Source organism: Macrosteles quadrilineatus, unplaced genomic scaffold (genome assembly GCF_028750875.1).
Source record: "Macrosteles quadrilineatus isolate MER2022 unplaced genomic scaffold, UCM_ALF_1.0 Scaffold_5__1_contigs__length_97177068, whole genome shotgun sequence".
Classification (NCBI taxonomy): Eukaryota; Metazoa; Arthropoda; class Insecta; order Hemiptera; family Cicadellidae; genus Macrosteles; species Macrosteles quadrilineatus.
The window spans coordinates 47,349,070-47,470,965 of record NW_026542598.1 but is presented as its reverse complement, the minus strand read 5'-3'; the positions used below and the strand labels follow the sequence as shown (position 1 = coordinate 47,470,965).

The window sequence follows — 121,896 nt, the reverse complement described above, 5'->3', positions numbered from 1 at the left end:
TTCAAAGGTTTCAATCGAAAACACTGAGAAAAATTTTACAAGCACCTTAATTGGTTTGTCACAAATAAAGTAATTCATCAAGATACAAAATTACCCTATGTTAAAGAAGAAATAAAGAAACGAAGTGAAAAATACCAAAGAAAATTAGAAACCCATCCAAATTTCCTGGCAGTCAACCTCCTCGACAATAGTGAAGCTACATATAGGCTCAAAAGAGTTAATCCAATAGACCTTCCACATCGTTTTTAGTTAAACTTTTTAAAAGTTTTTGTATGTTAGTGCACTTGATGGAGTGTATCTAACCCATGTTAAAATGGTTATTAAATTTACTTATTATTCTAGTATAGAATAGATTGTAAATAAATAGGCCCTACTTGTTAAAAAAAAAAAAAAAAAATCGAAACAAATACATACTAATTTGACAGTTACAATCAGGTAATCTTTTGTTTGCAATCCGAGTGACGTCAGAATATCTGATTGCTGATGCAAATGTTATACAAAGGACACATATATGAACTTGAACGGATGGTGTTTTTGGACTTTGGGGAACTCCAAATGAAACAGTAAACCGGTCCCCGATCTAGGTTTTACCATGAGACCTTATATCATATTATTCCCTGGTTGGTAAATCGCTTAAAACACCTGTAGCGTTAATATGATTTCAGCCACTCCGTCTGACAATGAGGAAGGATTTACGGAACATCGAACGAACTCAATCGATCCAGTTTGTTTCACTCCACTACACCTGTGGAGTGAAACTGATAGCTTAAGCTTACTAAACTCAGCTGTTGGGTGAAGTCAATTAAATTTAGTTGGATTTGGATTTATTTACTTTGTTTCGTGTTGTGAAAATGTCTTCTAATGAGTTGACATTAGAAGCAGTTCGCGATTTTATGTTATTAAAAGGTGGAAAAGTGACCAATCATGACCTCGTCAAGCATTTCAAACCTATACTCACCAATCCAGACACAAGAGGTAATCTTTTGTAACATTTCTTTAAGAATTCATAGATGTAACCTCAAAACAGGCAATAGACCTAGTTCCCTTTTTATTTATCACCAAAGTTAGTTATAGTAAGGAGTTAGTTGTATTAATCTAGTCCCTTGAGTAACCAGTCAACTGAGTCAAAAATGTCCTTAATCTCTAAGTTATAGCCTATCCCAATAACACAATATTCCACCCAGCCTAAATAACCTAGTGTCCTTCACTAGCTTGTAGGGCCTATGTAAGACCTACATTTATTGTGCATAGTACTACATTTAAAGTAGGCTAAACATAAAATGTTTCCATTGATTTGGGTGATCAAGCAAAACAAACTTACTACGCCTAAGTAAAACCAAAGAAAATCTAGGCTAACATACTTCATTATATGACATAACCTTAACATAGATTTGCAAGAAATCAGTAAACAAAAAACGCTGGACAATCTTAACATGAACAGTCTGAAACATTGTAGGTTCTTTAACCCTCTTGATTAATTGCAGAGAGATGGGCCCATAATCAATCGTTCTTTTAGTCAAACCATTGGTCTAACTTGCAACCTTTAAAGATGTGTGCATGATCCACACTGTTAGGTACCCAAAAATTATCTTGGTGTAGTAGCCTATAACTTATAGCTTCTAATTTATAATGAAACTTTTTTCCTGTTGGTAACTTATCGCCTTTAAAGTTTCAATTTTCATTCCATTTCGTGTTTATGTGTTGTTCTGTTTCATTGTTAGTGTGTGTTCCACTAACTGCATTTTATTTTGCTAGTGTTACTGAGTTGTCAAAGGTTTAGTTTTAAGCACAACAACTTTTTACTCCGCAAGAAACTTTTGTAAGGAGGCGCAATAATCAATCGCTAGCCTAACTACACTGAGGCTCTTACTGACTGGACCTAGAAAAAAACTATCTAGGCGTGGTGGAAAAATTGATTAATTTTTACGCTACGGCCACACTTAGCGACTTTTTAAGTTATCTAGTGACCTGGTCGCTGTAGGTGACCAAAGAAGGTAATTTCAACATTTCAGTTTACTATTTTATCGTACCAGTAGGCCTAAATAGAGTTTTGGTATTTTACCTTGCAGCGTTATTATGTTATATTGTCGCCTATCGGTTATATTCACCATCGTCTCATTAGTGAAGGATTGCCAAAATTGAACTCTTTTCATAAGTATTCAACCAGAAAAAGAGGTAGTGATTTCACGTTCAACAAACACAATTTATCGGTTGGCGAATAAAATCCCATCATCACGATAGTAGGCTAGTGTTACAGTAGTTTAATCACAACGATTGCGTAGGGATAGCCTAGTGTTAACGACACTAGTAGAAAATTTAAGGTACGAGCCTTGGCGAGTGCCTTAAAAACTTCTACGAGTGTCTTTAACGCAACCCGCGTACACTACTTTACCTATGACAGTGTTTTAATTACTAAATATCACTACTCATAACTTCTAAGAAAGGTTAGCCTAACTTATATGTTTTTGTTTAGGCCCTAACCTCTCATTACCACCGACAGTGATGCAACAAACATTGTACCAAACACTAATTGCACCAATCAACAATTAAATTGGTCTGAACAGCTGATTAGTTGAAGTTTGAATCATTACAATTTTACTTCTTCTCCCTCAATCCTTAAACCTCATTGGTCCGTTACTCGTTTTGTTTTGAGTAAAACTATGTTGTTAAAGTTGTTATGGAAGTAAACAATGCTGTTATGTGAAACTTTTCAATTCTAAGAACTGAACTGAAACAGCTACTTTAAAGAGCTATTGTAGCTAAAATATTAAATATATTTAAGCCTATTGGATATCAAAAAGGAAGAGGAACCACATATGTATAGAGTGGAATTCCTTAAAACATGTTTTGCATTCCTATTCGGACAGAAGAGAAGATAAGCCAACTTAATCCTTAAAGGATACATCTCATTTCCGCATGCTTATTTCATCGATGAAAATGTTGGTAGGCTGTTTTTACTCTATATTTGCCATACCTTACCATTGCTAGACTAAAGCTGAAAACAGTGTAGGAATTGGGTGTGTGAGGGAGCGACTTGTCGCCTAGTGTGGCCAGTGCCGTAAGATACGTAACATGCTGAGCGTATTTGTCGCCACAAACAAAAAAACGCTCCCAGATGCATTTATTTTTCTGGTTAAAGGCTGCTTTATGTGGCCATCTCCATTTAATTTAATGTTGTGTAGCCTACTTTTATTCTTTGTTGCATCAACCAAGTCATGAGCCTTTTGGCCAACACCTTTTCTTTTACCTCTATAGCATTCCTGTTGCAGTGAATATTTTGTCTTGTTGATATTGATCCGTAAGCCAATACCTCTAAATTATTTCCGTTGTGAGAAAAAAATACTAATCTCATCTTGAAACAACGTCTTGCCTTTAACATTGGAGAAATGTAAAAATGTGATAAACCAGGAAGCTACAAAAATCCCAACTTGAGGAGGTTAGCGTCTTGGACTTGTGAGCGGAAAGGAAATCCACAAAATTCCCAAGAGGTTTGGACCATTTTTCTTTAAAAGCGTGTAAGATTCTTCAATAAAAATGCCAGTTGTACAAAATAAAAAGATGGTAAAATAAAGATGTATTTATAGAATAATAAGCGACCAGTTTGACGAAGCCTGCTTAGGGAAGGCCTTGCGCATCAGGGAATTGATCTGTAGATCCATGTAAAATAAAATACTCAAGTATTTTCCAATTTAAAGTTGGCCTACTATTAAAGGTGCAGTTTGAAACGTTTAAGAGTACTAGGGCCCTGAAAGTTCTTCAGAAACCACAAAATGTTAAATGTATTTAAACAGTTATTTGCTTGGCTACAAATTAAATCCAGTACACTCTTAGACTTCTTTTAAATTTTCCTTCACCCTTCATTCTTTAAGTATGTTACTCAGTGTTTCCATATGCAGAGTTTTTATCCCGAAAACTTACACTCATAGTATGTGTGGGAATAAAGGAATGCGGGATGAAACGGGACTTTACGCTTTGACGCCTGATTTATATTTTTACAGCTTTTCTGATAAGCGAACCCGAAACCTTAAATAATTAGGGTAGATATATTAGGGTTAAGAGCTATTGTATCATGAAATGTGAAGAAGATATATCAGGATGGAACAGGATTTTTTTTTAATTCATGGATAAAACACAAATTTTGTTGTGTTATAGCAAGATTTAATTGAATTTTTGTGTTGGTCGTGTAGATACACTGATATCACTTAGTTTTTCACTGTGCTATACATAGGGTAGATTTAACTAACCTAACCTGTAAGATTATTTTTTGGTCCCAGTATTAAACAAACAAATTTATTTAGATGCGTTAGATCTAAAGATAAATTACATTACCTTTCATGTGTATTAAATAACGTCATGTTGCTGATTGTGTTAGCTCTTGTCTGTTGTAGCTACTGTGTTTGTTTGCTACTTGCCAACTAAGTGGCTGTTTAACACCTGTATTTCTGTTTCAGTACAAGCTCGCAATGAGTTCAAGGAGATTGTCAACACAGTCGCAACCATTGTACGCAGTGATGAGGTAAGGGTTACCCTATGTACTTATCATGTATCATATAGCTTAAGTCAGTCAATGTATTATTCAGAACACTAATATTTAGGTTGGATTTATATGACACTCACAAACTTGGGTGCATATTTTATTTGAAGGCTGTTTGGTCGCAAGGGAACTCTGGCGATTAGCTCTGTTCTTCTCTAAGTTATTGTATAGGCCTACGCCGCCACTATCGCTTTAAGGATTGATTAGTGTGGGCCAGCCTATTCAGCCATAAAACGTACGATTTACAAAAATAAAGGTTTGCCTTCAAAGCTAAGTTACCGGATAAAGGAAACAACATTTTAACTTGGAACAATATTGCAACCATTAAATCGTTGGTTATTGTAAGAAAATTACATATTTTAAAATAAAATTGTGTCCCAACTAGGCCTGTTTTAAATTTTATTTCAAAACAACAAGTTTATTGCAATTTTTAAAATTCAGGTTGCAATTACAATAATCTTAAACAAAATCTATTAGGTATCTATATTTATAAAAGATAAAGTTTGTATATATATTTGAACGTTATGGACTCCGAAACCGCTTTGACAGATTGTAATGAAACTTTCTGGCATTATCAAGCATTATTCAAGGATGGTTTGTCTTAAGTTTGGTGCAGATCCGTCAAAGGGCTCCGCCCCAGTGGCTCTGGAGTTTCCCATAACCTTATGAGTACTCATATTTAAATGGAATTAAAGAATCTTAACAGCTGTTTCAACTAAACAATTTGATTCTGTGATGATCAATAGCATTGCAATAGCACGTTGCTCGAAATCGAGCAAGAAGTACTGTAAAGTAAGAAGTACCTACTAAACATTTCTCTTGTGACTCTCTCGTGAAATGCCACTGGCGTTGAAAAAAAGTGTAGTTATTTAAAAACAAATAAAAGTCATCATAATTTCCGATGAGTTTAAAAGACTTTGAATCGAAAAATAAATAACAGCAATTAAATTATACAGCTGATCAAAATGTAAACAATTATGTTCTTCATAAGGATAACATTGGTACTTTCAAAGCCACTGGAGCAGAGCCCAAGGGACTTTTTCAAAAATGTAAGGCCAGTTTGCAAATCTACGTGACACGCTCTTTCCAATGAGACGTCAATGGATAAAATCGGTTAAGAAATGGCGGAGGAGTTCAACCGACAAAGTTTCATGTAGCGTTTTAATTATATAGATTTTTGATAGTGTGTGAATAAGGAGGTTTTTTTTAAGTGTATAATTCATTAACTTATGGACTTTATAAAAATTGTTATAAACACCTATTGAATTTGTATGGTTTCTTTCCCAAAAAATTATGTCTGGGAAACAAAAGTAGCCAGTTAATATTTTAAGTTACCTAATAATTGTAGTGGATTAATTACTAAAAGTTTATCTACATACAGCAGATCTATGGAATAATAATTATTCTCTTAAGCGTTCTCTTCCCGTTACGAAGCACGGGTATGGTGGCTATAGTAACATACATTTTTTACATTTACATTTTTTTTATGTAGGTACATATATTTTTGAATATTCACTTTTGTCAGACCTGTGGTTCAGCCCCGACAATTTTATAACATTTGACTAAATTACCACTTTCAAGCAATGTAAGTGTCTCATTATTTTTCAGAATCATTTAACAATCTTATTAATTTTTAATTTAATCCTAATCACATAGGCTCTAAACAAATTTTGGAAGCAAATTTTTCACCAAACAACCATAAGGCAAGAATAGAAAGGCTCTAGTTTGTTTATACAGTCTATGGATATGGAACAAGATTTAAAAAGGTTTGGTACTTGTACTAGTATTGGTAGAAATGAAGAGGGAGGTGAGAATCAAAGGTTTATGCTTATCATATACAAAATTAATTTAGTCCACGTTATTTTAATTTATATACTACATCACCTAGAACACAAAGGCAAAAAAAATTTTACAGTAGAACCTTGATAGTTCGACACTCGCTAGTACAACTGTTAGGTAGTTCGGACCGTGAGGACGTGACATGTCGACGGCGGCTGATGACGGGCTTACCGAGATCAGTAGGATAACTAAAGCTTTCTTATTGTTTTCGTTACTAATAGTTAGTAAACTCAATAGGTTACTTATACTCAATTTTAACCACCCCATTAATTAAAAAAAAATTTAAACTTTCAAAGTGAAAAGCAGTTGATTTACAAAATATTTTATACATTAAAGAATGCACAGTAGAGATGTAAGTTGTAACACTCCCTCTGTTTAAATATCCAATATACTCCGTATAGTTCGACACCCCCTTAGTCCATTAAGTGTTGAACTATCAAGGCTCTACTGTAGTGAGAAGCAAATAAGTTCAGTGTTTGGACCCAAAAAGTAAATTGTGATGTCATTGTATTGATTAGACAAGAGTGGGTACAAGATAAGATTGAGTTATGTACTTGCAATGTACAGTGTATTGAGGTATTAGTGGTTGTTTTGTTCCCTACATAGCTAGTTTTTATCCATGTGATTCATTGAAGTTTTTTATAATCATTATAATGGGGGGTAGGAGCAGTTCAAATACTAATCCGACTATAGGGGAGAAGGTTGTTAAAGGAACAGAGGTAAGAAGTGTTGATAACGTATAGAATATTGCAATTAAGACAATTGGTTCCAAGTCTAGATTTTACCATGCCGACGACTATGGCAATCACTTTTTCTCTTAAGGAATTCCGCTAAATCTTTGAGTTAATTAGCTTTTCTACTATAAGATTAATCACTTCACATTTGGTTGAAACTACCATTAATTAATAATAAAATTATGTTTCTCTAACCTTGTTTGATATTTTTATTGCACTTAAATTTACGTAGAAAAAGCATGTTTCTTACACGTAGAATGAAAAACTGAATTTTATCCAAATATTTGTTTTGTTTATAAAAAACCACTAAGCACAGAGAAGTAATATAAATATATTACTTATATACTTATATATTATTTATATTACTTCTCTGTGCACTAAGTAAATAAAAATAAATATCCAATGTGATTTCATTACATACTACAGTACTGTAATGCATTTTTACAGGACACCAACTGATTAAAATTAAAATGACTGGCTGTAATAGTATATTACGTTACTAGTCCTGAAAATAAGTGTTTACCGGACGAGTGTGGTCGTTCCCGTGCGAGACGAAGTCGAGTACGGGATTACCATACGAGTCCGGTAAACACATTTTGGACGAGATACGTACGATAGTTTACGCCATACTACTTAATTCGTACAAATCCTTATATATTTCCACCAACTAAAGGACTAAACATCACCAGTCATAACCTCTAAGAGAGGTTATGTTTTTGTTTATAACCAATCATTGCCACACAAATACAGTATAATCAGCTGATTGGTGTCCGGTAAAATTCATTGCAGAACAGTATTACGAAATGAAACCCCATTTGAATAAGCTGGCGGCAAACAGCTGTTTTCTGGACTAAATCCTTGCTTGGGAAGTTCGTCAAAATAATGTAGTGTGGCGTAAAAAACATACCCTCTCTCAGAGGTTATGAATAGTGATTGTTAAGTCCTTTGGTCGTTGGGAATATATAATGGATTTGTACAGTTTTAGCGAATTTCGCTTAAAGGGATTAATCTATTACCGTAGGTCTCATTGTATGACTTGGACCCGGGTCCGATTTACTTTTTCGTTTTGATGACCCCAGAGGCCAAAAACACTATTTGTTCAAATTCATACGTCATTTAGCAGGATAAATTGAACAAAAATGATCTGATTTTGATAAAATTTGGTACAAACGTGTAAACCTACGTTTATTCAAACGAGGTTTTCGCATGATCGGACTCTGGGAACAGGGGTTTATGGGGTAAAAATTGGGTTTTCCCATTTTTGACACTAAAAACACAAAATTTCACAATTTCTTTCCAAAACATTTTGTAGAGCTTAAAAAGAAATAATTTTGTATATTGAAGCGTTGTTGTATGCCCAACGGTTACGGAGATAATTTAAAAAAATTGTAAATTTAAAATTCCCATGTTATTCTTATGGAGAATAAATAAACTGTTGTGGTTTGCTTGTTTATGGATATTTGGAAATTTTGTTTATTTAATACTAAGCTATCGACAATGCAATAAAAAACACATCTCAATATCTTCCCTGCAGCAGCAAACCTAGGTACTCACTAAAATTAATGTTAATGAAATAGGAAATAAATCTGACAATTTTTAGGGAACATTTTAGTAGAAATCCAGCCAGGTAAATGTCAATTCGCTTAGTCTGCAGGTTTGCTGCAGCGAGGGTATTTTAAATTGTTAGGTTAGTTTAGGGTAGTATGGAGAAAAATATTGTATGTTACTCGTCCAATATGTGTTTTCTCTACCCGTATTTTAATCCCGCTCTTGACTTTGTCTCGCACGGGAACAACTATATTTGTTGGGTAAACACTTATTTTACGGACTAGTAAAATGTAATATTATATTTGAAATATAATTGCCCTGTTTGAACACAATACATCCATAAACAAGCAAACCCAAATTGTTTACTAAATTCTTCATGAGAAAAACATAAGAATTTAAAATGTACATTTTCTTGGAATTTATTTCGTAACCAGTTTTGGTTACCTACAACATTGCTTTAATATATCAAATTGTTTGTTGTTTTAAAAGCTCTACAAAAAATTATTTTGAAAAGAAATTTTATGTATTGAGTATCAAATACGGAAAGAACCTATTTCATCCCGTATAACTCTGTTCCCATTGTCCAATCACCTTGGTTAGCGAACTTGTTTGAATAAACTTAGTTTTTTATACTTTTGTACCAAATTTCATTAAAATCGAAAGATGTTTCTTGGAATTATTGTGATTACGACAAAGAAACATTTTAAAATGAGGTTGAAGTATTTTTGTCAAAAATCAGTCTTGATCCACATCTTACCATAAAACCAACCACAAGCTTATACCCTATCAATTAATTCCCATTAAAATGAATCAAGTTATCAATACCAGTCTTTATTTTAAAAGAATTATTCTCTTTAAACTCATTCTTTTGTGTAGGCAACATTAGTAACACGTCTCTCCTACTCCTAGTACGACCACACCATCCCAGGAATTGATCACCATGTAGTGTGTAGCGGCCGGTAGCAAATCCTAGTTGAACAATGGTGTGTGGTCTGAAGTGGTGTAGGCAGTGGCAGTGAGGCTCTGGATTGATATATGTCACTTGATGATATCTATAGATACAAGATAGTCGAATCCATTCATACCGAGTCCATTCATACAATACAAATTGTTAGTGGTGTCCATTTGTTATACGTACTGCCTACGAGTCTACCTATGGGGGGCTAGGTCTCTATTACAGGGTTGAAAAACAAAGTGCATTTATGTTGTTTTCACAATCATTGAGATTTCACCTAATAATTCTCTCTGGTCAAAATATGGATTACTTTAAACATTTTTATGTTTTTACCTACGACCGTTTTTTAAAGTAGCCGTTTCAGTTCAGTTCTTAGTATTGAAGAGATTCACTTAACAGCATTGTTGTTTTACTTAACAACACAAATAACGGACCAATGAGGTTCAAGGATTGAGATAGAAGAAGTAAAATTGTAAAGCTTCAAACGTCAACTAATCAGCCGTTTGGCCAATTTAATTGTTATAGAGAGGTGCAGTTAGTGTTTAGTAAAATTTTTTATTACATCACTGTCCGTTGCAATGATTGGTTATAAACGAAGACCATAACCTCTCTTTTTTAGAAATTATGAGTAGTAATTGTTAGTAATTAAAAAGACTGTTGTAGATTAAGTAATGCAACTCCATAAATAGTCTTAACGCCACTCTTAGAGGTTTTTAATAACATTCGCCTTTTGGGTCTGATGATGACTGGAATGTCCAATCGAAATTGATCACCAATTACCATCATGTACATGTATTTACTGTCTTGTGAGTAAACAGTATAAGTGTAAATATATTATTATAATTGTTATTTGACATATCTTTTTTGCTTTAATGTTTTAAGGCACTCGCCAATTCTCGTACCTTAAATTTCTACTTGTGTCTTTAATGCTATCTTTACGCAATCATTGTGTAAACTACTATTTTTTTAAATTTTGACCAACTATTAATTCACACTAACATCAGTCATTATACTGAGTTGTAACCTCAGGTTGTTCTGCAAAGAGCGGTCTAATTGTCTTTCCATGTTTAGTACTGGACCTAGGTACTATTTGTCTCTAGGCTTTCAATTAATGATGCTCATTACATGGTAAATTAGTAGTACATCTGTGTTCACTCTATACTATACTCCCATGTAACCTTTAAGAATATAATAAAAGTGACAGATTACATTTTACATAATCTCAGGCCTTGCCCCACAGGCCATCAAAATCCCAACGTATTTCTTATAAAGAAAAGATTTTGTTTACTTAAACAGACAAATCATTTGTATTAATTGCATTCTAAAACAGCTGTTGATAGTAAACACATGATACACACAAGAGCCTTCGTTTTTAGTTTTAACAACTGGAGTGGAGTGATTGACTTTGAGTTAAAATTATTACTGTTATTGGTTTTGAAATAACGCCTGCAACACTTTGCAATTGCTCGAATTCGAGCAACAGGTGCACTAGTATCTATATATAAAGCTAGGATGAATTTGAACTTTTGAAAAAACCATAAGCCGCATACCAATCAGTTGCATACTTGAATGAAAGGTCTTGCTGTGAAACTTCCCCGAAAAAAGGCAGGGAAGAATCACTAAATCTTCTCTGCGCTCTCCCCCTGTGGCGAGGCACGGGGAGAACAACAATTTTTTATAAATTTATTATCTTTGAGTCAACTTGTCTTGAATCAACCAAAATAACACAGTTTTTACTTTATCGCACACCAGTATTACAACCAAACTACACAAAACAGGGTACTTTGATTATGCACGTAATCCGTTTACGCTTGGAAATAGGTTAGCAACACTTAAAGATATTACGACTACGATCAGCAGGTGCAGCGTTTCTCATTTCGTTCAATGTTTGGATTTAACCTAACTAAAAGTGTTGTACAGTGTTTGAAAGACTAATTATTTAATATTTATATGCTTTATAGTAACTGTAGGAAAAATATAATGTGTAATGCGAGTGCAAACTGCCTTTGCTGCACTAGAGAAACTTTCCACACTCGCCTATGGCTTGTGCGTAAACATTTCTCATGTGTGCAGCAAAGTGCCACTTCACAAGTGATGGGATAACCGATTGGTTTCCATGACCGAATAATAAATCAGTAATTTTTAGTGTCAATCGGTTATTTATAGTTGAATGAATCACCAAAGCAATTTTAGTCATTAGTCACTGTCCCAAACCACAACTAATTTTTATCTTATGAGAAACTGAATAGGATTTAGTCGTTTGGCGTCAATCGGTGATTTTTAGTCGAATGAATCGCAGAATCAATTTTAGTTCAAACATTTATTCCAAGCAACAACTAGTTTTACCTGATGGTAATAATTTATAGGTATTACATGAAAAAGGTAAAAATAAAATAATCGTAAAATAAATTTAACTGACAAACTTTTTGTTAAAATCACCGAAGTGCTCGGTTAGACTAATTTAACCGAATCAGGATAAAATAACCGAACTAGTCTGTTGACTCTCAATATCCGAATGATTCGGTTATTTTCATTCGGTGATTTCCACCACTACACTTCGCCCATTAGTTACACAAATAACTATTCTCCATTTGTTTTCTTCCTGCTAGTTGATTCAATTCATCCATATATAGTGTACAATAGTCTTTTTCCTACAGTCACCCGACAAAGTTGGCTTCCTTGTACTGTTTATAGTACAGAAAGCTGCTAATTGCTGCATAACTTTGTTGTACGGTTTATACTTTGGCGCACATCAGGATTCCAACGAAACAACACAAAACAGCGTGGTTCTATTATGCACGTAATCCGTGTACGCTTGGAAATAGGTTGGCAACACTTAAAGAAAAATAATACTATGAGTAGCTGATTGACTATTATAACTACAATTTAACCTGTCATTTCGTGTTTATAGTTTATGTTCTCTTTTCGGTATTTCTGAACTTTCTAGACTTTTCTTTTAAACGTTTTTAAAACATTCCTACGATCTTAATAAACAAGAAAATACCTTTAAAGCATATTTTTAGGCGCGGAAACCACTGCAAATTACAAAAACATACGGAACTATTTTCTCAAGTCGCGGAGCACATTGCTTGCCGAGGAAAAAAATAGCGGAGTGATACGGACTGGGGACGACTTTCTCTAGGGCACCTATTTGTGTTGCCAGCTGAACGTAAAAACGTGTTGTATAGTGTTTGAAAGACTAATGATTTATATGCTTTATAGTGACTGTAGGAAAAATATAATGTGTAACACGAGTGCAAAAGGCCTTTGCTGCACTCAAGATCATACCTCTCGTAAACATTGCTCTCGTGTGCAGCAACGTGCCACTTTGCTCATTAGTTACACAAATAACTATTTAGTTTGCTTGGTTAAACACTAAGTAATCTACATCAGCACAATGATGCAATGCATGATGTAATGTGTTGAGCTGTCGGTAGCACAATTCATCTACGATCATTTTTATTCTAAACCTGGCTAGAGCATATAGTAATGGAATGACCAGCGAGTTGGACAAGTGGTAGTCTACTACATCAAAGTCTTTTGGTGCATACATAGGCCTATAGGTTTTGCCTTCATAGAGGTTTTAAATTTGATACTTTCATATGTCCTCAAGTAGGCTGTTAAAGATTTGTATTGCTGCCACCAGGTCTTTAGGGACTTTGACTATCTATATTGAAGAATGTTGAGACTTGTAACGCTCCTTGTACTGGTCTTGTTGTCTTCAATTGGAAGAGATATGTCTAGCATAGGGTTAAACACGTATAATAATAAACAGTAGAATAATCAAGTCATTAAACAAGTGATAAAGCATTTCAAAAGTTTTTTCTTTTCCAGGGTGAAAAATACCTGGTGTTGAAGAAGAAGTATCGCACCCCGAGTATCCAGAGCCACGACCAGTTCAGTCCTGTTCCCACTCCTGACTTGAACCCATCGTCTTCCATGTCCTCCCTGTACTCCTTGGGAGATAAACGGTCCATGGCTCACTCTGTGTCTCAGGACTCCTTGGACAGTGCTACGTCAGCAACCTCCCCTACCCGGCAGCCTCCCCCGTACCGTCCTCCGCCTCCACCTACACCCGTCAGTGATGCCCCGCCTGTACCTCCGCGCAAGAAGAGCACTGGTAGTAACAAGGAGAATTCACCAGAGGTCCAGGGGCGACCCACCACCATTGGAGCGGAGGCGGAAGTTGATGTGAGTTGCTTATTTTTGTGTTTAATTGCATGTTTGGGTCTGTTCAAACTCTTCATATAACTAATGTTTTTTTTTACTAAGTCAACTACAAATTATTTATTTGTAAGATAAACCTATTCAATTTCTTCAAAGCACAAACAATTTTAGATAAAAAACCTTCAAATTTTTTTCTATGAAAAGTAATTTTTTTAAATAATGTTGCAATCAGGCGAAAATAATAGTTTATCACATGGGCAAAATAGTGTCTTTTCAACCCTCGCACATTTTGGGTTGTACTTTAGCTGGGTTGAAATGAGTAATTTTACAATCTAGTAAAATTACTATAAATATACCTACTATTTATGGCATTATTTTAAAATAAAGTTAAAAAAATAAAAATAAATAAAATCACTACCTGTAAAACTTACAAATAGTTTTTCTGCATAAAATAGAGATAAATCTAACTAATCAATAACATGCTATTGCAAATGGTCTAATAAATTATAATCTTTGATAAAAGTATTATTTTATAATCTCCGTGAGCGACTTCCTATCCAGATTCTACTTTATATTTATATTTTGTATATGTTTTGTGTCAGGGACATTTTTAAATATATTTTTTCCAGAATTTAACTTTGGGTTGTAGTAAATTATATTTAGAGTTAAGTTCAAGTTAACCTGCAAAAAAACAGTTTTTTAACAATCTACCCATAAGTAAAATTGATTCTTTAAATGCATTGGTATCATATTTCTTTCTATTTATTCAGTTTGTAATAAAGAAACAGCGTCCATCCACTGACTTATTTGTTGCTAAACTCTTTCTAGTCTGATAACTAGGTAGGTTGTATAAATAAATATTCTGATAAACTATAAGTCAGATAAATTACAATAGAATTGAATAATTGTTTACTTCCGCAAGCCCCTAGGAGTATATTCCAAACACGAGTCTTGCTCAGTAAAGAGTATAGAGTGTAGTGGATGGTTATTAATGCTCATCAGTTTGTGACCTAATTGTGTACACAAATTTAACATCTTGCAGCTGTGAGCCTAAACTGAGTCGCCATATGTGATGTGTGTTTTCGATAGAATATACACAGTGTACGTGTTCAGGGGTTGTGTTTGTGTTTGATTTAACCTTTGTGGTAAGCGTTATGTGTGGTTTATCAACCTGCTAATAAATTAATTATGTGCAATTTTACTATCACTTTAATTCAATTAATTTAAAACTCAATTAAACTGTGAGACTTGTAAATTGAAATGGGTTCAAACAAATGAAATGTTCTAATGTTATGCGTTTCAATTAACTATTGTTATAAATGCAAAAAGGTTTATCCTGTCCAAAAAATATCTAAAAAATATTATTTTCTTACTTAACTAAAACTTAAACACTATAATAGGATCGTAGATTATTGCTCTAATGTTCTGTGTTTGAATTTTTCTATTGTTAAAAACATAACACATTGCTTAAAGAAAAAATTTCTGCTATTATTATGCACATTGTGAAATAATTTTTAAAATCTATTTCTTACTTATAACTGTGAATATGAAAATGGAATCTTACAAATACATTTTTTTATTGTCGTGTGATTTAACAAATTAATTGAGAAGCATAAAATCGTTTCAAGCTATGTTTTCTGCCATAAATTTGATCTTTTGCTTAACAATCACATACAAATGTACTAGTTAGTTTCACTTAATTGAGATTTTGAAAATTTAAAAATTACCTTACAATCAAAATACTCTTATTTTTGTGTTTTTCAATGCTTACAAGTGGCACTGATTAGAAAAAGTTGCACTGGTCACTCGCACCAAGGTAGGAAACATGTCACCTTCATCTTTCAAATCCGATCCATAATGTATGCAACCTAAAAAACCTTAATTGCTTTTTCACACTTTGGAATCTTTGATCATTTTATTTTTATTGACAATGTGAGCATAAGAGTTTTTTTAAAATAAAAAACTTATATTTTATGCCCTTAATCTATGCATTAAGTAGCTTGTTTCTACTATAAAAGCATGACCTACTCTTTTCTTCATTGCCTTTGCATGTAAAATTCAATTAATTTTTTCCATTTTATTAACAATTTTGAAATAACCTTTTACTTCCTACTCGTTTTGCAAAATAAATGATTGAACTGATTTTACTTTATATTGAAGACTCTCAGATAGTGTGTCATTTCTACAGCCAATAATGAATAGTCTATTGACATTGAGGGACTATAGCTATGATTGTGGCATTGTTCTGAATGATTGTTCTTAGTATCCGTTGTGGAATGTAAATGCTTTTATCAAAATTGAATAACATATCTATCTGCTAATGTTCAATTTTTATTTCTAAATAACTTCTTGGTCAGCATCGTATGTGCTATTAAAATACCTGAAAGTACAAAAATACTTCAAATAACTCTTCTTATAACATATTTACACATACACTGTTTACTCACAAGAGGGTAAATACATATGAAAGATGGTAAGTGGTGATTGATTTCAATTGGAGTGTCCAAACACCACTTACCATCTCCCTTATGTATTTAACATTTTGTGAGTAAACAGTATAAGTGTAAAAACGGTTGAACATCTTTAGTACGAACCTCAGTAAAACAAATCCTTGATAAAACAAGTCCTTGATAAAACAAATTTTTAAAAATTCCCTTGGAACTTTCTTAAAGGTTAATGCTAAAAACAACTCTACACAACGTAGTTATTAGGTTAAAACCCTCCATAAGACGAATTTCTTTTTTAAATGGGCTAGGACTGCTTGACCTCTATACAACAAATATTATTAGCACAAAACCTATACAAGCCGAAAGCAAACATTATAACACAAATTTCTCATGATCTTAACATCCATAGTACGTAGTTTTCAAAACAAAACGAAGCTTGTCCCAACATGAAACACCCACTCATCCTTCATCCTTCCTCAGTCATTGTCTCAGAGCGAGGAGAAACCTCTATTAGACGAATAACAGCAGTATTAAACCCCGATAAAACTAACCTCTTCATTAAGAATACCTCGATAATAAGAATTTTTCGCCTACCCCTTGACGTTCGTCTTATAGAGGTTCGACTGTATATTATTACAAGTGTTATTTGACATATTTTTTTTTACTTTTTTTATTTCTCTACAAATAGGCTTTCCCAAATAGACTTTCTGACTTTACATTCATCATGTGAACTCTTAACATATGAAGTTTCTCAGTCCCCAACCAATGAACTGGTAATGTTTGAGTTAGTGTGTTGATGGTGACAGCTGTAGCCACGGCATTGACAATGGTCTTTATGATTGTTCTTAGTCTGTTGAACCTCTGCATTGTTTCTTGTTACCAAACTCCTGTCATCGTAGTCTTCATCAATCAACCTCCCTCCCAAGCCATGATGAACCCTCACCATCTATATGAAATTTGATATTTCCTTTGTGTTTCAATCGTCTTTGAGAGAACAGTGGGAATCTTAAAATAGTTTGTGATGTTGATAAAGAGTTTAAATAGTTGTGTGGTCCTTGTTTATGTAAGTCGTTGTGGTTGCTTGAAATTATATGCGTGTGAGTGGTAAAATTAGATGTCAAAATGTGTGTATATGTATTTTTAAAATGTAATTTTGATAAGTAACACTATACAATATTACACTATAGATAATATATTTGTAAGAGCTTGTTTCTTCTATAAATCCTCATTTGATCAGTATCTGTTATTTTGCTGGATTATTTTTTCAGTGCACATTCACTAACTTGATCACTTCACAGATTATATTTAGTGTAAAGATAATATTGGTTTGGACATTATTGATTTGTGTTTGTTTTATTTTAGGAAAGTGATCCAGAGAACAAAATTAGTGTTAAGGAATGCATGCAAAAATTCCAACGCATGGCTTCTGAAAGTGCATTACAGAAGGCTCATCTTCCTGCTTCAAAAAAGAGATTTGATAAGGTAAGTTCTGATGGTTTTATTTGGTTTGGTATTCTAAATTAAATATCTTTAAGGCAAGGGATTCTACAAAAAACTATTAAGAGGAAACTATGTGTTTTCAGGAAATCGTCTTTCTAATCCAACGATACTTCAACAGTAGAGATCGGTTGATACCGCAACCAAGATATATAACAATTAATGTGATACCATACTATACGAATGTTATGACAATTTTTCCCCATTGTTGTGCCAGAAGTTTGATACTTAGGACAAAGATTGGTCGTATCAGTCAGTACCAAATAGTAATATTTATGTACCGGTAAAGATCACTGATAGACAGAAAACCAGGCATGCTAGACCCATGTTTATATGCTGTTTTTTTTCACTGTTTCATCCTAAGGAATAAATATAGAAAGAGAGTTTGTATACACATTGTAGGACAGGGTGTCCAGCCTTAAGTATTCCAATAGCTAACTTTTTTATTTTATGTCTAGCAGTAAACTTCTTATGCCGGACAGGTGGACACCCTTTACTTTTTTTATGTTGCTTTTAGGTATTTTTTTCAAATTTCAAAAATTGTGGTTCTACTATAGTACAGTAGAACCTCAATAATAAGACTCAAATTCAAATTCAAATTCTTTATTAACTCATCACATCTTATAATGCACAAGGTACAAAAGATTGGAGTTTCGTCACAATATAAACTAAAACTAAACTAAAACTAATAAAGTTGACAGAAGTAAAATATCACATAAATACAGAAAATACCTTATCATTCAGCGTATCATTTTACAAAGAATCCTTAAAAACTCTTCTACAGTGTAGTATGTTTTTTGTAAGAGAAGTTTGTGTAAATATGTAAGGGCTAAGTTCTTGGAATTATTGTTTAGTAAAATGCTGTACAATTTATTATAAACGTTTACTGCCATGTATTTTGGAGAGTGAAAGCCATAGTCCTCTAAGTATTTTCTTAGAAAGAAAGCCTATGCCGAGGAAATTTCTATTTGTTCTGATGTCGTGTTGGATAGGTATGGTTGAATTTACAGTCATACAAAATTTTAATATCATTAAACATTAGTTTAACTATTTCAATTATGTAAAGATTTGTAAGTGTAAAGATACCAATATCTTTAAAGCCATAGTCCTCACTATTGATTTTTGAGCGTTAAAAAGAATTTTAGTTTGGGGCTGAAATCCCCAAAGTACTATTCCATACCTAATTATTGATTCATGTAGGCGTGGAATACCATTTTACATACATCCATTGATGTTGTATTACTAATTACACTTAGTGCAAATCTAAACATATTTAACTTCTTTGACAGATATTGAATATGATTTCCCATTTTAGTTTATAATCAAAGTGTATTCCTAGAACCTTGTGGGTCTGACTGATTTTAGCTCTCCACAGGATTAATTCTCCAACTTGTTTTTCTCACAATTTCTAATTTTAAAGTACAACAAGTGGGTTTTAGAATTATTCATTAAAAATCCATTTTTGTAAAACCAATTTTTTAGTTCATCCACAATTGTTTTTAATTGATTTTTCCAATTGCTGAAAATCATTTTTTTTTTTACCTCGACATTAGTATCATCAGCATACAAAAATAAACTGGTTATATTTGAATCAAGGTCATTAATGAAAATCAGAAATAGCAATGGTCCCAGAATAGAACCTTGAGGTATACCTTAATGGACACTATACCATCTAGACGGAAACCGTTTGTTCTGTTTGTAAACTACTGTGCGCTGTTTTCTATTTAGTAAGTAGTTTGATAGAAGACCTAAGACCTTTTCTCTTATACCAATGTTTTTTAGTTTGTAGATTAAAAGTTGATGGTTCACACAATCAAAAGCCCTGAACAGATCGCAGAAAACCCCCGCAACACTTTGCAATCCATCCAGAGCCTCCGAAACTGAGTTAACATATTTAGTGAGATCCAAGGTTATTGAATGATTTCTTCTAAAGCAGAATTGAGATGGTGACAGTAAATTATTATTTTCCAAAAAATCAGTTATGCGATGGTGAATCAATTTTTCAAATATTTTAGAAAGATTACCAAGTACAGAAATAGGTCTATAATTTTGTATATTTGTTTTTGATCCTTTATTGAAAATAGGTTTCACTTCTGAAAATTTGAGCTTATCAGGAAATTATTCATTAAAAAAACTTTGACTAACTATTTTGCTTAAAACTGGAGCTATGATATGTTCTGACAATTTAATGAGTTTGATCGGGATTTTATCCCATCCAACAGCATGGGTTGTTTAGTTTAATGATTTCTATTGTGTCTGTAGGTTTGAATTCAGTTAATGTTTTAAGAGATGTATTACAAGCTACATTAGTGTCTGTCACCGAAACTTTAGGAATTTTGAGATAATTAACCGTGTTGACATAATGATGATTAAAACTCTCATGAGGATTATTAAATAGGACTTGTTACCAAGGTTGACTTCTTGTCAAGGTTTTTAATTATATGTGGTTTGGGGGAAAAAATTATAGGGGATTTGAAAATGAACACTTGTTATCAAGGGTGACCTGTTATCGAGGGTCTTGTTATATCAAGGTTCCACTTACTTCTAAAAAACAATTTATTTTTGACATGCCGTAGTAAAATACAAAAAAAATGCACTAAAAAAATGTCAAGATTCGATTTATCGGAATTGAATCATATTCATTGGAATTAATACATCATATTTAACAATGTGTATAGTTTTAAGATTTGTCTAAGTACATATGCTTGAAAAAAAGTTAATAGCTTCAATGCTCTGTGTGTCTAATAAATTCCCTATTACCAGTAGAGAAAATATGATTTCAACAAATATTATTACAGAACATTAGATTTAAATATTTGTGCAGAGCATAATTTTATTCAAGAATTTCAACAATAGTAGGCAACTCACCTGAAAATGAATTTTGCAAACTATTTCGTTTGGTCATTTTGAACTGTAATGTTTGAATCCCTTTAAACCTGTCCAAAATGTTCAACCAATGTATTATTTAATTCTAAATAGCATTATATTTTTTGTTTTTTGGTCAATTTAAGTAAATTTAATTATCATGTCTCTTTTACTTTATCTTTTTTTTATTATAAGAATATTTTTTATCTTGCGTACTTTATGATTTACAATGGTACTCATATTTGACTTGTTCATACAAAGACATATAAGTTACTGATCCTTATTTTTCAATGTAGCTTCACTTGTTGGTAAAAATCTTACCCTTTAATAGGTTACGAGTGGCAGATTTAATTGTCAGTGCACTTAAATAATTTTTTGGATTTTGGGCCAGCTTGTTGTTTACGAAATTTTAAAGTGTTACTAGGCCAATTTTTTATGAGATTTTTGCGGTTAATCGTTGAAATTGTAAGATTAATTCTTATCAAACCCCATGTCTGTTTTTTATAATGACAAACAAGTGATATTTTGTCAGAGTCAGTATGTAAATATGCTGCACCCAAAGCAGATCTTGCTCCCTGCGTTCACTGCCAGAATTACACTCTTTTGCAACTGAATGACCATTTAAAGTTGTTTACAACAGTTCAGCCTTGTGTGGCTACTATGTAAAGTAATCTCAGTTTGTATGTAGATGCCCTTATCCTGTTCTTTATAGAAACAGGTTTAATTCTATGAGGACCCCAAGGAACTTTTATTTTTATGCATTTTACCATCTCAGATATTATTTTTGTTTTAGAATATCATTATTTTACTAGTGTCCCTGTTGCTCGAATTCGAGCAATTGTTAAGTATTACAGGCGTTATTTTAAAACGAACTTCAACCAAGTCAGCAAATATTTGTAGCAAACCGTTTTATTAGCAAACTTATTGACTGTTTACAATTAACCTATGCTCTTCTTCTCACTTTTGATTTCTGACAACAGCTGGAGTTTCATAACAATTTTTGTTTCCCATGTTAATCTTATGGAGAAATAAGAAACTTTAAAGGGCTCCAGGGCCTCACTCTCTCATTATTTCCCTAAAAAGAAAGTTTCCTGCACAACTTCACGCTACGCTCTTTCCAATGACACTAAAAACATGACAATCGGTTTAGTAGTTTCGGAGGAGTAATTGTCACAAAATATCTGCTTGCGTATTAAATAAGTATAGATTATCATCAACAAAAGCTTGTCGGGTGATTAATTAATATAACAGTGTCTTATGTGTTTAAGGACGTTGTGTTTATAAAACAACAAAATCTAAATTAATTTTTATTCCACATACACAGCATGTGTTAATATTTGCATATTATAACTTTTAAGCAGCATATTTAAGACTGTCCACAACCTTAACATGACAATGGAAAGCCTGCGTAATTAATTGACATGAATTTCTTTAATGTTCAAACAAACTAAGTCTCATAAAATAGTGTTTTATACAAATATGAATTCCCACGTGATATGGGTTGGTAATGTTTGGATACTATAATGTTTGCAACGCATTATTCAACTTATGGTTATTAAAATATACTTAAAGCTATGAAAAACAAAGTGAAATTCTTTTAAAATATATTATCTTTTTATTGTGTTTCAACCATGATTGCTTCATTGAAATTCACTATATTTTCTATACTAATTATTCGCATACTATCTGCGAAGCACTCTGCAGCGCAGTACAGTACAGTATGCAATGTTGAGTGTAGGGCTGGGATGTATAGAGGAGAGTGTGTCCATGTTCGGGCGCCACAATAGGATGCCGCGTATAATTAGGGGAGGCCAGCCTTTGATGGTGGCCAACAATGGCCTGCAAACAATACAAACACCGTCTCTTATCCCGACTTTTGTTACAACAGGGGCTCGTGGCCAATTAACCAGGTTATGGCTACTTTGGGTGAAAATTATGTTGACGAAAGTGGGATGTGAATGTATTATTTTTTTTGGTTTATTGTATGGACTGATTTTTTAATGAGTCGTATTTGATGTAAAAGATGTTTTGTTATTAGTTTGGTTTTTTAAATATATACAGATTTTTCAGCACAAAACGTACATATTTGAATACTAAAAGTACTGGCGATGGGCTTTTCGTTACGGTACTCCTTTAATACCAACTTAGCAAATTTTACTTTATTTTGTTTTTTCTTTATAGTTTTCTAAAATTTTAAAAGTGAATCGTTTATTGAGTTGAAATATTTACAATGACTAAATATATTTTTGTCATTAATGTTGACGATAACAATTATTATCAACAATAAATGTTAACACAAATTACAAAACAGTGAAGTAACAATTAAAAATCATAAATTAACGTTATGATTTTTAATTTTTATAAAAAAAAAAAAAACAGTTATTTATTGTTTAGATTAGATTGCTTGTAGTGCAACGAAAATAATATAGAAAATAATATATATGGGCTTACTTTGTTTACTGCAAGAATAAGTGTCCATTGATAGTAGTCTTGGAACGCAAACTTTTTAAATTACCATTTTTAATTTTCGTGTGGTCTCATCAATAACAAATAAATAAGAGGTTATCACCTTAATTTCGTCTTGCGATTCTATACCTAATCTAATGTTGGTAACGATCGTTTCTGCGACTATGTCGCCTTCTTTAGATGCTTGTTAAGAATGTCAATCTTAACTCATATTTCCATTTAGAAAAAAACATAAACAATAAATATTCGACTACTTCTGTGGCCACAAAGTAGTAGAATATTTATTATATAGGCCTACGTTTTGTCTATGTGTGCGTGTTTAATGTTTTGACGACCTCAATATGAGTGAAGGTTTATGTTCTTGACAAGGATCTGAAGAAGGCGACAAAGTCGCAGAAACGATCGTCATCAACCCTTAGATTAGGTATAAGAATTACAAGACGGAATCAATGAAAATTAACCTCTTATTTATATGCTGATTTACCTCAAAGTCACTACTGTGTACCTCACATTTTGACCAACTCAGGAATTTAAAATTGAAAGTAGCAAAGCTGAATTGCTAAATTCTCTCGAAGCATTGCTTATACACGAAGCATTAAAAATATCACAGAGTTTGGCCAAGCCAACAAACTTTAAACTGTAAGTGAAAGTGAAAAGCACATTGTTCCATAGCTATCACCTGATACGCTCTCCCAGCTGATAAGAGATAACAGATGAGGAATGACCGCGGGATCACGTGGTCAACTCAGGTGAGGTCCGAGACAATAGCCATCTCCTTTATCTGGCTGTATCAATATAGGCTCTGACAGAGTAAAACAAATCAATGAAAGACCTGCTGAGCCTAAAATTGCTTCGTAATCAGTCTTGATGGACCATTAATAATGCCTTGTAGTGGAGCAGCTCCGTCACTCGGTACTTGGTAATGCTGCGTCAAACTGAAATGGTCAGAGTGATATACATCAAGGGCTTCGTATTTCATATTCAAGGAATTGTTTGTTGTGACGGTATGTTTTGCTATACTCTTAGTTTCGTCCGTAAGCGACAAGGTGGTCATTGAAACGGTTGAGTTTTTTTCACCTCTTCAGAGCAGCAGAATAATTTTTTGTTCAGCAATGTTTTAACCTAAAGATGGACTACGCCATCGCTTCAATGGGCTTTCTCCAACCCACTGAACAGTTATAGTCACGTTATGTTTTGTCAACGTAAATTTCAACAACAACCACCAACAAACCACGTTCAGTTAATCCCAGGAAGCCAAGCATTTCCCTTCCTTAAGAATGTTATTTTGTTAAATTAACAATATTGAAAACTACTAACTGGCCAAATTTGAGCTGTAGAATCGTTTTTAAATGACTAGTGATACCTAAATTTATGTCATTATGTATTTGCAGACCTTTATCGAGCTTTATTACTTTTAAATTTGTGGATTGTTTAACCATCAGTATAGAATTAGCTATTTCCTTCAATAATTATACAAAGTTTTTTTATGTATATTCATGAAATATTTTACGAATATTAAAAGTCTTAAAGATTCAAAATTATACGTACATTTTACTATGTGTTAAGTAATTTTTTGCTGTAAAATTATATATTTTATAATTAATTAAGTTGGATAAATCAACCACTAATTAGTATTGCTTTGCGTTCTTTTGTCGCTAAACATGCACGCAGACTAAACCTATGAAAAAAACATTCCTATAATTACAATAATTGACCAGAAGTATAGTACCTGAAAATTGGAGTGTTATGTTAAATATCAAAAGCAATTGGAAAATTAATTGCGTTAATTTGTATTTTAATCAGCTCATCGAACTTAGCCCATCGAATATTCAATACACGTGGATAAGTGTAAAATACACCCAATTTAAAATTAATACTTCACTTATCATAATTTATTTAACTTTTATTTTGAATAATCTAATTTGTTTGTACACGATTTTCCGAAAAAAGGATAGGCCTTAAGTATTTATAACAATTTGTAACTTTTGTGTTTGGACTTTTATTTAGTATGACAGTTAGAATTACAAATTAAAACTTTACATCGTTAATTGAATCGTTTATCGTTTAACTGTCTTAAATGAGTGAAATAACAAGGACAGGAAGTTAATAGAAACTTGTTTATTAGTTTGCAAAATTATTTATAGAAATAACATACACTATCACTAATTACAATGTACAGTATACGTCATAGCCAAACCCATCGTATGCTTGCTACATGCATTTCCTTTCCAATCGCTGTACTCGAAAACTGAACGATCCAAATTTGCTTGATGTACAATTTAAAGTTACAGGATTAGAGTATTAATTTCAATGCAATAGGTAGCTTAAGTTTCACGAACATTTCAATGATGTGTGCAATATTAACTATCTAAAAGAAAGTTAAGAGCTGGTTCTATTATTTAATTTATTTCTAGAGCAAAACTAGTGTTTTGTTGTTCAACCGTTTTTACAACCACGTGATGCCATTCTTGCTTTTTTTTGCTATTTGTACTAGTTATTGAATACAGTAACTACTGAATTAACGTTTGCACATTTGTTAAATTATTATTTTGCCAAGATGATACAAAACACAGTTTAGGTATTGTTAAATTTTTCAAATATATATTCACCTTTTGGTAAATAGTTTTTCATATATTTAAAATATATTACTTTGCTTATACAGTACATAATAGCTTGCTTATATAAAGTTTTATACTGTATTCTTATGCTGATTCGGCCACAGTTACTATTCTGTTTCAATTTTACAAACTAGGTTTAGCAAAAGGTTTAACTTAGCAAATCACTTTGAGTTCAACTATTTCGTATTCGTGGCTTTATAATTGCACGATTTAAACATTTTTCAAATAAAAATTTAAAAATTTAAATAACTAAACAAAGAACATTAACATTAACATTAACAAAATGAAACAACTAATTGTGCGTTTGGATACTCTACACATGAACATTGATGGTTTATCGAATTCATACGTGTTCGAAATAAACCTATAAACGTGGTTGTTTGGTTTCGACTCCAATGTAAAACGCTATACATGATATGTGCGAGAACTTGCAACGGTCTGTAAGGATGTTTTGTAATTTGTCGTCAACTTAATAATTAATTATCAAGAGTATCGAGACCTCTGTGAGATATTTTAGTGTCATCTACTGTATCTGTGTATGCGCAAATAGATATTTTACATTTTATACAGTTTTTAAAACTAACAAGTACATAACTCATTCTTTCTCGCATTGCAATTTCTTTCTGAGCTTGTATTTTTGTTGTCAGTTTGATTTGTAGCTACCGTGCAATAGACGCAACTTACAATCGCTACATATTAAAATACCCCCGCCGCAGCATACCTGCCGACTAAGCGAATTTCCATTTGTCTGAACTGATTTTCAATTTAAATCTATTTAAATAACATTAGGTTTAACAAGTACCTAGGTTTGCTGCTACAAGAAAACTAATTAAGCGAGTTTTTTTAGTAAAATATTAATAACTTAGTATAAAAGAAATAAATTGGCCAAGTTTAATCCAAATTTATCAATAAACAAGCAAACTACATCATTTTACAATATTCTCCATAAGAATAACATGGGAATTTTAAATTTACAATTTTTGGAATTTTCTCCGTTACCAATAACCGTACAAAAACACTTTGATATACTAAATTATTTGCTTTTTTAAGCTCTTTAACAAGGTCTAGAGAGAAATTGAGAAATTTTGTGTTTTGAGGGTCAAAAATGAGAAAAACCATTTTTTACCCCATAAAAGTCCCCGTAAAACACTGTTCCCATGGTCCGATCATGCTGGTTCGCGAACTCATTCAAGTTTATACCGCCTTACACCTTCAAACCAAATTTCATCAAAATCGGACAAAAATTACTCAAGTTATCGCGTTCACGGACGTATATATATATATATATATATATAAATCTATATATATATATATATATATATATACCCCCGCCGCAGCAAACCTGCCGACTAAGCGAATTTCCATTTGCCTGAATTGATTTTCAATTGAATGTATTTAATTAACATTAGGTTTTATGAGTACCTAGTCAAGCGACTAGTCAAGCATACTTGGTGCTACAGGGAGGGTAAAAAAGTGTATTTTTGGTAAAATATGAATAACTTTGTATAAAATAAATAAATTTACCAAGTTTGATTAAAATATATCCATAAACAAGCAAACTACAACATTTTACAATATTCTCCATAAGAATAACATGGGAATTTTAAAATAACATTTTTTTGAATTTTCTCCGTAACCAATAATTGTACAAAAACACTTGGATATACTGAATTATTTCTTTTTTTAAGCTCTTTAAAAAGGTCTGGAGAGAAATTGGGAAATTTTGTGTTTAGAGGGTAAAAAATTAGAAAAACCAATTTTTACCCCATAAAACCCCCCGTAAAACCCTGTTCCCATGGTCCGATCATGCTGGTTCGCGAACTCATTCAAGTTTATCCCGCCTTACACCTTCAAACCAAATTTCATCAAAATCGGACAAAAATTACTCAAGTTATCGTGTTCACGGACACATATATATATAAATCTATATATATATATCTATATATATATATATATATACATATATAAAAATTTGAACGAATGGTGTTTTTGGCCTCTGGGGACATCAAAATGAAAAAGTAAATCGGTCCCGGGCCTAGGTCTTACCATGCCACCTACGGTAATAGCTACTTCCCTATAGGGAAATTCGCTAATAGCCACTCAATGTACTGTGTTGTATATCTTGCTTCTACAGATTTTTTTCAGTACTTAGGAGGAGCTTTTGAGCTCGAAATGTACACAAAATTTAGACGTAACATCGAGGTCAGAATTAAACACCTCAGTCTCGAATTTTCGGCATTTCACCTAGATAACTCTTAACCTCTCTTACTCGAAAAACTCGATAGCTCGAACTTAACACCCTTCAGCTTCGAGATATGGAAGTCGTACTGTATTGATTAGTTGTTATAACCAAGCAGGTGTTCTACATTTTCATTCTACAGTGTTAGACGTTGTCTTGGAGTTTTAACCCTTGATCGAAATTACATGCATTATTTTACATATTGTCTAGCCGTTTCAAATTTCATAGGCTAACGCGCCCTAGACCGGTTCTCCCGGTTTCTTCACACCTATTTCGTGCGGTTTCCCGGTTGTCCCTGTGGTTTTCCCGAATATCCCTGTGGTTTTCCCGAATGCCCCTGCGGTTTCCCGAATGTCCCTGCGGTTTCCCTAAGGGTTTCCCGGTTTTCCCGGTTTCGACCGGCTCTAGTCCTCGTAACCGGTCATTCTCGGTTGTCAACGAGGAATTATCGGCGAACTATCGGTTGCGTGCGGACAACGTAAGCCTAGAAATCATGCAAGGTAATATGATCGGTAATTTTTTGTAGGGTCATGATGTGCTCCGCCATTATTTTTAGTCGTCTACCGTAACCGGTGTTAAATAACGTACATATCCGTGGACTGTGGGGTTCAGTAGCGCGTCGACACCCGACCTCTCGCGTAGTGCTTCGTCATCTTCCGATTGTTCACCCTTCCTGCAATTGGAGACCGAATTTGCCCTCTGTCACGCAATGGAGTGCGATTTTACTCGAGGTATGAGTTAAATTTTATTCAATTCAATCAAGACCAATGAGAAATGTTGTGAAACTATCAAAAAGTTTAATTTGCAAAGTTTAACGTATTCAAAAACCGATTTTAAAGAGCGATTTTGCGCGATAAGCGATTTCCTTAGTGGGGGCCCCGCTATCACGAGACACAACGATCCCTCCTCAACCAACGGCGGCGATGAGGCTTCTGCAATATTGTTGCATTGGACGATTTGACCCCTTCTGTGGATGAATTGGTGAAATAAATAAGCATTTATGTATGTAAAAAATTACGGAGATCCTGATTTTTTTATTAGTGCAACGTTTTGTTTGCTGTTCGTTTCAACAAAGCATTATGGAACCAGTTATTTAAATTTCTTCTATTAAATACCTGCAATCGTATTCTTGGTAACTTGGGTTAAACTACACCTTACTTGCAGTGCTTTATTATAACTATTCTGTATATATTTTTAACCAACCGTATCCCCTTTTGTAATATTAATTAGAAATATATTTTTTTACTAAACCGTTTCTTTTTCAGACGAAACTATACACAATTGAGAGATTACACTTTTAATTAAATAACGTTAGAATATATCCTTTCTTCCTGGAAATATTCTAAGCTCTTGAAAATATCAGCATAAACATATTTATAGTAAATTTTCTTAAACAGTATTCAAATAAGAAAATATTTGTTCATAAAAATATATTGTGTTGGATAGACTGTTGCTGATTGGTGTCGAATAAGTGACTCGAACTGTAAATTACATTTATGCCTCGTATAAAAAGTTTTAGTTAAAAATTATCTATGATTTTCAGATTTAAGCTATAGGTTAGGGTTTTAATTTAAGTTAAATTATTTCTTTTAGTAAACCAATTTAAAATCCAAAACATGCTAATGAAAGTAGACATACTGTAGTTAGTTTGTTCGTACATTGAAAAAATACAAACAATTCCAACATTAACTACACATTTTTGTTGGGACAGTATTGTGAATCTTAAACTTTTAACGGTAATAGCTGTCATTATTTCAAAGGTCATTTTCATATTTAGTGCCTCATCTCATGGAATTATGGCAAACAAGTAGGCATTATTTTGAAATCGAAAAACACAGACGTTTTCAACACCTACTGTAGTTTGTAAACAGCTTTACACAACATTACTCTATTAGCTTTGAATTAAATATCACAAATATGATTTTCACAACCCTATTTAATTATGAATTTGTTATAGAGTATAACATATCTTACAGCTTACGACCCAAAAATGTGGCTAAATATTTATTATCTCTAAAGGGAAGCACTCTGTAATAACAACTTATAGAATGAATTAATTTTCCACCCTCATTAGCGTCATGCTTTTTTATATTTCTGTCGCAATTCTTTCAACGTATATAAGCTTTTCATGTTTTCCGAGGTAAAATGTAGTTTTTGTTTTAATTTGGTAAACTACTTGAAGTGATAAACCCCTAATTTTAATAGATGAGTGGCGATTTCTGACGACCGGCAAAGAGGAAGAATATTCCGCGCACAATTTTCACCTAGACCGGGTTAGACAGCGATATAATCATTCATGAGCCAATATGGTTTTTTCCAAATTCAAATGATAATCATCAGCAACATAATCATTCCATTTAACCTTTTGCCAGTCATCTGTTTTTCTAAACAACATGGCATAGCTGACAAATAACAATGTATGTAAATTGTTGAAAGGAATGCAATCGTAACCTTAAATTATGTTGAACAACAAGATAGTTTCTTAGCTGGTTTCTCTTTGTCGCCGAACATTGAGTACCACAGCCCAAACTTGTCTCCTATGGACCTTCGAACCTGAAACTCTTGAGGACCGCTAAGCTATTCCGCCGAACCTGGAACTCTCGAGGATTGCCGAGCTGTTCCTCTGTGGACCACCAAGATAGAATCCATAAACACCCAGGTCAGCGTCATATAAATTTAAAACCTACTTCACTATTTGCGCTGAACCTCGCACAATGAAACAGTTACGCTACAAACAGATTGCAGCAAACAAACACCTCTGTATTGTCCACCGGACAAAGATGCGGGATGCGGCTTGTCGCGCGGTGGAAAGGCGAATCAAATAAAGGTTAAGGCGAAAACGGAAGTCCAAAGAACGACGTGTTTCCGGCGTGAAATAATGGATAAAAGATAGTGGACGGAAGTGAGGCAATGACCAGTGTACGGCATGGATCCGTGGATACTTGTAATGTGATGTTCATGTCTCAGGATAGCGCTATCCGGTGAGGCTGTCCGTGTAGTGTCAGGCGGAGAGTGATGGTCAAAGCAATGGTGGATGTGCTTATTAAGATGTTTTATCAAGTGACTTCCAACAGTGGTGGCAATCAGAAGGCTTTCTTACATTGTTATCTAATGAAGCGTATTTTTGTCTGAATCAAGAGGATTGCCAAACACGTTATGATTTTTCATAGCGTAAGTGATATACACCCACACACCAGGGTAGGTATTTTGTCGATGACGAGCATTGAATTAACTAGGTGGCGTTCGCAGAGGCATCCACAAAATTGAGCGGAGTCATCAAGGGTTCATATTATATTGTTTTTGTAATACTGCAGTAAAAACAATGGTATGTAGCAGTAAAAGTAGCATTTTTACTCTTTAGGGAGTAAAAATCAGCTGTTGTCAACTCATTTGTAAATTTCTATTGTAAACGATTGCATGTATTGAAATATGTATCGATTCGTGCTTCGTAATAATTTTAACCTACAGTCTACAGTCTCTTCCCATAGCACTTTAGAATTGCGGATAAATTAATCCATTCCCACACTCAACACTGCTCACCTTTACTACTTCCTTCACCACCCCCTACGTCGTGGACCTGTTTTCCCCTCTTCCCATAGACTTTAAGTATTGCAGATACATTAATGTAATTGTCAAAGACAGTTCCCACACTCTGCACTGCAAGCCTTACTACTTCATTCGCCATTTCCAACGTCATAGACCTGTTTACTTCCCTTCTCATAACATTAATTAACATTAATAACATTATTAGATACATTTATCTAACTGCCCAAACGGTTCCCCCACTCTGCACGGCCAGCCTTTACTACTTCCTTCACCACTTCCTACGTCGAGGGGCCTCTTTCCTTGCCTTCTCATAGCATTTTAGGATTGAAGATACATTAATCTAACTGCCAAAGACGGTTCCCACCATATGCTCATAATATACTATTTCCTAAGCCACTTCCCACATCGTGTACCTGTTTTCATCACTTTCCATAGCATTTTAGTATTTTAGATACGTGATTCTAATTGCCACAAACATTGACCACTATCAGCACTGCTAGCCTTTACTACTTCTTTCACCATTTTCTATGTCGTGGGCATGTTTCCATCCCATCTCATAGCATTTTAGCATTGCAGGTACATTAATCTAACTGCTACAAACGGTTTCCAGTTCCCACACTCCACACTGCTCACCTTACTACTTCCTTCACCTCTTCTTACGTCGCGGACCTGTTTCCCTCTCTTTCCATAGAATTTTAGGATTGTAGATACCTTAATCTAATCGTCATAAACAGTTCCCACACTCCGGACAGCTTGCCTTTACTATTTCCTTCACCACTTCATACGTCACGGACCTGTTTCCCTCCCTTTCCATAGCATTTTAGGATTGCAGATACCTTAATCTAATCGTCATAAACAGTTCCCACACTCCGGACAGCTTGCCTTTACTACTTCCTTCACCACTTCCTACGTCACGGACCTGTTTCCCTCCCTTCCCTTAGCATTATTGGATTGCAAATACCTTAATCTAATCGTCATAAACAGTTCCCACAACCCCGGACAGCTCGCCTTGACTACTTTCTTCACCACTTCTTACGTCACGGACCTGTTTCCCTCCCTTTCCGTAGCATTTTAGGATTGCAGATAACTTAATCTAATCGTCATAAACAGTTCCCACACTCCGGACAACTCGCCTCTACTACTTCCTTAACCACTTCCTACGTCACCGACCTGTTTCCATCCCTTTTCATAGCATTTTAGGATATCAAATACCTTAATCTAATCGTCATAAACAGATCCCACACTCCGGACAACTCGCCTCTACTACTTCCTTCACCACTTCCTACGTCACGGACCTGTTTTCCTCCCTTCCCTTAGCATAATTGGATTGCAAATACCTTAATCTAATGGTCATAAACAGATCCCGTACCCCGGACAACTCGCCTTTACTACTTCCTTCAACACTTCCTACGTCACGGACCAGTTTACCTCCCTTCCCTTAGCATTATTGGATTGAAAATACCTTAATCTATTGGTCATAAACAGTTCCCACACTCCGGACAGCTTGCCTTTACTATTTCCTTCACCACTTCCTACGTCACGGACCTGTTTCCCTCCCTTTCCATAGCATTTTAGGATTGCAGATACCTTAATCTAATCGTCATAAACAGTTCCCACACTCCGGACAGCTTGCCTTTACTACTTCCTTCACCACTTCCTACGTCACCGACCTGTTTCCCTCCCTTTTCAAAGCATTTTAGGATTGCAGATACCTTAATCTAATCGTCATAAACAGTTCCCACACTCCGGACAACTCGCCTCTACTACTTCCTTAACCACTTCCTACGTCACCGACCTGTTTCCATCCCTTTTCATAGCATTTTAGGATATCAAATACCTTAATCTAATCGTCATAAACAGATCCCACACTCCGGACAACTCGCCTCTACTACTTCCTTCACCACTTCCTACGTCACGGACCTGTTTCCCTCCCTTCCCTTAGCATAATTGGATTGCAAATACCTTAATCTAATGGTCATAAACAGATCCCGTACCCCGAACAACTCGCCTTTACTACTTCCTTCACCACTTCCTACGTCACGGACCAGTTTACCTCCCTTCCCTTAGCATTATTGGATTGAAAATACCTTAATCTATTGGTCATAAACAGATCCCACACTCCGGACAGCTCGCCTTTACTACTTCCTTCACCACTTCTCACGTCACGGTCCTGTTTCCCTCCCTTTCCGTAGCATTTTCGGATTGCAGATAACTTAATATAATCATCATAAACAGTTCACACACTCCGGACAGCTCGCCTTTAACTTTTTCCCTCCCTTTCCATAGCATGTTAAGATTGAAGATACCTTAATCTAATCGTCATAAACAGTTCCCACAGTCCGGAGTGCTTGCCTTTACTACTTCCTTCACCACTTCCTACGTCACGGACCTGTTTCCCTCCACTGCCATAGCATCATAGGATTGCAAATACCTTAATCTAATGGTCATAAACAGATCCCATACCCCGGACAACTCGCCTCTACTACTTCCTTCACCACTTCCTACGTCACGGACCAGTTTATCTCCCTTTCCTTAGCATTATTGGATTGAAAATACCTTAATCTAATGGTCATAAACAGATCCCACACTCCGGACGACTCGCCTTTACTACTTCCTTCACTACTTCCTACGTCACGGACCTGTTTTCCTCCCTTCCCATAGAATTTTAAATTGCAAATACCTTAATATAATGGTCAAAAACAGATCCCATACTCCGGACAGCTTGGCTTTACTACTTCCTTCACCACTTCCTACGTCACGGACCTGTTTTCCTCCCTTCCCATAGCATTTTAGATTTGTAGATACCTTATTCAATCGTCATAAACAGTCTCCACATTCCGGACAGCTCGCCTTGACTTCTTCCTTCACCACTTCCTACGTCGCGGACCTGTTTTCCTTCCTTCCCATAGCATTGCAAATACCTTAATCTAATGGTCATAAACAGATCCCATATACCGAACAGCTCAAATTTACTACTTCCTTCACCACTTCCTACGTCGCGGACCGGTTTCCTTCCCTTCCAATAGCATTTTAGGATTGCAGATACCTAAATCTAATCGTCATAAACAGTTTCCACACTCCAGACTGCTCACCTTTACTACTTCCTTCATTACTTCCTACGTCACGGACCTCAAGCTAGTGACGTCATTTGATTATATTTATGATCCATACCGTTTCTGTTCTAATATCTGTGGATTAATGCTATCAGCTATTACTTTATCTACTGCATTCAAAAGTCAACAGCTGATCATATGTTTTTGTTTATGTGTCAAATACTGCTTCCATAAGGATTACATTGAAACTTTAAGACCCAGTGGGGCGGATTCCTGAGAGATTTTTTTAACGCCATATAGATGTTGGCACTCACCGATATGGTCTTTATCACCATGCAAAATTTTAAAACGATTGAATAAGCCGTCTAGGAGGAGTTTGCGTATTACGAAATGCATAAGAGTCGACGTATAAGAGCTTCGCTCGCTACGCTCGCTCCGCTCAATGAGGTGACATCTTTGTTATTGACTAAGATAAGCTGGGTTCTTTAGCCAAGGTAATTGGCACAATTCAAAATTTCTTGAAGGACTTTTTAATCAATCAGCGTGCGATAACAGTGAGGCAGCGTATTTATGATGTGTACGAATAATGTAGAGTGGAACTTAATTACTGATTGAGACAAGTTGTTTCTTTCTAGGATAATGTAGCGAAAGCTCGGTAAAGGTGAAGTCATTTTTGAAACATCTAAAAGCTATTAACTTTTCCAAGGATCGAATCGTCAATCTTCTAATTATAAAAAAAATAAAAAAATTAAAAAAATTAAAAATACACTATTACTAGCTGAGTGGTAATAGTGATTTTTTTTATTTTTTTCATAAAATGTAAACTTATAATATCGTGTAGTATCAAGGAGTTTCTACTCCTTTAATCTATGGTATCACATGCAACAAGACTCAAACGGAATTCTCATAAAATAGTTATAATGAACTCATGATTTTTTTATAATTTTGGATAGAGTTGTGTACGTTTTAGTTTTCTATTCTATATTCTCTATAACTTCTTACAAAGTGATTGAACATAAAATTAGCTTATGGGCCAAATTTATCATTAGGCCTATGAACTATAACCAGCCATTGAGTCAAACATGACCTATAGATTAATTGGTAATTGAACCATGAATTATTTGACACATTGCATTTTTGTGATTCCTAATATTTCCTTAGACACTACAAATACAGAGTTTAATCCCTTGAACGAATAAAGTTGAACAGTACTGGTGTCTACCCCTGCTCACAATACAACTGTTATCACGATCTTAATTATTCAGAAAAACTGTGTCAACCGATGAATATATGAAATATAGCGATGAAATATAGCTAAACATTGGGAGTATAAGCAGGCAAATATGGAGGTTGAAATAAACATTTTGTCGCCGTGTAACGCGGTAAGCGCCACTCGGGTATTTTTACCAGATGCGCTGTCAAGTGCGCGGTTGACGCTTGACATCGCCGACAGCCCACTTGGGCCGTCAAACGTCGTGTTCCCGCCGCTGACTGTGACAGCAATAATTTTGGCGCGAAAAAATGTAAATGTCTCAGTGGTGGAAAAAACTGGATGAGCGATAATTCTGGTGTACAGCTAATTTATGTGTGTATTGTGGTGTATGATGGCTGAGCTTTGCTTGGAGAAGTGTTGGATTTCACGTTTGTTGGACTTTTCTGTTTAAAGGCTTGATAGAATTGGTATTTTCTTAGCATCATATTAGGTGTTGGCGCTTCTGGACAAAAATATAATAAAACGAGGAGACCCGTGTGAAAATTTTGAATATTACTCAGAGCTCGTTTCCGAGGCAAATTAAGTAGACAGTATTATTTGTCCATCAAAGTATTAATTTGTGGGTGAAAAAAAAAAAAAAAATACTCGTAAAATAATCAAAACTAAAGTAAAACAACTAAAATAACTAAAACAAACGGTATCAACATTCTGACACATACTTTCTCCCATAAGCTCGTCAACATCCTTTGTAAAGGGAAAGCGGTAAGAGTAAATATGATATTTTATAGTTAAGAATCACAAAAGTTGCAATAACTTTTGAATCGTAATTGTTAAAGCAATAAGGTGTTGTACTATTTTTTTAAAGAATGATAAGGACTGTAACATATTAATTTTGATCAAAACCAGCTTTTCTCCGAAAATCCGATTATTTGTTATTTTATGGGTTTTATGGGAAAATATCATAAGTTACAATAATTTTTGAACAGTAATTTTTATGGAAATAGGATTTGTACCATTTTGTTCAGAATTTAAAGGGCTACAACATACAACATTTTTTATAAAAATCGTTTAGGCAATTTTTTAGAAAATCTAATTTTTCCTTTATATAAATTTTTTTTATTCACGGTTTTTAATAAACACTATGCCTCACAGTGTGATATGACCATCGATATGACGGACAAAGTTTTGTTGTAATACGAAGGATAATGAGAAAAAGTCATGTTTAATAAACGCCACAAGGCTTATTAATGGTGCGGCTTATTAAACACAAGGCTTTAATCGGTGCGGATTAAAGCAGAGACCAACAAACCACTCCACCACCCTTACCACCGTCACACAACCTATCTGCTCCAGGCGTTCTCGTTTACATGAAATATTCATATAGCTTGTGTTGGTAATGTTATAATTAGCGCAGAAAGAAACTATTTTACCCAGTTCTTTAGTGACAGTTGTTTCCAGTAGGTTCATTTTTGTCGCCATGTATTGCACTGTGTCAAAGCTACGTTTGTCTAGAGCTTGTCTATAAATCACTTTTGCTCTATTTAATCCTAGTTTGATCGTTCTTTTGATGTAGCTAGTTGTTGGATTTGCAGTTTACGCCATGTTTGATTGTGCGTCAGGGGTTGTAGTTTTGATGTTGTACTTGCATTGTTTAACCCAGTCGCTAGTGTTGTTGTCTATTGTTATTTTCACCTTCCTGTTCAAAAGCAATGTGATTTGGACTATTGATTGCGGTAGCTCTCGAAGTATTCCTATGATCTATTTCAGGAGTGTAGGGGTTCCGGTCACCGGTCGTAAATTCTTGGACCATACTTATATAACCTAACCTAACCTAACAAAGGTACACAGACCATCTCACTCCACCTTTCCACCACACTCACCTTGCCTTCATATTCAGCATACACATTCAAGTTAGAGTCCCTGTCTCTAGGATTTAATACTGCATTAAAATATTTTTAATTAATTGATGTTGCGGTACTAAACTCCACTTAGTTTTGAACCCGGTATTTCTAGTTCTGCAAACGCACAGAAAAGATAGTACACTAGAGGGTGTCAAACCGGCAATACCTGACGTATAGTCAAAGACACTACTTTTAGCTACACGTGTTGATTGGAACTTGGTGGCATCAGCGAAATTGAGCATCCACATTTGCCTATATGTCCTTCTGTACCCTACGCCGTGTCCCCGCAACCGCGCAGCGGCGTCGGCGCCGTTCCCGGGGAAAGCAGTGCGCCTGCGCGCCAGAACGAAATCATTACGGCGCAGTCTCCGCCAATTACGAGATGCACGAGCAGATTGCCCTTTGCTTTAGGCCGCAGTCCCAATTAATTCAGCGGCCGCGGCCCAATGGCGACAGTGTTATCAGATCTGCGCATCCCCGGCTGTTGAGCCCATTGTTGTGCATCCAGTAACTTCCCGGGTTTAGTACACGTTGCTTAATATGCCATTGAATGTGGCCTGCCTTTAGTTTACTGGTTTTATCGTGAAACTAGGTAAATGGCAGATTCAAATGTCGATTACCTAGAATATCACTGTAAGAAACAGATATTAGATATTTTGTACATAAAAAATATAAAATAGCCGCATGCGAAACGTCTATGACATTATTTTTCATGGTGCTAATTATACGCAAATCCAAACCTCTGCTCTATGTGCTTATCTAATAAGAAAATAAGCATATGGTTTTTACACCATATTATACTCTTATGCCATTTTTCTTTTTTTTTCTAAAAAAATCCTCTATTGAGTGCCACTATGGACAAACCTCAGTGATAGTGGAGAGACAGCCAGTCTCTACCAACGCCTCATCAGCCTATGCACCCAGGCACCACTATTGAGATGCTGTCCTCCTTAATAATAATATAACAAGGTAACCACAACAGCGTGTTTTATTATCTACTATGCCATTGACTTTTTTGGATTTTGCGTTATGGGTTCTCCAAATCCTGATGATGTCGCCATCTAACATTGTGTCATATAGCACCACCGATTGTTATCTAATTGAAAAATGAGTAAAGAATCGACTCTACTGTGGATTGAATCTATATCCTTCACATCTGAATACACCCAGGTGATTACGTTGGTAAATAGGACCAAATGTTTACCTCTAACCTTTAGCTTAAAACTCAGCAACACCAAATTTGTGGAATCTCTTTTTTTAGTAAATCCGCGTAATGAATATTGGCTAAGTACAGTTTAACATAGTACCTAATGTCGTAGATTATTTTCTCAAGCTCACATTGAATTGTTGTAATCATCAAAGTGACATATTTTGAGACGTGTCAGAACCCACCGTGTTTCGCGGAAATGTGTGAGTCTGTTCACAAATGAAGTGGTAATATACGACCTGACTACAAGGGTATATTAGTGGGGTGTTCAAAAAGCAAGACCAGCCGTGAGCCGTGTACATTGTACAAGAGTACAAGTGTCGTACATGATACTGTGTGTACTCTAGGCAGCGGTGTGTACTTGTACATCTCACACTAGGCTACTTGGCCACGAACATGAATTACTCGGAGATTACAGTTAACTTTTACTTTTAACTGAACTATACTCCGTTCAGTGTTAAGTGGAAATTATTCGAATCTTGTGTCGTTTTCAAACTGCATTGATAAAATCTCCTATTAACGATATTCAACAGTTTAAGTGCACGATCTACGTTACCAACCATCATATGTGTCTTTTCTTCTGTGAATTGGTCTAAACAATTTATAAAATCATAAATACTAAATAAAAAAAAATATTGTTAGCTTGAAGTCATGCATGTCCCTTGAAATGGTGATCTAAATAACAGAATACAACATAATCGCGTTTCCTCTTGAATAAAACCCCAACTTTTCATCGTACAGTATTTGTAAGTTACACACGGGTTTTTATCAGTATAGAGGGGATCAAACCTACATCGAAATCCTAAGAACTAGCCGGCTAATATCTTAAAAAAATTTCAAACGTGTTGTTTATTTAAATTAACATAAAAATCATTCCAACAGGAAAAGGAACATACAAACAAAGTTTTTTTTTTATACAAAGTAGCAATTAGATAAAGCTCTCACCCCCCCAAAAAACAAACAAACAATATGTCTAACCTCATAAAGAACTTAAAAGCATACATTGTTCCCAACACTTTGCAGTATTCAAGCTTTGTCCAAATATGACGTCACAATTGTTGTAACTTCTCGAGACACGTTGGCAGTTAACCCTTTGTGTCAAAGGCGGCTCGCGAGCGACGCGTGGATGTGTGGCACAATGTGGATAATGAGGGGGTGAGAAGTCGCCGGGGGGTGAGTTCACAAAGGGCCACGCGACGAGGCGATGGAACCAAAACATTACCTCAGGAACTCAAGTGGCCGCGGCCGCCGCTGCTTGATGGATGGACCGCGGTGAATCGGCTGATTGGCAACACGTAATGTTAATGTTCACTTTGTATGGGAACGTGGGGAAACCATGGGAAAATGGGGTGCAATATATTGCCGGAGGTTTGGTGTTTTCATTTAGGGGATCAGATAGGTTTGCCACTGTGGTAAGTAACATGCTGATGTTGGACATCAATGAAAATCGTTCAGTATGCTTCGTAGCCATCATCTTCTATGTATGTGATTTATACCAAGATCTCGGAACAAAGTTCTTTGAATAACCATCTTATTCACATAAAATTACTACACACCTTAACCTAGTGGCTTCAAAGATCTTCAAATTACATAAAATACTTGTTGCCTCGTAAATTCAAGTTATTTCAAATCTCATACTAAGTTTTGTTCATTTCTTGACATGAGTTTGAATGGCACAGTGATTCTACAAAATTGCTCATTTTCCTCTGAGTTTCGCCATCTCCCGCGGAGTGTTTCATGCTTGGCTCGGAGAAAGTGAAGCCATCGCGGCTCACATTATTCACTGATAGCACTCTCGGCTCATACCCGTACCCCAGTGACGCATGGATCTGATATCCTGGTAATGTACACTAGGACTACCGTCCGTTCGTCACCCCCATTAAGCTGCCACTCGCCACTGCCACCGACCTATTTATTGTCTGCAGCTTTCTACACCGGCCTGGCAATAGCTCATGAATATTGTACAGTACTGTTGTACTCGATGGGTTTTCTCTGCCTTCGGTTGAGTACTAACTCGAAGCTACTGTAGGTTATGTACAATATTTTTTGTAATTACTACTGGATCAAGGTATAATTTCAGTAGGCAGAAAGTCTATTAAGTCAGCTTCTTCGGCTTTGGAATCACTGCCTTGTGTGACGTGATCGTATAGTTAATTGGACAGAAAGTCTATTAAGACAGTTCTAGGGTTTAAGTCCTCTTCTTTGGTCTTGGAATCACTTTCTTATCTGACGTGATCGTATAATTTCAGAAGGTGCTTATTCTATTGAGGCTGTTCCAGGGTCATTTTATTCCTTGGAACCAAGTGAGAAGCTTTTTGTATTTAACAACATTATAAATCACACCCCTAGGTATGAAATACAGAATTGCGCCCGCCAGTAGTAATAGTGGTTATGTTATTATGTTGACGATTGTTATGACTTACCCTTAGAAACCCTCCCAAAATGGGAAAAATAGTTTAGATGCTTTATTAGTTTGCATTTTAATACTAGGAGCGTGCAGTTGACCACTTCAAATGAGCTTACGATGTTACGTAAACTCTGGTCAAATATTTGTTAAACCTTAGATTATTTCGTACTAGAAATAGTTACTAAACATAATTACTATAATCCTATCAGCGTTTCGATGTTAAATAAGGCTCTGAAGTTTAAGTTGAGGGTTTGGAAGAAAATAAGTGCAGCCCATAGCGAAAAATCTTAAATCCCTCTGTGTTTAGACATTAAATTTACCACGTTCTTATCACGCTCTCACAAGTGATTGAAATTAGTCGTACAAAGAGTTGCACAAGCTTTTTCGCATACTCGTATTTCAACATATTCTCCACAATATTCCAAGATTCGTCTGTCGCTGCCACAATCGTAAGGAGTTTGGAGTAGCTGAGTGCCTGCGGCATAGCGCAGCGTCGGTCTAATATAATGTTATGTTTGTAAGTTTGTTGAAGCAACCTTGTTACGCGGTTTGCTCAACTTGTACATACTCCACTGCGAACTCCCAACTCGGGCGTTTCTTATTAAACACTTTGTTGTCTCGACATAGCCACGCGCCTTTTTGTGCGCTAAAGATGTAATTAAGACAAAATATTATTTCAAAAGAGGCTCGTAAAAGTAGGAAGGAGACTTTAATTTTGCCCATTTCTTGACACAGCTAAGCGTGCTAAACATGTAAAATTCTATTTATTGTGGAATGGGACCCTTAAAATTGTGATATAGCTCTTAAGAATTTTATGGAATTCCATGCAATTATTCTAGTGCTAAAGTATGTATAAAATTTACAAGTAAAAAAACATTTGTTCCACCTCTGGAAATTACGTAATCGGTATAATCAGAGGATTTCCAGAAAAAGTGAGACTTGAGGTAATACAGGCTTTGGTTTTCTCAATTTGTTTATTCATTTTCTATCTCAAATAATTTATCACTTCCCTCAGGAAGTGTTTACTTTGTCTACGTAATTTAAGCTGAATACGAATCCAGCCGAATGTGGAATGCAGTGATACTTGTATAATGTTACAAGATCAGCTTATCCACCGCCATTCGCTGTATCAAAAGTCCAATTATAGAGTAGACCTGGGGTTGGTTTCGAACAAACGATATTTTCATCATTCCGGATATTTTAGTACACGATGCATAGAACCAGGCCCAGAACATTGAACCGTCAAACAGACTCGAAGTTTGTGTCCTCCTAAATCGTTTTAACTGTGGTGGCATTATATTGGTTATGTTGACATAATATGCTTTATGACATAAGGATTTGCCCCCAGGTTAAATTCCTAGTAAAAAAAAACTCATCGCATCCTGGTCCACCGAAGCCGCTCTATAATGGTATTATTATTACCTTATACCAATTAATGATGCTACTTAAAGGAAGGTCGACGCTAGATGGAAATATTACCGAGGGTTTAGGAAGTTCCTTGCAAAACCGGTAAAAATCCTACAAATTATTAGTGAACATTTGTAGAAAACCTTAGTTATTAGACGATGTGTATAAAAGCAAATATACGACGAGAACCTAGATGTCAAAATACTCCTTAGTTCGAACAAGGAAACCGAATATAAAGACAACTTTTTATAACCACTAACAATTTCATAATTTTACACACATTTCATAGCATACACTATCGTTTTAATTCAGATTTAAAGTTAAAACCAAGCAAATTCTTTTGCAAATCAGAAGTGGAAATTGTACATGTATTCTTCTTGGTAACCACTAGTTCACTGTTCTATGAAACAAGGAAATATTGTAATGGATATTAATCAACAAAGAACTAACAACTTATTCAATTGTTTAAAATATATTTGTTTTAAATTAATCGTAGCTTGAACCTGTAACAAACAATTCCTTAGTAGAGTTTAATTTAAGACTTTTAGTACAACGTACAACGCAACAATTAATCTTTCAGAAAACACTTTTCCACGAGTTTCTCTTAACACTAAAAGCTCTCAAATGAGAGGATTTTCGCTAAAAAGACAAATGCACCAGACGTCAACGACGGGGGCTTTGAGGACTTATCAAATTAAGCAGGATCACTTGTTGCCCTCGGCGATGTTTTGTGTTTTCATTATCCCACACGTGTTCGACGTCCCGTGCCTCTTGTGCTTTTAACTTATTGTTCTCTTCAGCACTGGAGATATATTGTTATGTTCGTTCATCGGCCTCAAAGTAGGAAACGGGGTTGTTTGACAATATTTCACAATTATTCGGTCAGGGTCATTTCGCGAGGGTGGGAACGTTTTTTGAGGAGTGTTGGGTGTGTAGACTACTCAGTGACACACGTTCTTTCCCCTAGGTGGTGAAAAATGTAAAAACATTTTTGAATGTTAAGCTAGAAACTAAGTACTAAACAATTTAGAAAAAACTAACTTTTTACGGCAGGCTAACCTAAATTTGACTTTTTATGCAAAATTATGTTTGTTTAGTTGAGGTACTCGTATTTGGTAAGTTTCAGGAAAATTATGGAATGAATACTATAGGCCTATTATCATCTGCAGAGGTTACATTTTAAGCCCTATAAGTGTTTGGATCCGTGATTTTCTGTAAATCTGTTAAACAATATATTTTATCGAGAAAGAGTACAACGGTACATTTATTACTAGGAATGCACAAATAGTAGTTTTTCAAAATAATAATCACTTTAATATAAGTTCATGCACAACCCATCGAATGAGTTAGCGTTTGAGTATTACAAATTCCTACTAATAACTATGGTTGCATAAAAATTCACGAGACTATACGAATTCTGACTAAATTATTCTCTCCGCTAACAATGTTCAAAGTGAGAGAATCATACTTTCCCTAATTCTATTTTTTTTATAAGACCGACTCCTAGTAATTTTCAAGGTTGTTTGTCAACGGAGAAAGCTGAGTTGAGGAAAACACACTAATGAGTGTTAGTCGCGGCAATCAGCTGTTTTGTCTTGGTTCGGACTGTTATCACGTAGATGCATTGATAAGAGCGCTATCAACCGGCATCTCAGATATTACGGATGTAAACAAATGCACCGTGTTGACAGTGTAATTGTGATTGTGATAGTGCAATGTTTACAAAGTGCTTCCTAAAATCATTCAAGACGAGGGTGAATCGGATGAGTAAGGTATAACTGGTGCAGTTGATCGGGATTGAGAATAATTTGAGTTTTAGTAAAAGAAATGACAAGTCCTTCAAATAATTTTGTACTCGATTTATTTCAATATTTAGATATTTGTTTTGGTTTTTATGTTGGTTGAAAAGATATAATTTATATTATTTGTGGTTCTACTCCCTGTAACTTATAAAACTCATACAAGTCTTACTGATGTATAATGAAGGTACAAATACATTTCAACAATTTTAACCACCAGTTTACTGGAGTAAAGAACAATTAAAGATTCAAAACGAAATGTCAAAGCTACGTGTAACTAAGATTTATTCAAATTCTAGTATGTATTGAAAAAAATCATTAAACAAAATTCAACATAACCCTGAAAATATTCAAATAAAAAAATTTTCACATTATCTTCAGAATGACTCAACTTTTGCAATCCTAGCAAGTACGACTAAGTCACCTATTCATAATTTAATCTGTTATACCATAATGAAATACCTGATAAAACACAAATGAGTCGTGCTCTATCGCGGTGTTAACAGTTTACCAATTCATTCTACGACGAGGTTCAGTGTGGCAGTGGAAGCCAGAGCAGTGGCAGTGTGTCACGCCAAAAGTTGAGTTCAATTTTTAATATTTAATTCGAAGTTCATTTATCTGCAACAGAGAAAAAGTGTGAAATGGTTGAAATAGTGCGCAGGTAAAATTTTGCTTAGTAATTTGCCTTGAGATGTTTAAATTGCTGTACAATACTGAATACAATGTGTTATAATGTGTCAGTCGACATAAATCGGGAAAGTACGTAGTGGACAGTTTTTGGATTATTGGAAGTTGAATTTTTTACTCAGCGTGCGATCTGCGAGTGTGGTTACAATGCAAGTTCAGAGAAAGATTTCCTGTAGGATCCAAAGGAGTAAGAGCAACATTGTGAGTATTATGGAATAACTGTTCTCTTTTTTTAAAGTCTTAATATTATATTAGTATGATTAATTATTTAGATTCCTTTTTAGTATCAAAGAGAATATGAATAATTTGAAGGTTGTTGTAGAGTGACGTTTCTTAATAACGTTCAATTGTTTACCTAAACTTGTCATTTAATTGTAATCCCGACGAATTGTTTAATCTTGTTTACATTTTAGTCCAGTCAAGAAAAGGTTCAACCTCCGAAAACTTCCGAAAGTTTCGAAACTTTGCAAACTTAGGTACTCTAGGTACCTAGGGAAGATTATACCAAAACTCCCCATAAAATGAAGCGAGCTATAGCGGCAATTAGCGAAAACAGGGAACCTTTTTTAGTTTTTGGCTCAAAACTTGAGAACCGTCGGTCGGAGTGGAAAGTGACTATTTGCCAAATTAAAGATCATTAAATTTTCAACAAAAATTATATTTCAACTTTTATTTGTTTCCTAATGGTTACCAAATGGTGAGTCGGTGGCTCAGTCGGTAGCGTCGCGGACTTCGGGCCCAAGGCAGAAGTGTCGTGGGTTCGGATCCTGGTCACAGCCACAAACTTTTATCAGTACAGTTCACCTTTGTACTGTACCGGCTCACCCCTTGCTATGCTGCTATGCTGCGTTCCACGCACAGATCTGTAATCTATGTGGACGGGCAAATGCAAGGTTAAAAGAGGCCGCCAACCTCTTAAAAAAAATTACTTTAATCTATCTAAAGTAACCTATATAAACATGTTACATGTGCTACACAGGTTCGGTTTTATATTAGGTATGTAATTAGGTATAAAATCGCATTATAGCACTAAACTATAGAGAATGGTAGGAAGATAAGTATTACCACCCAAAGAATGTGTTGTTACTACGAGAATCGCCATGTGAAATCAAAGAAAATAGAACCTAAAGGTGAAAATAACCTTTAGGTTCTATATTCTGTGGTGAAATTCACTAGCTGTAAATTCCGCACAAGATGTCTTAGAAAATTTACTATTATAAAAATACCCCTGTTTAAAGGTGTTAAAGTTCTAAACGTACACCAGTGTACCCAATACAAATAGTTAATGTTTTCCGATCAAATGAGACTCGGCATGTAATAAAATACACAGTTTACCGTAAATTGCTTAAACGTTCTACAGGCTTTTTATTTTATTGCAAAGAACTTGACCTATATCTTATTGACTACTCGAGACTTCTCCGTGTTTGTAGTGTTAGGTAACAAGGCAAACAGAGGCCATAAAACTACTCCGGTCTGTGTATTGAAGAGAGCAGTGCTGTAGGTCAAAATTGTTGCATGTTGAGAATGAAAATTAACCCTTCTAATCTAATTTAAAAAATATACTTTATCACAAGTTATAGTTTGAATATTTATTGTAAAATTGTTTGAGAATACAAACAAGTATAAATATTTGACTTATTGTTATTATTTGTGAATGTACATAATGAAGAAGTAAATAATTTATCCTACTTCTCTATGAAATATATTTTTACAGGAGTCGGTTCTTACAAGTCACACAAAAGCCAGTCAATATCCATGTACAATAACAGCAGGTCATCTAATTAAATATACAGTAGCACGGTTAAATTAAGAGTAAAGGCCACTTTACCACCGAGATTTTGCTATTTATATAATCTATGAAATGAATTAGTAAAATGTCATTATTTTCTCATATTTTATTCGCACTCTAAACATTCGTATGATCTTTTACGACGATGTGCAAACAGTTATTTCATTCAGAGCGAGAAATATACACGACCACTTAACTGTAATCTGACTGTGAATGGGAGAATACATCAAGTTGTCGGAGCGCGGCTCATATCTGAGGTGAGTTACTCTCGTAGTTGTGAATGATGTGCGCAGGCGCGGTCCATTGAGCAGCAGACATGCGCGGTGGACTGGCGTAGTAGCCGGGGCACGAATCCGACAATTTTTGTCTACTCTCACTTAATCTTTGAACACGAAGTGGCCAACAATGTATAGCAAGTACAGGGCAACTCTTGAACTCACTTTAAACCTTTTTGCATTAGAGTTAAGATTAGGAGTCGAAGTTGCTTAGCTATCCAAATTATAGAATTGGTTTGAATGAATTTCAAACGAAATTTTATTGGCTTTCTCTGTCCGTCCGACTGTTGAAAGAAACACAAATTACTTTCTTAAACCAATGATGATCTTGTAGTATGTTGAACAAGTAGTATTCTTCAAGTGCGTTAGTATAAAAATTGGCTCGTCAGACTGCTTTATTTTTGTAGAACCTAACCAAGGATGACTCAGCAAACTGTAGACGATACAGAGTTATACGTGTGGTATACCATGTCAAAAGACTTATGAATAATGAAATTCCTAACAAATTTGATTGTTGTCGAATATTTATGACTCAACAAATAAAAATGACGAATGGCCCACAGTTTGAATTTGCAATCGATCGAACAAACCAATCCAGTTGAACACCGTGATGAATAACTTTTCAGAGAATTTGTTAACGAACCGTTCGAATTAACGAAAGTTATAAATGGCCGGAGTTGTGACAGAGGTGTATAGTGGAGTTAAACAATGGTAATTGATGAAGGGCAGCGTGAAGTGCAGTTCGCAATGAATCATACAACTCATTACTGATGCATGAGAAGATGTTATCAGCTGTCAGTCGACCCGGGTCAATCAGCTGTTGATTGATCAAGATGTAAACAAACGTTGGCGCCTCCCGCGGTGTCGGTTAGTGGTTAGGTCCGTGTGTGGTGTTGGAGTGTGTCAGGGTATAGTTGTACAAGCTTTGAGTGGTCAGGTCACATTTGTACATCATTTGAGTGTTAAGGTCACATTTGTACAATATATGAGTAATCAGGTCACATTTGGTCACATTTGTACAACATTTGAGTGTTAAGGTCACATTTGTACAATATATGAGTAATCAGGTCACATTTGGTCACATTCGTACAATAAACAGTATGAGTAATCAGGTCACATTTGAACAATATGTGAGCTGTCAGGTCACATTTGTACAATATGTGAGTAGTCAGATCACATTTGAAAATATTTGAGAGGCAGGTCACATTTGAACTATATTTAAAAGGCCAGGTCACATTTGAACTATATTTAAAAGACCAGGTCACATGTGAACTATATTTAAAAGGCCAGGTCGCATTTGAACAATATTTGAGAGGCCAGGTCACATTTGAACTGTATTTGAAAGGCCAGGTCACATTTGAACTATATTTAAAAGGCCAGGTCACATTTGAACTATATTTAAAAGGCCAGGTCGCATTTGAACAATATTTGAGAGGCCAGGTTACATTTGAACTATATTTAAAAGGCCAGGTCACATTTGAAATATATTTAAAGGCTAGGTCACATTTGAAAAATTTGTTAATGGCCAGGTCACATTTGAACTTCTTACAATCATTTCAAAGTACAGTTCACAAGGGTGGAGTTGTGGAGGTATTAATAAACCAAAAATTATGTATGAATATTTCATAATAATTTAAATATTTGACATTGCTTTCCAAGCTATTGAAATAAGATAAAACTATCTTTGTACAAGTATGCAGTGTAGGTCTAATATCCAACCATCAACATTTTTTAAATCTAGAGTCACAAAGTTTGTCAGGTGTTTCCAGATGTTAATCGTATATTGTAGGACCTGTAATTTCGCCATGTCAAGCGTGGGTTTTATGATTTTTCCATACGTTTTTACTACTACGTAATCACTTGGAAATTTCAATTTTATTATCGTATTCTCGAGATGCAAAGACCATAACCGCAATTCATTCCTTCATGATTGGCTTTCGACTGGTGCTATTTGTACTACAACATTGTTTGGTATACACAAGGCGTAATTTCTGTTCTTCGCTGAAACGTTGAGTCCACAGTACTTGTACGAATGTCGGCGAAGGGAAGCAGCCCACAGAAGGGTGATAAGTAGTGATAAGAGTCAGCAGCGGTTCTCGTCGCCCTGACCCTCTTATCATCAACAGAGTGTCACAAGTGTAGTAGCGTGATACGTTTGTCTCTCGTGTTCGGTGTTCTGTTCATGTGATGTGAGCGATGTCAGGCGGAGAGTCTAGAGCAACGTCTAGAGATGGCTATAAAAAGGTGAACCCATTCTTAGATTGTACATAAAAGTAAAACATTTCGAATAGTTTTTAGTTTTGGAAGTCATTTTGTTCGTTTTGTTTGTTGGTGCTGCAGTGTTGACAGTAAGCCATGTGGATTATTCTTTATTTTCGAAAATCATTTGCCGTGTAGTTTATTGTTTATTTTGTGCACTATGAATTTAGGAGTATATTTTAGGAAACTACGTACATCGTGTACCAGTTTTGGCTATAGAGTATTATTTCTTCATAAATGCATTTAATAGTAGATCCTTTTATATCCCGTTAGTATCACAGGTCTATTGATTATTATTTACTTGTATGAAGGACGTTAGGTTCACAAAATTGCTAGGTTTGGAAGTAAAGGGCTTTTAAAGATACTTAAGGATTTTATAAACGATTTTGTAACATTTTACAAAATACCCTAAGCATTTTTCATAATCTGCGACCTAAATCCAAATAAAACAGCTGGATGTGTACAACATAAGTCTTAAATGGGGTTTGAATCATCCATGTTCCATACCAAACAAAAGATGGTCACTACTCATTCAAAACTACTTTCTTAATACCTTTATTTATTTTTACTCAACGAACATTTTGCTTTATATCTACCAGTGAAAACTATTTATTTATTCACTCGGAAACGTGTTTTGGCACAGACCAGAATAGAATACTCTTGGTTTCGTCTCTACCCTCCTAGATTCATCCGCACCAACTCTACTTATTCCAAGGCAATGTTTAACAGATTTTAGTTTCGGACACAATGCAACAGTCCGGATATTTGACGATTTCATAGCTTGTTTGGCCGTGACATCAGAGTCATGTCGCCGCTGTCACCCGTGATGAGTTTGTTGTATTTTTCCGCTCTGTTTTGCTCTCGGAAACAGTTTATTACATTAAAAATACAAACAAGTCGCACCGCGTGTTTTGTGGTCACCGGAATAATTAATAATCGTGTTTTGTTTGTTTATTACGTTTGACCTTGGTTTTTGGAGTAAAATGTTGTAGTTAAGTAGTCCAGACTTAAAATTTCGGATAGCTGTAAAGAATTTTAAAATACTGATTGAACTTACTAATTTTATTGATGATTGTAATCTGTTTGAGGTAGTTAGATGACTTTTTTTAGTTCTGAAGAATAAATGTAAAAATGTATAGATGTTATTGTAAATTAGTAAATTTATTAACCCAACTGTCTTAATCAAACATAATCTTTGAAAATAAAATGTTATTGTTTATTTTGCCTCAGAAACAACATTTTTGAGTCCTATTAAAATGCACAGATTGTGCTCAGGTCCTCATATTTTGTTTAATTTTTTGGTTTCAAAGGCTTTATCAGAAATTTGACCAACCAATAAAGAGTGTTTCTTGTAAACATCGTAGGAACTGTTGATTCACTCTTGTTCTGACTCGGTCAACAGTTTTTCACCGGTTCGCGTCGAGTCTTGCATGACAAGCTGACTGATCAGGTATTGTTGAAAATGTTGACGTTACACTGTACAAGAGTTCCGGCGCAACTGCTGATCAACCTTGATTCAGCAGTGTTTTGTAGGTGTTGAGTGGTTAGAACGTATTTGTTGAACAGAGGCTACATTATTAGTGCGGAGTGGCCGGGATTTTAGTAACATAGTAAGAAAGTGCTATATTACTGTTAACATTGAGATATCACCGTTATGAATTACTGAACTGCTACGGCGACATGACTAAGGTAAAACTTGTATATGTTTTGCAGTTAGATTCCTATTTATTCAATGAGTGATTTTGTATTCCTTTACACTTTCAACTAGGGATTGAATAAAGAGGGACGTAGCTCAAACATACTCAAATACGACTACTTTTCGAGCAAGTAAAACTAAATAGACAAGTTGTTGACAACTATAGCATGTTATGTATTACATCAAGTAACACAGTTACATAAACATAAGATAAAATATAAATTTATATTGTACCATACTTAGGTGCTATTTTAGTTGTGTGCTACAATTGAAATTCAGCACCTTAGCGTTCACATTTACATTATCTATTCAAAGATGTAATAGTATTTATACCAAGTTACACTTGTCAAATATAATAATAGTTAGGTATACTAAAGCCTTATTATAACTACAGTACCATAAGCTACCATTGCTAATGTTATTTCAAGAGGTTAATTTTTATATAATATTGTCTTAAAGAAGATTGCTTGTAATACTAATGCATAAAATTGGAATTTTTTAGAAACTTTGTCACGGTATACACGAAGCTCAATATTTGAATTGATGTATGTTTTACTAATTTTTATACAATAATTATCTTTGTCTAAATTCCTACACAGTTTTCTTTTGTTCCAGGGAGGACCAGAAAAGGACGAGGACACACATTCCTTTGTTTCAGTAAGTATTTAAACATAATTTCTTTTACAATTCACAAATTTCAATTTAAATATACGAGAGGTCGTCCAGTGGTCGAAACTCGACCAAAAATATGTAATGTAAACTTACTCACTTCTCTATTTTCACCCCACACTGTAAATAAAACATGTGATTGGAGTTTCATCCATTTGTTTTGATTTTCTGTTTATATTTCGTTGTTATTTCGTCACCAGCATGGCAACGCATAAGATCCATGTTAATTTTTTCAAATTTTTAAACTCATTTTTTGTGCTTATCTTTGAGCCTATTTAAATTTATAAAGGGATTCTGCACACCTACAGGAAAATAGCTTTCTAACGGTATGCGTAGATTTACCCCACGATGCACACGAGCTGAGAAAAAAGGTTTTAAAGAAACATGCTTGCCTATTAATATATAGATAGATAGTTTTTATGGGAATGAAGTTACATTGCTATGTTTTGGTGAGATACTAGATGTTTCAATTGGTAGCTATGAATGATGGCTAAATTCAATGATATACTATACAAGAAAAGATAAGGTTTGGTTGTATACAACCCAAATTAACATTACTAAGAATACCATGCACAAAACCGCCCCGCTATGACACGACGGTATAGGGTAAGATACACACTTAACAGATCACTCATCCTTCACAACACATGTAGCTTGTCAGTCTTGTATAAATGGAGTGCGAGTCGTTTATTATACAGGTTATTTGGTGGTCAGTGTCAGAGATTAAATACAACATTTTGAAAAAAATCTATAAAAATTGCTGTTTCTAGAAGTAAGAGTGAGATATAGGGCCTAACCTTCCGAATTGCGTATTTTTATCGCAATGTGTTTGAGTAATAATTCCTTAAAATCGTTGACACCAACCGCCAAACACCTCTACATGTCTCGTTATCTAAGCATTTAAAACTATTTTGACAAGATGATAAAATATACTATTGTTCTCTGGTATTTACCAAAAAGTGACACACGTGTTGTATTATATAGACGCGAATAAAAGTGAACAATCGTCATTAACGTCACAAAATTGTTGGATTTAAACACACATTTAAATGTTAGTTTGGACAGTTTTACTTGAAACTTATTCGATACAAATGCCACTGACAGAGATTCCGCTGCCTGAATGTTCCGTACGAAAACAGTCCTCCAAGCCCCGTCGACACAGTGGTCCGCGATAGTTTTAGCCCGTGGCCGACGACCAACAATTTCCCATCCCTCATACACCCGAGCATTCCCAGCCGCGGTCGCGCATCAGTTCCCAGATCTCACTAATCCACGCGGGTGTAACAATTTGTATGATTTAGCGACGCGCAGGTACAAAACACGCGTAAATAACGAGATAAACACGTGTAGCCGATTTATGCGCTTATATATAGCGTGTGGCAGGTGGCGCGCCGTCATCCGTCTTGGCTTGTCCAAACACGCGCCACGTCCTATTAGAGACGTCGCCATCTCTCAAGCGCTAAACAGTTTTGATTCCGGCGCTTTATTTACCGCTAATGAGGTGCGTCGATTTATTTACCGCCGGCTTATGAGCGGATTTACACCGGCGATTGAGGTAACGGCGGGGGCGGTGGTTTTGGCGGGTCAAGTACTGCGTGAGTTGTGATAGAGGTTGAAATATGTGGAGAGGGTGTTGATATTTTTACAGGGGCTTAAGCTTATACTTGCTAAAATGTGGTATAGCACGTCTTTCCAAAGAGTTTTCTGAATTAAAAATTAATTATGTGTACTTAAATGTTTCTTTTGCCAACATTTCCCACTGCTTCTTCTCATCAGTCTTCAAGACCGGTGGAACGTACAATCCTAAATTCCATTGTAACAAAGTTTCAAAAGTCAAAAACGGTTTAAATACGTGCTTTTAGGCGTCCACTAAAATGCTCAATGCTCGTTGCTTTTGCAATTTAATGGATGCCTAATAAGAGGTATTTAAACCTTTATTAGTAGCATATAATTTGGCAATCATGATCTATAATCATGTCAGAAGTCAATCTTTAACCTATTTTAGGTTGTCTCTACAGTAGTAAGTAGCTACTGTATGACCCCTTTTAACATTAGTTTAAATCATTGTAAGGTCAGGCAGTTAAACTTTTAGCTGTTTGGTTACAATTTTACTATCAAAGATGTTTTGTTTTTTTAAATCGCCCCAAAAGCTAAATTTAATCTACTGCAAAAATGTTTTTTTCAATTTTATATAAAAGCTATTCAATAGATGTCGATTCTATTAGCTAATGCATTTAAAACGTTCAAAACGAAAATACCATAAATAAATATCAATTGTTCTTCAATCCAATTCTTAAATTGCATTTTTTAAGATAAACAAAACCCATTAAGCTGCTCTTTTGTGAAAAGCTACATTATAATTCAGACGTGAACTTGGATTCCAAGTTCAACCAATTCAGATAAATCCAGCACATGCAGTATTGAACTTCAATCCTCTGCAAGTATTCAGTGTGTTCCTTGTTTTAATTTTCAGCTGGACCCAAAAGCGCGGGAATGGATGGTCAAATCAGCGCAGTCGGATTACCAAGCTTTGCACAAACTTGCTGCTGAAAACTCCAAGCTGGCCAGGTTCAAGGTAAGAAACCCCCTAATCTCAGTAAATTTTGTATTTTTTTAAAGTTGTGGCTTGTGATTTTCTTATCCTTTGGTGGTTTCTTGGTGTTCTTTGATTTATCTACGTATATTCACTCTAATTATTATTATGTTTCCTTAATTTGTATTTGTTCTTTTTTTGTGTTTCACCTTAGCATGTCATTTAATAAACTTTAGAACGCCATCTGTTAATTAAACACCTTTTTCCAAGCGTAAAATCTTTAAATAATAATTGGCACTCGAGTTCTAAGTTCGACGTTACTTTACTTTTATGCTTGTGTAGCCTACTAACATCCTGGAAAATTGTTTAAGGCTGCATTTTCAGAGTTTTCAGTCTCTAGGGAAAGAAGTGGATGTGTATTAACTCTGCTCAGCTTGGTGATCATCTAAGTTCTTTTTCTATGTTTAAATAAACGCCTCTCCAATCTCCGCCTTAGAGAATACACTATTTTTGCTAAAAACAAAGGTAATTACAATTAAAAAAGGTTGAAATGTCTGGTTGTCACCTTAAGGTCCAAGGCTTGTCCTATTGGAATATGCTAATTTCAGCTCGAACGCCCATCGTCAGGTCCGTAGAACTAATACCTGAAATGAGCATAATCCAGTAGAATAAACCTTGGACTTGAAGGTGACAATCAGGTATTTTTACAGTTTTTATTTAAAATGTCAATCAATTAGTCCGGAAACACCCCAACAGAAAATGAAGGAAATGTATTCCAAATTGTGTCCATAATTTTATGAGTATCAATCGGACCTCGCCGACGAGTTTTATAATTTAGCGAAGCCATGCTGCTGTATTATTTTGAATAAATATATTTGAATTTCAAATCGTGGTGATAATTTTACACACATAACCAGTGTAATGCAACATTGTGTCTGTTCGAGTCCGCTCAGCAAGCGTTCCGCATTAATATCAAATCCAACAACTTCGAATCATCTCTCGGAAAACAATCGCGTTTTTTACCAAACATTTTTTTTTTTTAAACACACGCACATAATGGATTAGTCGTGTACGATGGCGGGGGTTGAGCCTGTGAGCCGTCGTCGGATTGTAGACGGTGTCGTGTCGTTTTTATCGGACGCGGGCCAAATCCGCTATTGTCGGTTCGACAAGTCCCTTGACAAAAACAACACTAGCAATAACCCTAAATCCGTCCCCGGGCGAGAGGTAATCCTTATTTGTATACACGGAGCGACCGAGGTAGGTCGGCTCGGGGTGTGGGTGGGGCGATCGGACAAATTGATGAATATGCAATCGCCAGTGCAAGGGAACAGCGGCCGATAATTAAATCAACACTCGGGCTAATCAGCCAGGGCTCTGGGGACAGCGTTTAATTAATATCGGCCATCGTCATCGCAGCGTCGGTGAAAAACGGCCAATAGTCATGGTCCCGAGTCAACAAAATATACTAAGGTATCGGTCTCGAAAGATTTTATGTTGTTGTTAATAATGTCGTAGTTCTCAATTCTTCTCGTTCATATAATAATTTTAATCCAAGGTAGGTTCCGGATTGTCGTAAAAAATTAACGGTGGTTTTGGAAAGACGTTAACGTGTTGGAGATTTCGATGACAACTATTTTCCCACTTATTTAATAGTTTTCAATTCCTTCTAGTCTTGGTTTCGAACTTCCCGGGGAACAACATCACAGTGTTCGTAACGTATAAAAGTAACGGCGGCTTCTCGATCATAGCTTTGATTGTTTTCAATCCACAAAGTTATAGATAAATACTTTGTAGCCAAATGAGGGGTTCGAAAAGCATCTTTACAAAATACCTAACCCTTCGTGACGTATGTACCTGATGTTTTGGGAAAGACTGGAACGATTCAGTTGGAAAATAACTTAAACCACCAACATTATGCACCTTACAAGAAAAGATATGTTTGCAGATCGCACATATTTGGAAAACATTGGATTCCGATGTTGATTTACGTTTACTGGTAGTTTCGTTTATTTATGGGTAGCTATGTACACTGGTTGGTTTAGTCACAAGTAACCAGTGAGTCAGTGTAACCACTTCTGTTGGTAGTGGGCCAGTCTGCCATTCATAAATCCCGCTGCAGCTCCTGGCTTTTAGCTGCTATCAGCTGGCCCTGACTGAACTGTCATTGTGAATACCACAGTCGATGTGTGGTTAGCCAAATTAATAAAAACTATGTTATAACCCACCTCGACGAGACGACGAATCTTGACCTTTGGCTATTGATGAAACTAGACTTTCAATGGTCATGTTAAAGTTGCAGCCAATTTTAGAAAGCAGTTCAGTTGAACAACAGGGTGCTGGTGTCACCATGTATTTCGTTAGAAATTATTTCATCGAACAGGCTCTGCGTTCTTTTGAATTTTTTTTGTAACCTTCGTATAGGCCTACTGATTATACAACTTATGTATTTTATTCACATCGCAGAGTCAAACCTTAAACAAACATCTAGAGTTCCCTCTGATCACAAACCTGAGTATTTGTAACCCTATATAAACTGTTACCAACCTTACTTTTTCAAATCAAATCTTATACTATTCAAATGAGGAAAATTGCAATATACCTAATCTGGAAAAGGACCAAATCAATTTAATATAAAATATAGAACAATTTACGAAAATCTTGAAAATATAGTACAGTAGTTTGTTCTGTGTACCACCTTGTGTCTATCATCTCCTTGATTTGGTTTATCCCGAGACTTATTGACTAGCTGGTCATCTATGGCAAGTAGGAGGGGGGGGGGCACAATTACACACCCATATCGCAGATCGACGCGAACCTACCTTTATGGAATTTTAATTAAAGGGACGAGCCTCCCAACTATTTAATACCAGCTGGGCTGCCGGCCCGTCCACTGACTGTGATATTGAGTAATCGGGATATTTGTTGGGATCAACTATTTGCTTTGGAGTTTTACAATCAAATATTCGTGATTCGTTTCGATTGTAAAAGTATCATCTTCAGTAGTCCAACTTTTGTAAGTTAGGCTCGATAGTCTAACTTGACAGTATAGGGTTAGTATTCGAAGATTAGGACGTGATTTTTTGTTGGAGATTGGTTTTAGGAGAAATTGCAATCATATGCAGATTTTATTTGGCGTATGATGTGAGTTTTGATGCTCCGGATAAAGATGGAACAACAAATTTTAGTAAACAGTACTCTGTTTACAAAACAAAAGATTATACGTAAAGAATGTTTAATAAATGCAGATAAAGTTTATTGTTGAAAACATTGACGCTTAACTTTAAAACTAAATTACGTGTGTGTTATTCTGATTTCTGTAGGCTTACTTCTGTTCTAGCTTTCAAACCGAGTTTAAAAAAGCAATATCGTTAAGTATGTTTTAAGGATGATTTCACATAGAGTGAAGCTCGCCAGGACAACGAAATAATACAAACAACTTTAGATGTGTTTTAATCAAAGACGGCATAACCTTTATTCGTCAATAATCATTTAGGAATAACCATTTACGCTTACTACGTATGGATTTTATCCTAATTGTATTATTTAAAACAATTTTTCGATGTAGATCTAGAGGTAAAGTGTCAATATAAAGTGTTGGATGTTACACCACTATCTAACCAACGTGAAATGCCGTTTGAGCCGTGTCGAACCACTTCGGTCCAGTAACATTTCGGTCCAGAATCCTAAGATGTCGCTTGCGGCCTAACCCTCTTCCTGCTCACTAGTAACACTTTGTCCCAAAAATATGCCTTGGATTTTAAATTGACTGTGGGATAGCCCAACTGCGCGTGGTGGTCAGATTTTGGACGAGTAATAGTTTTATGACCTACGAAGGGTCAGTCCAACTCCGCACGGTGGTCATTAGTGTTAGTCCAACTCCGCCCGGTGGTCACATCTAATCTCTACGCTACCCATCAATCTTTGGGTTGGGTTAGATTGGGCTAGGTTACATTCATAACAATTTCAAACTTCAAATACAAACGCTCAGACGTCAGACCTGAGTGCCAAAATTGACCACTGTGCGTGGACATTTTTCGCAACCTTATCAATCTCAATATCGCCTTGGTATGAATATGGCATGGCCCAGTGGATCGTAGCCCACCTACTCAGAAACAATATTTTACCCTTAAGCTAGGCAAATCTCTGTATCAAACTCTATCCCAAGAACTAAAATAATTACACAATAATCGCGGAGTTGCAAAAACCCATTGTGACCACGAACGTTTAAATCGCTGGCATAAATCATCGATACGAATATTCAGATCTAATATTACAAGCTTGTTCCTGCGTTAATCGATCCGGTAGAAATCCTACCTGGTAGAAGCGGAGTGATTAAAAACAGTCGAATCGAAATAACGAATGGCCACTGGGCGGTCAGATATACGGGAGTTCATTACGGAACCCGCCTGGCTAAGGCGAAAGCAAACAAACAGTCTAATAGTTGCGACCAATTAACAACCGGCCACTACTCATCGCCGCTTAATGAAAAAACATTTATTACAACCAGATACTGGATGATGAAAAAATTAATATATTAGTTTGGAGCGCGTGGAACGGTGGCTTGTTTTCAATCTGGGCCCCACGCAAGTCGTGATGAACGGGGTACGCCTACTATATTTTTTATAGCTACTTGGCTGACTGGCTGGGGTTGGCTATGTAGAGTGTGGAGTACCACAAGGACGTATCTTTGTTCCGTTGCTGTTTCTTGTCGCTCTAGATGTGTTGCGGTTCGAAGTTGACGACAGAACCAATTACATTTCACTTACTTACGGATTACAATAACGTAGGATTAATAATATGCCTTTTCTTTCCTTGTTACCGGCAAATATTAGTTTTTTATTTTATCACGGCCGTTTATTATAATGCCTAAAATCATCAAGGTTTTCTCAGAATCAAATATTTTGTTTGTTCTATAAAATATGATTAGTTTGTTTAAAAATCCACAATGATACCCGGGTTATTTTCGAGTAGCTGAACAACAAACTTACCTCGTCTTAGATATTATGCATAGAATTTGTGTTAAAATTTGTCAGAACTTGTTCAATTTATAAAATTCATCAAAATAATTGATAATTCTTAGTTAAACGTCTTTACCGACATGAAATGTTATGTTTGCATTCGGTAGAGAATAGTCTTTGAAGTTGTATACCGCTAACCGTTTGAACGGGCAAGTTATCGAATTTTATGTCACACTACGAATACTCCTGGGAAAAGCTTGCAAGCCTTTTGGAGGAAACATCTTCACATTAAAGACATATTGACATTGAAATGTGTTTAAAAATTATGAGTTTCCAAACATACAAATACCCCAGCGGTGATAAACTAGGAATGTGATTTCTAATGTTTTAAAATTGAATGATTATAATTACAGTATTTTCTTACTGTCCTTTTGGTCAGGAGATATCTACATTTGTCTAATCATGTTAAGATTTTTCATCAGTGGTAGCCATATTCATTGGATTTTAGTCCCATAAGAGCAATGTTAACTTTGTAACAGATTAAAAAAAAACCCCTGTTGTGATAAAAATAATGCTTGAGTTATTAAAATTAAGGTTTAGTGGTCCTCTAGGGAGTCAAGATGTTAGTTTTGCCGTTTCCCTCCACTTAATAAGTTGATGAGCATTAAGAATTGAGCATTTATTAAGAAAAGGCAAAAACGAATAATTGAAATATCATTACCTGATTCCTTAATACTCTTTGTTAGACCTAAACATAAATTTTCAAAACTATATATTTATCAATAACACTGGCATGCTGCTTAAAATTATGGTATGTTCTGTCAAATTTAACATTGATCTTATGGGACGAAAATTTGAATTACATGTTTTTTCCTAGTATTTCCATCACCTTAGGGGTTCAACCGTCCACATCTAGAGGTTTGTCCCAGCGTAAAAGTCCCACGATTATAATAGACCCGGTAATTTGGCTAAACGTTTGATCTGTTGAATATATTCACTGGGAACTGTCCCCTGGCCGACGTAATGGGGTGGTTATTGATATACAATTAGAACGGCATCCCAACACAGGACCGATCCCGCATTCCGGGGTCCCACAATTTGACTAATCTTGGGACGAGAGATTGGCTGGCGTTAGACCATCCCTTCCGACCTGGGGGATTGTGGATTGTAAATTAATTCACCAATGTTTAATTTGTCTGAGAACTTGGAATTTGATTGGCACACTTATAGTTATATTTAAGGCTGAAGGTTTTAATTTACAAATATACATTTCTTAGATTAGGAAGTTAGTTGTGTATGTTTGAACAATGCTACATGTGCGATTGTGATTGATAGTGATTATTTACGTTTAAATTTCAAAACGCTTGGTTCACAGAAATAAATCGGCTCTTTAACTGTCACTCGATGACCTAAAGCTGATATAAACTTATGGTAAAGAGTTGTTGCTTCTCAATAGTCCTCAATAGAGTTATTTTGGAAAAGCAGCGGAAACGGAGATTCATAATAATTAAGCAGTTATGTTTTAAAATATTGTTTCTAATTGAAAGAAAGTTTACAGTTTGGATTTACAAAAACAGTTTGAGAATTGCAGCAAATTGCGGCATGCACCCCTTAGCCACGCTTGAGGTGCTACATCTTACAGCAATAACTCCTATGTATTTTGATGGGACTGCGAAAACGGAGGATTGTAATAATAAGTAGTTTTGTCTCTAAATATTGTCTCTAACTGAAAGAATGATTTTAGTAAAAGGATTTTTTGGAAATATTGTTTAACATACAGCAAAATGTGGAATGCTAGCAGAGAACCTTAGCCATTGCTGCTAAGGCGTTAAAAATATCTTTTCATCGCATAATCAATTTGTTTCATATGTCCTCGGTAGTAGTGGGTATATTCCGACCGTAACCCAGAAGAATGTTTAGTAGCACCCAAGCACTGATTATACAATGATATGTGTTACTTGGTGCTCAGATGATATCAAGTGGTCCAGTCATGGGCGCCCAACGTCGGGCTCGGTTGTCCTCGCACTGACGAGGTTGTCATTAGCTTGATATCTTCATTCCTTCGCCTCTGATGACCGGCAACATTATCGCCCCATTTCATTACTTCACCACACTTTAAATCGGATTTGTACAGCGGCTTTTTTGGCGGGCCAGTTACGGCGCAAAAACGGCCAAACGGCCACGTACTCGGCGAGATGGAGGGTGATAAAATGTAACGAGGCTAATACGGCCGGGCTATGAGGTGAGGACAGGCTCGTTTGATTGCGAGATCGTTGGCAGTCGTTGCCGTGTTGGTAATGTGATGAGAGGAGTTGAATTGCTCAGTGTTGCTTGATATGATTTAAATTAATTTGCCATATTCGATAAGAGGAACTGTTATATTTCTAGATTTAGTCCGTCTGAATTGGATCTCAATCATTGTGCCACTGTTCCTAAATCAATACCAGTATTTAATGGTTTTTAAAGTAATTCCCTACCTGCAGGAAATTCGTAAGTATTTGAAAGATAACAAGATAGGTCAATGATTTTTTAAATTAAAAGAAAAACGTCCTTGGTCAACATGGTCTGTGTTTGTGCTCTTCGGAGATCTTCAGGAAAAGCTGCAACAGTGACAACTCCTGAATCCCATCCGAACGACGTGGTTATCTTCTGAAGTCTTAAGACATTCCCTGGGGGTTTAAGCTTAAATATAATTCTGCTCAGGAACATCTGTGATCCCATCTAAGCATACTAGTAGATATCTTACACGTGTGACAAACCCATACTCTGCATTCACCAGTTTGCTCTTTAGTCGCAGCTCCCCGCAGATCCGTGTACTCGTAACACCGGCAGCCATTTCTCCTGTATCCAACTTAGCATGCAGAAAGAGTCCGGATGTATTTAATCAGAAGTTAATTTGTTGGGGCCGAGGGTTAGGTTAGGTAGCCGACAAGTTGTTTACATAAGGCATGATAAACAGTCGATGGTCGCGCCGTAACTCATCTCGCCCGCTGGATAATTGGCTGACCGTCGCTAGATCTTAATTAATATTGGAATACGTCTTTTGTTTATAATTGACGTTGTTTATCGATATCACTCCTATCGCTACAAATTACTACACAGACAACTAGGCTAATTACAATTCGTCCGGCACAAATTGTTTCCACTCCGGCTTCTGGGCCAATTTGAAATAAACTGTGGACCTGGCATGGGAACTCGATACGGCATTACGGACTGATTGGCTGGCCAATCAGCTGTTGACGGATGGTGCTGGATGCTGCATGCAGAAGCTGGGTCTAGGTTGAGGAATATGTGGGGTTGAGGCGATATTCGGAAGGTTGTAGGAGGTTCGTGGACAAATTATAAAAAGAAAACTTCAGCATGTATTTGAGGAAATTGTTTGAAAACGTTTTTGCTAATGGAATTATGGTACTGTAAACGGAAGTAGTAAAATATTTGTGCTAGAAAGTTGTAGTGGTTTTAGTGACGGAAAAGAGGTGGTCAAAGTTGAAGCCAGCGCTCAGGAACATTGTAGAATAGTAAGTAACCTATGGGGATGAAACTAATCAAGGAAAAGGTTGAAAAATTAAGGGAATGTCAAAGATGTATTTTTGGATTTTTGTTAAGCTATCAAAAATATTACTGACGACTGAGGTTGTTACATTTAGAAGGGAAAGATTGTTGATATTTCCTCCTGTAGTGATATTGATCATATCTATCCTAAGTGGTCACAGACCGAAGCATGCGTTGAGAGTGAACTCATGCAAATGCACCACACGAGTATCGTCATGAGGCTATCGTTGCTATCTGGCCAGTGACAGTAGGCAGAGTTTTTGCCAGGTCTGTTGTCTGCGGCACTGGAGACATCAAGATGTCCACGTGAGGTTCCCACGGTGATTCATACGTCGTAAACGTCAGAGTACCCTGGTCCGAGGCGCCACCCCCCCGGGGTACAGACATTCCTGGCCAACCCTTGCTGCAACTAGCACGGGTAGTTGGTTTAGCATAACCATTAGCCACACTCTTCCAAGGCGATGATACGTTTATCATGTTATAGGAATCGTTACGGCGACAACGGACATTTTCAATCACAAGTATAAACTGTTTTGGTAATGTGACACATACTTTCTCCCCTTAACTTGTCAACAACCCTTATCTAGGGTAAGCGATGGGAGTAACTATAATATTTTATGCTGTGAAAAATTGCAATAACTTTACCGTAGTTTTCACAGTATTGGGGCTTTTAAGGTTTGTTTAGAGTCAAAAGGACCACGACCTACTACATTTCAATCTAAATTATTCGAGCCGTTTTAGTCACGTTTTGATCCGTCCGTTACGCTATTGTAAAAGCCCAGTTAAAATTATAAGATAAAGTATCCACACCATAATACGTGATTAGTACCAAAATTCAGGCAAAGTTTTTGTAAATTACAAAAAGAAAAATCACTCCGAGTAAGTAGTTACAAGAAACGATGAAAATCTAAAAAAAAACAGCCAAATTATAACAACGATTATGAAGGTAGGTACGTTCTCACCAGAGCACACGATCAGAATCCAGATACCTAAATGACGTGAATAGTTCAGTACTTTGTTTTTACTCATCGTGATTGGAATGTCCACAAAGGTGTCTCATGTATGCATAACAGTGCGTAAACGTATGTAGCTATGTAAAACTTGAACCGATTTATACTTATAATAGCCCAGATGGTCGATTCTTTTGCAATTTTTACAGATTAACCTTACCAGCCATACAATTTCGAAATAAAAAACGATTTCAAAATACCGCAAACATTACACACCAGTCAAGATGGTCCCATTTATTTGTGACTTCTCTAACGTGATTATTACAGGCCCGAGTATCCAGTAGCAGATTTCGACATGTGGAACGCCGGTATATTTATATGTCCCCTAATTGGCCGAGGCACATGAGCTATAACGTATACTCGCTGCTGCTTCGGTTTTGATTGCGGCCGCGGTGGTCCCGCTACTGTTCTCCATCTCTGTTTGTTGTTTTGACATTTATCACCCCCCGATATTTATTATTCGCTCGTTATTATCACCTTTATTTATGCCCCTCTGCCCTATCAATTAACTGGGACGAAGCTGGCAGGCGTGTTTTGGCTGCAGGCGGCGTGATTGATTTAGCTCGAAATCGAGCGTGCAAAGTGAGTCATTTCAACCATGGGTTTGGGAAGTTTATTGGTTTCAGAAAAATACACTTTTTGATGTATGATTTTGAAATACGGTATTTCTTTTGTGGTTCACAGTCAATCATACAAATGTTATCTTTTACATGTATACACATATTGTATTTTATTTACAGTATGTTTTGTTTCGAAGAGCCTGAGTTGTGCTTTGTTAACCAACGGGGCAATATGTAGGTCTTTAAAAGAGTAGTTGAGAATTAAAAGACATAATGTTTATTGCTTTCGCAGAAAAATGTTTTAGACACTTTAAAACGTTTACAACTTGTATGGTATATATTTTTTTAATTTTTGGCAAGAATTAAAGTGTTATAAGAGATTAATCTGGAAATAATGACAGTGGATTTAACGTTTTTGTAAGTGGCAATATACACTCAAACTCATTAACCTCATAGCCATGTTAATGCTCAACAAGTCTTATTTTTCTATGGATCACCAAGAAATGTTTCGTTATTCAAAACGGTACTTGTAGCAATGATTGTTTTTCAAGTAATCAAGGCTAACCCTATTCAGTCCATGGTATTCCTTTTCTAGTAGATTGACAGGGTTTTCAGGTTGCAATAACTCATCATCAGGTCTACAGAACAAAATCGTTTTTAACAGGTCAATATTATGTTATACTGATGTTAGCTCTATGTATTTGTTGGATCAGATATTGACGAATATAATTTAGCAATTCTGGTGGCTACAAAAATGACTAGTTTTTTTAAGCATTGATTCAAGCACACTACATTCTCGGATGTGTTGTGAATTTCTCGTATTATCTGTGACTCGTTGTCGTTGTATCCTATGACGCTGAGGTGCGACCTGTGACGATATGCAGACCCAGTATCAGGATATCCAGGACATTCTGTCTACATAATTGGTGCAGGCGCCTCGCCGCCCCTACATGTGTCGAGCTACTGGCTTGTTAGTTACTGCAGACTGCAGATATATGGCTGCTGGCTGCTGGGTGATGGGTGGGCTTCATCTGTCATGTCAAATATGTATTTACTTCATACTGCAGCGAAAATTGTAGCTTTTAGCCAAATCTCCTCATAGGGAATAAGGTATACCGTCTCACCTCATAGGTCAGGGTGTACGACTTGGAGCCGGAACTGATTTAGTTTTTGAGGTGATCCCAATGCCCAAAAAATATAAGTTCAATTTCATGTATAATAAATAAAAATAACCCATGTCTAAAAAATATATATGTATCTGTTAGAACGACCCGAATAAGATTATCCCATTTCGATCAAATTCTCTATAAACTTGTAAACCTACGTTTACACGTTTATCCGAACGAATTCACAAACCAGCATGATTTCTCAGTTTTCACCCACAAAACATAGAATTTCCCAATTTCTCTCTAATAAATTTTTCAGAGCTAAAGAAAAAAATAATTAAGTATTTTAGAGTATTTTTACAGTTACGGAAAAAGTATAGGAATTTGACCACTACTCTAGTGTTGATACTCTACACAACTTAAGTGCGAGTAACGAATTGAGATTGTTGCAACCAGACCGCAACACGAACACGACAACACGGTGTCTTCGCAGCCACCGTTGTGGCTAGCAGTAAATCATAGCCAAGAGTTGTGCTGCCTTGTTTACACGTGTTATGTATATACGGTCCGTGGACTCGACGTTTTTGTCTCATTTGCTAATGATGGATGCGGGGTCGGGTAATTTGTTTTTCGAGCCGATTAGGAGCGACGGGTCACACATGGCCGTCGTTAGCTCGCCACTTCCCAACGGCAATGGGATTAGACTTTATTGTGTTAGGCTTCTCACAGGTTCGATCGTAGGGGAGGACTTCGTAAAGTTGTATGGGAAATTACACTTAGGCCCTTCGCTTGGAACTTAATTAAAGTCTGTATGATGGAACCTGACTCCTGACCCCAAGGCAGGGTGCACACTGGAGAAATCCGTTTCATGAAACCGATTTCACGAAACGAGAAACTTTAGTTGCTTGCAACAGATAGATTAGTTTAACACACGACAGTGCACACTGTGTTGCATGAAATTGGAATTTCATTTGTTTCTTGCAACTGGTTTAAATGAAATCCAAAAAACAGATTTCGTATAGGCTTCAGTTTCACGTTTAAATTGGATTTATTCACTTACCTCAGTGTATTATTATTTTTCCTCAGCACTCAGAGCTATTTTATTTTAACCTCCGGTTGGTGTCCTTCTGTGTAATGTTGGATTTTGTATTAGTGGGCTAAGTAATTCTACTAAACATTCAAAAAGAGGCTTTGGCATAAAAAAATAAAAAAAATTGACAGGATCACTCCATAATTAACGAGCTACAGTGTACGTACTGTGTTGACCATCCCTAATCAACGGTTGAACCCAATCCTTCCTTCTTTTCGTTTTCTTTAGCCACCACCAATATAGTCACATCATCGTCCGAATTCATATCACGAAACTGGTGGAATCCCGTTTCTTCTGTGTGCATTTGTTACAGAAATGGTTTCCTTGAAACCAATTTGATGAAACCAGTTTCCTGAAAAGGGTTTCTCCAGTGTGCACCCTGCCTAGGCCCCCTCCAGTAAGGCGACAGGTCCTATCATACAGGCTATAAAACACAAACTGTAAGAATCCGCCTTCACTTCTATAGATCACACAAATTAGAAGAAGCCTCCTTCAAAAAGTCTCTTGACTAATAAACGCACCAACGTTCTCTTGAACTTACTAACTATACATACCCACTGTCCCGTAAACTCCTCTAACAAACCATTCGAACTCCGTCTTCTTCTTTATCACTTGTTTTAAACTAGAATGCTCTCCTTCAACAACATCTTAATCGCACAAAATATAACGAACTTTCCCTCGCATATGTTTGTCACTTGATCTCACAAATTATGCATATCCTCTTTTGCTTATTCTATTGATGAAACAAACCTTACAACCCCTCCCTCACAATATTTGATTACGTAAAAGGTGCGAAGCCTGAGCTCTGGATGCAATTCCCAAAAAAAAGTTTAATAACACAAGCCGTTACTTTTACTGTAAAGATCTCTAAATTTTATAAATTTTTGCTACCTCTTTCCGCTTTGAGTTACTCAGCAATTAATTTGGCAAGTTGATATAAATGCATTGGCTTCGTCAATTTATAATCCAATATTTTTACAATTAGATTTAAATAAATTTCAACGTAATCCGAATTCAGTTTTAAATAACAAATTAAATACAACTAAAGTACATTTAATTTGAAGACATTTCCTTTGAAAAATGCTGTTACCATTCCCCAATTATGGATTTAATATATTCAAACATTCGTTAAACACAACGTTTTCACAAAACCCCAGAAATCTTCTTAGCAAGACCCCAACTGTACAAATCATACGAATTTGGCCACGTTCTATCCCGTGGTATCCTTACCCGATCTTTACTGAAAACATCCATCGCTTCGATACCTTATTTAAAAGTCCTATGGAGATCAAATTAACTCTTTATAACCAACCTCAAAATGTATGTTTTAAGCGCAGTTTTGTACCTGGCTAATAAAGAGTAAGTGAAGGTATTCATAAACCCCTAAAACACATTCGCTCATACTAAAATACGTGGCAAATCGTTTAGTTTACCATTAAATAAAACAGGAGCTGTAAATTCATCGTATGAGCGAAGGAACGTAATAGTAAAATTTACAAGCGACTTGCCAGACACGTTATAAGTGTTCAGAGTCGGAATTAGTGTCGAGTCGAGATTATGCCGTGTTTACAGGCACAGCAGCCTGATATAACATAGGGACAAGATGGCCACTAATGCGGACTTGTAGGCAAGATAAATACAATACAAATAGTGTGAACACGGTCGCGCTGGCACGAAGGCTCTATCTAGCTGTGGCTAAATATACGGCGGCCCTGGCCACGCTGACGCGGCAGTCCTCGAATTCGAGCGTTTTTGTAAAATTCATGTATGGTTGCTCGCAAATTTTGTGAGTATTTTATATTCCAACGATATTGTACATGAAATCAGTTGGAACTATCGTAACTCTTCGGATCCAAGTTTAACGTGTAGGTGCTCGAAATCGACTTTCTTGTCAAATATGTCATCACACGGTAGATTACTTGAGATTATTTGGAGTTTGAAATTACTTTATTTATAATTTAATGGAACGTCATACCACTTAGACATACTGTGACTCTTTTGCCGTGGACCTCCAGTATGTAAGTTTAATGGATGAGTGAGATGCTAGAAATTGAGTCTTGGTGTGAACAGATACACCCCACTAGTGATTGTTTTGCCAACACTCTACTTTAGCAAATAAGTTTTTATAAATAGTTTTTGTGTAATAATATCTGCAGTTTGGCTGAATACAATGGGTAAAATATACATATACGTATTAGATATACGTAAATAGAATGTGACTAATAGGAGTATTATATTTTGGGTTTATTTTCGTTGCCGTGGAGATTTATCAATGTTTACTCCAACAATGACATCTCGAAATATAAAATGACTTCAGGGCTTAACCCGATAATATTTTAAGGACATAAATAGGCTTATTAGCTGGATTCATTATATAATTTTTTTATTTATTTTAGCAACCTTTATGCTAAGAAAAACTCCAATATCTCTCTCCATATAAATTAAACGATCTATCGGTCACAGCTTAGATATGTCTATCTAAATCAAACAAAATGTCATTTTTGTGGTGAAAAGAACACCAAGATAATTCAATCAGTAGGCTATATGAATTACCCAGATATCTTTATTGTGTAACATCATAGATACACATCGGACTCAAGATTTAAATCAATATCGAACAAATGTCTTGTAGTGAAAATAACACAAAGACATTTATCAAGAGAGTTTAATCAGTATATAAATTATCCTCTCCACTTTGACGTGTTACGGCTCCTCGCATAAATAAGCAGAACTGCGCCAAGAGTTGAATAGTCGGGACGGAGTTTATATAGCTAATTAGACAGAGGCTGCCTATCATTGTCTGTACACCGGTCATTATTCAAGCGCCATTAATATTCTAATAGAGCTGTTTTCACGCTTCTTATCAGATCCGGCCTTGGGATTCACAGCTCGTTTACTTATTTTCTTTCTTTGCGTTTATCTGCCATTGTGTGTTGACCTCAGGTCCGTGGGAGAAACGGTTTCTCCGGTAGCGGGCTTTGGGAATATTCAATTGGCGTTTGATTTGTGGGATACAAATATTAGGGGCTTAGCATTACGTTTGTTTAGGTATTTAGTAGGTTTCAAATGATGGTTTAAAGTTAGTGTAGATAATTTTCTTCATTTGTTGGTGGTGATAGATACTTTGTAGCTCTTTCAGTAAAATATTTGTGAAAGGTTTCAAAAAATGTTTTTCTATAGATTTTAATCAGGAAACATTTTTACTGTTGCGCTGTAGTTTTTTTGCTGGTAAAAATTTGGTATCTTATGTTAATCTGGGCTCTATTTTATTTTATCTTTAAGAGAGGTTGGACTCTTTTACCTCGCATTTGTGCGTCATGGACCTTGGGTCTGTGCGGTTGAACTTTCATCAGTACCGAGAAAAGTAAGGTAGCCGTCACAGTAACTGAACATTTTAAGTTTTGGCACCAGGACGTGCACAGACGAAATCGCTACTACACTCTGTAACAAAAAGGATGATGCTCTTAAATTATAATTTTACCAAAGAAAATATAGTTAAACAAGCTACTCACAGAGTTCCCTACAGTCTATCTATTTCCTCCCTTAGTTGTTGAAAGGTTGCTGTTACTGTGATACTTGATGCTATACGTAACAATATTTTTTTCCGTTTCAGTTTACTTAAAACGCTGGCGTAGTGGACATTTATTAGTCATTTTTTTATCAGCACACTCTTGTCGGGAGCTCAATTCAACTAGGATAACCTTTTATTTTAAAATTGGCTACAACCTCAAGGAAATGGAATGGCATTTTACTCTAGATAGTCATAATTATCACCCAAACTCTTTACCAAGTCGACCTCCTGTAAAGTAAATTGCCTGCTCCATCGAACTAAACGCTTCTGTTGCACTAAAACTTAATGTTTCCTGCAACGGAGAGCTGAAAGCGATAAAACCCCTGTGACTGACGACGTGGCCCAGGTCCTGGCAGTAAGGCTGCGGACAGATGCGACGAGGGTGGAGGGTGGAGGTACTGAGGGTTGTCGAGGAGGAAGTGATAGATAAATCACCACGGAGGTGTCCGAAGTGTCTAATTGGCCCTTGGCGCCAGCACCAACAAAAACAGAGCCGTGCGTCACCTTGGCGATCTGATAGAAACAGGACCCGGGTCGTCGCTTACCTCGCCCACGTGACGGTATCACGGATCTGCGGATCCCCGCTACGGCGATAAATCGAAACTGAACCGCACAAGAGCACGGCGTAGCGAATAGTGGGACAGATAGGTATACAACGTGCTGAGGACTTCCTACGGGTGGAGCAGAATGTGTAGTAGAGTTTGCTGACGCATTGTATACAACTTAAAAGAAGGCATCTACTGGAAAGTAGTTTCTTACAATGCAAAATGCTGAATATAGTGCAACGTTTAGACTTTAGAACAAAGGAGGTACTGAAGAGTTACGCCTGTTCTAGAAGATAGGACATTGTTTAGAATTTGGATCAAGGGATCTGCTCAAGAGTAGTTTCTTACAATGCATGAAGAAGATAGTGCATTGTTTAGAATTTAGAACAAAGGATGTCCTGAAGAGTTACACCTGATGTAGAAGATAGGTCATTGTCAACAATTTAGAACAAAGGAGGTGCTGAAGAGTTACGCCTGATGTAGAAGATAGGCCATTATTTAGAATTTAGAACAAGGGAGAGATTTAGATGAGTCGTGCCTTACAATGCATGATGCAGAAGATAGTGCGTTATTTAGAATTTAGAACAAGGGAGTGGTTGAAGAGTTGTTCTTTACGCCTGGTGCAGAAGATGGCGATACTATACACGTTTATTCCTGTTGAACAATGGAGTCAATGACAATGGTATAGCGTAGGTGCTGAAGAAGAGTGCTACACAAACAACCATACTTTACCCTTTGAACAACGTCTATCTATACGTTATTTACGTTGTATCTACAACGTGTAAAAAGTGTTTATGAAGAATAGAACAAGGAGGGTACTGGAGTGAGTTAAAACACCACTCTATTGAGGATTTTTATACAACGGTGACGGTAAGAAACGCTATGGAAAATTAGACTCAACAAAGCTGCGCGGTGGTCCACATCATTTGGAGAACAACGGTATACACACGGTATGCACATTGTGTCAATTATTGTTCATAGATGTGCAGCAATACCATGGATAAGTGACTTAAATGTTTACATTATAAGCTAATTGTTATGAAATCCCATTCAGTATTTCAATACGACCTCTCTCTCTTTTACTTCAACATCGAGATACAATTTACTGAGGTAAAAAATTTTAAAGTTCAATTTAAAATGAAAAATAGAAGATATATTTTAGGCGTATATACAAACCTGTAGCACTTAACCACTACTTAAGGTTTAAGGTAAATTATTGCAAATCCTAGAAGATGATTGCGCCAGTTTTTTCATTGTCCATTGGAGAAGGATAAACTCTTTTAGAAAAAAACTCCATAAAAAAGGTCAAGTGCCACATATCTGATTACTCGGTAGCGGAATACATGCAATACACTTATGTCTAACTATATTTCTGATTAAGAAACATTAAACCATATTGTTCGCCCTTAGACATTCGCAATTGGTTTTGCATCGATTGTTTCTAATTTAGTAACACAGCCAGGTTGCAGCATTGTTGCATTGTCATGCAATACAAATCGTATTAGACACAATCGACAGTGCGTGGCTGCAGAGGTATGCACCCGGGATGCATATGAATTATTAATATGCATAATGAGAACATATCGCATGTGATTATTTAATAAACCAACATGTTTCCATTTTACTTGCATTTCTTAGTTTTCTGTTGATTGTCCAATGGAGATTGTATTTTATGGAGATATTTAAAGTATATTTGTTTCTGTAAAATATTTTTTATTGATTTTTAATGCATGTTTTTATGTTTTGGATCGCCTTTTCGTCTTTTCCCTTTTGAATTTCCCAACCAATGTTTGTCATAGTAAAAATAATACAATTTATTATTTGATGACGTAGGTGGTAGGTTTAAAATTTGTGTTTCTGAAACTTTTTAATCGAAATAGCCTTAGCTCTATGATATGAATTAAATAACACAAAATACAAAAATGTGAATAGATAAATGGATGATTAACGATCAGTAAAAATTGTTTCTCGAAGATTTGGAATTTGGAATCTGACTCGTCCTCAGCTGAGAACGTAACTTAAGCAATAAAATAGGGGTCTCTTTGGAATTTTTGTTTCTTATTTTTGTACTACTACAACATTCTTTGAGTTTATCCCTATGGCGATTTTCGTGCGTCATATGGGCTTGTGTAGTAGTGTTTTAAGTTATTCCTTATCTGAATTCGGTACCAAATTCCAGATCCCTGCCGTAAATAATTATTTTTCACTTGTGAATATTAATGTCCGTAAAAATTGAAAAACAAGAATGTTTTGACAACTTTTCCCACCTTACCATAACCCTCCTCCCCACGACACTAGTTCTGCCAGATTCGACCCATCCCCTTACAGACACCCCTTACCCCTGTTACTTTAACATAACGAACTGAACTGACTAGATAAATACGATCCGCGCACACATGGGACGCGACCCAATTTATCACTTTTTGGGGCTGTTGAACGTGTCAGCGTATTTTGTACCCCGCCCCGCCCCCTTTACCCTTAAGTCGACAGTGTTCTAATTAAGGCTCACCTAACTTGCCTGCAGTTGGAAAATGTTCTGCAGGCTGGGATGGTAATTCACGTCTCAACTCCTCCGGAATTTATCCTCCTTTTGTATCCTGTTGTGTACGCCCATCCCCTGAACCCCATCCCCCATCCCCCGCCTTGATACTGTACCAAGGTTTCTGTTAACAGCGTTGTTTATAGTTTATTGTAATGGAGCTGTGTACTGTAGTTCTCCCTTCTACGAACGAAATATTTGTCTAGTTAAATGATGAATTGGTCGGTTTGGGTTGATTTTATTGGTATATTAAAACGAGGGGTTATGTATGAAAAGTTGTGGGATTTTGAACAATAATTTATATAGATTTAACGTTTGGGGTGTTTATTTATCTATGACCAAGTTAGGTTCTGTATACAAATTTATGCAACTTTTACACTTCAACTTCATATAAAATGTAGTGAATGCGTTATTATTTATTTATATAATAATAAATAAATAATATTATTTGCAATTCCATTAAAGTAAACATAGTTTACATGAATTCATGGTAGGATTTATTTAACAATTTGATGAAAAACTAATAGAAGAAGACTATGCAAAACTTTAAATTTTATGTATTCTTAGATAGTAGGAGTTTTGACACTTGTCTATATCCATTCCATTTATACCAAGTTGCCATTTTCACTGGGCTTGTGTGGAATTGTATGTAATTATATTTTTTTACCCCAGAGATTCTGTAACAATTTCAAGTTATGACAACAAACCAACTTTTACTTCTTGTATACTTTTTTTAGATGAAACTCCACTAGGGTTCACCCTAATATTACAGCAGAATGAGAGGAGAGACATGCCTTGTGTAGCTTTTTGACCGATTTTAACTAGATGTTTCTTTAGTTACTATTCAACTATTCATTAAAACCCCTTAATTGGTCAAGAACAGCTTGATTCAGCTTGACAACCAGAAAAGCTACTGACGCAGGATCGAACCGGTGACCATCTGAGTATGAGGCGATAGCTAACTACTCAACTGCACAAATAATACGACAGTTAGTCCATTATGTAAATGGTTATGGTTATATAAAAAGGAACATAAGTAATCTTTCTTGTGCGTCATATAAAGTAACCTTTGTTATGAGTGTAGCCGATTGTCGCGTGAACCACTGCAGCGAGAACGCGCAATCCCCGACTCGCTGTCAGCAACGTCCCGCGACAATTAGCCTACCACTCAATATTTCAACACGGGCGTTTATTGCGTTCTAAACTGCGTCTTGGTGCGAGGCGAATAACGAATTTAACGGATCGTTAACGTCCACCGCGATTAATTATCAGTTCAGAGGTTGGCAACAGTGAGACGTCGCTAAATATAACGTCCACGACGGCGCGGCGATAAATATGTGTAATTGGCCACAAACCCCGGTCGTTAGTTACCGGCCGTAATCGCCGGCGACGCAAATGTGACGTCCGATAAAGTGGCTCAGGAGGTGTCTCTATTGACGCTGACATGTCATTGCGGTCGATGTTTGCACGATTCAGCGTAGAGGTTTGTCGCTGAAGGTTGTCGTTGTTGTCGATGTCGGTCCGACAGCAAGTCAGTATATATATACATACGGCGACACAAATGTGACGTCCGATAAAGTGGCTCAGGAGGTGTCTCTATTGACGCTGATTGTCATTGCGGTCGATGGTTGCACGATTCGAAAGCGTAACGGTTCGTCGCTGAAGGTTGTCGTTGTTGTCGATGTCGGTCCGACAGCAAGTCAGTTCCGATACATGTCGTCACTGTTGTCAATGTGCTCCGGCAGCAAAAATACTACAGAGTGATTTCACGGTGCGGTGTGGCGCAACTCCTACAGCTAGAAATTTTCTGTAGTACATTAATTGCGCCAAGCCCAGTGTTCCATAGTTGCGCCAAGCTCAAGCCAGGGTAGGGGCGAGTTACCGACAGAAGGAATGACCTTGTTTACGCGTCATCCTAACCTAACCCACCCTAACCTATCATATCCTATCCTAACTTAACCTAACCTAACCTAACCTACTCAATTATATAGTCAAAGAGGGCCGCCAGTTTGTGCAGTTAATAAACGTATCGGGTGGTTCCCTGGAGTAGTTGGCGCAATTCAGGAATACCCGACTACCTGAGTCAGGTGAGATTTTCTGGGTACTCAAAAAAAATCCAAGAAACTTTGGGGGAGAATCTAAGATCTAGAGTCTTATCACAAAAAATCCAACATTTTACAAATTTTACGAACTAAACATGTTCTCCCTATTTAAACAAAGTTAATGTTTGTAAGCGTTTGGACCTATCTTTATAGTTTGTTTGTTATTACTGTATTGCCAATTAAAACGTGGACGCCACTTGGTACGTGTTATAACCCGAATATGGGTGAAGGATGGATGTAGAATGGAGTGAGATGATCTGTGTAGCTCGGTTTTACTCACTGAGTAATAAGATCAGGTGTTTCTTTAGCCAGTATCATTTATTTAAAGCCTAATGATCAGGGACAGCTGAGTCGAGTTTCCTAAGCGTCCGAGCTTATTAAAGTAAAAACTGAAACATAAACAGCGTCTAAGTACTCCAATATTAAAATATGCTAAAAACTGTGTTCCAACGAAGAAACGCTTCCTAGCGTGGTAAATTAATACATAGACTCGCACTAGAAATCTGATATACAAAAATGAACGCCTACGTAATTTAACATTCTGTTCCTCCATAACCCGAGTCTTGTGGGACCATCCGGTTAAACTATCGTTAATTAAAATCTCGCGAGTGCTCCGCGAAGCTGCACACAAATTAGCATGTAGCGTCCGTCTGCTTTTGTCACTGTAATTATTCAGCCCAATTTTCGTGTAGTACAAGAATGGCACGGTTTTAATTCGACTCTCGCAATTACGTGTTTTAACTACTCTTGTCCGGCGGGACTCGTTTGTAGTACGTTGCTGAAATTTTAATTTTGATAATGACCAAATAATGACCGCCGGGATGTTCACACCGCAAAGGAACACGAGTCGATATACACGTGTTGTAGGTGTAATGGCTGGAATTATATAGTTACAATACACGAGGTTGCGAATATAGATGTTACATGTGTAAAGATACGGGAAACATGCGGGATCTGGGAGCACGCGAGTTTTAATTGGCGTAGTCGTTGTGGTAACTTTGGAACAGTGTAGGGTTTCATGTAATTCTTCTCAAGGGCTAAATGTAATATTTTTAGTAGCAGTACCAGTATGTAAATGGTGAAATAGGGCTGATGTCGGCAAATGAACAAAGATTGAAAATGTTGGGTCTCTTGTAGGTTATTGTTTTTTTCGCACAACGAAATTGTCCATGTGTTTGCAGAATAGAAGTGTTTATAGTAATTTCAATTAATAGTTGGAAAATCAAATGAACATATTTACAGTTCGGACAATGAGTCTCGCAATTTTCTAGTATTTACTGTACGAAGCAGTTACTATTGGCGACCTCGAATTCCGTGTTCCATAGTGAAAAAAATCATTCTCAACCACCCTCAATTTGTAATCTACAGACTTAAGAAACTGTACTTATAAAATAGCCCCATGCATTTCGGGTGTGATTATGCGGTAGACCCTACGCTCAGTCACACCTCGGCTATTTCAGCCAGATTAAATTATTAGACAGCGGGCTTATTTTCGCACGCGTGGATGACATTCTTTACCATTAGGTTGAACGGACGGGCGCGGCCGGCCACTGGTGTGATAAACTGATGTAAACACGAGGGTGGCGAAGATGAGACTTAGCAGCCCGCGGTAGAGCGCAATTAATTGTCAGGGTTCAAGACAGGTGAAACTTTAGTGACATGATTAAGGTAAGGTTTGATGGCCAAAGTTACTCTGCTTGGTAGTAGTGTGGTAAAATAGTTTTTTTTAGGGTTTTTATGTTTTTTAGTTTCCATACAGAAAAAAATTATGTGGTGGTTTAATTTCTAAGTTTGTGATTAGGCAATGAATATGGTAAACAATATAACCTTGGTTTACAAGTTAGAGCCCTTTTATTTATCTTCAAGTGAGCATTACATTTGAGACACTATTGTTAACTGTTAATCATTTGTGTTTAGATTTACATATACAAATCTTGATTTGACGAGGTTTGCATTCGATTGTTTAACCTTACGATCGTATTTCAACCCTTATACTTTTGGTCACACCTCGTGTAAACATGAAACTGTTCAACGTGTTTATCAAACTGTATTTGAAAACTTGTTGAAATAATAATTATTCCTCCTGATAACGATCTCAATACAATCATCACATACTTCGGGAAGTAAACAAGTTTGTTAGATCCCCCCTGATATAATTTTATTTCCTGCTTATCTTTTAGCATAGCCGGGATATCGTATTCAGAAATCTGTAATTTAGTTGTATGTGACGTAAACAAAGTTATATTGTTTTTTAACCTTGATCTGAGAATAAAACTTATTGTTACTTCATTCACGGAATTGTTTTCTTTAAACATTACATGTCTAGCTTCAATGATGAACATTCTAGAATGGGGTCTCCAAGTATATACCGAAATAAACAAGAATGTGTGTGATAGACGGTGGCAGCGGCAACAGTCAGTGTCTCGGGTCTCGAGAAATGTTTTGACACTCAGCCCGGCTATGGATGAGCCGTCCCGCCCAGACATATGTTGCCGTCGATTATCACATGTCAACATGTGTATGCCATAACTCTGGGTCCCCACAGTATAGCTATATTGTTACCAGACTAAAGTATGTTCATTATGGTTCTCCGCTTGGGGTAGTGGGGAAACTGAGGTAGCGCGGGGAAAATTATTGGTCAGAAAGAGGAGTCGTCAACATGTATATGAAATAGTCTGTGATTTGGTTTTGGTTTCAAGAGTCATTAGTTGGGTTTCCGGTTTCCGCACGAGTCGTCTCTATGAGGTGGGTAGATAATTACGGTTGATTGAAATGTCACTGTTTAACCGATGGTAGTTTTTTGTTCTATGTCCTACCTCTACACTCAACAGTCTAGGGTGCTAGGTTCGAGCTTGGAAGAATATTGCACATTATGTCAGGCTAGACCTAGTCCAAAGGGCCATGGGATTATCACATACAGTAGTTAAAATCCACATTGGTGATTGGGCGGATTCTAACCCAACACGTCGAGGACCGAAGCCCCGCGTTCTACCACTAGACCAGATTTTAACGAAAAATGTATACATTGTATAATTAATTGTAATTGTATAATTAATATTAATGTAATGTAAAGTAATAATTATGTTTAATAAACATTAATATTACCTTCAGTAGTGTATTGCAAAAAATTATATTCACTATGTGTTTCGTACTTAAAAACTTTAACTCTACCTTCAAGGCGCAAAGTGAAGATTTTAAGGTGATCGTGAACTTTGAAAGATTCTAATATAAATATAATTTGGCACTCACATCGATGGCTGTGCAATATAAAACCCCAGTTTAACATACAGACCTGTGCTACAAACAGATGCCCCTTGTACCACCTACCGCGCCGTAGTGTAGTGACAAGCACTAATAACTGTTTAAAAAAAGGCCCAACAGTAGATGGAATAGTTGTGTGGCAGTAATGCGGGTATCAGTCAACGAGAGAGACCAAGACAGCTGTAGCCCTCTCTAGCAGTCATCAGTCGCTTGTCAACACTCGGCATACAAGTGTGCGTGTGACGAAAATACATTGTAGATTTTTGGAGTTTTGCAGTAGATTCACGCATTTTTATGCATGAGGGTCCACATATCGTACTTTTAAATACCTATGACGGTAGTGGAAAACAAGAGTATCGCCTTTTTTAAGGTTTTATACTGTATAAACAAACAGACGTAACCTAACCGAACCTAAAAATCATATAAATTCACGGAGAAGCCAGCTAAATGATTGAGGAGATAAGAGTCTCCATCAGTGGGAGCCATATTGGATTTTAGTCCCATAAGAGCAATGTTAACTTTTGAACGGAATTTCTAATACACCTGTTGTGATAAAATAATGATTGAGGTTTAAAAAAAAAGGTTTAGTGGTCCTCTAGCGAGTCAAGATTTTAGTTTTGCCAGTTTTCTCCACTTAATAATTAATTAAGCCTTTAATTAAATAATTTATTAAGAAAAGACAAAAAGAAATATTTGAAATATAATTTCCTTATTCCCCAGTACTCTATGTTATAAACCTGATTATAAAATTTCAAAACTATATCTTTATAAATAACACCGGCATGCTGCTTTAAATGATGGCATGTTCTGTTTATGTATGTTTTTTTTTTATATACATAAACTGTACACCTCTAATTGGTGTAGACTAAACTTCATGTTTTTCGTAAACATTACTGGAAATCCAATAGTCCATATATTTATTTTTCGTCAGCCAACTCTCATTCGTGGCCCATTATTCGTGTCAGACCAAAGACCACCTTTACATAGAAGGTTGGTTTGCCTTGTCTATTATCCGGCACGCACTAGGGCTAGAGTTTCAGGTGTAGGTTTCGCCATCTTAATATGTAGGTTGGACAATTTACATATTTTTTACGCGCTTGTAACGACAGAAATCGCGTGTTTCCAACCGATTTGGAATTACTGTGGTACAAATTGGACTTGGGACGATTTGCACTGATAAATCATAAACGACGTTAATGTTTTAAGCAATTGATTGGATACCATAACTATATAATTTGATTAGACTATAGCTAATATGGTTAATACTTATACAGAGAAGTAATTGGAAATAGTTATCCACGCCAATAGACTTTTAATCTGCAAGGGAACTGTCTAACGCTGGTCTTGTTAAGATGAGTGTGGCCCCGGCCTTACAGGCTTGGTTTCTTTGAATCACGCAGCGTCACTGCGGGATGCGGGATGCGCGATGACGTAATCACGCAAAAGTCTGTCGCAGCTATTGCTACGGGGATGTTTTCTCTGACTTCACGTGCGCAATTCTCTGTGATTCCCGCCAATTTAGTAATGCGTGATTCCTTTGCGCGACGCACTGAAGTCTGGGATCCCAGACTTTTTGCGTGGCACGCAGTAGTTATTCCCATCTGTTCATCTGTTGGTGACTGATAATTGTGTTGTTAATGAAACTGCAACTATGAAATCCAAGGTTTTTACTGCCAAGTTTGATGAAAAGTACAGCTTTCAGTACAATATTGTTTCACCCAAAAGAACTACAAGAACAATGGAATCAAGAAGAATGTTGGACAATTAATACTGTCAAGCACAACTTTTAAAATGGTGAAATAGGTTTTTAGCGAATTTCCCATATAGGGAATACCGTAGTAGCTATTACCGTAGTACTCATACTCATACTCAAAACAACTGTTTTGAAAGCCTAACAAATTCCCGAAACTTACTTTCATTGTTCAATTTAATGCCTGGTAATTAGAATTCTAAAACACCCTTCTTCCTTCATGCTAAAGAGTTTTTTTTTAATAAATTCACAGGTAAATTTTCTTTATTATCTTCTTCCTCCAGCAGCAAAGCTACGGCAACAAATCTGACATCTATGTTGTCCATGGCCATCATGGCTGAAAATATAATCGCGCGCTGTGAGGATGGTGTCATAGAAAAAAACACCCTTATTTTTTATCTCGCACGCGTGATTCCCGCGTATCGCAAATCACGGATCACGCAATAACGCAGCGTGGTTCAAGAGAAACCAAGGCTTAACTATAAACGTTGGCCTTTTTTAGGAAGCGTCATTCATGCTGATGTCCCATCATCAAATGCTATCTGGGTATGAAATCGCGACTTAAATAAACAGCCTTCGTTTTTGAAGCTGATCACAAACACTCTGCTATCCAAACAGTTAAAACTTATCATGAAAATAGCTCTACACACTTTTCGTTTGTAACTTGGGTTTAATTAAACACTGACTTAATTGTAAAGCGCAAACATTTCCATTTTCAAAACCCCCGTTTCAACTCTACGATTTGTTAAATTTGATGATTATTTATTTTTTTCTGATTTATATATTTAGTTATACTATTTGAACTGTTATGTACTGTACTACATAATTACTGTAAATTGAAAATCCAAATACAGTACAATGTTTGCAGGCAACAACATATTAAACAGAAGATAATTGTTACTTTTAGTATAATTCAAAACAGTTGAACTCCCTAACTGGTGTTAGTTACAATTATTAAATACTTCCCAATCAAACAAACGTAAATTGTTAATTGCACACCACTTTGACCTTGGATAACCAAATATATAAATTCGCACAGTAATCGGTCAATAAATATGTCCGCATTGGCAAAACGAAACTGGCAATTAGTGAATTTTAATTGAACGGAAACGCAAACAAGTCGGTGTCCCTGGTAATGCGTTTGGCCGGAAAGTCCATTAATTAGAAGCAATTAAACAGGTGCCATACGTGGGCAAGTTGAGCCCGCATCCGTGTAAAGGCACCTGCCACCCTCACACTAGGCAGGGGACAACATATTATAGTGTTCTGAGTTTTCCTAAACGTCGTTCTTTAAGAAAAGAAGAAGACAAAACTTAAACACTTCCCTTCTATCCCCCGCGCTGTAGGTGAAGATCACCCTGTGTAGTGGACAACGCTTGTTCAAGTTCTGCCTATTGTGTCAATTAAAAAAGTGTTGTTCTTTTAAAAAATTATAACTACTGAACCATCACATGCTTAGTGATGAAGTACGGAACATTGTGTTTTAAATGTTTCAAAATATTGGTCTTTTCCATAAATATTTGGAAGTGTCTCAAACACATACTTTAATACTTTTCAGTGAAATGGTGACCATACAAAGTAGGTATTTTAAGCCAAGTATGAATGGAGATTAGTGTAGGATGAGTGGCGCAATTTTTTAGTCATGTTAGTTACTAAGGCTGGCATGTTTCTTAGTCGCAGCTGTTAATTGATAGCCCACACAGCCAATGGCAACTAAGGGACCTGTTAATCCGAACCACATTTTTGGCTTTGGTTTATACGAATTGGTCTCATTTTCAGGATAGTACTGCGGATAGTCGTAGTACTCACTCGGAGTATCGCATCCACAGTGCATGCCTATAAATATCCACACGTTCTGTAATGCTAATTTCCCGGGAGAATAGGGAATTGTCCGCTTGTTCCTTTACAACCTTTTTGAACCCTTGTCACCCCCGGATTTATCATGGATTTTACCTATTCTTTTACAGTTTCCCGAACTAGTAAACATGATCACAATCATAAAATACCATAAGAAATACCTGTCAGCTTGCACAAAAGTTGGTCCAAATAAAAAGTAAACTCACAAATGATTACATTATAATAGAAATATTTTTAATTTAGCTTCAACAAGTCTTACACCCATTCACATAGAATTTATACAATATCCCCAATGAACTAGTAATAGGAGTATTCACTGTCTGTCCTGCGTCTTCTAAGCCGCTTGACTTTCTTCTGACGCGGCTGTTTGGCAGCCAGATCCACAAACGGCTTCTTATCACTGTCGCTGAGAGACCTCCACGCCGCAGCCGCCTCCCTTATCATCTCCTTGGGACTGAACTCCCCCAGGTGCGAGTTGCGAAATGCTTGCACAAAGTTTATATAAGGCATCCTGGTGGGCTTGGGTACCAAGTTTGTTGTGGTTTTCTTCAACCCAGCTTTTCCTGCTTTATCCATGATTCACACAAATTACGAAATTTGCAAAAATTTGATTTGAAGAAGATTGTCGAATTTTTAAAGGTCTTGTTGCAATGGGGATAATTTACAGACTGATTTATTTTTTGTTTCCTAGGAAACCACTTACAATCTTTGTTTACTTTCCGATTTTCCATTTAAATAGATTTAACACACTCACTCCCACGTGGTGAGACACGTTACATACAGAGGTGTGTGACGGCTCGGACTGAACCTGTTAACCAGAGGTGGATGGGAGCATTTAAAAAAAAGTCCTCTTTTTGTAGAGAAAATCCCTGTGTTTATGCCAATCGGTATAAACACTTCATCATATTACCATAGATGAAGACTCCGTAAAAAAGATAGCTACCTTCTGAGTACCACTAAAGCCCGCTACACACGGTCAGTTCGGTGTGTCAGTTTGGTGTGTTCACATTGAACTGACACACCGAACTGATCGTGTGTACGCCAAATTGATGTGAGCTCACATCAAAAAACTGAACTGATGGACTGATGAAAATTCATCATTTCGGTGTGACACACCGAACTGATGTCAGTCCGAAGTGAGCGTGTGTACCGCCGCGTCAGTTCAGTTAGTCAAATTTTGACATTTGAGCATACGCAGCGTCATTATATAACCTATACCATAGATAAAACACACTTCCTTAGTAGAATTCTCATACTTAAGAATAAGCTGAAGAAAATTTATTTGTTAGTTCTGTCCGGTGTACTGTAGACGTCATTTTTTGTTTACAGTTTGTTTATTGTCATTTAAGTCATATACAATTCACAACAAATAATAACTTTAGTAACCATCTTTTAAGTTTTAGGGAAAGGTGTAAGAGATCCATCTCATCACCAACAAATCTGTCGTGTGAAGGAAAATAAACATTGTTATGAAAATACATACGAACGAGTACGACTTCCCAGGAAGGGAAGCGTACCTGGGAGGATTACACCCCCAGGTAGCACGTTGAACTGACACACCGAACTGACCGTGTGGATGCAAATGCTGCGTTCAGTTAGAAGTGACAGTTAGAAATGAACACACCAAACTGACACACCGAACTGACCGTGTGTAGCGGGCTTAAAAAAAATTTAAACTAATTGTATTGTTTTAACATTGTAAAGTGCTTTCGACCTTTTTAAACTTTCTGATGCACAAGCAAAGTGATACAGTGACTGTGTTGCACTAGCAAGTTACAGTTAACTATTTCATGACATTTGTCTAAACCTTTTCAATTGGTGATTTTGCTTTGCAACCAAAGGCGCTAAAGGAAGTTTCATTCACATGAGAGTTTTATCAGAATTGTAGATTAAATATGGGATTGTAGCTGTATTTACAATTATGAAAGTCATTCATTTGATGAATGAAGAAGTTGAATATTGTGTGTAATTTAAAATACCATTGGTAGAAGTTCCCACTTGATTAACGTTTGTTGACTGATTATAATATAAAAAACTTATTTATTTGATAATTTTAATTTTTTGTCACACGGTCGATGGTTGCGGGACAGAAGAAAAGAGCGGCCGAGCGCACACGGTGTGACTGTTTTACAACTGTCGTTGCAAACCAGTTGCGCTTGCAACTGTTTTGCGACATCGGCAATGTATTGCAATGGGGAGCCGCACACGACGCAACTGGTCGTTTGCAATTTTCAAAAAAGTTTGAAACCAGTCACATGCAACGGTGGGCCCGACGTTGCAGCAACCAGTTGCACGAAACCACGGGGTGTTTTTGTGGTGTTTGGTGGAAATTTGTTGTTATTTTGACGGCCGTATAGTGTTCATCTCAAAATGAATGATCAAGAATTCAACTTGAAGCTCGTTGGAGAAGTGGGGAAACATGAAGTTCTGTACAACTACAAACTGCCAGGATATTCAAGGAAAGATTTGACTGATTAAGTAGCGGCTACACTTGCCCGATTCGGTCCGGTCCGGTTCGGTTCGGTCCGTCTCGAATTTGTGAGGGGTGGCTACACTTGTACGAATCGTTTCGGTCCGGCCGGAAGAGGTAGCTACACTTGTACGATATTTTGAAGGACACGCACGAGCACGGGGCACAAGTACAGCAATTCAGAAGGTGTTTAGTCAAAGCCAATTAACCGAATAGGCATGGTAGGCACGTGCCTAGGGCGCGAGGCAATTGGCTTTTTTTAGGGGGGGGGGGGTGCCAAAAAAATTAAAAATATAAAAAATGGTGAATGTATTTGCATGCAATCCCGGTAAAATTCCTATAATCCCTCGCGGCTTGTACTTGTTAGTAAAGCCTTGCCAAGGAATAATACCCTCATAAACCTATACATTTGGTGTGAATAACAACGAGCAAATACTTGCCTAAAGAGTAAATACTTGTTTTTCAACAAGTTATCAGTAACCCATGCTTGTTTGAGTTTACTTGTTGATAAATGCATTGTAACACATTCAGTATAGTGTAGGCCTAATACATTTATTTAAATGATGATGTATGGCTTAAGTAATTTCCGCAAAATAATGCATGGGGAAAATATGGAACCTTAATTCAGAAGTCAAAAAACATAGATAATAAAAAAAAAGATAATTTTTAACTGAAGTGGAGGTGTATTCTTTTGTTATGTTCAAGCTATGTGTTTATCATAGCTAGCTGCTACAAACAGCCTACGCCTGACGTTATTTCTCAAATAAGGGTGAACCCAATGTTCCCTCTGTACCCTACGGTGCTTTCTGTATTCATAATAACTAATGACGTCTTCTTCGTCTGAGTCTGACATTGTTATTGTACTTAAAAACACTTAAAAACAAGGAAGGCCTTAAAAACAACGTCACTGCACTTACAATATAAAACTCCACTGATTGCAGAATATACGCAACTGTAGTTGTAACACAGTTGCACCGTGTGCGGACAGAAGCTCTTTTTCAGTTGCAAACTGGTTGCAGTCGCAACGGGTTTGCAACGGTTGCTCTCAAAACAGTCACACCGTGTGCGCTGGGCCTAAAGTTATTACTACAAAATCCTACGGACAACACTGATGCACTGCAAATTAATATTACGCCACACTACATTATTTTGACAAACTTCCCACGCAAGGATTTAGTCCAGAAAACAGCTGTTTGCCGCCAGCTTATTCAAAATGGGGTTTCATTGCGTACTACTGTACTGTAATGAGTTTTACCGGACACCAATCAGCTGATTATACTGTATTTAGGTGGCAATGAATGGTTATGAACAAAAACATAACCTCTTTATGGCTAGTGATTTTTAGTCCTTTAGATGGTAGAAATATATAAAGATTTGTACAGATTTAGTAGTATGGCGTAAACTATCGTACGTAACTCGTCCAAAATGTGTGTACCGGACTCGTATGGTAATCCCATACTCGACTTCGTCTCGCACGGGAACGACCACACTCGTCCGGTAAACACTTATTTTCAGGACTAGTAACGTAATATACTATTATCGACTGTAGTCGACTAACATGATTCACATACATCACGTTTGCATGCGAAAAATTACTTTCATTATTTTGTTTTCGTTTTAATTTCAATAACTAATCCGGACAGTCAACGTGCTCTATTGCATGAAAACGTGCATTTATATTTTTAAAACATTTCTGAATTATAGAACTACGAATCAAAATACAGAATTGCTCAAATGAAAAGTGTAGGCTATATTGTACGATCCTCCGTAGTCTTTTTGCAGTATTCAAGACACGAGGCGGTTTTGCGCGGTAGCTTTCGGTGGTCGGTGGTCGGTGATTTCGTCTTTATCGTCGTCAAGAATGTCACCCTCGTTGCCAGGTGTCCAGCCAATGTTGTCTTACACACTTCTTGTCGTCATTTGATGTTTAAATACGCGGAATGCCAAGTTGTCCCATGTAACACCTGTAGCGGTTATAACTAGAAGTGTGTAATAAATATAAATCGCTGTAGTTTCACTCTTACAAGGATCTTTTTGTTGACAGTAATGCACATCTGTGTTCTGGCTGCAGTAGTTGCGCACTTGAGCTTTTAACTGTTATGGTTTACATGTGTGGAGCTAGAGAGAAGAGAATGCGCAAAGCCGAAACTATCATTTCATTCTTGTGGTTTACTTCTAATAAAATTTGCATTCTTGCGGTCTTTGCCGAAGCTGCAACTGCCTCATATTGGTCTGTTGTACTGTAGTTTGTAGTTTATCGGATTTGGTGGTGAACCAAGTAAAGTCTTACCAACACGCCTAAAGTGTTCAGTATTGTCGGATTACAAAAAATTCCCGTTAACATATTATTAAAGATCCCAAACTACTTTGCGTGTAACTTATCAATTAAAGCAATGGGTTAGCGAGTCGAGCACAAAAACGATTTCTTACCATCTCCTGGATCCATCTCCTCGCTGCAATGGTTTCAATGTTCGATGCGCAACCGACTCGCAAAAAATTAGTAGTGATCAATTACGTTTTGCATTAATTGTGTTTTTACACGTTTGTTATTCGAGTAAATTATTTCGCATGGTAATGGCAAAATGTTGCTAATAATTTGTGAATCTGATCTCAAAATTCTCTCATGTATATTACTTGAATGCCAATAACGTTTCACTGTTGTTGCATACAGTCTGTAGCTACCGGACAATCGGACAACGCTGCTCTCCAGCAAGTTGTCCCCGTTGCCCCACAGTGACGGGCCGCCAATTAAATGCGTCGCGACAACAATTAAATCAGCTGATATCCACCTTTTAACAATCGGCCAGCTGGCGATGCGCCGTGATAAGTAATATTAATGTACGCACACGACAGCGGGTACGGCGACTGTGGTCTTGCGCTCAAACATAACTGAAAAACGGAAAACTCTCAGTTTTTGCTCGAGCCGAGGCAATTAGTACGCTGTCCGGCTATTGAGAGAGGACAGTTATATTTGTTCCGAATGACAAACAGTCGTCGGTAATTCTGGAAATATAAAATAAAATAAAGCGTCTGGAGCCGAAGGAAATTTATAGTGTTCGGCGCGCCATTGTGTAGTACTTGCATAGGCCTCCAGAGTGGAGTGAGCGATGGTCGGCGAGGCTCGTAAACAGGAGGTGGCGCACCAGATAATACACATCGGGGTCCGAATATCGCTTGCAATCGAGCAAATATCGGTTCGTCACCAGTAAGTACCTTAAAACATGCATCTAAAATGTAGGTGGTGTTGCTTCCAAGGCAATTCGAATGATCACCTTATCAATGGCTGGCATTTAAAATCCTTTTCTGTGAATTGTTGATTAAAATTATGATTTTTGTCACAATGTAAACGAATCTGCTCTGGATACATGAGATACAGAGCTGCCTTGCTTTAAGCAACATGGGATTTTCACTTAGGGACATCGTATAAATTTAGTAGTTTACGAAAGTCATCAATGAATTCTGTATGTCAACCGTAGATGGTCCGTGGCAATTTGTTCCTTTTTGTTATGCGCGTACACTTAAATTTCAACCAATCTAGAGAAAAGGATACCTTAAAGATATCCTGTAGATAAAACATGTTTTATGGACATGTATTTACTTCGTATATAATATAACAATTAAACCCATATAGAACTCCTTAACACGAACACCCACAAACGCCATTAACCAGTCAGGCTAATCCGAAATTTTCAATTTAATCATTCCACAATTTTTCTTCTTCACTGCTTTTGAGTGACCCTGAACGAATAACGAATGGATAAAAAGTTCTAGATTGTTGCTCGACCCTTACCTTATACTAAATGTTACAGTATAACAAACAAATGAAAATGATGGCGCAATGAAACATGCCAGACAGGTGGGTTTAGAGTGGATACAACGGCGCTGAGGTAACAGTTGGTACACATTTTACAATAAACACCACTTGTAGAGGCACAAAGTGTATCACAAATTGTCCGGAATGTCGAGACAAACAATACGCTCATTGTACCGTGGTACGGCGCTCTCGACGCTGCGAATACCTCCGACTTAAAGTTCAGGAATGTAAATCTCGCCGAAGCCAATGAATAAATCTCTTCAATTATCGAGGTACGCGATATATCGAGGGTTCGTTAGCGATGCGATGATACGATTGATTCATCGGTTGATCAATGCGCCATGCAAATTGTATGTAAAGCCCGTTCTGTAATTTGCTCCCAAGGTCGATACACAATGGAAGGATGGTATCGCGGAATTATTGTGTCTCTGTCCACCGAATTCGAGCGTCGCTGATCGCTATCGATTTCGACATTCCCCCGGTTGTACCGATTAGTCGCGTAGTCTGACGTCTTAATGCTTCGCTGCTGAATACAAAATCTCCCGTGTAATTTCTTTAATCTCGAGTTTTAATCGTGTTCGCCAAACCATTTCGGGAAAGGTAATGGGTTCCGGGCCTCTCAGCTGTACTGGGTTCTACGCCCTCACGCACTTCTGGGTTTTGTACAAAATGTATTGACAATGTATGTAAGACAAAGATGTGGAAATCATCGATTGTGTACAATGCATTTGTTTTAAGTGGGCTATGAGAGGTTCCAGTGTAATTTAAATGAAATTAAATTGCGATCTCGCTATTGGGGGATTTGTCTTTCGGCTCCAATTGTATCAAAATACCTCATGAATTCCTCAGTTACCTTTATTTTGTCCCTTACTGCTTATTTTATTCACTTTTGATATATTTGTGTTTGGTGGATGTAGCATTCGCAAGGTCCCATAAATCATCCGCTAAAAGGTATTTTCAAAATTCATTTATGTAGTCTCTAACTTACCTTTGAATTTACATAAATATAATTCTTTGACGCATATGATAAGAACCTACGTTTTCCACGGAACTGGTTGAATTCCTAGTTACTGTATAAGGTAGGATATTGCTATCCTTTCCATACTAATGTGTCTTAAATACAGATAAGTGTGTTTTTATGTGTGGCCCTAAACTATTATCAGAAAAACATGAAACGGTTATTTAAGTCTATTACGGTACCCCTTACTCTCGACTGTTTCTAACATACTTTTGTTTTTTTCAGGTATGTGCGCAGTGTTCCATGATTGTAACTTAATCAAGCCCCAGTAAGTTTAATAATTAAAGTTACGACTTTATGTTAAGAATAATTTAGAGTGACTTTACATAAAGTTATGCAATTTATATTTTAATATTGATATTTGAATTATGCCGTATATTGGTTTTCTACTTTTACTATTCAAAATTACTTGGATTGCTTTGGTAAACTAAAATATTACAGTAATACCAATTTCCCTTACATAATATGCCTTAAGTAGTACATTTGTTGTTTACATGGGAATGCATCTTTTAACACAAACTGTTAAATAATTATAAACATTTTTTTGTGTGTAAAAGCGAACTGGGTAGCCGAGTACCGTGTTCCATATATTCAGGACTACTGGTTCGATGCTTATACAAACAGTAGATTGCTAATTTGAAACTGGATCTAGCTGTTTGATGTACCTCCATAAACAGGAATACTGTCCAGTAGCATTGACTATATAACACTAGTGTTATATAGTGTAGTGTAGTGTTATATAGTCAATGCCAACTGGCAATGGCTACTGCCTCATAACCGCAAATCGTGGACCGATTAGCAGAACTTTTGCGATATATAAATGTGTGACAGAAAAATTGAATCTAACACTTGGGACCTTTTCCGTTAATTCCGTCTATCACTAGTGGAATGTGATTGTTAGGTTAGGTTAGGTTTTTCTAACTCTATACTAACCTAACCTGCTTTCTTTTACTCCTATGGCCATGGATACCCTAGGTGGTATTTGGCCTCACCAACAAGTTGCCTAGTTGCCTCCATCTCTCCCTGTTCTCTGAATCTTCTTTCCTTGCTCTCAATCTTTGCAAATCTTTCTCCACCTGGTCCTTCCATCGATTCTTGCTTCTTCCTGCTGGGGTTTGTCTGCAAACTTCTTTTGATAGTATGCCATCTTCCAAGGCAACGTGTTGCCTTGTATTGCATCATTGCATCTTTCCTAACCTAACCTAACCAAACCAAGTTTAATTCACGCCCATTTCTATTGCTAATGATCAATTGCTCTAAAAACTAGTGGTAGTGAATTAACCAACACCTGTAATAAACCCTTATTGTTATTCCCGCCAATTCTGTCCGACTGGCGCGGCGCGGCGCGGCGCGAGTAGGCCGCTATTGCCGGTCTGTGTGGCCGCGCGCTCGTCATAAAATATAATCCGCCATGTGGTTCTTGTTACTGCTTAGGCCTAGTAAATCAGCTGGTATTTATCGTTACCGTTATTCTAATCCTTGTGTAATTGCTCGCCGACGATCGCCTGTCTCCGCTGATTTACCGCGTTTGTCGCGATGTCGCGGCGATGTTTACGGGGTTTGTTAAGAGTTTCAACGTCTTTATTTTGGAGCGTTTGCTTTGAATTGCTTGGGGAGGGGATTTAAATTATGTCTAACACAAATATAAAGAACGTATGATTTTCTCTCTTGAGCACCTTGTATTTATAAAGTGAAAAGAAGATGCTGGTCCCATCTCTCAACATAAGATTTAACACAAGTGTTCCTTATGGCCGCAGAGATATGCAGATCATATAGTGTAACAACAAATAGTGTAAATATCTGCAACTCATTTAACGATTGCTATAAGTGTTATACAGTTCACAAATTTACAAACCCCTAAAATAATGCAAATATTTACTCTTCTACGTCTATAAAATGTATACAGTACATGTAAAACACATAAATAACCATTTGAATCCAACCAGCTGTTTCCTTGATTGATAGTGTAAATAATAAAATATTCATCTCCATTAGGATAACATGGGAACTTTAAAGACCACTGGGGCAGAGCCCAAACGAAATTTCTTGAAAAAGCTATTACATCTAGAGCTTTCATTCCAGTTCAGTTTGACGTATTTGAGGTAGTGGTCAATGAGTCAGGCTGTAAGTAAAAGGTATAAGTATATACTGTATTATCATAAATACGTACACTATTCAGTTAGCCTATGTGTGAACGGTCTTTGGTTCTTTAACCGATCATCTAGTTATATATGTTGTTGATTAATATTCAATAAACATTTTATATTCTTGTTAAGGGTGTTAGTTTGTGTATGGATTGTAGCAAGTAACCAAATCTGGGACCGGATCCGAGATAACCAAAGGGAGTCTGGTTGGGGATACAAAAAAAGTTTGTAATTTTCGCTGTTCGTTAAATTATCATTGACTGTTGTACTATGCATGGTTTGCACTGACCGATTTGAATTATCACCAATGGTACAACAATTATTCGAATGGAGCAAACCAAAAAATCAGAGATTGCATTTCAAAAACAAACTCAACATTTTCAGTCCCCATAGTTGATTTAAACCTCGGACATTTTCTTGTTGTGTTTTCCTTTACTGCAGTTTACCGCGGACGATATGTACTTGAAAATGAATGTAATCTTTTACTCTTTAAAAACGGGTACATTATATACAACTTGTGTATAACGGGCATTTAATGGAATGTTGATAACCATCCCGCTGTTACAACAATATACTCCGCCGGTTGCTTACACTAACACAGAGCTGCAGAGCTACAGATCCTCTCTAAGACGGTAAGCGCTCCGAGTCCCCCAATTAGTTTAAATAATGAACATGTTCTCGTCTTAATAAGCCCGAGCAAAACTTCCCCTCTTGCCCTCGGAGTTACTACTTCATCTTAACAAGACGAGATGCCCTCATAGAGGGAAAGTAGCGCAAGTTTTACCGGTTAATACGGTGCATCTTGTGTAAACGTGGTCTACGGGTGTTGACTTCCTAAATAAACTAAGAACTCTTGTTTTAAGTTTGTGGATTATTCGTTTTGGTTTCGACAAAGTTGTGAAATCCCAAATAGTGGAATCTTTAAAAGGTATAATTGTGTTATGAAGTATGGCTGAGGTGTGAGGTACTGTACGAGTAAATGTGATTTAAGATGTAATAATTTTAAATGTGTTTTTAATGTGCAATAAGATGATCTAGACTTAAATAAAGAAGATGAACTGGTAATACTGTACTCAGGTTATTTTACAGAAGAATTTAAACAAACAAATTAATACATATTTGTAACCGTTATATAAAAAATCCTCTATATACAACTTTTCTTTTCATTTTTTAGTGTGTTTCTTTATTTAACAAACTGTATATCTAATTACTAATCAAGATTGGGACAAAACTGGTTTGTTGAGCTGACTTAACCCTAAATTCGAATTAAAAATGTCATATTGTAGAGTGGTGTGAGATACTTCGTATAGTTTATTACTCATTCCCCTATGATTGGCTAGATTGGCATCGTATTGGAACGAGAGCGGTAATATTGTAAATGTTTCAATATAAACGGAGACAAGGGAACTGAAAGTTTGGTTCTTGTTGAACCAAACATGAACAACCTATTTTATAATTTGTTTTGATATAGCCTATTTCAAACATTCTATATGACCACTGAGGGCACGAGGGATTGAGCTGATCTAGTGGTAGAGTGCAGGACTTCGGAACCCCACTAAACGTAGCCTAAAAAGTTGTTGAAAATCTACCCCGTGCTAAAAAATGCAAACATTATTAAATATATACTGAGTAGGAGCTGAAAAAGGAGTTAATTAAGATGTGTTGCAAAGTTTGACCAAGTCGTGGGCATTGTGGTTGTGACAGAGTTGACCACCCGGTCTACAGCCTACTGCTGAATGACCAGATAAGATCGTCTGCATCTGCTGCATCAGCACCGATAATTGCTGCTGATAAACTCGCTAATTAAAACGTCACCGACTTGTGTCTTGTCTCTGTCACGTCTGACTCTGAATCAAGACCATTGACTATTGGTAGCAGTAACCACCTCACTCCAGTGCTGCGACCTTTAGAATTTAAATTGACGTTTTTTGAACAATTTAAATTGCGCTGGTGTCAATAAGTCTGTATTGAACAAGCTAATTTAGTTACCATGCCAAAGTTACCACCTACGGTGAATTACAATTTACTCTACACTAAATTATCTTTTTGAGCTACATCAACTTATCATTAAAATAGTGATAAAATCCAATGTCGAGCGAAGCGCACTGTCAGCTGGTTCAGGTAATGTATGGAGGATATCTCTACCACAGTATCCTGGCTGCACGTTAGTAAAGAGATTTGCGGAATTTATTAACTTCCTCGTGTAAGTACAACATTTAAGCCAATCTAGAATGTTCGAAGAAATTGAAACAATTGACGTATGCAATGTTCATGAGTTATGAAACCAATTAAAATTGTGTTAGAACCGGTAGAAAAGTGTTAATACAAATGAGATTTATAATTACTCAAACCTAAGTTTACCCTTGCTTATATGGGTTATCAAGCTATCAGCTAATATAGAAGGTGTTGGTTTAATCAAGTCCAAGACTGCAAGCCATATCTACTAGGAATAATTGTCAGGGATTTTATTATTTTCCGGAATTATTTACTTGCAAACAATCATGTTTGTGTTTTATTATATACTAGCTGTACCCGCGGGCTTCGCCCCGTTTAACTTCATAAGTATTCGCATGGCTCATTCACGTCCTGGTTGAATTTCGTTCGCTAAGCTCACTCACCTTTAGGTTGGAGCTCGTTCGCTGCGCTCACTTGCCTTCAGGTTAGCTCGTTCGCTACGCTAACTCACCTCCAGGTTGAAGTTCGTTCGCTACGCTCACTCACCTTTTGGTTGAAAATTAGCTGTTGTCATAAATTAAAAAAAATAATAATAGTGCTGCACCCTGTTGGTAATCCTTGTAACTTTAATGCTATTGCACATCATAGAACAGAACCAACTTGTTTAATTGAAACAGCTGTTAAGATTCATTAATTCCTTTTAAATATGAAAATTCATAAGATTAACATGGGCAACTACAGAGCCACTGGGGCGGAGCCCAAAAGGGTTTTTGAGATAAGAATATGCTTTAATGTTAATCGGGAATGTGAGCTATCATCATGCCAAATTTCAGCCCAATCAGTCCAGTAGTTTATGCGTGATTGAGCAACAAACACACACACAAACATACACACAAACTCACAAACTTTCAGATTTATAATATTAGTAAGATTTTACTTATTTCTCAATAGTTCGACACTGATGCAAAGTTGAATAAAGTATAATGTACTTTATATAATAAAGCATAAAATGTATCGGAGGGTTGAACCAATGAGGATGGTCGAAGCTCGATGTGATTTAAATGTATGAAATTTAGATTCACCGGGATCCTTCAATCTTTAAGCTGTGATTAAGGATTAATGATTGTCTTATCAGTATTAATAACTCCCGATTGTTGCTCTGGAGTTTGTATTTTAATACTTCGGGATCATCTATAGTATAATATAAAGTTGTGATAGTCATGACGTTCATCTCACCCAATGTCGTTTTTCACAAAACTCGCCGCATTACAAATGTAACTAGAGACATTGATGTTAATGGTGAAGTAATATTACTTCTCTGTGCGACAATCAAGTTGCCAGCGTCCTTGCAGAAGAACAGTGTTTACGTTGTTGGTTATTTGTGGCACTTTGAACTTCGCGTCGCAGCTGTCGCAGCTAGTCTCGTTGTCTTTGGTGCTTTTTGGACAATAAAAGTGAATATTCGTAAAACCTTTAACATTTTGGCCAACATTCTGTACTTATCTTTCTGTGAAATGCTAGGTCAGGTTAGATAAATGCTCTAATCGTCATAGTAACACTGTCCAATAGCATCTCTATAGTTTTTTCCACTAACGAAATCACACCCTGCAAGGTACCCCCCCCCCCTGAATGAGTCACCCCGGTTCCCAGCTTCACAAATCACGCTTTTCTTTGCGGCCCTCATTTCCATAATGAATCTAATTCCAATTGGCCACTAATTAAAACGGCTTGTCGCCCGATGCTAATGAGAGGCCGGGGACCCGTAAATCGGGCGTCGGTTATTTATGACTCCGGCGTTGCCAAAATACTTATTGACAAGCGTTCCCGCTCAAAACCCCGTCCGACAATTACCCGCCAAAACACACGGTTCATCTCATTACCACCGGTTTAATGGTGTCCGCTCATTGTTTTGCCGTTCATAATTCAACCGTGTTTTGCCCGCCGTCGCGTTGTCGGTAGTTTTGTTATTGCGATTAGCCGGTTATATTTTCTGCAAATTAATGCGCTCGTTGATAATGTCGCGCTCGTCTGTCGGTGATTGGGTGAGTGTGCGATTTGGTGCGTCTGTTGCCAGAAAATATGCACGTTTACATTTAAATGCGATTGCGTTATTTAAAATGCAAGGTGATGTCATGTTAACTGTCGGAGCGAGTTTTTACTTTTATTTAGGAGCATTCATTTTAGCAACATAAATAGCTATCAAGTCCCGATTCAGTTTAAAATGAACTAATGTAGGTCAAGTAGAAAATAAAATTTGTGTTTAAAATATTTCAGCTGTCCTATGACCAATGCATGAATAAAAAATAACAAAAATCAGATTCTCAAAAAATCGTAGAGCCATGACGTGTTCTATGTTTTTACCTTGTTCTGTTGTTAAGATTTACACTTGACTACTGGATTTTTTCCCGAACACATTTAATTCCAGTATTCTCCTATACCATATTATACCGTAATACATCTTTACAAAACACAATATCAACGGTCACAAATACTGTACGGATATTTTCTATCCAAGAATGTTTAAGGTCACTTGTATCAATCTAGTCGAAAGCTGTGGAGAGCGTAGTAATAACATTATATGTAACGATCGGTAGCTATCTTATGGAGGTGTGGGTACAAGGGTTACCGTTATACAATAAAGATTACCCGGGCCAGGCTGCATGCACATGTAGCATGTATGTAGCCTTGTACATGCAGGCGGCGACGTGAGCTGGCTCTCAATGTGTTCGTTTCACAATCAAATTAATTCTGCTGCAGATATTGTATACGTCGATAAATGGTAGAAGTATAAAACGTGATCGCAGCATAGAGATGATAGGTAGTTGTGTGGAATATATTCAGAAATGAAACATTAAATATACGTTGATGTGTTGCATGAAAAAGTGGACAAAAGAGACATTTGCTTTTAGTGTGCAATTTTGATTAAATTGTAAATAAGTACTATTGTGTGATGGGAAAAGTGCTTTTATGTATAGAAACTGCAAATTGACCATAGTTTCTAATCGATTTGTCGTACTTGTAGACAAATAAATCCATGGACAAATTGACGAAGTTTCTTCCCGGTATGTATTGTTGGTTTTTATATCCAATATTTATTTGTTATAATTTTAACGAAATTTAACCTACGAATATTTTATCAGAAAGAAAACTATTCTATCGAACTGCTACGTCTTGTTCTGGAGGCATTATAGCTATGGAGTAAAGTACACGTAATATATATCATCCTCTCGTAAAAGATATAATTTTCATCAACGTCCTCTCGAGAACGTTAAACAAGAATTAAAAACTTAAAAAAATACAAGAACGACAAATTTGGGAACTGCAAGTCAAAACTTTCTATACTATAGAAATTGCTGTTATATTCAGTAAAAAAGATACACTACATCCACACTAAATTTTACACTATCCTTGCGTTTGTGTTCAACTTGAAATTCATACACGAACACTATTGTAAAGTGAGTGATTCAATTATTCTATATCAATTATTTCTATATTGTATCATTTCGTATTGTTTTGTGAACTGGCTTTTCAGCATGGAAAGGTAAAAGAAACCTTGAACGGACGAAGAGTGTACTGCTGCACTTGTAATATCAAGGGTAGTGACGTCAGCGCGTTTGTTAAACACTTTGGCAACATCACCGCGACTCACCCTGTGTTGATATTGTGCTATTTAGCCATACTGATATTATCAGCTGAGATACGACTGGTAGGCAGCAACCCCCCGCTGTCCACAACTTTCAATTACTTATGTCTTTATTCTACGCCCACGGCAGAGCATTGTCCAGCCCGGCCCCTACTGTCTCCAATCTGGCTTATCTCGATTTTGGGAACCTGAATCTCATAAACTGTGGGCCGGCCAGAGAGAAATTTGAATTTTGAGTTGGGCATAATAAGTAAGGAAATTATGGGCGAGGTAATGTCTGGGCGATATTTGGGTCTCACAACTTAAAAGGGATCTAGGAGTTTTTCTTGACATGATATTGTCTATAGCTCATGTAGCTCGCAACCCACCGATCTGTAGCTCCTGCGGGGAGCAAACATTGCCTTCTCACTGCATGAAAGATCCGAGACTTACCACTGGGTCAGATTTATATTTTGTTAACACTCTACATATGTTTATTTATTTATTATTAAAGAGGAAATATGAAAGTAATATCATAGAACACACTCTACACATTCGCCATCCTTATGGACCGTCAGAACTCCCTCCAATTACCCACTGTTCCCGCCATTTCTGCAGTCTCGCACACCGCGCCAACCGGTCTATCGGAAGGTGGCTGTGGACTAATTCCACCAAACATAAACAAAACAAAGGCGCAGTGAACAAACATAAATCCGGGGCGAACGCCTACAAGTCCTCGGCATTCTGGACATACATTAGGTGCGCAGATAAGTGCGTTTGCTTGTAGATGAAATAGCGGTAGTGACAAGGTTGGCAATTAGTGATCTAGTGATTTGTAAAGTGGCCTTCTCCCATTGTCCGCCATATGAGGGTGTTACATTCCTGGACAGTGGTGTGCTCCAACTCAGGTTGTCAGGACTCGGGTTCGAATCTTGCAGTTGAGCAGTCTGTGTTTTTAAGAGGTTGGCGTTTTTTGAAGGTGCGTTTCCATGTCGACCTGGACACCTGCAAACAAGGGGGTGAGCCAGTAAAGTACAAGGTTGAAATGAATACAATTTATGTGGGTGTCGTAGGATAGGCCTTTGTAATGAGTGTTCATTTATATTAGTCAATTATTTAAGCAAGAACAATATATATCTATGTTGGTCATTTCTCAGATTCGTTTTCAAAATAGTATGCAGAGTTTTTGTTTGGGGTAGCCCAATGTGCACGAAAAACGTTCGCCTTTTTAAATCCTTTCTGTAATCGTTTTGAATCTTGAGGGATATTTAATAGAATGAAGCCATCTAAATTTTTCAACCTGTACTACTCAGCATTACTCTTGAACGGCGTCCTTGCTATCCCACTTCTCCTAATCCCGCTATAAACCTTACTCAATTCTTCTATATTACCTTCATAATTGCCCCAGATCACCTGATGCTATAATCTACTCTGATTCGCGATGATATCCATCAAGTTAACACTAGTGGTCCTCTCATCACTTCAGTAAAAGCGCCCTAGATCACCTAACGACTCTATCCTCATCCAGTAGTCGCAATGATCTCCTCAGCTTACTCACCTTATCCATCTTGTCCTTATTACAGGTCGTAACATTTAGAGCGCCAGCTTCGTCATTTCACAATCGTCTAGCGCACTCAAAATTGTGGCAACTCACTTCTCTGAGAGAAAGTCTCTTTGGTTTCGTTTGTGTATGTTGGCATTAATTTTAGGTTTAGAGTTGTTTGAGTTTAAACCTCGTTTGATTTTTCAACGTAGACTTTTGTATACTAAAGTAGACGCCATCGATATGGACCAGCTGTTGTCAATTCATAATTCTGACAGATCACCAGAGTGAGCTGTAGTCACAGTTCTATTTCCTCCCGAAGTTTGGATACTGCTCAGATTTATGGGAAAAAAGAAGTTAATGTTTATAAAAAGATAGCCTTCGGTTATGCTAAAAGGTGGGTGTACTATAAAAGAAGTCATTTATATCAGCTTACTTTGTCTGTGATTCGATTCATCTGAGTTTCTTTATATTCTAGAATTTGCCACATAGTCAACATGGATATTGGGTGTCTTGGACACCTTTTCTGTGTAAAACCTTAAAAAAATAGATTACAGTACGTTGTTACTTTTGGGTACAATTAAATGGTGGGGCCCAACTTCTACATCTCCATTATCAATTCCCATTATAACACGATGTACAGCCGTACAGTGTATTATGAATCATAGGCCCTCAGTTTATCAAATGATGGGACTGTGTCAATAAATTGCAGAAGCGATATTCAACGTGACTAACTACATGTGTTTTCAAAATTCTAATATGATATTGGAGTAGTCAATATTTATTGTGTTGGTGTGTTGCTAGCCTAGTAATCGGACTGCGGTATGAAGAGGATGGGTTCAGTTCCCAGCATGTACTAAAAATTCAAGATTCAGACAGCTTCTTCAAAAAAACGTGTGCGATTCTTGATTACAAAATTCTACTAAATATCAAAAACTATTGTACAATGACCTACCGAACTAGAAACCCATATCGACAAACCTACACCAGCACAGTGTGTAAATATCGGAAAGTAAACAGTGAACAGCGCGTTGTAATTCACCCGCGCCGAAACCATAAATCGCGACGGAGCCGTGGAACTCGAAAATCAAGAGTCTCGGTGGTAATTTACTGCCCGATTTACATAAAACCCCTTAACCGTCCTTGGAGGATTTACGAGGGCGAGATAGGATCGCGAAGATGCATCATATTTGGCCACCGCAGCCCAGGTCCAGGTATGCAGTACGGAGACAATGGGTGATAGCATCTCCGGGATTGAGAGAACAACATTGAGAGGGCGCAGGTTTATGTGGCTGCGCCGCTCTACGTTACCGACGACGGTATAGCTCGCCGCCTACCTCAACCAATTTGTTCTTTATAGTGGCTCTAGAGATAGGGCTGAACAATGGTACTGCGTTACCGACTGACTTAACTCACCGGTAAGGTTCGTTTGTTGGCGGTGTTCGATTGCGTACATCAATAAGTAACCGATGTGCTGAAGCATAGCCTCCTCTAACTCTAATACAAGGCCGCGGCGTTGGTGTGTGGCAACGTCGCACCGGCCGACCTATGGCCATGGTGATAACAGTTACAGTATAACATACTAGTAAAAATAAACATCGTGGAGAAGCTGTATGATAGCATAGCCATAGAATAGCATAGCAAGAGCCATAGCATAGCTGTTCGTGCAACATAGCCGCTTCGTTTGGCCGGGGCCGCGGCGTTGCCAATTTTCTCTCGCCGCTACCTTCTATTGGAGAAGGTTAAAATCTCTAAAGTGTTAATAGTGATTTTTTAGTTACGGTAGTGGTAGCAGAGAAAGGAAAAAAACAAGAGGTAAATTTGCATAAACAATTTAATTGCATTGAGAAAATAAAGTCAGTCGGAAAAAATGAACAGTTGTAAGGAAAAAAAATGGAAATATTTAGATAAACCGAAAGTAGTTGTTTTAGTCTCCTATTTTAATATTATGTCAAATTATTTCACAGTGTTGTACATACAATGAGAATATAAATATTATTATATTAAACAAATCCCCTTCTTCTGTACCCATTACGATAATTAACTACTGTATAATCAATTATAATACAGGGTGGTAATAAAGTCCGAAGACAGTTAAATATTTTAAAAAATAATGTAGGTAGAGCTACAATATTTGGTACAAAGTTACAGGGCATAAAACTCTATTTTAACACATATTCAGTGATCCAATAACTCTTCAGGGGGACGGCCCACAAGAAGTTGGAAGAAAATCTTAAATGGAAGCATACGTCAATATGCACATCAAATGAAAGGTCTTTTTTAGTAGAATACAAAGCCGCAAACCGCACTTCAAAAGGTTGATCCAGCGCAAAATGGCAGATGTTCAAATATTTTCAAATTAGCCAATTTCTTTAAATTAAAACACTATTTTAAATCTTTAAACAACTGTTATTTTTTAACGGATGGTCATTTTGAAGTGCGGTTGCCCCTATTAGTGTAATAAACCACGTTCCTACAAGCCAATCCACCGAATCTTCACTCCGTTTTTCCTTTTTTCCCGGTCGTTACGTAATCATACAGATTACCCACATGTTCCCGTGTAATCGTTCTAAATCAATTTAAAGAGGGAATCAGGTTGAATTATAGACCGCAATGTATAATTTAATGTAATGTAAATTCCCAGCGTCTTAGTAACAAATGAGTGCAGAACGTTTAGCGAATGTGGCAAAAACGATGTAACTGATTTATCCGACACGTCAGCTGACATGATAGTGGATATATCAAAACATGCTGAGTATCTGTGGAATTCAGATATGTAGATAGCCTTGTTACACGGGATTCTAGAAAATGAGAACATAGTAACAAATACAATCAAATATAATCAAATATAGTTTTCACTTAGGACCTAAGTGCATTACCATGTGGTCAGATTCGTCGTTTCGTTATAAAAGTGATTAAGTACATCTGAGCTGAAGGAAAGGTTTCAAATCCTACTAAAAACCAATGTCTTTGTGTTGATGTTGCGACGCAGTGGTTCAGAGTTCATCCTAAGTGCTCGCCTCACAGTTAAACGGTTACCGGTTCGATTCTGAGAAAAGTCAGAATTTTTTATGGTTCGAAACTGGACCCATTGTCCTTGATCATTGGGCTTTTAATAAAGGCTACGTCAAAATTCACCAACATTTTTGGGGTCGTTTCTAATGTCCAAATTCACCAACTTTCTACCTGGAGCAGGTAGCCTACGATATTTCTCCCGGTGGGCGGGGAAGGAATTCCGAATAGTTTGCCCTCGCCTGCTCCGTCTCGTCTCGGCGAGAGTGTACTGCTTAGCCCTAATAGTACTGTTTAAGCTGTGATTGTTTCAGGCAGCTTTAGGTTAGGTTAGGTTATGTTTGGTTAGGTTTGGTTAGGTTAGGTTAGGTTTGGTTAGGTTAGGTTAGGTTAAGTTAGGTTAGGTTAGGTTACAGTACACTCTCGCCGAGACGAGACGGAGCAGGCGAGGGCAAACTATTCGGAATTCCTTCCCCGCCCGCCGGGAGAAATATCGTACCTGCTAAAGGTAGAAAGTTGGTGAATTTGGACATTAGAAACGACCCAAAAATGTTGGTGAATTTGGACCTGGCCTTAATAAATGCTCTTGCTGAAAACCCAGATATTAGTCAACACAGCTACACAGATCATTTCACTCTAATCTACACCCATCCTTCACTCTAATTCGGGCTAAAATACGCATCTAGGTGGTGTCCTCTTTCTAAAAGAGATATGTTTGAGGCGTGAAGAACGTCTAGTCATTTGAGCACTCCTATAAAATTTCGACAGTATATTTTTAAAACAGCGGATTTTTTATTTGTATACAAATTGCATATTTTCCATACATATATCAATCTTCTATACACATAATGCATTATCTGTAACACCATCTTTTCATCAATTCTTCTTAACCGATTTCAACGATTGAGGTGTCTTTTTAACGCTTATGATCTAGCGCAGGGACGAATTACAATTAAGTAGATAATTTACTTTAGGGTTATTACCCCTTGGCTTTGATTTGTTCCTAGAATGTGCCTTCAACTGTTCATGTTTTGCTCAACAACTTGATTTGAATTGTAATTTAACAGCTCTAACAGTTAATACTTTCAGTTGGACTTTTAACAGTTAATTCGTAAACAAGTCACAACGCAGTTTTTGGAAGTGACATTTAAGTAGGCTAGTTTTATCGATAATTATAGCTTGATTCAGAGAGGTAAATATCTTTACCTCTTTTATGATAACAGATGTACAATCAAAATTTTTTAAATAGTATTGTTATTAATATTATAATTGTTTTGAACAAACATTTTTACACACAGACTATGTTTATGACAACGTTTTTCTTGGATGTTAGTTTTTAAGCTTCGAAGAGAGACGAGTTTTGAGCTATATTTAAATGCACAACTACAGCACGGGCCGATCTCGTATTAATACAGAAGCAACGAATACGATAATTAATTGTCAGCTTCTACACATTCTATAAAGCCTAGTCCACACATGAGACTGAGTCGGCCAACTGTCTGCCGACCACAGACAATGGAATGCTGCCGACTGTCCAAGTTTCCGATGTGTTTTGCGTCCACACTAGCCAGTCAGTGTTTCCGTGTTTGTTGGTATGGTGACCGAGGAGGACGCAATTATATCCTGTGTGGGCTTCATTTTTCTGAACCATGGGCCTAATGTATCTAGGAAGAGACGATGATGGACCCAACCTCGAGAAAGGTTCGTACTACGGTCATGCAAGATTTTGAATTTCAAATAGAATCGGTTAACCATCAATCAATTCAAGACAGCAATGCAGTATTCGTTTTTGCTTTCTCCCCTTACACATAGAAGCTATGGTATAGTTTTCGTCAACATTTTCGAGTTAATTAACAGAACCTCTAGGAGACTCCCTATTCTCCCCTTTCTCTGGTGTACTTGGGGATTTCTACAAAATTCACGACCTTTAGTGAACACAACGGTATTATGGAGAATATTCAAGGGGATTACTCATTACCTGTAAACTCATAAACACAGTACGAAATAAAGTTTTTAAGTTGTATTCCTATTTTGCTGGTACATAGTTTATTAAATCCTCTTTAAAATATCTCCCTGCCTTCGCCATATTACTCATAACTCATCAAATTGCTTCAAAATCGTTCGGAATCAATATTAAGATTAATCAAACTAATCTTTAAGGACTTTTCATAATTTTACTCTCAAGTATGTTGAAGTGATGATATTTTTAACGGGAATTGACTGACGGCAAATGTGGTAGTGATTTATTGTTACAAATATAACATTTTAGAATATTTTATGCACAACCATCTCTTGATGAAGCAGCCATGTAAAGAATGCATGTGGACAATAGAGTTATTGGGTAGACGGTGTGGTATGAAGACAGGAGCGGGCTCCAGCGGTGCACCCGTTTATAATATATTTCTGTCTGGTCAGAATGCGGTACGCACCTGTGCTGGGGACAGGCTTATACCGACCATTTGCCGTCCTTTTGTCTCGGTTCGCTGCAAGATGTTGGACAACATTAATGTTAAACAGTGTTTGTGTTCACATTTTGCAATTTGCCTTTCAATGTCAATTGTTGTAATAAACGTTACACATGTTTTGTATGTTTTACTATCAATTTGCACTCTAGGATTCCACGGCCAAAGTAGACGTCGAATATTTGTCTTCGGGAGAAATTATCAGGAAGGTTGTTGAAATGGCGAAAACACTAGCCGACGATTCGGATACGTTACTTTTGAGATATTCTCCTGTTATTCAGTTATTATAATATCTATGTTTATGTATTGAGTAGTTTTGAAATTTATTGTCTAATCACTCAGGCAGTAGAGAGGTATTTTAGATTTGAAATAATAAACATATTTCTACAAAAAAAAAAACCAACTTAAAATGATTAAAGAAATCATGTGTTAGGAGATACGGTCTTCGAATCCTGTTGATTTCTACTACCGAAACATTCTTTTGCATGTGCTGTTTTCTTAGTTTGGCTACCACCTCCTTCGATGAACCACAGCATTTTTTAAACCCCTGAAACCGTTGATTCTCAAACCTTTTCAGAAAAACACACAGAGTACAGGAAAATAAAGTTATAACGCCGCAAAACCCCCTTACAGGTTTACATTATCTTTTGGTACCCAACGACAGACCATCCCATCGGTCCGATCGGTCGCTGACGAACCATCCCAGAAGAGAAACAAGGTGTAGACAATTCTGTTTGGTTTTGTATGCGTTCCAACCGATAGGAACAACGTGTGATTTTACAGTAACACCAGGTTGTGGCGGACGTCACTCTACAACGGTCCGAACAGTTTCTACATTATAACAGCGGCGCCCCGCAAACCACGACAATTTGCCGCTATTTAAGTGAAAACCGGCCTCGGTAAACGGTGAATCATTACGAACGAGCTTATGAAGAAATAAATCAACGCGTAATAGCTCAATTTTCCCGAACGGCGCGATTATTTTTTATTATTTATAATTTTAAATAAACTATTTTCCTCGGACGGTCCAATTTGTCGGACGGATTCAATCTGACCGCGGTGTAAACGCGTGTTATTATGCGGCCCTCGCTCGTTATCCGCCATTTAAAGTTTTCAATTATTCGGAGCAATCGGACGCGGGAATTTTGTAAACAGATTAGTGTAAACAAGGACGTCGGTGAACCCCGTCGTCCGGCCTGTGGTAATGGCTGTTTAATAGGACGACGCTGCGCTGCGTTGCTCCAGTAGCACGCTCCAAAGCGATGTTTAATGTAGCTGCCGTAACAGCGCAGCGACGTTAACGATAATGTTTCTACGTCTGCCACTTATTGTTGATTGTAGCAACTCTATTTCGTTTACTCTACTTGATCGCCGGCTTCCGATGATGTTGATTAAGCCGTGCGCGATTATGTTTGGCGGTAGAATTAGACGGTGTTGAACGGGGACTTCCGATGAGCAGGTGGAAAATTGTGGATTTGATTGGGGTATTATCAAGATGTTGATGTTATGATTCTGTTGGGTTGTATGTTTTAATTTGGTCCGAAAACTTCTAGTTGGCATTTAGTGTTGCTATTTAATGATACTTTCCAACAGGTCGGCGTTAAAAGTAAGCCTCTTTCAACACATCGTAAAACCATAGATTAAAGGAGTATGTCTACTCCTTTAATCTATGTTAAAACTAAGACAGGTCGCACACAAATATGCTTATTGCTTATAGCATTGACTAGACTAAGTGACTGTAGAAATGTGCTCCGTGCTTATTATCAAGTTGCTGCGATTTTAAGCAATCGAAAGGCAATAGTATATCGTGTTAATGGTTGATCTCTTATTTATTTCTACCATAACAGTATATCAGAAAAGGCATACACTCGATCGAGCAAAATAGTAATCCACCACAGTCATAACTTTAAAATTTCATCGTGAATATAAGCTATGGGTCCAAAGAGTGTGAGTGTGTACCTAAATAAGTGATTTTTTTTAATTATTGACGTTTGATTTTTTTTAATTTACTTTCTACTAATTAGGCCCAACTAAAGTGAGAGTTTCTCACAACTTGAGATGTTTCACTCCGGCGACCGAGTGACAGTAACCAGTCGTGGGAACAGTGACAACCAGGTCACCGTTGCAACGATCGTGTCAATCGTTGTCACAATTAGGCGTATGTCAGCTTATCAGTCAATGTTTTCATGTACATTTAATTTGGTCCTTATTATAAGATCTATCATTGTGTGGCTATCATTAACGTATTACATAGCTTCCTGATTTAAGTACACCTTTTAAATACAGGCATTCGTAAAAAAAATGGAGAAATACAGTACATCGTACACAGATCGTGTTAGACAAAAGTGTGTCAAAACGAAATCGAACATTTGGTCAGAAGTACACGCTGTCTGTAGGAGTACAAGCTTTGCTATTTTTAACCTGTTTTATACTTTACATAACTAATGAATGATGTGCTGTTCCTTTTTTATGCACTTTATAAATATTCACAGTAAGTGTGAAATATAAAAAAAAACTATTTTCATTGTTATTTTCAACTTTTTCATAAATCGTAGAAATTCATTAAAGCTTCAAATACAGATTTAAAATATTTCTCTATTTTGATTTTGAAGCCCTTCATTAATCACCTAAGTTTTACATTTGATCTCAGTTATAATTGGTGTTTATTGTGTGTATCATTTTGCTAATGATATTAATTATTCTGTTTCATGTGCTGTTTGGTGGTGCAGGATGTCAACGTAAGTACAGTATATACACATCCAAACAACAATATTCATACAACAACAATATTTGAATATCCATTTGTCACGAACTAACAAATTATAAGTTACTGTGACAAATAAGCCTCTTAAGCTAAAACCTGCTGTTAATAATGTAAAGACTTTTTAGTGGGGTAGCACAAGTAACTCAATACTGAGCTTGCGCACATTGTGCACTCGCTGTAAGGAGCAGTAACATGATACCTCAGTGAAAATTGCAGTGGACTTCTACTTGAGATGTATTTCTATTCGACAAATTGTTGGGTACCATCGTGGCACTAAGTATGATGTTTAAGGGGGTTTGAAGAAGTGTTCTTGTCAATGGTGTTGTTATTGTTGTTGAAATGTCTTTCAGGTAACTAAAATTAGTTTAACAAGTACAGTTGTTATATTTATTAAGTATACATAGGTTGCATTTTTTCAAAACCAATTGTATTACCTATTTTGAGGTTAACCATACTTGGCAATAAAGTTTAAAAAAATCTTTACGTTTTAGGACAACTGCAAACGTAAAACTGTTCCGAAATCTTAAACAACTTGTTTAAACGTATTATAAAGATAATTCTACGAAAATAAATCACTTGAATCGCTTACTTTTTATGTGGTTTATAGATCAGAGTACAATAAAAGGACGAAAACTTATAATAACATTACTAGTGTACTTATATTAGATTAATTACAACAAAAAGGTAATTTTAACATACACTTCATTTTGTTTTAGCTCTCCCTCTACTCATTAGCACGATTTTGTTTTCTTGTTTTTAACATCCTTGTTTTACCCTTAGTGAAAATTGGCGTATAATTAAAAAGATTACCAGTGGAAATTTGAAAATTAGTGTCAAACCAAAAGTCCACCTCTGGAATACAGCGTCAATACGAAGAGCGGCTAGACGCTTGCATGATGGATTTCGTTCAATAGATTGTCTCTTGATCTCTTATACTGTACTTACCAAGCCGTTTTTCGGGTTTTATTTGATCTTCTCCGCTTCGATAATTTTTATTTCTTCGCCTCTATTTTACTGTCTCTAGTACCATCTACCTATTACCCTACTATCACGTTGTGGTCTCTTCTCTACCACCAATCCATTTCCCCTCTTAAGTTTTATTGTTTTCCCTCTACTATTGACTAAATATCTACACTTCTGCAAACATCAATTGTTTTTACCCATACATTGCTCCACCTACCACCAAGTCATTCCTCTTACGTTTTACTGTCCATTCTTCGTCCACCAATGTGTCATTGTCTCTTTACCAACCACTTAGCCACTACTCCACTATTGTTTTGTTTTCACATTCTCTCTTGGCACAGTTGTTGGTCTCTGTGTTCCGCGAACACTTGACTTATATTACCGCACAGTTGTCACTTCAGTTATAATTGTTAGTCCTCTAGCTGACCGCGATTTATGGTTTCTTACAACAGTCCGCTTGCCGATTGAAATATTGAGATTTGTCTTAGCATTTAATCGATGATTGTGCTTAACGACCAACCGAAAATTGTTTTACAATTGATGTTACTTGTAAACAGTTGGTTGAAAAAATGTGTTCTTGAATTTAAAAGGGTACATTTTAAATTTAGGTATGTTATGTACAAATCTATTGACAAAACTCCATCGTTCCGAATACAAGAATAGCTCACCCACCGATGAAAATAACATAGAATCTAACCGCCTTTAATTACTTGTTGTACAGGTTTTTTAAACGCAACCCAAATTACAAGTAAAACGCTTTAACTCTAAAAATGCCCACATTTTGGTATCCCTGTATTTTTATTACCAGCTGAATTGTACTGTTCTACTTTTCTGTTTGCTTATTAACTTTTTAGTTGTTTGCATTTACTATCATAAAAATGACCTCCTTGGGCTCTTAGGTAGTCTCTATAATTATTAAATCTAAAATTTTTTTCAACTGAACACCATTTTAACACAATTCGTATTTTCCACCTCCAAAAATACACGACCTCGTTGAAGTCCTTAATCAGTTCCGCGTCTCGATTCTCATATAAATTTCACCTTCTTAAAACATCTGAATTCCATATTTTCAGCGAGAAACTTCACATTTCCGCGTGGCGGGCAATTAAAGACTTCACACGGAGACGGTCAGCTGATCTAACAGTGATAGATAACACTCCGACACGCACACACACACACACGCAGGGCTCTTATCAGCTGATCGCTCACTTACCATTGTTAGTTTTTCTGATTTGGCCCTCGTTTTGTTATCAAACAGCCTTTTTTGGGTAGTTAAAGTTTCATTCTTTCAGCGAGGTCGTTAATTAACTAGATTTTTAATTAACAGCGAAAAAATTTGAAATTCAACGTGGATTGAAATGCGCATTTGTATTGTGCTATTTTTATGGTCTGCTGATTCGCTTACGTGTTTTTGGGAACGTTTCCGCCCTTGTTTACTCGTAGTAGATTTTAAGTAATGAATTGGCCTATTTATGTATTCTTCAGTTTATAAAGACCAATCGCTAAATAATTAATGAAATCGTTAAGGCATTAGTATTGTTGTATAACACATATTTACATTTGGTATTTTGTGCTAATACTATTGTTTCCTATGTTCCATGGCGTGTTTTCTTCGCCGACTTCAACTCTGTGCCTTGGCGGAACGTCACTTCTCTGTTTAGGGCGTAAGTATATTTTTCTATTGCTACTGTTAAGGTTTAATTATTTAAAGTAGAATAAAGTATTACTTCACCTCGTAATACACCAGTGGTCTTTGTAACTCTTTAGGGAACAATTTCAAGAACACAGTTTTAGAAAAAAATGTATTCTCTGAAGTTAACGTTCGGAGATTTCTATATACCTCTGAAGCGCTATGGACTAGTGTGGGTGTTGGATCATGACGTTGGATGATGTGAGAGTGAGAGAGAGACAATGTAGTTCTTTTCATGGTTTGGTAGCCAATGCAGTGAGTGCGAGAGAGAGAGCACACATAGCCGCGACAGTCAGTAGCGTCGTGCCTTGCTTCCGTATAAATAATACCACACAGTTTCTTATCTCGGACACTCCTTGCATATTTTAACATAAACGCGAGCATAAACAACATTTTTATGACATGTTAAACAAAATAAACGTTAAGGGGGCTTGGAAGGGCAGTAATGATAACATTCCAGCTACGTGTTGCGACTGTGACTCTGTGAATACACTGTGTATTCATTGCCATGGTTACCTGGTTGTTTACTTATTCTCCATAAGAATATAAGGCGGTTGACTAGGTTGTCATTGATGAACCACAGCAACTTTGTAGTATGTCCCTTGCGGACAGTAGGTCTAGTAACTGTCTACCTGCTCTTAATCTTTTCTGTGTCTACGAATATCTGATAATCGATATGTCTGCATATTATTGTAACTATTCCGCATTCGTTTATCCGAGGGGTAAAGGGTTACAAATAGTTATGAAATAACCAAATAAGACTCCTAAGGACTACGGTCAGTCCTGGAAATCTGAAGAATGCCGATTTGCATGTCAAGTTTCCTCACACTCAATTACCGTCTCGGTAGAAACTTGAACACCCGCTGCTGGCTACGTTGTGCAAATATGCACAAGCTTACGCAATCCCCAAGTCATCAATGTGCATTAGCTACGTCGAACCACTTTTCTACATACTCATCCGCCAATTACAAGCGAATAGTAATCACGCTACAGAAATTCAACCACAGAACCACAGGGAGTTCTGTGGTTCTGGCAAGTACCACAGAGCAGGAGCGTACATTTTCTTTCAGGAAGTTAGTAATACTATGGCCAGTTTGCTAGTCCCTTGGGAAACAGCTACGAGTGAATGAAGCAAAAACAATCTGGGTCTTTTTGAACTAGCTCAGTGGGTTGTGCGACATGAGCTTGGTGGCCACCTATATCTACGGAAACCCCTTGTAGTTGTAATACATGAACAATACCATCACCAAGTTGGCAAGTTGCCAGATGAGGTTTGTTCTGACATTTGAGTGTTCTAAAATATCGCGAAAAATTGACTTTCTGCTCTAAACAGTGATGCTTTGACATCCCCGCCAACTCAAAACCCCATGGCTCTATCTCCATTGTAATTCAAATTCCGAATTTATTGGTGTCAAGAACACAACAGTGGCTTACACTCTTGCAGTGGCTGGTTTTCGTTACCAGCATTATGTTAAAACTTTATGTAAAGTAGTAGCCGTGGCCAGGGGCGGCTGCCGCTCCGTTCAAAATTTGGTCGAGATGAAATCAGCGCCAATTATGCACGACTTCACCGTCCGCTACGACATTATTATGATAAGCAGCTAGAAACGCGTATAAAAAGCAGATATGTAGTTTTTAGGCTATCAAATTAATAATGAAGTTCCCGGATGAAAGCCTGAGAACATCTTTATTATGGTAAACAATGCTTTTTATAAAGTGTTGGCGTTTGTCTTTTTGTCGGTTACTACTAGGCTGTCAGGAGTTTTATATGGAAACAATCGCATAAGGACTAACAAATTCATTGAAAGTAAAGCCAATATAAAAAAGTGTAACTATTCATCAATTACAATAGTTACAAAAAAATTTGGTCTACTCCTTCTACTTCAATTTATAGAATACTACAAATACTAGAAAATTATTTACTTTCTCGCCAAAAACGTAATTTGTTTATGTTAATGATCCATACCGGGTCATAAACATAAAAGAAGAAAGTTCTGAAATGCTAACTTAAGGCTGTTATTTTCTCGTTTGACATTATACTAAGCGACAAAGTCACGTCTGGTGTGCGAGTTGCGGTTTTGATGGTGTCGGAGGTGGCAAGGTGTTGCTGCGGCAGATGTTGACATTGTCACCGTGTGGTCAGTATCAGGACTATCAGGTATGTAGATGTGGTGAGGTTGTCTTGTCATTCAGGTGACAATAGTAGCACGTCACATCCACGCGCCCGCATCCCATGTAGGGAACGTGATACAAATAAAAGCGCATCTCTCGTAGTGTAGTGCGCGGCGACTCTACTCGAGGTCCTTATCACCAATGGCTCGTGCTGACCTATAGAGTTAGAACTTGGGGATTCGGTAATCGAGATCCCTGGTTCAATTCCCATCAATTCCCAATTGTTCGAGATGGCCAAGTAAGAGATTCGGTCCCCGAGGTCCCGGGGTTCAAATACAGTACTGTGAACTTTATGACTAGGTCTGGTGAGGCGTGGATAGCGCGAGGCTTTTGTAACTTTTGTTCTGAAATGCTTAGTAGGTACTTCCTGGGTGTACAGAGCGTATAGAGTGTACAGAGTGTGTGATGGTAGTAAAACGACGTAGGTATTTTTAAACGATTAACGAGCAAAAAACGATCGGGAACACCTCGACGAGGAATACGTTACTTTGTCAGCGATGTTTTATTCATAGCGATAAAGTAGCCGAATTAAACAAATTCACTCATCACGTCGCCTTGTTCATAACGTTATCTGATGGAATCACTAATCACTCAGTGTCCGAACATTTCACTCGGCGGCGACACCACAGACCGCTGGACGCTCGACGCTTCGTCCGCTCCCGGCCAACAATAACGCCACGCATTTTACAGCAAGTTTAAAAACGGATTCATAATGCTTATGGCGCGCATAATGTTTCCATATTTTAACCTAGCCGATATCCAGCGACCGAAAATTTCCATTTCGGGCGCCGAGATAAGAGATTAGACCGATCGGTGCCGCGGAGTTCGCGTTAAGCATTATATTATACGAAATTAATATAAAACTGATAGGAGTTTGGCCGCCGGCTCGCTTGGTAATAGAGGGGTGCACGCGAACCGATAGTACAATCAATTTGGGGAACAGTAGCGGCTGAGTCTTGTACGACACGGGTTGTGCTCCCGTGTTCCACCAGATAGCGGCCATATTGTATTGTGAATCAAAGAGTTAGGGCAGATTTAAGTCTTCACCCATGACGTGTCCTCATAGAAAATAAATAAAAAAATCGCTTGAATGATGAAAATGGTTTCAAATTCTATGAACTTCACTAAAACATACCATGCAAGTTAATCCTTCATTTATAACTGGGTACAATGATGTACAATGAACGTTACTTTCAATATATTTTCATCCCCATCAGTAACTGAAACTCGCCATTATTTTATTTTTATGTTTAGGTGTTACATACAAACTGCGTAGGTGCAAACTGCTGTGGTCGGATCATCTAGTCATCCAGTAGTTGATCCTTCCGAATGTTCTTCGGCATATATATTAACATTGACTATACTGTTAATAATCATTTGAAGAGACTTGTTGTACAACTTTGGAGTTCCCGGTAACCATCTGGATATCCGAGTATCGTTGCAATGTTACGAAAGTAATCATTCACCCGAGCACGTTTCGATAATCTATTTTATACACTAATACAATTGCCCAACACATAATTCTTATTTACGGCCCAACCCTCAACAAGTGGCCATTCCGGTGCGTCTCTGTCGCGTGGGTAAGTTTACTTAGCGGGAACAACTCTTGCACAAATTGCGCGTTATGGCTGTTTATGATGTTAATTGCGTACGTTTATTGCCGATAAATTCACCTCTGATTCAAGCTGCTTTGCACAAAGCAATTTGGCGTCGTTTGGGTTTACGACGCGTGACGTGGGACGAGTCTGTCGTGTGGGGTTTGTGTAGTTGTAATTGTGCGATCGGTTGTACTACTAGTGCTAATAGCGCCTGTTACAAATCGGCCGAGCTAATTTTGAGGTTCTGTCAGATGTGTGATACTCTCCGTATGCAGTTTGTATGTATATGTAACTGCAAGTTTTGGATTGATTGGCATTTTAATCCGATCTTTTAACCTTCTCTCAGGTGTGCGGAAAGGTATAGCTCCTAAACCACTACTCCGAAAAGAATGTACATGTAAGGCACTGCTCCGAAAGGCATAATTCCTAAAGCACTTCTCTGAAAATGATAAACATTTAAGACACTAGGCACTACTGACTGTTTCAAAGTATCCGTTATGTCCTGTAATATTGTACTAATGTAAACTTCATATTTACTTTATTTGCTTAGATTTTAGTATAAAAAAAACAATTTTCGGCGATTCCCCTTAATTGTGTGATTTAAAGATTCTATACTTGGTTTTGTACAAGAATAATTTCAAATTTACCTTTTTTCGACTTTATTTTTAATACTGTTGTTGAGTAGTAATTGGTTAGAGTTGTATAGTGTAGAAAACAATATTAAGAGTTAATAATCATACTAATATTATGAATGTGAAAGTTTGTGTTTGCATATTATAAAATTGAGTAAACTATCAGTATAATACCATTGTTTATAGGTTTATAACTAACCCTAAAACGCCTCTTCCAAAGGTGGACGTTTTGTGTGTATATAAGTATCGGATAGCTTACGGATATGACGATTAACTGGATGAAAACAAAAATTCAGTCCTACCTCAAATTCAGTCCTCAAACAACTACGTTCATTTTCATTTTAAAACTGGCTACAAATTATAAAATTTTAATGCAATGTCGAGTTTTATTCCTGGTCAGATGGTATAAGAATCATATTAATTAAACTCGTCCGCAAATAAAGTAGTTTTGATTAATCAAGAATGTTATAAATAGACTACGGTACCATAAATTACAGTGTTTTTATCCTCCGGGGACGCTGCTATTCCAGGTAGTGTCAGATTCTGGGTCGGTTTCAAACAGTAAATCACGGCGGATCTATTACAGGTCGATCTAAAACTGAGGTGATAATTTCAGTGAATGAGTTTCTGTGATGACGCGCGTGACAAACGGTTGTCTAGGCTGGGCAATTACACGGCGATGTGTCAGTCACTGGGACTTCATATACCACACTTGCCACCTGCCACCTGACGGCTGTTTGTGGATTGTTCTGATTTAGACCTTCACCAGTCTACTGTTTCTAGTGATGGCTGGAGCGTTTTTGTTACCAAACGGTGTACGTCATTGTGGTAATTCATTATGTTGCGTTCAGAAATTAGTTTTGTCGCAGATATGGAATCCAGTGAACCTAAATGTACTGTTTCGTTTGTAAATGCGATGATCTTTAGGATATCAACGTAGAATTTCCATGTACAGCCTGAAAATTGCAAAATTAGGTGCCGAAAGTTGTTGAACGTTAAGGAATCACATTAGCCAGATAGTTATAAATTTCCAAAGGTTTTTGGTAAACCCCAAGGGAGCCATGGCATTACGAATGTGTTTATAGTGGGATGGTACGATTGACTTTTGTATGCTGCAGTTGACATATGGATAGACATCCAGATGACGCCATAACTGCGAGTCACAGAGTGGACTAGCGTATAAAACTCTCTTTTCTACTTTATTATTTGTTAGAGAGATAGTTGACATGACAAAGATTATATAGCTTACAGTAAGTCGTCCTGTCAGTTTTATCAGTAATGTACATCAGCGCAATCTGTTGGTGGCTCACCTGAACCACTTTTTGATTCAAAAACTGGTGACTAATTTAATGCGGGGATGGAGTATCTTAGTATCTAGATTTATCAATAGTCAAAGCTAGTACTGTACCAACCATTGTAATTTTAAATATCTACGACCAAGCAAATGTGTCAGTTCTTTGTAAACTTTAAAAAAATAACATAACACAATACAAAAAAAAATATATTTTGGAGGGAAACTGGTCCTGTCGTTAAGTGTCCACTTTTAGCTAATAACCAGCTAAATCTAGCTAATAACCTAATATAATAACCACATCATTGAGGTAGTAGATTTGTAAAAGGAATTTCTTCACTATATTATTCATTGTCATTTATTGTCAACCAAGAGGATAAATGTATTTTTTTTATCGCTGCTATTGAAAGAATTTGCTCGAACAAACGAAGACTCGACTGTCCAACTTAGGCAATATTAACAATACATTTTCTGTATTAACACTTAACTTGTTTTTCTTCCAAGCAAAGCTTGGTCTCCAAAGTTTGTTTGCTCAATCCCTCCCACTTGCGTTCACGTGTTTGACATAAGGAACGGTGTTTTGTTTTGTGCGCCATGGTTGTACTCTATGAACTTGAAACTACACAATTCTTCCCTGTCTTGTGTGTACGTTTCAATAAACCACTGCCTTTTCCAACAACACTCTAACTGTGTTATTATATGTTGCAATTACAAGCGTATATCAAACCGTACAATGGGGATTTGTTCTCTTAAGACTACTGGTTGGAGAAACCGTTTCTTGTCTGTAATGACAGTAAATGTATTTATTTCCCATAAGCAAAGCTTGGTCCCCATAACGTGTTTGCTCAATGACCTTCCGCCCGTATACACGTGTTTGACATAAGAAGCGATGCACCTGGTAGTCGCATACACCTGCCGTCCACCTTCACTCTATGTATGACAGTTAGGACTACTAAACTGCTCCTACAACGCCCAACACTTGATAATGCGTGTCAATCAGCTTCGTGGAGGGTATTCTGGTATTCAACAGAGACTATTGCTTCTCTCGTAAGTGAGGTAGTGAGGTGGACGTGAAACGCAACGCTCGTTCAGGACCTAGAATCCAATATTGTCTTCGGGAGGGAAGGTATCTAGAACAGGACAAGATTAGTACTCATTTCGGCTAGCGCAGAGAAACAATACCTGAATATAACAAATGCCCTTTTAGTGTAGGCTTATTCACATTTTCACTTCTCATTTGACATTTCTCTTTCAATGATTTTAATGTATTGCGTTTTTGTTCCATGCCGTTCCTGTTGTGGTGCACGTGCAGTATGTAAGTATTTCATATTTATACTTCTATAGTTGTAACGTATAGGCCTATTCATTTCAAATACATAGCATAAGTTAATTAATTTAATTGGTCACTAGAAATAAGCCGAATGTAGTAATAGCAACGTTGCACCTTTCCTTTATTTGAAGTGAAAGTCATCCGTAATTTTTAAATCTACTAGGTGTAGTTAATTCAAACATTATAAAAACTCACTAAGGACTGCACTTCTACCTTAGAACCTACAAAGTCTCAGTGGAATATCGAGGCTCAGTGTTTGAAATATCGCTCCGGAGACACAAAAGTTCCCTAAGAATCAAGAAGGGGTCTTGAATCTTCTAGTGCTACAGTTGCCAGTAAGCCCCTGAGGTCTATAATGGTTGGTTGTAATTCTGCACCAGAATTAAGACAATCCCGTAGGAATAGGGAGTAGCTGAGTTAAAAATAGTGCTCCAGAATATCAAAAAGTTTATCAGAACCAATGAGGTATCTGCTGTAGTGGTCCAGAGTCCCATTATAAGGTTCATCGGAACCAATGATGAGTCAGTATCTGCTGTAGTGCTCCAGAGTCCCATAATTTTCATCAGAACCAATGATGAGTCAGTATCTGCTGTAGTGTTCCAGAGCCCCAAAATGTTCATCATAATCAATGAGGAGTCAGTATCTGCTATAGTGTTCCAGAGTCCCAAAATGTTCATCAGAATCAATGAGGAGTCAGTATCTGCTGTAGTACTCCAGAGTCCCATAATTTTCATCAGAACCAATGATGAGTCAGTATCTGCTGTAGTGTTCCAGAGCCCCAAAATGTTCATCATAATCAATGAGGAGTCAGTATCTGCTATAGTGTTCCAGAGTCCCAAAATGTTCATCAGAATCAATGAGGAGTCAGTATCTGCTGTAGTGCTCCAGAGTCCCATAAGATTCATCAGAAAAAATGAGGATTCAGTATCTGCTGTAGTGCTCCAGAGTCCCATAATGCCCATCAGAACCAATGACCATTCAGTATCTGATGTAGTGTTCCAGAGTCCAATAAGGTTCATCGGAACTAATGAGGAGTCAGTCTCTTCTATAGTGTTCCAGAGTCCCAAAATGTTTATCAGAACTAATGAGCAGTCAGTCTCTGCTATAGTGTTCCAGAGTCCCAAAATGTTTATCAGAACTAATGAGGAGTCAGTATCTGCTATAGTGTTCCAGAGTCCCAAAATGTTTATCAGAACTAATGAGGAGTCAGTCTCTGCTATAGTGTTCCAGAGTCCCAAAATTTTCATCAGAATCATTGAGGAATCAGTATTTGCTATAGTGTTCCAGAGTCCCAAAATTTTCACCAGAATCAATGAGGAGTCAGTATCTGCAATAGTGTTCCAGAGTCCCAAAATGTTTATCAGAACTAATGAGGAGTCAGTATCTGCTATAGTATTCCAGAGTCGCAAAATGTTTATCAAAACTAATGAGGAGTCAGTATCTGCAATAGTGTTCCAGAGTCCCATAAAGTTCATCAGAACCATTGAGGAGTCAGTATCTGATGTAGTGTTCCAGAGTCCCAAAATGTTTATCAGATTCAATGAGGAATCAGTATCTGCAATAGTGTTCCAGAGTCACAGTATAAGATTCATCAGAACCAACGAGGAGTCAGTATCTGATGTAGTGGTCCAGAGTCCCATAAGGTTCATCAGAATCAATGAGTAGTCAGTATCTGCTGTAGTCCTCCAGAGTCCCAAAAGGTTCATCAGAACCAATGAGGAGTCAGTCAGTATCTGAATCAATGAGTAGTCAGTATCTGCTGTAGTGTTCCATAGTCTCAGAAGGTTTGGTGGGTCCCAGTTCCCAGTCCAGTATAAGTGCATTCCCTGAGGGCTAGGGTGGCGCCAATATCTGCAGTACAGCCTCTGAGTCCGGGAAGTCCCACAGGACTAGGGAGGCGCCAGTGTCTCCAATAGTGCGTTTTAATTAGTAGCGAAGACAATGGACCGCACACACGTGCAAGTACAAGAGACACGCACGAGATAAGACTAGGCGGGTGGTCTACAATGCAACTACCGCTCACCGCTCACCGCTCAACCGCTCAACCGCTCAGTCACAGACGTCGATACGAAATTAATTATGCAGTTTGCGAGAACGCTCGGAATACAAAGGCGCAGTTAGAGGACCGGCCGCTGATTTATAGGATATTGTTGTAATTTGTTGAAGACCCGGTTTGCATCACTCCGGCCATTTGTCAAACGGCGCATGAAGATGTGGAATCGAATGTTACATTGGTTCGGATGTTTTCAAAATGACGTGCCGAAATTTCGTTAAACATTTAATGTTAGTACATGACCTAACCTGTACATGTTAGTACCTAACCTGTAGTAGTAGTAGGATAGTCAATCCCATGTCCTTATTCGGTAAAATATGTAAGAAAATTGTCAGGCTCATTTTAACCTTGGGACTGAATGTCCGTCTCACAAGTACACCAGTTCCCTGTTACAATCAATGGGATCTAAAGCGATCACTTGTATTATTGACATACAAGTTTATTTCAAAGATTATTTTATTCATTGCCAAGCAAGATTAAGATTGAAGACGCTGAGTGGATACACGGCTGAGAGCGCTACGTAGAGGTACGATACTGATATGAACAGCTGTTGAACAATTATGGAGCGATGTTAACACGTAACACGGCGGTGTCACTGGTGAACATTTACATAATAACGTGTTGTGTAATTGAGTTACCGTGGTATCTCGGATCTGGCGTGTTCGTGTTGTTACCGCGACGTGTTCGGCTACTGGATGTTGGACGACAGGAAAACCTTCAACTCAGACCATGACAAAAAGTAAAGACTTGCTACGGTATTAAATACAGAATTTCTTTGAGGACTGAATAGAAGACTCCTGTATAAAGTCACATTTTTAACTGATGTCCTAAAGTACTAATGGATTTTAAATATTTTATTTTAACCTCGATGACCTCTTGAATCACTCTCGATAACCTCTTGAGATAACCTTTAATCTTCCCTAGTGACCACGAAACTGGTATTATACGGATGGTAAAGAGGCACATTATCAAAACATATTATTTTACCCGTTATGTTTCTAATTATATCCTGAAAAACTAATTTTCGTTGATTTGAGGAGTAATTTTTGGACCACAAGAACGGATGAAGAGCCTCCCCACTCACCAAGATGTTGCATGGATTTCCTCCTATGGTCTTTTAATGATTCAAGTGCCAAATAATCCATACTTAGTGACTTTTCAAGTTTTTTTGCACTGATTACAATAATAGTTTTTCGAATGTCATACACTTTCCGAGTCTAAATGCGTTTAGTATCTTCATGCTGATTAATATAGGTTTGATTTGCGTTTGGAAATATGAGCCGATGCCTTAAAAATGTGTTACAGTAAAATTGCACTATTTTATAGCTCTCGGAATTTCCTCACTTTTAATCAACAGCATACATTTCGTCTAATCTTGGTCTTCCGTGAGATGACTACGTTTGTTAACTGGAAGAAAACGTCGATCTCATCCACCAATCTCCAAATGACTTGACATTTCTTTTAACTGCGCCAAACAAGAAATCTCGTGTACGGAATTAGTGCAACAATGTGAGGCTCTATGATCACAGTAGACTCTCGAGGTATTCTCTAATACCTGTGACACTGTGATCATAGAGCCTCACATTGTTGCACTAATTCCGTACACGAGATTTCTTGTTTGGTGCAGTTAAAAGAAATGCCAAGTTTCTTCCTTGTTTAGCATGCCGACAATTATAATGGTAACTACCCATTCCCATTGATTCTCTTGGCTAGACAACCATTACATTTGTGCGGTCCTACTCCTCCTAAGGTACTGTCTCAGTAAGCATTGCGAGGTTTAGCGTTTTAAACGCTGATAATGAAAGAAAGAAGTTATCCGGAATCTTAACTGTCGGAAAGAACATACATAAGAAAATATTTCCTACAACATAACTGATTAACTTAGCAACAGTTTACAGTTCTTTACATCGTTTGAGATAAATGACGGTGCAAAACACAACCCCCGAGGTGCTGTGCCGGGTTCAGAGTGCAGCGAGAAGGCCTGCCGTGCCCAGAGAGCTCGCCAATTAATTATAACGTGCCAATTTATTCGCCGCGAGCTTCCGTTTGCCGTTTCTCACGCTACTATGTTAGCTTATTACGAAGTGACGTTCGGTAAATGCCTCTTATACAACTCCCGTCTTGTTGTATAAGAATTCCGCTAAGTCAAGTAGACTGGCATTCAACTGTTGATCATCTAAGATACCCTGTTTTAGTTTTGCAGACCATAAATTGACGAAACTGGGCAATCTTTAAGGCCCGGGTGCAGACACGCGCAGGATAGGGCAAGGAAAGAAAAGGACACGGAAAGATTCTGGCACCAGGGCCACGGAAATGAAACTGCCAGGACATTCTCTTCTGCAGTGATCTTGTGCGGACAGCCGAAAATATCCCGACCGTGCATTGCATCTTTAACCAGAAAGTTTCTGTCCGAGTCCTTTCCGTTTCGTGCCCTGTCTAGTCAACACTAGGACCCAAGAGGACAGGAGACGTCACTAAACGAAACACCACGACTAGAAATTGTCGATCGCTCTTTTGAGGATTCGCTAGATTCTGCGAGTATCGTGGCGTGGCGTTACGTTTAGGAGTCTTTTCCTGTATAGTGTAGCCTGTGCAGTATATCCACACGTGTAACGTGTAGGACATCATGTATGTGGAGCGTGCAGGATGACTTCATCCACGTCTACGCTATCCCCGGCTCATTACGGCTGCGTAGTTATAACAAATGAGCCCTAATGAGCGCAATGTGTCCATTAATTGAGCCCGACATGATCGCCTAATGAGTGCCGCGTATAATCGGTGCGCATCTTCCTTGCCGTAAACACGGGTCTATTGATAATGGACCTGTTGAAATGTAGGTTAAGGTGGACATAACTAGCCAGTTCCTATGGCTAATCAGCTGGTGGC

General features: G+C 37.0%; 1 protein-coding gene across 1 annotated transcript; it reads left to right on the top strand.

Moving 5' to 3' along the window:
• The first annotated feature begins 783 nt into the window (after nt 1–783).
• Nucleotides 784–107,333, top strand: LOC128995579 (ankyrin repeat domain-containing protein SOWAHA-like). Its single transcript, XM_054420596.1, has 7 exons — nt 784–975; nt 4,452–4,516; nt 13,445–13,801; nt 17,587–17,706; nt 51,767–51,808; nt 54,294–54,395; nt 107,247–107,333. Exons 1-7 carry the CDS (start codon nt 852–854, stop codon nt 107,331–107,333), a joined length of 897 nt encoding a protein of 298 aa, XP_054276571.1. The 5' UTR covers nt 784–851.
• The last annotated feature ends 14,563 nt before the right edge of the window (nt 107,334–121,896 follow it).

Excerpts from the sequence above, each read along its gene's own strand:
- LOC128995579 (XM_054420596.1), top strand. The coding sequence starts at position 852 with ATGTCTTCTAATGAGTTGACATTAGAAGCAGTTCGCGATTTTATGTTA. Across the intron at positions 4,517-13,444 it reads CCATTGTACGCAGTGATGAG|GGTGAAAAATACCTGGTGTT; the intron begins GTAAGGGTTACC and ends TTTCTTTTCCAG. Across the intron at positions 17,707-51,766 it reads CAAAAAAGAGATTTGATAAG|GGAGGACCAGAAAAGGACGA; the intron begins GTAAGTTCTGAT and ends CTTTTGTTCCAG.